General features: G+C 40.0%; 3 protein-coding genes and 1 long non-coding RNA gene across 13 annotated transcripts in view; 2 read left to right on the top strand and 2 right to left on the bottom strand.

Moving 5' to 3' along the window:
- NUP205 (nucleoporin 205) overlaps positions 1-33578 on the bottom strand; it is a 52762-nt gene extending 19184 nt beyond the window's left edge. Inside the window, exons 1-23 of the mRNA XM_055711122.1 lie at positions 33448-33578; positions 28369-28511; positions 27195-27366; positions 26054-26198; positions 24963-25122; positions 22781-23009; positions 22456-22620; positions 21482-21657; positions 18310-18426; positions 16578-16715; positions 15311-15461; positions 14308-14513; positions 12725-12907; positions 11508-11558; positions 10705-10914; positions 9815-9914; positions 8011-8148; positions 7569-7758; positions 6379-6499; positions 5794-5875; positions 5208-5372; positions 1632-1756; positions 570-684 (exon numbers count right to left, since the gene is read on the bottom strand). Of these exons, the coding sequence (XP_055567097.1) occupies positions 570-684; positions 1632-1756; positions 5208-5372; positions 5794-5875; positions 6379-6499; positions 7569-7758; positions 8011-8148; positions 9815-9914; positions 10705-10914; positions 11508-11558; positions 12725-12907; positions 14308-14513; positions 15311-15461; positions 16578-16715; positions 18310-18426; positions 21482-21657; positions 22456-22620; positions 22781-23009; positions 24963-25122; positions 26054-26198; positions 27195-27366; positions 28369-28511; positions 33448-33475 (3310 nt within the window). The 5' untranslated portion in view covers positions 33476-33578. The remainder of the gene's footprint in view (positions 1-569; positions 685-1631; positions 1757-5207; positions 5373-5793; positions 5876-6378; positions 6500-7568; positions 7759-8010; positions 8149-9814; positions 9915-10704; positions 10915-11507; positions 11559-12724; positions 12908-14307; positions 14514-15310; positions 15462-16577; positions 16716-18309; positions 18427-21481; positions 21658-22455; positions 22621-22780; positions 23010-24962; positions 25123-26053; positions 26199-27194; positions 27367-28368; positions 28512-33447) is intronic.
- Positions 33579-33727: 149 nt separating this feature from the next.
- On the top strand, positions 33728-41460 carry LOC106631317 (uncharacterized). 3 transcript variants are annotated; one of them, XR_003560860.2, is made up of 3 exons: positions 33802-34061; positions 37945-38011; positions 41263-41460. It is a non-coding gene; the product is annotated as an uncharacterized LOC106631317 (long non-coding RNA). The 3 variants fall into 3 exon arrangements; XR_003560859.2 differs by having other exon boundaries at positions 37945-38140; XR_008732363.1 differs by having other exon boundaries at positions 33728-34061; positions 37945-41460.
- Positions 41461-51863: 10403 nt separating this feature from the next.
- Positions 51864-134662, top strand: CNOT4 (CCR4-NOT transcription complex subunit 4). Of its 8 annotated transcripts, XM_055711393.1 has the most exons (14): positions 51864-52259; positions 52794-52934; positions 90249-90491; positions 98076-98273; positions 100947-101033; positions 101576-101677; positions 102490-102615; positions 106477-106610; positions 110299-110454; positions 113076-113133; positions 113422-113671; positions 115554-116051; positions 132287-132499; positions 133268-134662. In XM_055711393.1, the coding sequence occupies exons 3-14, from the start codon at positions 90318-90320 to the stop codon at positions 133567-133569; spliced, it is 2298 nt and encodes a 765-aa protein (XP_055567368.1). In that variant the 5' UTR covers positions 51864-52259; positions 52794-52934; positions 90249-90317; the 3' UTR covers positions 133570-134662. The 8 variants fall into 8 exon arrangements, with proteins under 8 accessions (XP_055567368.1, XP_055567369.1, XP_055567367.1 ...); XM_055711394.1 differs by lacking the exon at positions 52794-52934 and having other exon boundaries at positions 106477-106601; XM_055711392.1 differs by lacking the exon at positions 52794-52934.
- A 6465-nt stretch (positions 134663-141127) lies between these two features.
- Positions 141128-144179, bottom strand: part of LOC129736209 (sushi domain-containing protein 3-like) — an 8345-nt gene continuing 5293 nt past the window's right edge. Inside the window, exons 4-5 of the mRNA XM_055712153.1 lie at positions 143030-143209; positions 141128-142703 (exon numbers count right to left, since the gene is read on the bottom strand). Coding sequence (XP_055568128.1) covers positions 142463-142703; positions 143030-143209 — 421 coding nt within the window. The 3' untranslated portion in view covers positions 141128-142462. The remainder of the gene's footprint in view (positions 142704-143029; positions 143210-144179) is intronic.

The raw sequence follows: 144179 nt of genomic DNA, 5'->3' as shown, positions 1-144179 counted from the left end.
TTACCCATGCTGGATACATGTATTCAAATGCCAAGTTTACTTATCATTTAACAAAGGACTAGTGGTCAAGCATCTGATAAAGTGAATAAGTACATTTATTCAGTGTAAGACAGCTGAGAAATGTTGGGCTGAAACATTAAACATCTATTAACTTCCAATTAATGCCATCAGTACTTTATTCAGAGGAAGGGAAGATAGAAGTGGTTACAACTTCTATAACAGACTTCTATTCCCTCAGTTCTTCTTAGCATTCTCACTTTCCAAAAATATTTTTTTTTTTTCTTTAGCAGAGTCGAACAAAACTACAGTGATTATTGAAATAGATTAGGATTTGCTTCTGGAGACTTGATCCATTCCAAAACTAACACTCTTTTACAAAAGTTCAGCACTAAAAATTTGAACTTCCTAAATAGGAGAGTTCAACCTTTGCAGAATTAAAAGGTTAGCAGAAGCAGTAATTCAGTTTAAGAATGTTACCTATGCTTCTTCTGTGATTCCTAGGGAGTCAAAAGATGCATGAATTGCTTGAATTTTAAGCACGCACAATCTTATCTTAGCATAAAAATTACCTTTGATAGAAAACGGCAAATACTGCAGCTGAGTGAACAAGAAATCCTGACTGGTCCTCAGATACCTCATAGTTGGACCTGATGTGTCAGAGCATGCACACAACTGATAGATCACCTGATAATAAAAAACAGCAGATACCTACTTATGGAATTTATTTTAAAAACAAACCAATGGCCAAACCAAAAGACGCATAACACTGTTTCACCTCTATTTACAGTAAGTACATTTTGAATTACCTCTATTTACAGCAAGTTTTCCATCAGCTTATGCCAATGCTGAACATGTTATTTATAACAAATGTTGAATTATGACATTAAAGGACCATCAGCAGGTGGATGATTGCAACAGCTATTTGCCCACAATTTGATACTATATAAGCCTTTCTGTGTGTTCAGCTCACTTAAAAATTAGTGTCTATTTCAGACTCCAGGTTCACCAAGACCAGAAATGTGATGTATTTCCACACACACATACCCTCCTTCTACAGTATGGCTTCTTTCACTTTTAATAATGTTTAAAATATTTCCTAGATTCCACAGATTTTCAACATGATACAGATATGTAACCATATGATTATATGATTTAAGGCCAAACATCAGCTACCTTGCACATACATCTGATTCACCGGTCTTCCTCATCTCACCCCTTCAGACATACATACCTACATTTTCACTGCCACAGAATAAAGAAGATAATTTTATTGGCTTATTTGTGATTATTTTTTAACTTACATGCTGGCAAATGGCAGTTTTAATTTTTTTTCAAAAAAAGGCATATGATCACAACAGATTCAAAGGCTCACCGAAAATATTTAGAACATTAGTTTTATAAATATATCCCTATTCCAAGTTCTGACATGAGTACAGACTCTTTATATTCTGTGTTGCTACAAGATAATACTTTTTCACTCAGAAGAAGGTAGTTCCATGTATATAAAAACCTGACAAATGCACGTTAAAAATGAAATTATTATTGAAATCATCAATCATCGGTATTCACCAACCAAGAAGTACCTAATTTTACTTAGAGCATACTACGCCAACAGAAAATACATTGAATACCTGGTAACAGAGTTCTGCAAGATGAGGAGATTCCTGAACTGCTGTAGGTCCATTCCTTGTTTCGGTACCCTTCTCCAGTATGTTCAAAATAGCATGAAGGCAAGTCCGTGGGCAACCCAAGACACCTTAAAATACAAAAATACTTTCTTACATTCTTGATCTTACTTACCTCCATAGCAAATACAGGCTAGTACACAGAATTACAGAAAATAAATTGTTCAGATACATCGTGCTGCACTATACTGCTCCACAGAGCTGCAGCAAAAATATCTGGTGAAGTTTTTTCTCTGTTAATTAAAATAAAAGAAGGAACTGTGTTTCAGAAAAAAATTAACGAAAACATGTATATTTAGTCTGTAGGCTTTTGAGATGCTGTAGGATAAATTATGCAGTCAAAACTTAAGAAATTTCTCTTCAGTTCTATTAAAAAAATACTCAATTGATTCTTTAATATTCTGCATGAACCAAATGAAAATTTGATTCTTGCTCTTAAAACTTTACCTGGATACTCATCTGACAATTTCAAAGAGAAGTTTTAAATTCCTGTGTTTATTTTACAATTACAGCCATTTTATGACTAATGCTCCTAAAGGCACTTGACACTGCAACCAAGGGAGATTTTAATACTGAAGTTAAAATCTGTCTTTCTGCATACTTCCTTTAGCCAACTAATCCTTTAATCAAACCAGAAAGATGTACTGAAGCAGTAAAGGCATTGAAAACTGCATTTCTTACAGGGGAAATCACCTTCTCTGTTTGGACACATGGAATTTATGCTGTAGTAGGAAATTATTATCTCAAAGCAAACTGTTATAGTCATTATTTCTTCACATTATTAATGGGATAAATCACAAAGAGGTGTGCAAGGCTCTCTCATGGCTCTGAGACAAAGTCCCCTATCACTGACCTAACGCACAGAATTTCAAAATATTCAAGACACAGTCTGCTACTTTGCAGATGAAAAAAACAGGCTGGCATCTTTTTTTCATCATTCTGATCTATCAAATAACTTTAAGACTTCTTTTTTTTCCAAATAAAATTCAGGTCCTAACTACCTTCATTTAGAACTATGAAGGCACAGAAGGGCATCCAGGCGGGTTCTGAATGTCTCCAGAGAAGAAAACTCCACAACAGCCCTGGGCAGCCTCTTCCAGTGCTCAGTCACCCTCAAAGCGAGCAAGTTTTTCCTCGTATTCAGGTAGAACTGCCTGTGTTGCGGTTTGTGCCCGTTGCCCCTTGTCCTGTCGCTGGGCACCGCTGAACGGAGCCTGGCCCCATCCTCCTGACACTCGCCCTTAAGATACCTGCAGGCATTGGCAAGGTCCCCTCTCAGTCTTCTCTTCTCCAGGCTAAACAGCCCCAGCTCTCTGGGCCTTTCCTCATCAGGGAGATGCCCCAGTCCCTAATCCCCTGGGCAGCCCTCTGCTGCACCCTCTCCAGTAGTTCCCCGTCTCTCTTGAACTGGGGAGCCCGGCACTGGGCACAGCCCTCCAGATGCAGCCTCACCGGGGCACAGTGAAGGGACAGGACAACCTCCCCCCACTTGCTGGCCACGCTCCGCCTGACGCACCCCAGGATCCCGGCGGCCTTCGTGGCCACACGGGCAGCTCACCGGCCACCAGCACTCCCATGTCCTTCTCCACAGAGCTGCCTTCTAGCAGGTCAACCCCAGCCTCTGCTGGTGCCTGGGGTTACTCCTCCCCTGCCGCAGGACCTACACTTGCCCTTGTGCAACTTCATGAGGTTCCTCTCTGCCCAACTCTCCAGCCCGCCCGGGCCTCGCTCAATGACAGCGCAGCCTTCTGGGGTTATCAGCCACTCCTCCCCGTTCTGTATCGTCAGCAAACTTGCTCAGGGTACGCTCCGACCCTTCATGAAGGTCACTGATGAATCCAGCCAGACTCTGCGCTGCTGTTCACAACCCTCTGAGCTCTGCCATGCAGCCAGTTCTCAGCCCACCTCACCGTCCACTCACCTAACCCACGCTGCCTGAGCTTACCTGGGAGGGTGTTATGGCAGACGGTGCCAAAAGCCTTGCTGAGGTCAAGGTAGACAACATCCACTGCTCTCCCCTCGCCTACCCCAGCCAGTCATTACATCGCAGAAGGCTTCTAAGCTGGCCAGGTATGAGTTCCCCTTGGTGAATCCGTGCTGACTACTGCCGATAACCTTCTTTTTCTGCACATGCTTAAAGAGGACCTCCAGGATGAGCTGTTCTATCACCTTTCCACTCCATGCCCTATCTGATACACCATGCTCTGTTTGCCTGCCCTTTTGGTAACACTCCTGGTTGCTAGCATTCCCTAGGGCCATTTGAACCTCCCATGGTTTCTCCTGGCAATGTCCAAGCTGCGTCAGCCTCGTTCACAAGATCTGCTGACTCCTGGTGGGGTTCTCAGCTCTTGTTCGGGTTTCCCTGAGGCCAGGAACATCCCCGTCCACTTTGATCTAATGCTCAGCCACAGAACTTAGCGTTGCCACCAGTGCCTGCCTCGCCCACTCAGATCAGTTATGCTTATCAGAGCAGATTATTCATGGATTTATAAAGTTGGGTCTTGAAAAGATCCAAGCATGGAGACTGCGTGACCTGTCTGGCCAATCCACTCCACTGCTTCACTGTCTTCATGGTGAAAAAGTTTCTCCTATATGCAGTTGGAGCCTCTCCTGTTTCAGTTTATGCTCACTGCCACACACCTTTGAAGAGCCTGGCTTTATCCTCTCATTAACCCCTGCTTTGTAGGTATTCAAAGACTGCTGCTAGGTCACCCCAGAGCCTTCTCTTCTCCAGGCTGAAGAAGTCTCACTCCCTCAGCTTCTCTCCATAGGCTGAGTACTCCAGCCCCCTGACCATCTCTGCCAAACTTGCTCAAGTTTATCAATATCTGTCTTGTACTGAATACAAGTTAGAAGCTGAGGTGGCAAACAAGACATACTAACACACTATTTTTCTCACCAACTCCAGAAACTTTAGAAATGTCACTTCTGTTGCTTCAAAGTTCATCTTGTCATCTATTTATTCATACATATATTAATATGTCTAGCAACAGAATGAAAACCCACGTATTCTAAAAGGTTTTATCCTACAGTGTTAAACAACAAAACTGGTTTTCTTCCCTGTAACTGATTTTAATCAGGAGTTTGAGGAGGGACAGGATAGTAGTCAATTACTATAACCAGTTCAAAGTGACAACCTGCTTTGTAGATTCCCCTGTTGTCATACACAGGTACTTCTTGGATCATCAAATCAAATTCTTTGTACTGTGAACACAATCCACACTGCATAATTAATTTACTATTTTAATGCTTCACTTCTAAACTATCATTTTCCACCGCAACCCTAATTTCAAGCCTGTTCCAAAATCTAACTTAAACAAAGGATCAGATCCCAAAGCTATTTAAATGCTGCATTTCAGCATCAACATATCTTTTAATTTAGTTTTTGAGTCTTTGAACAAGGCCTGTTGTCTTATTCTTAACATTAAAGGAAACTGCTTCTCCCCATGAATTTTGCAATAAATATTCTCAGGGCTGGTAACAGAATTGATTAAATGCCAGATCAACTTTTCCTCTTCATACCTGGATCTTGTAGATTTGTGGTGCTGACAGGTTTCTTTAGTTCATATCCCAAGAGATACAGAGCAAGGCTGGGAGGACTACGCTCAAGAGAAGTGATAAGAAGATTCAGAATATGGATTCTTGTTTCATGATGGATTCGTGCCCGCTTCTTTTCAGGCTCCAGCTCTTGATTTGGGGGGGAGGGAGAGGGGAAAAAAAAAGTGAATAATGAAGTGAGGAAACCCATTTAACAGAGTAATCCTCGGAGCCTTCAAGTTAAATACAAGAAAGCTAAGGCATCAACTTATATTAGTATGAAGGGATACAAGACAAAAACTTCAAATTACTATTAATACAGCTCTAAACAATACATCCAGAGCAACGTTTAAATACTCGTCTTCTGAAAACAGACTCAGTTTGTAGTTGGCTTATCACACTGTGGACATATCTTAACAAGGCATTGGTGCTTTTCATTTGTTAAAGGTCCAGTTCTACAGAAAACAATGTAAGAAAAGGGTTTTCTGACTGGAAAGCACTTTCTTCACCTCTTTCATCAATTTCTTTCTACGCAAAAGACAATGGCATTTTTAAGAAGCCTTTTACATACCCTCATCTGGATTAATTAATTCTTCTGCATCTTCATTGTCCAAACATTCCACAAACCCAGCCATCAGCTTCTGGCTAATACTCTGTATTCAACAACAGAAGGATGAAAATGAAAAGGATTTCAAGAATATTAAAAACAGTATCTTTCATAATTCCCTCCATATAAGTTGACAGAAGTTCTAGACAAAAATTATATAACCTAGTTAATAAGCAGGAGTTTAAGAGTTGTAGCTGTTCTAAGCAGAGGTTAGCAATTAGCCTCTGAACAGAAAAAAAATCTACTGTTGTTACATATGCTAAATTATCCTCACAGGCTGAAGGCTACAAAGTCACAGGAAGGTCTCAGTATCTCAAAGAATATTGTCCTTTACTTTCTCGAAAACATTCATGATACTGGTTGTTTTTCAATTAATGAAGTAGTGGCTTTTCACAATGCCACAGTAAAAGACTTTTTAGATGTAGGTAGATATAAGACAAAATATAGTTTTAATGTACTTGATCTAGAAATCTATCCTTTAAAGTAACATTATGGAGAACCAGTATTTCACCACTTTCTCTTTCCAGATCCAAAGAAACTGGCACTTACTTGATCATGTGTGAAATCACCCACTAGCTTTATCTGGATGTTGGAATTACAGGAAATACAGCATAAAATCTTGGCACTTTCAAAAGCCAGTTCAGGGTTGCTGTTTCCATGATAAAGATACCTTCAGAAATACAAGATTATTGTAATGAAATTGTTGAGAATTTTGCTTTTATTTCAAGATGGTAATGAACAGATTAGAAATTAAACAACATTTAGAACAGAAGCGTTTACAAATCAAACTACATGAGATAACATTAAAGCTACAAACAAAATTTCACTATACACAAAGCACTTCACACTCCTCCATCAAAAGGAAGGTAGCAGGCTGAGTAGGGATAATCAATCTCTCCTGGAATTTTCACCATTCTTTTTTATCAAAACTCTGCCTCAGACATTGAAAACAACTGGTCACAGGCTTACCCAAGAAACACAGAGAAAATACCTTCACATCATGCAGAAATGAGTGTAACTGAGGACCAAAATTAGCTAAAATCAACTACTGCATGTACACAACATAGAAAAGACTAAAAACAATTTCAAGAAGTCTTAAAAGGCATGCTTTTTTCAAAACTATGTCAACTATTGTTACGTGAAAAAAGTAATATAAATGGAAGACAAAAACATATATAAAGAGTTAATATTTTAGTGCAGTCAGAATATCACTGCTTTTTTTATGCACTAAATTCTACTATTCATCAGTGTTTGTCTGTAAAGTTATTATAAAATTGATCAGTAACATAAGGTGTCAGTGGAAGTGGAAATCCTATAGTTTTGCATTTGAAATGGAGTTTCAGGTTACTAGCCTGATGCTTTTAATATAGTAACTAAGGGACAAACTGTAAAACATGTAAGTGACCAATAGCAACCAAATGAAGTTTTACTTTTCCATCCTATAACAAAGTCTGGGGCAAACTGAAAATTGTATGCAAGGAAATCAATGCACATAAGGCAACCAGGAAGAAGTCATGAGGGGAAAAAAAATTCAGAAAGAAACACTTCAAATACAGATCCCAATCTTGACTAGACAATACATAGATCATACCACCTGTGAAGACACCTCCCACCACCACAAAATTTTCAGAGATGCTCTGTGCAAAGTGAAGCATTTGTCAGTAAAACTAATGAAGGGATCAGGATCCGAACACTTCTGTGCCTCCAAAACTCCCCCCTTCCTAGTACTTTGCACACACCTAGCAATATTCACCACGTGATCGGCCTTTTTAGTGCGAGGGTTGATTCCTTGAAGCAGCTGCTCCAGTGGCGTGACAATAAGAGAAAGGTGGCTCTCCCGCAACAAATCCATAAAAAGATTCTCCTTCTGTAGGGTTAAGTCCAGAAGTGCAAGGCAATACTGTACAGCTTTCTCTAAATGCTTCTTCCCTGCAGTGCACAAACCACAAGAAACAAAGGAGCAGTTAAATAGACTACATTCATAAACCTCGTTTATCAAGCCCTGCACCAAGAAAGAACTTGTCAGTTGTCTACTGCTAGGAAAATTCCCCCCTGCCCAACATCATTTTTATATGTTTTATATGCAAGAGAAACATCTAATTGAAGATATGCAATGTCAGCTTTAAATCCTACTTAGTATGCATTTTAATTTCACATGAAAAATAAATTCTAGGCACATACCAGGAAATGGAGCATAAGTATCAAGCTGCTTAACCCCTTCTTCAAGCAAACTAAGGGACAGTTCCAGCATTGGGGACTCATTCAATAGATGATACATCAAATTGAATCCAGGTGGTTTATATGCTATTATTTCTTCTCCTAAAGCGAGAAGGGGGGAAAAAAATTAACATTAATAGAAAAGATTTCCATTACTCAATGTGGCTAGCCTGAGCTACAAAATGTAACAGTTCCTGTTGTTGTTGTAATCAACACCTAAACAGATGAAACATACTGCATACAAAGTCTTCAGAGGTTTTCTTTACAAATAAGCCATTTAGGTAATCTTTAAATTTTGGAAAAAGTAGTAATGGCAATTATCATTACTTTTCAGTATCTAATAGCCCAACTTCAACTTTAACCAGTCAGACTTCCCCTAAGTAGACATGACCTTGGATTCAAATTAATGCAGACTTTATACCAAACTGAAGCTACATTAAATAGTTTTGCAAGACTGAGAAGTAACCAGAAAAAATGTACATCCCCCCAAAGCTGCTTGAAGACCCGGGATGAGGGGAAAAAGCATTTCCAGAAATCAAAGCTGAGACTTTGGTCCCCTGAACCCCGAATGCTCATAGTGTACAGATATTTGCACGTCTGTTGCAACAATGTATGCAAAAATGAAACTATTAGCCTAAAACTCAAAGACCCTCATGAAACAAGAAAAAGGGAATGTCAAGACTAATGTTTCTCATTTATCTAGTCTCCTAGTAAACTATGGTGGATAAAAGCAGGTGAACATTAAGAATCTTTTTTAGCATGCAAGTGGGAATGAAGATGCAGTTTCTTTTTGCATCAGCTTAAACAGTGTCCTCCTCCCTTCCATTCGTTCCATGTCTGTGCTGCTCCCCAACACACTAATAGATGTGCTGTGCCACTGTGGAGCCACACAGTGCATCAGTTCAAGAAATGGATCTAGTAAAAAAGATCAGTTTTAACCCATTTCTCCAATATATCATGTAATCATACAAACTGAAGGACTAGCTGAGGCCAGGAATAAACCAACAGAAATTGCTCAAGCCAGTTAAGCTGTCAAGAACTGTTTGTCAAAGCACAGAGCACACAGGTCTCCCAGATTGAAGCAAGCTCACTGGAGAGGTAATTCTTAAAAGTTGTTCACTTAAGGAGTAGTTCTCACAGCTCTCTACTGCTACAAATTCACAGCCGTAAGGATGGCATTCAATCTTGAGAAGAAACTTTGCATTAAAAAAAAAATCTGCAGCCCAAATAAGCCTTAAATTTCCTAGAATGAGGCAACTGCCATCTACTTTGGTCTTTTAGAGAATAGTTATCCAGAACTAAATTACTTGGATCATAATTCTACTGCTACCGTCTACTCTGAATATTTAATGTATAAATAATATTTATATTAGAGGCTATATCAAATACACAGACACCTTTAAATTAATGCTATGAATAGTGGTGATTTAGATGCAAACCAAAGAAATCCACAGAAACAAGCCCAAAACAAAAGGTGTTTCTTTAAGTGTCAAATGCTGCTCTTCAATCATATCGGCTACACAAGACAGACAGAAGTCGTCCTCCTAGTAGAGCTAGGGAGGTAGGAGACAGTGTACGTGAAGCCCTAATGAATCGGCAACATAGGTCCCAATAGTATGTGGACATTTTTTAATGTCTTCCTATCTTAAAGCCTTGGTCTAGCTTTCTACCAACTCTACTTGCACTACTAAACAAGACCACAAGATAGAGGCAAGAGAGCAAATCAAGTTACGATTCTGTTTGTTAGTGAACAAATGAACAAGTTAACCTTGTAACTCCACATATTGGTCCACAAAGTCTTCAAGTTGAGGTTCATAGTCCCGCAGCAATTTGTAAAACACTTCCAGAACTACCTCAGCTACTTCCCACTGTAGATAATCACAAAATAAAGAAAAAGTCATACACAGGGTAAGATTGACACTGCAGCAACAAGACCAAGATGACAAAGAATACAACAGGCAGCGCAGTGATGTACTGGATCAGAAGTACGGCATGACCATCTAATTCTGAGATACTATCCAACAACACTTATAATTCAACACATAAAATTATTTGAAAGGCCAAACTTTCTTCTGAAGTAAAATGGAACACTAAAACAGATTTATTGCCTGTTCCAGGCTCTATTATACAATATACATATTAGTATACTGAAACTACAAGCAATAAAGAGTCTTTATTAGGTATACAGCTAATAACAGATCATCAATAGTTTCCAGGATAGAGTTTAGCATGCACTTTCATCCAGAAGTATCATAAAGGAAACTCAAATTCCTTGATTCAGCAAGTCAAAAATATTCTCTTAAAGTAACAATGAGGAAAGGACAAATCTAACTTGTAGATCTGGGCACATGCTGTTCAGAAGTCGTTAGCTATGTAGTAGAGTTGCAGAATCCTGTATAATAAATTAAAATTTAGAAATATAAACTTTTTATTTTTTGAAAGGATACTTTATACAGGCTCCTTTAGATAGTTCGTAGATCCTGACCACCCATGAGTTGAAAAATCACCTGCTTACAGAATCAAAATACTGAACTGCTCGAGGTTACCTCTGCTGCATCTAACTTGCACAGCTTCTCAAACAAATCTAAGCCACATCAGCAGTGCCAAATCATTTGAACTACATCCTAAAAAACCCCATATTTTTAAAACAAAAATTACTTTTTCAGCAGCTCTCCGGTAAGCTCTGGTGCGGAATCGAAGAAACACAGAATCCCTGAGGAACTGGAGATAGGGATCAAAGCCTGGTGGACGGAGACCTGCTCCCAAGTTAGAGGGGAATGAACTCTCCACTAGTGTGCTGATGAGTCGACAGAAGGCACGGGTTAAAGGATATTCCTCACAGCGGGACTCAATTTCATTCAATTCAACCTTCCCAAGATGACGGAAAAAACAGAAGGAGAAATATCAAAGATTTTGAGGGAGAAAGAAACAGGTGAGAGCAAATAATATAAGGGCATCATCTGTGAATTACTTTACCGTTAATTGACCTTGCTGCATTTTTGTCTACAGTACACCACAAAGCAAAGACAGTGAAGCAACAGTACTGTCGTTTCAGTTCAGCAACATCATCTTCATTCATTTCTGAGCTACCAGAAGACATGCCTCAACATTTACATACTTTGTTTTTATTTACCACTGTTATTAGAAGTGAGCTGTACTAAGATGTAACAAAAGTGAGGACAGTTTAGGAATATAGGAAATCTTACTAAGAAGCGCTCATAAGGAATTTGAGGGTTTAGATGTTGCTCTGTTACTAGTATGAAGCTGCACTAGCCTCATAAATGGATAAAATTTCTAGAAATTACAAGCAGGCCTGAGAGTAAATTAAGAAGCAGTGCAATAACAGTGCCTATTCCAAGGCTTTCCCATGGACATGGCAGCAGATGCAGCCTCTGCAAGTGTTTCCCAAACTCGTATGCAGATGGTCAGAGAGGCTGCCTGGGTACAAGAGAAACCCTTACCTCAATACCAATTGCTTGTCGCTGGCCTGGACTTCTCACAGTTTGTAATACCTTCAAAACAGAAAGAGAAATTAAAACAGACAAATATTAAACATACTCAAAGTGTATCTCCATCATTTCTATCAGGACTAAAAGATACTCACCACTTTTTAGCTGTAAGAAGTATTCTCTTAAATCCATTTAAAAGGTAAAAAGCTAATTTTTTTCTGTCTGAAAGGTTGGGTTATATGTTGTACACTTGTATGCTTCTAGCTTTATTTATATCCTCAAGTATCTGTATCATGTTTATTGTTAAACAAAACAAAGAGCATACATACTTTCACATTAATGATTTTTGTCTTATAGCGGTTACGGAAAAGACATTTCCCTTGTTATCCCTTACAACAGTGTATTTTAAGGAGTATCATAAATTAGGAAGCCAAGGCGGTGAGCATTCAAAATACTACTATTATAAGTTGTCATTACTGTCAGGGTCTTTTTATTTGTAATTAACAATAAACCAGCAGTTGCAGTTGAAATGCCTGATGTTCTTCCAATAAAACAGCAACTAGCCTGAACCGTAATAGACGCTATAAAATAAGCCCATCCTATTATGATTTTTCAATTAACAATACAAAAAGCATTTTCACTTGATACTCATCTTCCTTAGGATTAATATTTAAAATTTTCTCTGAAATCAAGACAGCAGGGAAAAAATGCTTTTTTAAAAGTTAGAGCTTTTAATATATATCTATCATTTGCCATTTAAATGTAAAAGTTGACAACAATAATCTGTAAATTACAATTAACTTCCCTGAAAATTAAACGCCTGAAAGTGGAGCTTTTTAGCTAGTCCCTTCTCTCCAAGAGTACCACTTACACCAGAAGAATCTTACCAAAAAAAAAAAAAATTTCCCCCACAGAAAAATATGTAACCTGCAGAATATTGATTACTGGTGACACAGACTGAGGAAAACACATTGAACACACAGGACTGTCTTTTAGAAAACCTGTATTCATGTAAAATAAGCAGAGTCAATGAGATCTCTGAGGCATAAAATCATACTGTCATTTTCAAAATAATTTCGAAGTAAGAACTGCATTAACTAAGTGAAAAAGAAGACCATTCAACAATGTCAACAAGAAGATTTAAGAGAAAATGCAATACTATTTCAAATACACTGACAATTTCAATAGGTGGGATGCTATAGTTCCAAGCACTGAAAATTCTAAAATACCTGTGTATATTCCAGGGATTGCCAGAGTGAAGCAGCTATTTCAGGAGATCTTCCAAAAGCAGTAAGTGTTTCTAATAGCTCTGCTTTCAAAATAGGAGGAATGCTGCACTGCAGAAGTCCCAGAATGACCACTACTGGTGTCCACTGAGGGTGCTCACAAAGAGCTAAGCGAGCGTTCTCACTCTACAGAGTTTAACAGAAAACAAAACTGCAGGTTATTACTTTGAAGATTATTCATGTCTTACAATCTTTAATTCACGGTTAAGTATCAACAATTCTGCTTCATACTTGAAGGTACACCAGACATCAGAAGAATGGCAGACTATTCCAAAACAAACAATTTTAATGAAACAAAAAGCCCAATTTAATGACTCAGAAGTATTAGAATTGTGCCTATCCATACAGAAAAAATGTGCACAATATAAGCTTCTTATAACAACTCTTTTTTTTTTATTTTATTTTTTTTTTTTTAGTAGACACATTCATGGAATTAGTCTTGAATAAGTTTAAGTACTTAAACTCTATAGATAGCTTCTTCAAGCACTGGTAGAGTGACTTTATCAGTATTTCTATTATGAACTTAAATTGCATTTGGATATTTGCTTAGGAACTTTAGGAACCTAAAGGAATTTGCTTAAGTGTTAACAGTAGAGTCATCACCAGTGTAAGCTAATTTTAGGCTCTCAGATAAACACTGGACAGGAACAAGCCTCTAGATTCATCCCACAATAATTCCCTGCATCCTTAGAACAAATTTTCTTCTTCCCAAGTTATGGATTGATGACACCAGGAAATATTAGTTTTAAAGAGTTCCTTTTTCCCCATGCTTATCCGAAGTTCACAAGACAGCTCACATAGGAACACCCCTTCATCATCACTACCAAGGATTATTTTTAAAAAGCCTAATTAGTTTCACTGATCTGTCTTATGTTTGTGTCAGCAAAACCAAGGGTATCTCACTAAATCACAGATTTTTCAGGCTGCAGGTCTGGTGGGTACTGAGGAGCTGAAATCCACACTATCCAGAATTACCGAGACAATTCAAATCGAAAACCTGCATTGCAGTTTTATTCTCTTGGAATCCTCCCCCAGTCAACTCATGGCATGCTTTACTAGTTTGGGGATGTTTTAAATCTAACTCTGGAGGGAAGTTTCACAGTTGATCAGGTTGCTTGTGAAACTTCTATTTCCTTTTAAATTCATTTATTATTTTTGCCTTTTCAAACTCATAATCAAATGCAAAGAACTCTCCCACCCCATAGTCATTTCTTCTAAATATATCTCACTTCTTAAAGACATCTCCATGACACCAAAGTGGCAGGAAGTCATGAAAATCATCCCCCCAAAACACCAGCAACACAGGGAAAGGTGTCATCTCTTCCTGCTTCACCTGGACCATGTGTTTGGTCGTAACAGTTATTCCTGATGTCTCCCACACTTCTGAAGTTCACTAATCAAATGACAACTGCTAGTTAAATTTGCCCTACATACCTTTTTATTCAAATGAACTTCTCAGCTAAATTATGACGTTTTGCAAGAAATAAAATGCACTAACAAAGAAAACCAAATAAAAGGTTACTTACCCAATTTACTATAACAGTGGTCAGCTGTAAAAAAGCAATTAATCCGTCCTGTTCTTTCTGTGTAATTCCTCGGAGAGGCAGGTGACGATACTGGACACTGTCTGCACTTGGCAAGTCCTTCCTTAAGTGCTCATGATAAAGCATCAAAGAGTGGAAGAAATGCTCCCAGGAGACAGGGCTGCCACCTGCTCCTTGGATGTTTTCCGCTACAAAAATGACAAACAGGTGACAAGATTGTCTTTCTACTTTTTCACAGGGTGACAAGTAGGGTAGTTAAATTTAAAAGGAAAACTTTCTTTCTTATCTAGAGGAAAAAAATAAAGTTCAAAGTAAAGCTATTGTTTCCGAAACCAGTGTTTCTGGTTTGGGGTTTTTTGTTGGGATTTTTGTTTTGGTTTTGGTTTTTATTAGAGACAGAAAGGTGCTAATATGAAAAGCCAGGACAAAAAGTTTTCCATTTTTTTGAATCAGAATGTTTGCAGTATTATTTGTATCTTCAGAGGGTGGGGGTGGGGGTGGGGGTGTGCCAATTTGATCAATGCAAAATTAATGCAAAACACAGGACTGACCAGCATCTCTTACTTTGAGAAAGCGCTAATATATTACATGTATCAAAAAAATTCTAATGGAACAAAGTACTTCTGAAAAAAGTCAGCTCAGGAAATACATTTCCAAAATATACATCTTAACTTTAAGACATTACTCATTTTATAGTTTACAATAAGCAATACTGATACTCTTCATCTCTTATGGTGTTAAGACACAACTTTTTTAAAAAACACATTCCTACACTATGTGAATTACTTGCTAAGGTGCTCAGACATTTAATTACCTAATCAGTCTTTTTTTTTTCCCAGATTGCACTTTCAAGTGAAGCCTTCCCATTTCATCTTTGTACTAATAATGAAATGTTGAAAGTATGAAACCACAATTCACCTCAAATGAGTCTGTACTTTTCTAAAGAAAAATAGTTCAGAAAGAGCTGAAATGTCACTTTTCTTACCATGACTACTGCCATTGACTTTTAGCAAACTAAAGCAGTAATGAGCACACTGAGGCCCACTAGCCAGTCCCCGCAGCATTTTCAAGTATGGGATGTAAATTGTGGAAGGAAGTAGATCTCCCATTTGCCTAACAAACTTTGACAAGACAACCTAGAACAAATAAAGATCGGTGTTTAAAAAATGAATTAAATCTGAGTATTTTAGGAAAAGAATAGGCAGCCAAAGTCAGAAAACAGATTCTAATGTGATCAGGGAAGGGTAGAGGGGTGGAATCACAACTCAGGGAAAAAAAAAAAAATCCTTTGTAGATGGGCCAATTCAGTTTCCCAGAAGGTGAAAAACATGTTGCAAACAGGAAATAAACAAAAGAAAATAAATCATGCAATTGCAAAGTATACTAACTTTCCAATTCTGTATTTCTAGTGATAAAATTTACTTCAGCTCACAAATGCTGCACAGCAGTATTATTAACACATCTCCCACTGCAAGTTAAGTGGTATTGGGAAAGAATTCACTATGCTTGTCATGTCCCTGCATAGTAACTCACACACACAGTGGTTCCTCCGAGAGTCCTATTAGGGTGTTTGTAGACTGCACCAGGCCCTAACTTAAATCGCCTGGATTGTGAATGTGTCTTGAGATGCATCTGATACATCTCATACTAGGTTTTGCCTAACACTGCATGGTCCTTCAAGAAGCATCGAAGGCTGATAACATCTCAGGTATCTAAAGAGTTTTGGAATGTCTGCTTCATCTGTTTAGGTTGCTTCTTCATTCTAATTTTAACTGCTGTCTCTCATGGGCTATACCTTTTGGGCTTTAAACAACCACAATATTCTTCAGAATTTTTACCCCCCAAAATACCATCAACTACAGTTAATGAAGGTTTTTTACAGTTAAGGAATTTAACTTCTCAGTTACACCAAAAAGGTATGTAGAGCTCATGAGACAGAAAACACAAGAGCACTGTTACCAGAATTCATTTAGCAACTGCAACAAAATCAGACCTAAAAAAAAATTTTCGCAGAGGTTTGTTAGGACTCTTTCTTGCTAATTTTATTGACAACCATGAATGACTGACAGTAGCTCATGTTAGAGCAACCAACAATAACCATGTCATGCAGAACAGGACACATGCAGATAAGCCACTAAAAAAATGTCTCCTTAGAGGCTAGCTGTATTAAGTATACCAGAAACTTTGTTGCCTGTTTTTTATACTAGTTTAGTTTCAAGTCACTAGTAATTACTAAAGAAAATCTAGATAACCTGGCGCTGAGGGGGGCGCTGATGAGCTACTCCAAGGTAGGACCCCATGATGGTAGATGTCTGCAAAGGCTCTGATGGACACCAGTATTCAAGGGCAAGCTCCAGATTAAAGGGGTCTTTCCTATACAACTCAGCAATCTATCAAAGAAACGAAGGTGTTAGAAAAATATCAACCATATAAAGAAAAACCAATTACTTCAACAATATGCACAGCTACTAGATAAACTAAACGTGTCTGAGAGGCAAAGCATCCCACAGCTGGTGCTCCATTCCTTACAACTCACTGAAAATTACAGCCTCTAAATAGCAATACCAGAACAAATGACAGCCAGAGAAATTCAAAATACACACATAAGTGAAACTTTCATAACTTTCTACCTAATTAATATAGATTAAATCATTGCCAAGAAAAGTGTCATTTCTCCTTAAAAACCCACTTGTGTACCTTGATATATTAACTCAGAAACAAGTTAGCCAGTATCAGGATTAGAAATCTTAACCATTATCTGAACATAAACATTCTTCATAGTAAATGAAGAAGTAGAAATTAAAATCTAAGTTTACTATGTATCTCAGAGCTACTTAAGAAAGCATTTTACTATAAATTTTCCTGTTATGTCCTACAGCTCAAAGGACTACCTTTGGAAAAGACAAGCAGTCTTTAATATAGGGATTACTATACTGAAAACTGCATACGTGCACATTTTCATGCTAAATAAAGGGAAAGATACAAGTTTCTTAATTATTCATGAACAGAAAATATAAAATGAACCTGTTCAATATGCAAATCTGTTTTCTAATGTGGAGGGGGGGTGAAAGTGCAGTCAGGTAACCTTAATAACTAATATTTACATAAACCTATATATTTAAATTTAATTTCCAATTTATTTTATTTCAATTTTCTTTATTAAAAAATATGACAGAAATAGAAAGATCTTTCTTTTAGATGTGTACACCTGTGGTCAAAATTCTACTGAAGTTCAAGAACTTGTAATTCCAGCAGCCTTAATGGGGTCACCTTGCCCAGCCTACTCTATAGCAAATAGAAAACAGTCTTCCAAAATCCTCATTACAAATATAACACCACATGAAAATTATTTAAACATTTCAATTCTTTATTGGAATAACTGTCAATAGTAGAGGAAACCCCCTGAAACCTAATTATAGTTTACTCACAGTAAATAGGGAGAAATTTGAAGACTTGGAGAAACATAAAACACTGTGTAAACATTAAGATCTAGATACACAGTGGTGTTCCATTCCAAAGAACTTCCATGCATTTAGCCAGATCTCAACTCCAATGATAGCCTGTAGTCTTAAAATTCCTATTTCTAAGTTATGCTAAGATAATCTTATTATAATTTAAATTTTAGATATTAAAATATTTTGTGAAATAGCTTCAGCTCAAGAATCTTCAAACATAAGTATGCAGCATTTACGTACTAAACAAGAACTGAATGACACTTCATTAACATCAGAAGCCAAGACAGTAAATTAATGAAAAAGCTTTTTCATTAAAAGTTTACACGAAAAAAAAGTTACAGAAATCTACATAAAATTTACATGAAAAAATATAGAAAGTGTGTATATTTACAGGAAAAAAAATCCCTCTGATCCAAAAAGGGAAAGATACAGCACTGTATGTTATCACTCTGATATGGGTTTTCTGATGAAGGAAAGTCAATCACTTTTTGCCACACTAATTTATAAGGAAAATAAAAATAGGGCTTACTAAAAGCATTAAATGCTCCAGATCTCTCCGAAGGGAAATAGGTGGTTCGTTACCCATCTGAATACTCATGTGGATCATGCGAGCATCTTCATCAGCACGGTTTCTCAGCTGTTTCACCTACACAATTCATGAAGTGGAAAAAAAACCAGTGGTCTGTATTTAGCTAAGAATGAAACAGAACAGAAATAACAGAATTTTCTACACCATCTACTAAAATCTAAGAAAGGAAATGAACTTGAACATACATGACAAGAATATTCAATTATTATTTTTTTTTAATCCACCCCCAAAGAGTTACATTCAAAGATATATTCACTTTCTTACTGTCAAGGCCCTCAGTTTAGAACTTATATCATGGGAGTTTTTCCCATCTGACTTCACCAGATCCTCTGGTTTGGCCTCAAAAGGTGGATCCTTTTCCTCTTTTTACTTCAAAAGCAAGATGGGTTATCTTCAAAGTCAGTCAGACCATTATCAACAAGCAGTGAAAAGAAACAAACACTAAAATAATGTTTTCTGTATATAGACCTGTGAATACATCTTTCTTAGCCATTTAAGGCCACTTCTACTTACAGCTACTTTATGTTTTGAAAAGTTTTGGATTGATGCAATTACTTTGGACCCAGTCTGTTGCAACTAAAGCATTACCATGTCAATAAATACTGGGGGGGGAGAACAACTGCAACAATTACAAAAAAGGAAAAAAGGCCTTTAATCAGTATCCTAATATTCCTTGTGTTGAAAAAAACTAATTACTAAACAAAAAATAGCTGACATTCTGATATCAAAAAGCCTTTGACAAAACACTCCACCAGAGGCTTATATAAAGCAAACAGACATGAGATGAAAAGTTAAGTTTTGTCAAATATTAAGCAGATATTGAGGAACAAGAAACAGAAATAAGTATCAATTCAACACAACAATAATTAAAGCAAGGTGATGGCTAATAGAGACTGGCTCATGGTCTATAATATATATTAATTTTCAAAACTGAATGAGCAGCAAAACAATTGTGTCTTATTAAGAAAAAATAGTTAAAAACTAGAAATAATTGTGGGAAGGGTCAGAGCAAACTAGCCAAATTAGTATACTAACAAAATTAACATACAGACAAAATAAGAGTGTTGATAAATGAAATAATTAATTATCTGAACAACTAAAGCTAATTCTTGAGTTCTGAATGTAATGAAGTAACCAAAAGATTTACCCAAATCACCACTGGCAAGCAGCATAAATGTTAAAACTATACAGAAGAGTTAAATAAAACGCTGACTTACAGATTTAAGTAAAACTGAACAAAGAGGTTTTGTATATATAGATACACACACGTATATATATACACACACAAAAAAAAAAAATCCTGCAAAACAGACACTTCTCTTGCTCCAAAATTTGAGATTCGGTAGAAGTAACTGAGTACATAAGCCAACCACAAACTGATAGCAGTTAAGACAAAAAATTCCTACACAGGGCTATATTCCCATTGCTTACTAACAAAGTCTTTCCTGCAAAACAACAAGTACTGACCTCTGTCAAATTGGAATACAAGTCAACGGTCAGATTTCTGCTTCTATCCTGTATTACAACATCTACTTGTAATAAAAAAAAAATATACATCTGTCTGCATCCTTAGGCATCAGCTATGATCAACTGCAGATCTGAACTAAAGCAAAAAAACTGAAATGGAAAAGAAATACTCTTCCCAGAGATAAAGCCTCCAATTCCATAATGCAACAAAGGTGAGAGATATATCAACAAACCAACCAACAGCCTTGGGATTTTCAGGCAGTTCTGTGGAAAACAGGAAACAAGGTCATACCTGTTCTAAAATCTAATATGGCAGCACCTTTAGTCTGGGTCAGTCTCCAGCTCTTCCACCTTGATTCGAAAATCTACTTTATATCTTTTTCGTAAAAACTGGTATTATGGGAGACATTTCATCTTTCATAAAGCAACAGCATTCAATGACCAGCTGCCTCATAAAAAACTTCCCAGTTCCAGACCCCTTTGCACTTGATTCTTAACAGGCTTCGGACATCTTACGAAGGCTGCATGCAATGGTGTTTTTTTGTAATACAGACACAGTAGCCTTTAGCAATCTTTGGAATATATGAGGAATATGTGACTTATATTTTATGGAAGTTCCTTAAACAATGTGGTAAGTGTATGCAGCACTTGCGGTATTACAGGCTGCCACTGCAGAGAAACATAACTGCAAAGTTATCAATGTGAACTTGTATGAACTGACATTATACTTGTTCATTAGATAACCTGTGGATTAAAAATACATCTTAAGAAAGCAACACGCAACACCAGCAGATTATAAATAAATTAGGATTAAACTTAAAAGCTGTCTACACCATGTTCATATATGCTCTCTAAGATTCTTAAGGCTCAAGTATTGTTTTTCCTGCCAATATTGTTCTCATTCTGCAAGGTTACAATAAATAAAATATATCTTTTAATACTTCTTTTTGCACATTGAAAAACGTAATTATTTGGCAACTCCAACTACAGCTCAATGAAGGTCAAAAAATAAAGCCTCCATCAGTTAAAAGCATTTTCATAGAAGTTTAATTTTCCATGTCTAGATACAAGGTCTTGCACAAAAGAAACCGTTGTAATTGCTTCGAATCAAAGCAATTCAATTGCTTGCAAAAACCCTTCTGCAGCATTTCTGCTGTTCTAGTGAAAACAGCTGCCCATTTTTCCAACAATTGATACTACTGAAAAAGCAGAAACCCTCTCCTTAAATATGGAAAAGATCACTAGTAAACGGATAAATTAAAAATGTGAGACAAAACCCGTAAGTTAATTTAGGTTACACTATTGTATCAAAAAAATACAATCAATATCCACATACATTGCCATCAATTTCAGCATTCATTTAAATTTTAACCATGTAAAACAAAACAAAACCACTACCACCACAAAAGCTTGCTCTGCAGATCTTGCAAATCTCACCACACTGAAGTGTTTTAAAGATCACATTCTACTTCAATGTGGAAAACAAACACCAAATCCTATGGATTCCATAAAGTCAGAAGTTTTTGCAGCTGCAGCACCTGAAGCTGAGGGTCGTAGCTGAATCTCTATGCTACCTGTCCTAATGTTAGAAACATAGAAGAGATGCCCACATTTCTCAAGCACTGCTGTTCACACAACAACTTACTTTCATTGGCATGAGTGCAAGGAAGTCTGTGACAAGGTTATGAATTTTGCGAATGTAAAATTCCTCCTGGTAGAAATTTTCAGACCCCACAACAGATTCAGTCAGGAACAGGAAGACATTATCAGCAACTGCTAGCTCTGCCATTGCTTCATCTGCCTCAGTGAATTCTGCAAGAGCTGGGCAACAAAAATCAAAAGAGGGGGAAAAAATAAATTACAATTATTTGTTACCAAACAAAACACATTTCAGAATACCCGGCTGACGTGCAAATCAACATGCTTCTATCAACTATTATTTTTTGTACCCTACAGGAAAGCACCAGGCTGAAAAAGACTAGTTAATGTTGGGTGATGATCTCAACTTTCTTCTTTATTAAGTGTTAAAGTGCATAACCCATTTACCCAATCAAATCTAAGGCTGTGAGCCAAGAATCACAAACTAACCTTAATTAAACATAATTTATAATGTTTACATTTTCTTTACTATCTGTTCTGGAGTAGACTCAATTTTGACCTATTAGGGAGCCTGGAAAGCTTATGAAGTACAGAGACACACAAAATAAAATTAAAAATAGATTTGTCCTCTCAGGATACTGAGGTTTAACACTGACAGATGTAAAAAGTTATAAGCATAAATCTGTTCTTAATTTAAGTGTTCAAAAGATACTAAAGCTGCTAAAATGCAATCTTTCACACTTTTCAGTACATTAAAATCTCTTTCATTTCAAAGAGACACTATGAAATATTACTTTCTAATAACTAACTATTTCTAAACCTAAAAATGTGTACACTTCAAAGCAATTCATTCTCGACAACCAAACTCACATACTGAGAAAGCTTTACAAGAGCATCAATGGTAATTTTATCATAAAGGTAAATACTAACACTTCAAAAAGGTAACAGATACCTTGACTTACACCACTTGCAAACTCTGAATACTGATGTGTAGCAACTGCACTTCAGTTTTTCATTTACCTGTCACATCAGATAATTGGGATATTCCTCGTAATGCCAGTGCCCAGGCTAATCGAACAGTAGCTTGCAAGCCTGGTAATTTCCAAGGCTGTGACTCCTGAAGACGAGTGTGTATTGTTGCTATATACTGTCTTTCTGTTAGCAGAGGGAGCCGGTGCATCAAATCTTGAAGAACAACAAAAACAAACACAACACCAACACTCAGTAAATGAATGTGAAAAAAAACCATGCCAAATCCTACCAATTCGTTACTCAACAATAACAAAATTAATTAACCATTTATCCATCTGCACAGCATAACCTCTGGGAAAACTGCCAGCATTACCTTCACGATCCTCTGTGCCTTGTTCCAGAAAGCTGACATCAAAGCAGTAAAGGAGAGCCATGAGAAGAGACAAGTTCACGGCATCCAACGAGCCATCAGCTTCCACTGTTACTTTCTCCAGGTAACTTATGAGGATCAGAGTGTCATCCTTACTCAGTGGTGACTGGCAGGTCCAGACAAACAGACTTTCAGCCAAGGACTGTCGGCATTCTTTAATGAGGTCAGAAACCTTTAAAAGAAAAAAAACAAACAAAACCCACTGAATATAAATATTCTGGTAACGTTCAATTTGCTCTTCTCAGTCAATCAGGATGGCTAAGTTAAGTTTAAAATTACTCTAAAGACAGCAGCTACAGAAAAAGTTGGGTTTTTTTAATTGCTACACAACAAAAGGCACACTTCTGCTTTTTAAACGCATTCATATTTCCATGTATTTCATTTGAGGTGTGAGTAGATATCCTAGAATAAGTCTACATGCAAACCAGCATCTCTGTCAAAGCAGGAGACACGAATCTACACAGAACTTTTGTAGCTGTAAATGTATCTCACAAAAGTCACCATTTCCTATCCCTAAGACACAGCTGTAGTGGTTGCTATATTCAGATAAGGTCATATAGTCTCCCTCTTGCTCCAAAAGAGATGCCCTCAACTGACTATACAAACAGCTAACTTTTAAGACCTTGAGAAATATGAAAAGACATCTAAAATTGTAACTTTCTTCCTCCAGACAAAATATGGATATCAAGAATATAAACATAAATGAAACTATCATCCCCTATGATATGGAACAAATATCATGCCTGACATAAAGGCTACCAAGGATTTTCACACTAATTTTTTTTTTCTTTTTATTTAGCAAAATATTGCATGCTACGATACAATTAAGTACAATGGCTCTTGAAAACAAAGATTATCTCCTTTATAATGTTACACCAAAAATTACCAGTTTTCAAACAAGGACAAATACTTATTTAATTTGTTAACTCCACTCCTCCCCCCAAGCTGAGTTTTAACTGCTTTAAGTCTTACCAAAACAGTAAAAGTTAAAAAAAAAACCTTTAAAAATAAAAAGCCACTAATGGACTTTCATACTGGTCTTTGCAAAATTGTATTTTATTTAGCTAAATTATGAGCTTCTAATAATGTTCTTGCCTTGTATCCATTGAACCAGGTTAAATAAAAAATAAAGAGCTATAAGCATTCTAGCTCCAGTAAAATCACCCGCACAGTGACAAACAGAAAACCTTTTCAACATTTAATATAGCAAGAGATTTGCTCAAAGACTTCAGCAGAATAACAGTTCTAATGAATACAGAGGGAAATATGGCAGTCCACCTAAAAGGAAGAAAAAGAACTTCTAACATTAAGCATTAAATTAATTTTAAGGTAAAAATAAGGTACATTAAAGCAATTTTAGGTAAATCATAGGGATATTCTTTGAATAGTTTCTAGATTAATAGCAAAAGTATAAAATGACTTCTTTATTTGGTGGAAAACAAATTAACTGATTATAACATAGAATAATTTTCAGATATATCACCCATTAGAAAGAAGTTCAGAAATTAAAACAATGCTTTAAAATCTCCCTACTAGGAACATACTCTGCAGTTAGTCACAATCTCAATCAAGTTCAAGGATTACAAAAAAGAGAACTCATTTTCAAGCAGTTTTCACTTCACTATTAGAAACACTTCTGTTTGTATTAACACAATTGGATTATTAAAGAACATTATTTGTCTGACTAGACTTGGTTTCAATCTGGTTTAATAATTTGTGAATTTTTATTCCAATGGTGCTGATAATGGTAGCGTTGAGAGCAGAGGATCTAACATAGTGTTAAGAATAAAATTTAAAAAAAAAAAAGAAATTTTTACATAGTACAAATATTAGGTTTACTTTTTTACTGTCCTTGATTACACTTCTTCACTAAAAATAAGGTATGCCCTAGCATCAGGAAGCAAGATCAAAACAGAAATGCAGGAAGTAACCTGGATTCCACACTGGTATAGCATAAGCTGTGGAGTAATTAGTATGATTCCTCAGACAGTAACAGAGCTTGCAAAGGTAGAGTACAGAAACTAGTAATATAAAAAACCAAAAACCTCCATATCTTTTGGCAGGCTAACTGTATTCTAATCTGTGCAGTAATTCAAAAGAACATTCGTACCCCATGAATATTTACCTCTTTGCGATGTTTCTCACTACCCAGTCCTCGCTCTCTCTGGAGTTTATCAAATTCATTGTTCAAATCAATGTGAGACACAAGAGTGAGAATCTTCTGAGTCAAACCCTGCTCCATTAGATCATCTGTAAAGCGTGTTGTCATGGTCATTAACTCTTGACTATAACAGAAAGAACATAAATTTAACAATTAATCATACTATTTGCAGTCACAGAGGAAGTCTAAAATAATGAAACCCATCAAATGTATTTGCTGACAGAAAATGTACAACTACATTATATACATGACATAACTAAATGTGCATTGCTCATCAGTTTGCAGTGCCATCTCAAAACATTATGCTGAATGGATACAAAGTTCAGGTAACTGGGTTCAAGAACACGGAATATGAGAATACAACATGCATCAGATAGTTAAGAATTCTATCAAAAGGAAAAAGTATTATACATAAGATGTACATAAGTCACAAGCTCACATCCTCTTTCTTACTAGTAAATGTAACTGTCCAATTACATACACCCTACTGAAGTGGTAGAGCTAGTTCTAAAGTAATCATTTATTTTATGTTTCAGAATGTATATTTACACCAGAATATATATTTTAATCTTTCTTTAGTTGAGCAATCACTGTGCATTGGAAGTAAACACTGCATACTGTTTTATACTTTGAAGTCTGAAATACTACATTCATCAGTAGATAGGGCATCCTTTTTGAGTAAAGGTAGGAGCACGATTCTCTTGTTTTGCAGGCATGGGAAGTCAGAACACAGCAAGGGCAGAAACTCAGTCTCTGTAATACTTAGTGACCATCACTAGTTAAAGCAACTTTGACAGGGAGGGTGTCTGAAGTAAAACACTGCCAAAAGGTGAAGAAGCATGAAAGAACTGCAAGTAAAATGGATATCCTTATAATCCAATAAAAATATGCCTAAGGAAAAAGGAATGTTGTGCCTAAAAAACAAACATGAAAGTAGCTGCATCAGGTTATGAGAAACAAACGAACTTGAGAATATTCACATTCCCTTGAGTCTAACTAGTCCTAAAAGCACTCAAAGCAGAAAGCTTTGATGAGTTCATCACCACAATACAGACCTGAGTTCCAATGTCCATGTCTTGCCTTGGCGTGACTGGATGAGGGTTCTCAATGAATTGGCAATGCATCTTTTCCCATCCCAGTACAACAGAACAGCCACTAGACCTCTTGTAAGGCCAGGAAAATGAGGTTGCTGGTGTTCTCCTATTGAATGAAAATGCACAAAATAGTCACAGGAAGTTTAACGTACACACCTTGGTAACAGCTCTCTTATCTTTTTATTTCTATTGGAAATGCAAGTGTACTATTCAAAGCAACCACAGTTTCTGATAGAAAAATTTGATAGATAGAAAAACTATCACTAATGTGTTTCAGGCACTTAAAAGAAATCACAGATATTTTGGGTACTATTATTAAAATTGATACTCAACTATTAAAACATCCGAAAATTTAAAAAGAAACAGAAGTGCAAGTTCAGAAATATCCTAGTCCAAATGGTATTTGCCACTGATACCTAGCCGTCTTAATAATCAACTCAAGATGATTATCAGCAAAATAAGTTTTGTTTATTCAAGATGAAATTATCTGTCTGAATTTACACTGAAAATTCAAGTTCAAAATAGAAAGTGAGGTTGATTTGAAGACTGCTTTCCAAAGGTGACAAATTCACAAGCTACTTCTTTAATGAATTTTTTAAAAGTTAATGATCAACAGTAGCTAGTAATGATAACTAACAATTATATTTTAATAACTCTGAAATCAGTTTTTATATGCAAAGCATGTGTTACTTTCCAGATTACTTCCCTTACTAATCAGTTATTACATTACGAACCAAACAAAGTCATATATCAATGTAAAACTAATACATAATTTGAAGAACCAGTAACTATTATGCTGCTTTATGGAAAAATTCTCAATCGATTATTTTTAAACTATTTTTACATTCAGTGATGAAGTAAATCATAAAAAAAACTCAGATGATTCCCCCTTTTTGCAACAGCTGCATAAAATGTGAACATTAAGGTTCAGAACACTGTTATCATATCACATTACAGTAACAGCAGATTTCTTTTTAAAAACATTTCACGTTAGGAAGCTAAGGCCTTGATTGAATCAGGCATTTGTGTTAAGCATATGCTCAAATAAGAAGGCCCTATTTAAGTTGTATTTCTCCAGCTCTTAAATATTTTCCCTTCTCACCAGCTAGAAGGAGCTCAACAGCTGCCAACTCTCCAATATCAAAGAGGTCACTGAGGATAAAAGCTTCTCTGATGAGTTGCTCTGGCAAAAGCCTAGTTCCCTGCTGACCCTGGATAGCAACCCCTTCTGTACTTGCTTTCTGAATTTTCTCATGCTGCTGAACATTCTTTGGCTGCAAGAGAAACAAGCATTGGAAGTTACTCAAAATGGCAAGATCAAATAATGAATAAAGCTTTACACATTAATCGTTCCACACAAATACAGTTCTGGCAGGTTAGGTTGTCATCATAAAAACAAAGGCAGTGTTTTTAAACACAGAGATAGTAAAGGCATCCTAAAACTGCTTCACATTTGCACAGCAAAGGTCTTTTTGTGGGGACATACCAAAATAATCTTAAATATCTCATTTACTCAGAATAATGAAGAGTGAAAGTAAATTTCGATACAATTCTTAACAGGAATTTGTATCAGCTTAATGAAAGACATCTAGGTTGTTGATCAGAACTGCTGCATTACTCCAAGGCACTGCTTTCTACATCATGCTTTTTTCTATTAAACTTAGACACTAAAATATACTGATGAAACTCCATAGCTGACTCTCACATTTTCTGACTATCAGTTTAAAAAGCTATATACTATTGCATAAGTAAAACCACTGAAAGAGAACATTTTTCTAGTTGCTACTTTGTGATCCATCAGCCAAGAAACAGGGAGTTTCTCCACATCATCTCACATTCCTAACAAGACACATTCTATATTTCGTAAATTCATGTGTTCACCTGTTCTGTACATTCATTAACATGACTAAAGCATAAGCATGGACCAAAACCAGACAAAATAGCTTTATTTCAGACACACAGGAGTAGTGAAAAAGCTAATACTTGACTGATGGATCACCAGATACTTCTATTATTCCCCTCAAAATAGTATTCAAACAAAGCGAGGAAAAAAAAGTTATAACATTATCTTGTACAAGACACAAAATAATATGTACTATTCAAGCTATTTGTATTCTTACAGCAGAATAAGATTGCTGTAACACATTTGTGTTACGTACTGTAAAAACAGAATGAAAAGAATGGTCAGGGTCTAAATGGTATGTAATACAACAATACTAGACAAAGCACATCATCAACTCTCCAATTCATTCTACAAGACAGCATTAGTCCAGTACCGGATTTCTGAAGAGAGAAATGAAGTCGGATTTGTGTTTCTTTAAAACCTGGTCGAGGCGATGAATAGCTTCAGGCTGCCTTTTCCAAATGGCATTCATTACAGTCTGCCATATGTCCTTATATGGACCCCACAGGCTGGCAGCTAAAAGAAGAAATAAAACAGTGTATTTGAAATCGAGAAAGAAAGAAAATAAATTATTTATACACTATTTTCAATAAGCAGACTTAATTTTTAACTTACTGTTAGTCTCAGTTTGACAGTGTAGACTGTTACACCCATCAAGCAATGCATACTTTCCTTTCTTAAGGCACAAAAATATAACAACAATGGTCTGATATAAAACTTAATTGCATTTAGGGAGCTAGAAAAGCTCCCTAAGATGATATATGCAGCTAACTTCTGGGGAGATATTTGATACAAGCTCTGTAATCTTTCAAACGTATATGCCTAAGGATTTCCACCCACTTTGGCAAGATTAAATGGTAGCTAAGATCTGAAAAGCAGACCTTGCATCTGAATGCAACTCAGCAAGGCAGACTTCCTGCTTTCTGTTTTTGATAAAAAAATCTAAAACAAAGCAATACCTAATATATGAGGGACTGAAAATGAACAGCAGTGCTATCAGAATTTGTCCCATCAACAAATCAGTCTGTGTAGAATAAATCAGAAACCAAAAACGTAAGATTAAAGGCAATATTACATAAGAAACAAAGTATCCTTAGGCTTATGATTTTTATCTCACATTTATGCATCTTTCTCATTTTCATTTTAGAAATAAATACAAGTACTTTTGATCCCTAAAACATATTTGCTGCTAACATTCTGTCCAAGAGCTTCATAAAGTTATAAATTTCCTTTACTAGAAATAGATCAACATATAAAATTACCTATGTTTAGAAGACACCAGATTATCTGTGGAAGCTAACAAGCACAAATATATTATTTAAGAGAAATCTGACTCGACTCTAGAAATACACTCTCTCCCTCAACACTGAAAAAAGTTTCCTTTGCATATTTCAAATCTGAATTTAGTACTACAGCTGAACGATCTCTTCCTCACTAGAAGTTGTATCATGCAGAACCCAAAGTCTGTAGCATGAAGGTTGCACTAGAAGATTCCTTATCATCAGGTCTCATGAAAACAGTATACCAAACTAATGTTCAGACTTCAGCCAGAATCTCTATCTAAACTGAAAACCTTACAGATGGAAAATTATTCTTACCACCTGGTATTAACATCCTATTTAAAAAAAAACAAACTCATTTTAAGACCCACATTAAACAGAAGTACCAAAATATTTCCACTGCTAGGTATCATCTGTATTTGTGAAAGTTTCAGATTCTACCCACCACAAGTCACTTCTAAACATACCAGGTAAATTTATTACCAATTGTATTGTTTGCCTGCAAGCTACTACATAACTGACACTGCCTGACTGCAGGTAGTATTACATGTTCCTGAGCATCTACTGAGATGGTGGTCCCTGACCCAAAGATACGATAAGCTAGCAGTGGTTTCTGCATGCTATAATTTTCCTTGTGGAAAAGGTACTTCAAGAGATTGTTGCCCTCCTTCATTCAGAGTCACTTGTTCACACCATATACCTGCCTGCTCCATTAACTCTGATGGACTGCACTGTAAATCATTATAGTCAAATGTTCCAGATTAAATAAGAAAAAAAAAAAAAAAAGAAAAAGACTGCACTGTAAGTCATTATAGTCAAATATTCCAGATTAAATAAGAAAAAAAAAGAAAAAGGAAGCAACATTTTGCAGAGTTCTTCCAATCTTGTTTTTAAAAATGAGAGTATTTCATCAACACAGGTTACAAAGTTGTCCCGCTAATCATAAAAACAACTGAAAGAGAAATGCCTGAAGCACAGAGGGCAAGAACAAGTGGGTAGTGAATGGCAGAGACCTCTGAAACTGGCTTTGTTTCTGGAGAAATTACAAAATAGAACTGTGCCTTGCAGAGTAGCCTATATACAAAAAATACTAGCATTTCACCTAAAACTGGTTTAACTATCCCCCACCTTCTTTTTAATGTACAAGTTAACACTGTGGTATGAAATCAAGTACCGAGGTCACATTTTATCTTCATGTACCTTGTTCTGACCAGCTGTAACTAAACCTGACTAGGTGCATCAAAGTCAAATATAACTGCACTTGTCTTGACCAGGCTGCTTACTTTAAGACAGCAAGCAAGAGATAGCTACTCTGATGTGAAGATGCCCCTTTCTTCACACAATCAAGACGCCTCCTCAAAGTAATGCAAAATGGTATACGGACACCCTGAATAATAATGCAGCATAAGCCAAGTTGAAGTGTAGTGGGTGCGCATGGAGACAAGAGCAGGTCTCAGAGTGAGACCACGGGTTTCAGTCAGTTTTACCACTACATAAGGTGTCTTGGAAGCAGTAAACCAAGTAAAACTGCCAGTTTTATTCTGTTGCAAAGGAAGAAACCACACAAAACAATAAGAACAGAACAAACCCTCTCACCCCAAAAACTATCATCATTTATGATGCAATTAGCAGCCAGTAAAGCTGAGAGGACAGCCTGTAAAAAAGGACAAGGCCTCTCTCCTTTTTAAGCATCAGAGTGTTTTAACCATTCAATGTCACCCCTGTCTAAACAAATTCACTAAAAATAGCTACTATTGGATAAATAATTTCACACTCCAGACTGTAACTGGCTCTCCCATATAACTTCAGAGTTCAGAGATTTACTTCCACTCAACGCTTTTTTCACTCTTATTAAATTACAGAGTCCAACAAACACCAGCAGCAACCCACAGCGCCTGCCAAAAGCTGTTCAATTATTTCCCTGGCCAATTTTTTTGCTCTTGTCCCTACGATGTAATTGCTTTGCACCAGCCCAAATACATGTACTGTACGGCATTAAAACAAATTAAAGATCTAACTTTTCTAACTTAAAACTAATGTAAAAAAAGAGTTAAAGAGTTTATTTTCAGCAGGATCACATCTACAACCCAGTTTGCTCTGTGATGGCACAAACTATGCTAGTAGAAAGATAAGGTATTGCAGAGAAAGGAATAAGCAGCCGGGATGGAAAAAAGGCTGGACTTCAGCAACCATGCTGAATTTTTCTCACTTAAAGCTGTTTCCATTATTATTACAGTTTTAGAAATGCTGCCCATCCCATCAGGGACAGCCAGGAAGGACAGTTTGGATTGCTCCTTTTGGCAACAGTAGCAGCTGAAACTTATGCCTGAACTTTTTACCAAGTTATAGACTTAATCACACTATGTCTATCCCCACAAATAATATAACCTAAGGCAAAATCTCCATTAGCTCTAGTGCCACATTGGCTTTAATTTTTATCTCATCTTTCATGTATAAAGCTCCTTCTTCCCCCTTTTTTTTTATTATGTTATAGAATCTCTTGCCATATAATTTATACAATAAAATGTAGTCTCATTTGAACTAGTCCAATTTTCACTTTAACAAAGTCACATTTCACGTGAAAGGTCTTCGCTTCAACTAGTACTTTTCTGTGAGGGAGCAAGGATGTAATTGATTCGGTTAGATCAAAATATCTTCTCTGTGAAATTCGCTCCTTGCTTAACACAGAAATGGAGCTTTTAATTTTATTAACCCGTCACTAAGACCTACAACACCTTAGTTACAGACCTTTTGGCCATACCCATATTCCAGCCACAACTGCTTTTCAGAGGGTCTCCATTCTCCCTGTATTAACCTAAGGAAGTTCAACAACAGCAAATGCAACGTCTTACACCAAAGACAGAACACCACCACACAATGGTACAAGCAGGGGACCAAGCGGCCAGAAAGCAGCTTTACAGAAACACACCCAAGTGTCCTGGTAGACAAGTAAAGGAATGCTAGTCAGCAGCACATCCTCATATCAAAGACAACCTCTATGCACCAGGTTGTATTAAACAAAAGTTGCAGCCAGCAGGTGCAGGGAAGTGATTTTTTAGGCACCTCTGGGTCCTGTGCCTAGTTTTGGGCTTCCCAGAGCGTAACACTGAAACAGGGGTCAGGCTGAAATAATTGACCTTGTTCAATCTTAAGAAGGCTAAAGAGGGACGGCAGCTTTATTGTCTTCAACTACCAAATGCCACTATACACAGAAAACAAGAGAGAGAGAGGCACCCCAGGAGAAGCTCAGCAGCAATGACACAAGCTGCAATACCAAAACTTCCAATTAGCCATCGGGGAAAAAGTAAGTTACTGTGCGTGTGGTGACACATTGGAACAGAGGCCCAGAGAGGCCTCTGGGAAGAGCTTCATCCTTACAAGTATTCAAAAATAGTTTAGATAAGCCCCTGAGCCACCTGACCGAGGTGGCCTTGTTTTAAAGGGGAGGAAAAGAAGTGTTGGACTAGACAACCTCCTAAATTATTCGCCAATTACCTAGTCACTTCTTATATTACATTTATTCCTGTTATACTGGGTAAGTGCTACCTTAGTAACTCGAACGTGCTCCTTGTGACACACTCTAAAAAGACCACGGATGATCATGATGCTCCTCATCTTTAGCAACACTCAACACAAGAGAATGCAACCCAACATTTCCAGTCTCCTCGTGTAGCACAGAACAAAATCCAGGACACGTTTCCTTTTTGCTTTTTATTGCACATCGTATTAAGAGATTAGTGCAATACACAACTGATTCTTAATCACTTATTCACTGAGCTACCGCAGCCCTCCAGCACCAAGGCGGCCTTCGCTGACTCCTGCCGCCAGCCGCGTGCACCGCTCGCCCGGGCCAGCCGGGCAGGGCGGCAGCTCTGGCCGTCGAGCTCCATCACCGGGGCACCCCTGCGCGGCCCGAGCCCCGGGCACGGCCGCACGGCAGGAGACCCGCACTGCGGCCGCTCGCCCCGCCGCCTGCCAGCGCCACCGCGGCCCCGCCGCCCGCTCGGGCCGCGCCGCCTCCTTATGCCCGGACCTCCCCGGGCCGCCGCCCCCAGGGCTTCGAGGAGGCGCGCGGGGCCGGCGCCCCGCGGGCGGGCGGGCGGCGGGGAGGACGACGAGCGGCACCGCCGCGGCAAAGAGGAGCCGCAGCCCCACGTTCTGGTTCCTCTTACCCGAATTTACCGCCAACGGCGCCGCCATCTTGGGGAGAGGGAGGCGCGATCGCGGCGCCGCCGCCCGATGAAGGCCCCCCGGGCTGCCGCGGCGGCGCCTCCCGAGGAGCGGGGCAGCGACCCGCCGGCCCTCCCGCCGCAGAGGACGGGGAGGCGGTCCCGCGGCTCTCCCCTATTCCGGCTTCGGGGCAGCCCCGATGGCGAAAGTTAACGAACGGCCGCTTTCGCGCCGGCAGCTCCGGCAGCGGCAGGGGTGGTGGGGCAGGCCCGGGGGCCGGCCGGGGCGCGGGCTGACGGGAGCTGTAGTCGCAGCGGGGCCGGGGCCGGCTGTTGCTGGTCCCAGGGGCAGACGGGGAGCTCATCGCGTCAGTCGGCGTCGCGTTCGCCTTGAAACCTTTCCGAGTGGGCTACGGACAAGAGGGAGCTCCGGGATTCTGCGTCCCCGCGTTCGCGCCGCCGTTGTAAATAGCGCATCGCTCCCGTGCCGTTCCGTTCGGTTTTCCCCTGCCTTTTCCACACCGAGCTGAGGGCAGTCCTGCCTTTCCAGCCCTGCCCTGTAAGCCGTACGCATTGAATAAGGCAAAAAGGCCTGAAGTCAGAGGCTGCACCGAGAGGTAAATTTACTAAAACGTTTTCAAATTTTTTTCAGTGAAAAGAAAAAAAAAAAGTGCTACTGTTCTTTTTTTCAAAACCAGAATAGTTTCGGTTTCTATGGTTTCAGATTGAAGTCTTCGAAAAAAAATTTGAAACAAGTAATTTGTAAATGTTTGAATGATGGATGATGCTTATTTGAAATGCAAATAATTAAAACAGCACTATTCACTTAAAACCAGTAAAGTAGCTTTTTGTTCAACTGTGTTAGCAGATGTGTAGCATATGAAACTCATGTTTCTTGGGCTTCAATTTGTCAAGTAGGTTTTACAATCTTGTATTGGAAAAAAAAGCAGCCTTGACAGGGGTTATCCTGTGAAGAAAGCTGCATTTAAACTCAAAGTATGTGCAAGAAAAAAGTACCAGGGATGAAGAAAGGAAAGCAAAAAGGACGTTTGTACATGTATGTATTTGTTGTGATTTAACCCCAGCCAGCAACTGAGCCCCATGCAGCCGCTCACTCGCTCCCCCCACAGTGGGATGGGGGAGAGGATCAGAAGAGTAAAAGTGAGAAAACTTGTGAGTTGAGATAAAGGCAGTTTAATAAGTAAAGCCAAAACTGCGCATGCAAGCAAAGCAGCAGAACAAGGAATTCGTTCACCACTTCCGATGGGAAGGTGTTCAGGCATCCCCAGGAAAGCAGGGCACCAGCACACACAACAGTCACATGGGAAGAAGACAAATACCACAATGCCAAACATTCCCTCCTTCCTCCTCCCCCAGCTTATACATACTCAGCATGACATCATATCGTATGGACTATCCCCTTGGCTAGTTTGGGCCAGCTGCCCCAGCCGTGTCCCCTCCCAACTTCCCGCATCCCTCCAGCCCTCTCATTGGCAGGACCCAAGAAACCAAAAAGTCCTTGACTTGGTATAAACATCACCCAGCAACAGCCAAAAACATCAGTGTGCTATCAACATTGCTCTCACACCAAATCCAAAACACAGCACTGCACCAGCTACTAAGAAGAGCATTAACTCTATCCCAGCTGAAACCAAGACAGTATCTCAGAAGTATCCTATATTTGAAGTCAGTTTACCACCCTCTGTCCCAGCAGTAATCAAGTCTCCTCCAGAAATTCCCTCCTGTATTACCTTTAAGATAACAAGACTCCACCAAAAGTATGTATTCATTTTTAGTGCCAATATTTCCCCCTCTTGAACTTTATTGAAAAAATATTTCACCATTGCCAAACCATGTCCAATGAACTAGACCCATGGGAAACTGGCAAAACAGCTATCCCTGCTTCTCTAGATCTTCCCTGCAGTGGGATGGCAGAGGGGGCAATATAAAGAGACCAGTGGTCTTGAGGTGAGAGTGAATTGGCAAGGCAGCTGTAAGAAAAAAATACAGAAACCAGAGAAAGTTTCACAAGGATTTGTTAGAAGAGAGAAAAGGAAATTTAAAAAGGGGGGCAGAGTCTGTTCTGTTAAGAACAGCTCCTCTCAGAGTTCAATAGATGAACCCATTCTCATTAATTTGGCCTAACTTGCTCATTTAGTTGAAGGGTCTGTATTCCCCTAAGATTTCCCTTTTCCGGTCTTAGCCATGAACGAGAACAGACCTATTGCAATGAAAATGATAGACAGTGAATCACTTATTTTGTTCTAGGAAAGGAAAAGGTGACAGTAGAAAATGAGTGAAGTTATTCCACAAGCAGCAGAACTAAAGCAGCCTTGGTACCTGAGTACAGCATTCCTGTATCTTCTCCCATGTATCCATCACTATGAAGCCATAGCTCTGCTCCTACACACTACCCCAAGACCTGTGACTATGAAAGGCATAAATTTGGAGACACGGGCTCATTGCCTGGCCACAGCAAACGTAATGGATAGCTTGAGGTTTTGCTTCAGCCTTTCCAACCATACAGATGCTAATTTTGATCTTTTTCCTTTATACACTTCCTGAGTTTCACAAAGTTTGTGAGAATATAAGTGTTTGAGCCCTTTAGCCCTTGATCAGATTAAGTTGGAATTGGTTCAGGAATTGCAACAGGTTCAAAAGTTACTGGAAAAGTTTGGCAGACAGAGTGTGATTTCCTAAGCCTTGTTTCCTTAAGAAATAAGACTTTAAAAAAAAAAAAAAAAAAGACAGAGAAGTAAATAAATACATCTATTTTTTTAAAAAGCCTTGCCCAGGCATTAAGAGCTGTCATATTTCTTTTGGCATTCAGATGCAGCCAGATTGCACACACTTTTTTTAATCTCTGTTGGAGGAAAAAATCCTTTCTAACAACTGCAGATTTAATATTTAAAATTTCCAGATAATTCTTTCCTCTCCTTGCCAATTGGCCAACAGTCACATAGCAACATGAAGAGAAGAACACTGAAAAGAGTGGATGGCATGGGGTAGGTCATTGGGCAGCTGAACTTCAGCAGAAACCCACCCTATTTAGCTCCAGCTGCACAGCATTTATTATACTCTTTCTCTGTCAGCAATGTGATATTGTAATGCAAAATAGTTGTGACAGTACAGCTCCTAGTATGGATGAAGTAAGAGAGGTATCTAGATACGCCATACCATACATTCTGCACATACTTATATTGGCATAACTGCATCCATCCACGCTTCGATGAGTAGGCAAGTCCGTGAATAGTAATTCTTTGCTTATTCTCAATTTATTTGCTGTCCTTTAATTTAGGATCTTATTGTTTACCTAGGATCACTGTCTGTTTTGGTAGACTATTTTTGCCAAGTCACTGTAGGGAAAGAATACCTTGTTCGTCTCCCTAACAATAGCTTTCAGCAAGTTCTCCAATACATCTGGGTTCAGTGAGGGACACCAGCTTCTTTCATCCTTAATTACTAGACAGAAATCTGTGAAGTATCAAAGGTAGTCTGACACTAAGTACCTGGGATGGATAGTAATTCCTCTGGATTCCATGGAAAAGAGGTCCCAGATTGCCTTTGGGGTAGCGAATTCTGCTTGTGCAGTGAGAGACCTTCATGTAAGAGATGTTATTTTCTGTATGTGGAAATAACTACTAGTAATAATTAAAATGAGCTGCACAATGGGAACCTGCTCTTTGACTGGAACTTCTAGGTAGTTTGTGATGTACTAGAGGTGTAACATTCTTAATTGTAACAATACTAAATTTAGTCACTATGGTTCATAGCCAAATCACACATCAAGATACAAAGATAACGATGGTGATGATATAATTTATTTTCTTTATACTTTATTATGATCAGGAAGAATAATTATTGGGGGGGGGGGGGGGGAAGTATTATTCAAATGCCTAAGAGAGGCCATGCTTAATTTCCTACTTTTAATCTTGAGTGCCATTGTGATCACATCCTGCATAATGGATTAAAATGAAAATTCAAAGGCTTTTTTTAACAGTGCAGCTAAAAAAGATGCCTTGTAGAAGTGCATCCACAGAAATAGACTGGTCTTTACATTGTGAAATATGCCTCTTTGCTCAAAAAGTCAAAATAATTTCTGGCCACTGATTAGACCATAAAACTTCCTTGAACTCTTAATTCGACTGACACTAACTGTGTATCTCGGCTTACTGGTCTGTAAAAATGGGTATAACATTTCACAGCAGGCCTGGAATGCCGATTGACTGGATCTTTAACCTGGCCCCATCTGAACAGAGAAAAAGAATGTGGTTTTGCATTAGGTTAAGTTGGCAGAGTAAAGAACCCTGAATTCTCTTACTATGCTGGCTAATTTTCCTGAAAACTTCTTAGCTGGCTATAATCCTGGCTTTGTTACAAAGAGTGTGTTTTATACATTGAGATAGTCAGCTCGGCATCCAATCTTAGAAGAAAGTCGAAGACATTTTCCTGCAGTGATTCTCAACAAAATAACTGTAATTTCTCTGTCTTCCATCCTAGATAATTCTACTGTCACCATGGTATCTAAGCTCATCAGAGAAACTTCATGAGGTTGTTGCTAGCTTGGGTAAGTGGTTTATATAGTCCAAGGCAACAAGGAGCTAAATGTTCTCAAAGTTACGTGAATACCTTCCTCAGGGTCTGGGAGCAGAGGGAGAGGAGCTGAACAACACCAAGTGCTGCACTTTCAGTGTCGGTAAGGACAATTGTTGACTATAGGCATCTAACCAGAAATTAATGCCTTGATAAACAGTATCACTAACTTTCTTGCTTGACAACTGGGTCTTTATGATCCTTATTCAGGCTTCACTGTTAAGAGGAAAATACTGGTTTTGGCTGTGTGGTGTGTTGTGAGTGAATTTTTTCCTAAGTCCTGCTTTGGGGCCCTTAGAGGTATCTGTCTTGTTATTCTTTCTTCTCTATCCCAGAATGAAGAATAGCTTTTCTTTTTTGTAATAATTTCTCCATTCAGCCTCTGAAAGGAACAAGTTAATAGCCCTGAAGATAATCTGATTATTGTAATGATGTAGCTGCTAGCAATTGACAAGAGGTGGAGAAACATACAGCAGGGGAAATGATAGAAAGACAAAGTATGAGCAAAGTGGAGATACTCGATATGATAAGTAGAAGTGTTGGCACATCAGCTGCCTTATTTATATTAATTCTGTTCAGTGATTTCCATTACAGATGGTTGCTGTTTTTTCTAGTTGCCAGTCCCCAAAATTCAGAATTTGTCCTGAAATTCGCACTGAGTTCTTTCTGAACACTGTTGTATATATTCTGCAGGCTGAATTATATGCTTGTTGCATCTTTTTGGGTTTCCATTAGAGAACAGATGTGTTGGAATAGGTGTAAATCTACAGAAGTGTAATGAGGTTACTTGGGCAACGCTGAAGGTGTGTAAAGTTACACAAAAATGTCTGTGATAATAATGTAAGGCATAGAGTTTCTATAAGTGGATATAATACAGGAGATCGGAGCAGAAGTATCTTGACAGTCGATCTGAGCTAAACTGGAAGAAATCATTACTTTATACTTATAAACCAAATGAATTTGATATGGGAACCAGTGAGACTCAGGGAAAAGGGCATCTCACAGTGCCATCTCTACTGCAATGTAAAATTGCTTCACAGATTATACTACCATTATGTTAATTATCTTCCCAGTACTGTCCACTTCTTTGGAGTTCTCTGGGTACAAGATAAGAAGCTCCTGTATACCAAAGATGTGCGCAGAGTTTAGCTTGTGCACTTCTGACAGTCAGTTACTGAAATACTTTCCCTGGCCTCATGTTCTGATATCTTGTTTGAAGGAAAGCCCTGTCTGAATAGGTAGCATAAGAAAGGATTGGCTTTCTGCTCCAGTCCATTTTTGTTTTGTTGAAGTTTCCTGTGGATCAGGGAGAATTATCCTCAGGAGCAACAATCTGAAGGACCTGGACTGAACAAACCCCATTTCTGCAATAGGCACCTATATTAATTGGCTGTGGTGTCAAAATATTTCACTCCAAGTTACATGTCTTATTAAAGTCTCCTCCTGCCTTATTTGGTTATGACTGTGCTGCAGAAGGATAATGAGAAGCAGTATCAGCTGTTCACAATTAATGGGACAATTGTTGAGACCCCATGTTCAATAACTCCTACCAAGGTGACACCGTAGACATTGAAGCACTAAATTATATTATGTGCTTGAATGATTAAGGCTGAAGTTTATGGCTTATGCTCATTCAGTTGCTTGAGTGCTTAAGAGTAGAATAGTGAAAAACCTTTATCTTATACGCAGGTTTCTGAGCTGCTTGGCACATACAGCTCTCATACCTTTCTTCTAGATAGTGTCAGATGGTCAAAATTAATTTCCCTTGTCATTCAAGAATATTCCTATGCTAAATCAGATGAAACTAAATCTGTCTGTGAAATGTAGTGCTGAAAAACACCTGGTCAGCTAACTCTCAGATAAAATGAGACCCTAACCAATGGAGAAGACAAAATTCTCAGAGTTAATTGTGTGTGTCCAGCATGGTAGAACACTAATCCTTTAGGTCCTTCTGCAAGCCAAAACAACTACTGTTGTAGATTAACTTCTGTGGAATTGTAATGAAGCATCCTTAGGAGAATAGTCCACTCCAAAGTTAATAACCTGTTGAAAGTATGCATACAAGAAAAACTGATTTGAAGAACAGAAATTCAAAGGTCAAGGCCTACATTTATCATTATGGTTGGTCTCTACATAAAGGGTCATACCACTTCTCTCTAAGTAGACAGCAGTAAACTGTGATTATGATCTCAGGACAGCTTCATGTCTTGTGCTGTCTCTTTACAAACAACAGTCAATATTTGCTTGGAAATAACACTCAGAATGTGTCACTCAGGTGCATTTCTGGGCATCTACCTAGTAACAATTTGATTTTGTTTTTCTTATGCATCACTCTGTCTTAATACACAGTCATCTTCCGTCTGAAGAAACTAAGAGGTTGCAGTGAGGTCCAGCCCAGGAGGAGCTTGACTCTGACTCATCCTGAGACAAGGAGGGAAAGGTTTCCTTGCAGCTATATTGAGACTATAACTACGCAAGGACACTAACCTCTGAGAAAGCCCTAAAAATTAGGTGGCCTTATTTTTAATGAAGATTTGATTGTGCCTTTTGGGTGGCTTAGTTTGACGCTGTTTTATACTGGTAGATGGTAAATGTGTTTCAAAGTACAATTTCCCAGAACTTCTCAGAAGTTCTAGTGTCAATTTTCAGGTAAGATCCAAACTGCATTATAAGGAAGATTAATGCCTCCCTGTCACTGGAGGAGTTCAGAACACTTGTTCAGGTTGTAAGAGGCTTGCTAAGTTCCTCCCCACCAGCTTAACGTCTTTCTCCTACCTCTCATAAAGGTTTGGAGGGAGCATTGGCATTGTATGCTTTCCATCTCTCATTAGCACCGCTTCATTTTGCAAAAATAATTAAACTTTCACCAGAGATGGAACTAGAACCTGCTGGGGAATGAGGTAGAGATAATCCTACCATTCAAAAGACTAACTTGACCCCCCAGGTAAAGAGTATTTCTCCTGCAGTTTGTCTCAGTCTTTTGGACAAAAGCATCAACCAAAATAATGGAGGGAAGCACAACCCAAGGCCCTCAGCTGCCTAGAGCTCTTGATCAAATTATGTGAGACTCAAATACTAGTTCACTTTCTGCCTAAATCACGAAGAGATGAACTTAAGTGTCTAATACTTTCGAGAGTTCTTGAAAGCCTGAGCCGTATGTGAAAGGGGGCACTACTTCCATCATCTCTGTCAACCTGAGCAGATACAACCTTTTTTTCTTTACAGGTATTCCAAAGAAGGCAATCTGTATTCTAAGGAGGGAGTGGTGGTGGGTGGTGTTCTGGTCTTAACAAGAGCAAAAAGATGTTTTTGTTTTTATTGATCAGAGCCACTATTGATACTTTTTGGTTTGTTTGCTTGCTCAGATAATTCACTGAGTCATGTAACCCCAGTGCTCTCAATAAACTGATTTCTTGCCTGAAAGTTCTGTGTCTTTTCTCACTATTCACAGCTCCATAAAATAATGATCCAACTCCAAGTCTTAGCTCACACCAACTTTCATGCATAACACCGGAAAACGAAGTTTTTGAGGAACTGATTAGCTCTAGAGCTTGCAGCCTCCTCCTGATCAGGGAGTTCTACAGAAATTACTTATATCTCCTCTTTAAATACTGTGCAAATGCAGACTTAGGGAAACTTAAGAGCATAGCATTAATTGTTGGCATTTTAAATTAAGGGGAAGAAATAAGGGGACAGTAAGTACACACAGAGCAAGTATCACCCAGGGCAGTTTATGCTCATACTGATATGATACTTCTCTGCCCACATCCTTCACTCAGCCAAATCACAGCTCGAGTCAGCCATGACATTGTAAGTAGTTCTTCAATGGAAGCCTGGCTGCCATTGCTAGAGCAATTTGACACAAGGACTGCTGTGGTAGAACAGGAGAAATTACCTTTCTGGTAACCTTTTGTCACATGCTATGACACGAACAAACTGCACAAGCTGTGCCTTTTCACAGTGGAGCACACCTCACAGGTCCCTGTGCTGCTAGCCTGCTCCACAGTGGCTGTCAGCCCTCTGCAAACTGACCTCCCAGGGCTCACTTTTAGAGCTTTTCTTTAAAACAACTGCTTAAATGTCACAGGTGCAAGAGCTTAAGCACTGGATCACTTCCTAAAAAGAGGGCTTAGAGCCACCATCCTTTTTAACTTTTATATGCTGAATTTTTTTAGACATCTTTTATGAATTGGTTGCTTCAAGGCATGCAGAGCTCTTTTATCCAAATGTAAGGAGGACATAACTAAGCTTTAAAGGTCTGTACAAGATGCAAATGAGCCATGAAGACCTAAGGTGGCTCTATTTATCTTCCTAATTCCTTGGTTACCTGAGATGAAAAGTGCCAGTTAAAGGTGAATGCTGTATCATGGCTAAATTTTCTTTAGAAAGTACACTGCTCAGAATATTAGCGAGGTGCCTGTTACAGTTGTGATTCTTCAGTCACATTAACAGCTAGAAAGGAATACCTAATAAAACTCTGTTAGTCCTTTACTTTCTGCTTTTTATAGGAGTAGAACAGAACCACTGATATTCTTTGAACAATTTTACTTCAGATTTTGAGACCTACACTCTTTGTTTCTGCTCTTTTACTTTTCATTAAAGTAGTTGTCCCGGTATAGTTGTACCTGTAAAATAGGTGCTGTACCTATTCAACTATTTTAAAATAAAATCCACAGGGGTATTTTCACTTACATTACTAAACTGAGAGAATTTTAACTGGATCCTGAAGATGAAAAAATAACTCCCTTGTCTTTACTAAGATCTCAGCAGAGACAAGTTACTGTTTACCTGCACTGAGGTGAGAACATATGACTTCACTCTTGTGAGAAAAGGTCTGAGGGTGCTCCCTCTGATTCCTGTGCCTTTGAAGTAGACCTGCAATGAGTCAAGGTATATACTGCTCAGAAGAATGAGGAAAGGTATATATTACTCAGAAGGAAGAAAGTCCAGTGTCTAGATTCCTATCTGCCAGGAGTAGTGAAGAAGCAAGCAACCAGCAACTCACTTCCCTCTTGTCCCTGATTTTTACCCAAGTGGGAAGTAACTGGCTGCCCACCTAATCTTAATGCTTTTACTCTGCTGCTTCCGCACTGGACAGTGAAGAAAGTGATAGCCCACCATGTCAGCTGAATGAGTGGTTTGCCTCTGAAGGACAATGAAGCTGTCCACACACTTATGGCAGAACCTACTCTTAGGCATCACCCTGTGCATCTTATTCCAGTGTATATTCCCTGCTGTCTTCTCTCAAGAGTTTCTTCATTACCTACTATTCTGCTTACTCGTAGCTTTACCCTGAAGTCTCTTCAAAATTTATTCCAATGTAATACAGCCAAGAGATTAAACATGGAAGATTCTGGATACATTTGGTAGAATCTGGTGGGTGATCACTTTTTTTTTTTTTTGGTATCATAATGCTGCACCCAGTGTTTTCCACAGTGTAGGTCTAATATTCAGACTGGAAATCTGTGGGGGAAACTTGCAGAATGGAAGTGACTTTCAGAGAAGATGAGTTTTCGTTCACCTCAGGAGAAGTTGCAAATACTCACCTGTTTTGGAAATTGGGCTACTTTTATGAGGTCCTGTGCAAATATAAATACCTTTAGTTTTGGAAGTTGTGGCTTTTAGTCATTACACTGTTACATTTACTAGTTAGGAGAAATACTGCTAGGCATGGACTAAAACCACACAAAAAACTCAGTATATCCTTCCTTCTCCCTGCGTCACTCCAACAACTGTGCAGTACATTTTAAGGCCCAGCATGCAGTGAGTTTGCATAAAACGAATCATAAGCAGTTCAGGCAAGTATGACACAGTACACTGTCAATGGAAGCGCTGGTGGCACATCTGTTCTGAAGCCTTCCATGCAAAAATTAATTTTGGTTTCCCAGGGATGATACCAATACAAAGAGAGTACAGAGAAGAAAAAAAAAAATGAAAGTAAGTTAAACTAAAAATCAGCGCATGATTTACATGGTTTAGCAAAATATGGCTCCTGTCAGAGGCTGACTGGCTACAGTTTAAAATAACCTATTTAAGAATAAGAGGCAATTTATCATTCCTTAAAAAAATCAAGTGTTAGATTATTAGGAGTAAAACAAACTAGGTCTACCTAGGGCTTTAATTCTACATCTGGCCTGTTAACAGGAAATTCTCCTACCCATACAGCAATGTGCCAATGATTTTAAAATGTTGCAGGGGAAAACACAGTAAAATTTTAAAATGCATATGAAAGAATAAAAAATATATATTAAAATAGAAAAATATGTACCATCTTTTAGGTGTCTTGGTTAGCCCATACAATACACTGGAGATACCAGCCTGGTCTCTGCTCCCACTGGATACGATCCCTGCCCTTGATGGCTCTCTGCCTAGCCCTGTTATGCTGCAGGGTGCTGGAGGGAAGATGGAGCAGAAGGGGAAAGAGAGTGGAGCAGCACAAGGCACACAGCACAACCTTCACTCTGTCAGCATGTCAAGCACAGGCTGTTATGAAGAGGAAATGTTTCCTATCAGGATATAAGGGCCCAATTTCTCTGTACAACAAGTGCATCTATGTCATACAGAGTCTCAGTTACGGTGCAGCCTACATGCAAGACTGATCTTATTATTCTGGGATCTCTCATTTGTCATCATCACAGTCGGGTTCCTGCAGCTCCTTAAGGAACATACTCATATTTCTGATTAACGAATGCTTCGATTTTCCTATTTAATCTATTATTTTGCCTGTCTAACCTATCTAATTTCAGACTTGTCTCTCTATCAGCATTATTTATATAGCATAAAATTAGCTGTGGTAGCTCACATTCCTTTGCCAAAAGGAAGTAGATCTGCCTGGAATACTGCAAGGTTGCAGCTGGAGCTTGGCTGGTGCAATATATTTACAAACATCAAAGTTCACCCCAGCCTTTTAACGCAACGTCATACTTTCTTGACAGGAGAGCTCCCATCACACCTGGCCTATGCAGAACATGAGCTCCAACACCAACAGTCAGTGGAAATTCTTGTAACAGTTCCTGTTTATACGGTGGCCATGGAATCAATACACAGGATGAAGTATTGCATTTTCTCAAGTTGTGCACTTTTTATTTCATCTCAGCAAATCCCATATGGCTGAGGCATTTCTATAAGAATGCAAGCAATTTTGAGCTCTGTGGAAAATGCTGAGTGCTGTCAGATGCAGGCAGAGAAGGGCAGGAGAGAAAAAAATATATTCCTTTGAACACACTAATATAGGAGGCAATTAAGGAATACAAAAATAATGAACAATCATTCTCTCTCATAATGTATGTTGCACTTTAAAAAGCAGGTAAGGACTCCTTGAAAACAATAACAAGTAACAGGGATGTTATTTCAAGTGTTTTAGATGAGTTGGCTTGAGTGCATACACCAAGATTGTTTTAAAGCATCTTGGCTTTCTTTTTGCATTAGTGAAATCCAGGCTCAGTAGTCCGTGGCCTTCAGTTACGAGTTGCATCAAGCTCATGAAAGGATTTTGTCCCTTTTTCAATGATTTTCCCTCATTGTATAATGGAATACCGTTTATTTGCTGTCTGGCCCCTGAGTGCCCTCTTCTGTTACAGGATCATCTGCATTAGGTATGTTATCACCCTCGCTGAATGCTGATGGCTTCCTTTGCAATTCCAGTGTGCGTGTGTCCCTCTAGATTCACGCATTCTTTCAGAGCAGTGCCTCTTTTACTCCCCTGATATTGTCTTACGGGTTGTGTGTAGCATGTCCAGCCCCAACCCTATGACACTGCCTCAAATACTAGGGTTTGTGAGTTTTGGCCAAACTGAATGCAAGAGACAGACATTCCTGAGAAATGGACCAGTGCCACCATAAAGCAAAATAACACTGGCTGGTCTACAACAGTACAAAGGATATGAAGAGAACCTCCAGGACTTCTAACTGTCCAGAATAGGATGAGCTGTGAAAGACTTATCCATGGGAAGTCACTGCTGAACCCCAATATTGTCATGTACCCAGGTGATTTACCACAGCTGTCAAATGATGTCGCTTCAAATAGGGAGTTGTAGAGCTAATTTTTTTTTTCAAACCACTAAACTGAAATGCAAAGACTGAGGCTACAAAAATGCTGTTTGGAATCCAGATAGACAGTCAGCTTGAAAATGCTGCAGAGAGAAATATTCCTATCATGTTCTGTATTATATTGTAGCTCTGCATCTCTAAACCAGGTAGTATCTTGGTGCCATCACTGGTAGTGGAAATGCGCTGTATGAACCATAAGCCTCTTTCCATGTTTGGCACCGCCTTCCCTAGCGTGGTCATTGTGGTGCTCCACAAACAACAACTCACATCTTCTGTCCCCACCTCGCGCTGCTTGTCTGTGCATCTGGGCTTGCTGCTACTCTTCCTGCCACTCAAATAAAGTGGCAGCACTGCATGAGTTAAAGCAAATACAGATTGCAGGGCAGGCATATTTATTGCAACAGCGGACACAGAAAAAAAAGCAATAGCAAATATACTTTGGCTCGTAGTTTGTTCAGCACTCTTTAGCTCCTTTCACATTTTATGAGACGAATTACCAAAATTAAACATTTCAAACTGCTGAGATTATAAGACACTTACAATAAAATCTTTAGCAATATAAAATTCTTGTATTTGGGCCAATTGCTCTAAAGTCTGTTCCCTCCTAATGCACATGATGCTGACCTGTATGTATTATAGGAGATCTTAAGGCAAAGTCTGTGCTCCATTTTACTATGCATAGAGCAAAGCAATGCAGCCTTTTTGGTTCCTTATCTGCATGGTGTCTCTCTCTCACTTCTGCAGTTGAATATATTTTAGTACCCTTCTATGCAATGCTGCATATCTTTCTGATATATCCATTGCCTTTTTCAGTAAGACTTTTTCTCATCTCTTGGAAATATGCTTCAAGGTAATGTTGCTACAGAGGTACACATAGAACTGCAAACTTGAACCCTGTTACTATTCACTCTCATTATCCCAGCACCTTCTTCCCTCCTTCCCATTCCAACACCAGCACAGGATTTCTATGGAAAGGAGATGTAGAGTGGGAAGCATCTTATTTTACTACATGCTACTGGGTTCCCTGGGAATGTCCATTTCCTGGGAAAGCCCAGACTGGAAAAATAGGTGGGAATGACATTCCAAAATTGAGCAAAAAAAATGAAACCTATTATCATTGCTTCTGAGTTCAGTGTAGAAATGACAAATATTTGCAATTTGTCTCTGGCAACCGAGGCACCATTATTATGAGGAACACAAGCCTTGCAAGCTGCTTGATGCATAAAAAATGTTTCAAAAAAGAAAAGTATAGGAAGGAGAAGTCCAAGCATTCTGTGAATGGATTTCAGCACAGGAGCCAGAAGGCAAAAAACAGAGCTGGGAGGATGCTTGTGGCAACTTGTATTAACTTTCACACTAGTGTCTAGATTCAGGGGAGTCTGAGACAAGGAAAACAACATACAGGAAGATTTGCTATAAGTTGTGCTGAAGGAAACAGACCTCTGAAGAATATTAGGACATTATACTGATACCACTACCTCAAGTGCAACCTGAGGTTTACAAGACTAGTGGTTGCTTCCCGGAGGTCCCCACTACACCCTTTCCAGAAAGCAGGGGTGATTTCTGCTTTCATTTGTAAAGACAGGTGCACTTAGCAGATAAAATGCTCCCTGCCAGAGTTATGCTAAGTGAAGGTTATCGTGAAACAATTGGCTGAGGCATGCCACTAAAGTTCTCATTTTCCCCTAATAACACAAAAACATTAACAAAGGTGCATCTCTTTCATATCTTTGGCTATAATACATTCATTTTTCACCTCTGCACTCCCTCATTTCAGAGGGAGCAGGATGAATCCCTCATCCTGTTTCCCTGCACAGCATGAACACCTCCTCCTTCTCCCATGGGTTTAGAGTAAGACATGGTGAACATCTGCCACTTGCAGCCAATCAGTGTTGGTAAGGCTCCTCCACCTGCCCTTCCATTTCCCAAGAAAGTCCTTCAGTATTGTTCTACAGTTACTCAGAACAGTCATACAGTTCCTTTCTCCAATACACTTGCCCGGTAAAAGGCACCGCTAGTCAGAGAAGGAGAAAGATGTCTGGATCTCCAAGAGCGACAAAAGGAATGGACGTTATTAACATCCATTGCAGCTTGCAGAGAAATTCTTATTTTTATTGCAGTAAATAAGGCTGAATTTCTAAAAAAACCTGCCATCAACTTCTATATATCATTCTGCATTAATATCTGTGAACTTTCCATAGTAATCAATGAGGCTTTGCAGAAGCTTGAAAAAATACTTTGTTTCTCCTAGTTACGAAACCTGACTTTCAGTCTGAAATACAGGCACACACATCCAGTCAGTGCTTCCAGCACACCTCAGAATCGTGAATTTTCCAAATCTTGAAGTACTTTCTCGGCACCAGCACTCTGAAACACATGTGTAATACATATATCCAGCCAGTGTGTGCTGGCAGACCAGCATCAATCCAGTGAGCAGCAAGTGAACTGGATTGCTGGTTACACATGTCCACATGCAGAGATGCTTTTGTTGCTGAATATTCAGACTGCAGTCTGTACAGATGTTTTGCAAACTTCACCATCCTGAAGTCCCAGTGTAATTACTCTTCATCCCAACCAGGCATGGGAATTACTTGATCTCCACCTTCTCTTCTGCCAGTATCGGTACACCACCATTGTGTCTCTTTGTAATCCTTTATCAGGACACTTAACTATCAATCTCTGTTGCATTTCCTCCATACAGCTTGGTAGCCATTTAAAAAGGCAGTGACTTAACACCAGAGGAGTCCTGAAAATAGCTTGGTTTCACCCCAAATTGCAGAATCCCGATGGGTTCCTAGACATGTTCCATGAGATGGTGACTGTGAAGCGTTGCCTGGGAGAACACCTTCCTAGTGTGTGGTGTGAATCAATGCAGAACAGTGCATATGCAGTGGATCATGGGGAAATGGCGGCTGAACCCCAATAAATAAATCATATGGATGCACATTTTTACTCTAGCTAGCACACATTGGTTATTTCCAAGAAAATGTATTCTGAAGGCTTTTCCTTGTAGATATGGAAACGATTTCTTAGAAACAGTCATGCTCTGTTATAAGACCTTTTCAAACCAAATGAAAACCAAACATTTCCAAAAGGATATAAGGTGTCAAAATGTGGCTATGTAAGACTAATCTAATGAAAACAATTGCAATTACAAAAAAAAAAAAAGCAAGAAAATAATTTATTTAAGGACATCTTAAATCTTACAATGGCCACATGATGGCCTAGTGAATTATTCTTACCAAATTAAAGCAGAGGTGGAAGCAGGGCTATGGGTAACTTTCAGTAACATCAGACAAAGTAATCTTCAGCCATGTAATTTTTTTTCCACATTATTACTTGATGGTGCTGAAATTTGTGTTCATGCAGGGCTCAGCAAAGGGATATGAACAGACTCTTACTAAGGGAAAGACTCCTTAATACTGGATTAAAAGAAATCACAGAATTCACTTAATAAACAGCCTCAACTCTGATCAAGAATTGCAGCTTTTAGATATGTGATTTTCAATCTTTCTTTCCAAGTCAGAATACTTGCTTTTATTAAACAGGAAATTTTTCAGGTATTAGGTGTGTCAACCGTTACATTACTTATATAAGTCACTTACATAATGGGTACTTCTGGAACCTAATTTTTTTTATATATGGGTTGATATGAAAATGTGAAAATTAGAAATGTTTTGAGAAATATGTTTTATGTATATATATTCACCTGAACTTGTTTGACATGTAGCTATATATATGAAGTATATGTTACTATTGAATATATATGCAGAGAAACATGAAATTTCTCACATATATATGTGTTTATATTCCATTGTATATTTTGTTTTCAAAATATTATTGCATTTGCGTTCACATGTCAAGACAATGGCTGAAAACAGCATTTATTTTTATGCAGACCTGGGTCTTGCCTACAGCCGGAAGAGGTAAAGTTAATTCATAGCACTTTTCTGTTATGGATGTACATCTATCAATGTAAAATTTAATATGCATAATGTAATATTACCTTGTTTGGGGAAGGAGAATAAGCTATGCCAACACAAGGCACTGCACTGTTCGTGGAATGGGCATATTGTATGAGGCTGTACTAGGATAACACTTCAATCTAAAACACAAATGTAAAGAGGAAACCCATCATGCCACTAAAAGAAATAGTTATGCCAGTGCATTTTGTAATGAGCAATTCTCTTTCGTATCAATTGCTGAAACAAGTAAAATTCTCAGGTGGGTATTGCCATGGCAAAAGCTGTAATAGCTCGTGCACTGGAGGTGACTGATAACTAAACACCCAGGATGAGGCTGCCTTTTTGGAGAGCTAAGGATGCCTGTGCAGGGAAGCCACTGGAAAGCTGTAAAGGCAGTGACTAAAAGTGCTCTTTTTGTCTGTTAGCCAAGGGGATGAGGTCCTTTATGTGGCATGGGGGTTCCCAGAAAAAGGAAGGGAAAGTTACCGGTTCAGTTTTAACAGGCCCATGGCCCAGGGTGCCTGTGGTAGAAAGAGGAGACAGAAGCAATGTGATTTGCGTGTGTTTGTGACAATACAAAGACAAAAAATCCCCAGGCCTTTTTGGCAGTGGAGAGATCATCTCTTTGAGAATTTGCAGGAAGTTGCTTCTGTCAAAATTACTTACAACCCCTATGCACAGAAACAGAATTTGCTTCGAATTTGTAACTGAAGAGAGAAAACCAAAACACCTTTTTCTGTGTCTTTGGCTTCTGTTGCAAATAGGGAATGGACCTGGAAAATAGTAACAAAACCAACAGCAATGACGACGACGACCGTAACAAAAAACCGCAGCAAAGGAGCAGTACCATGTGAGTGCCTGCGGCCATGGGACAGCCACGCCTGGGCACAGAGGGGCGCGCAGCCGGGGGAGCCCCCGGCCACCCAGAGCAGGGTCTGGCAGGGCAGCAGCACCGCGCTCCGGGAACCGGGGCGGCGTGGAAGGGCTCTCCAAATGTCACAACGTCAGAAAGAGAGGCCCTCGTTAGCGAAGCAATCCTGTCACACCGGGTCGTCGCGGTTGGGGCCCGGGAGGATGGGGGAAAAATGGACAAAAAAGGGGAGGGAAAAGTAGGGGGGGAGGTAGCGCAGGGGTGCCCTCCCGGAGGAAGGGGCTGTTGAGCGGGGCCGATGGTAGAGAACGCCGCCCGCGGAGGGGACACCGGGGCCGCGCAGGGGCGCGGAGCCCTCTCCCGGCGTGCGCGGGGCGGGGCGCGGGGCGGGGCGCGGTGGGGACCCGGCGCTGGCGTCGGGCTGGTGAGAGCCGCGTCCCGGCCGGCGGCGGCGCCGTGACAGCTGCTCCGGCCGACAGCCGGTTTAGGGGAGGATGTTCCCTCCCTAGGCGCTACAGCCAACGACCGGCAAAGTCTGAGGGGGAAGCAGGCGGGGTCGCTTCGCAACCTGGCGGGGGGAAAATCCCAAAGCAACACCAGGAGAGGAGGAAAAAAAAGTAATAATCGACCGAGTACTTAAAATGTGCGCTGATGTAACGGCCAGCAACAGGTGGCTGGTATTGCAGCAGGTTTACGGCCGGGGAGTCCCGGTGCGCCGGGCCATGCGGTCTGAGGAGAGGGGTTGGGGTCCCCGGCCTCACCCGGGCGGCAGCGGTGGCGGAGGAGGAGCGGCCCCCCCGGCGCGGGGCTGCCCTGCGGCTGCCCCCCTCCGCGCCGCCCGGGCCGCCGCCGCCGCCTACAAGTCCCGTCAATCCCAGCGCCGTCGCGGCCGCTGGCGTCGCGCCTCGCCCCCCCCTCCCGCCATTGCTCCCCGCCCACTGCCGGCGGCGCAAGCGCAGGGGAGGCGGCGTCCAGGGCAAGTCTCGCTAATGTAAGATGGTGGCCGGGCTGGCAGCGGAGCGCCCCGAGCTCGGAGATTACTCTTCTCTCGCGTAAAGGTCGTCGGAGCAGCCGCCCAAGCGCCCGGCCGGCCGCCACCGCAGGTCCCGCCCCAGGAGCGTCGCTGCGGTTTTCTCCCCCCCGCTTCTCCTCTCTTTCCTCGCCGCCTCTCTCCTTCCCTCCCCACCCTTCTCCTTCTCCCCTCGCCTCCTTCCCCGCACGCTCACCCACCCACCCACCTGACCGCCCCCGCCGGCCCGGCCGCCGCCGCCGCGCCGGGCAGCGTGAGGGAGAGCCGCGCACACGCACCGCGGGCCGGGCAGGGAGGAGGAAGGCGGGTGAGTGCGAGCTGAAGGCCGGGCCGGGGAAGGAAGGAGGGAGGGAGGGAGGGGGGGAGGGAGAGGCGAGGAGGAGGAGGAGGAGGAGTGGGGGGGGAGCTGGGCCGCTCTGACTACGAGAGCGCCGAGGCTTCGCTGGGACGGCGCAGGCCTCAGCCCACCCCCGGTGTCAGTCCCGGCGGTGGGGGGGACGCGCCGGGCCGCTGCCGTGCGCTGAGGGCACCGGGCCGTGTGGGGCGGGAGAGGGGGCGAGCGGGCGGCTTCTCCGCGGGGGGCGCCGGGGAAGGGGGCTCCCTCCGTGCCGCTGCCTGGGGCAGGCTGCGTTTATTTCCTCCATGCCGGCGCGGCGCGGGGGAGCCGCTGGGCTGGGCCGGGCCGGGCCGCCGGCCGGGGGTGCAGGGGGGACGGTGGCCCCGGAGCCGCTCGCGTCTGCCAGGGGAGGCCGGCGCGGCCGGGCGCGGGGATCGCGGCGTGATTCGCTTCAGATTTGCGTGGAAATTTCCTCTCTCCCCTTCTTTCTCCTGCCGGAGCCAGGCTCCATTTGTTCTTGTGATCTGCACTTTTTTTTCCTGAGAGAGAGAGGCAAACAGATGGTGAATGGCAGCCTCTTATTTTTGGTGTTGTTTTGGACGGTCCGTGTAACCTCCCGAGATTTGTCTGTCAGTAAAATAACTGGTACGTAACTTTCCGTCTCTTACTTGCAAAATACAAGAAGCCCTTTCCATTTTGTGCGTTAGCAGAAGCAAATGACACGGCTGCGTACGGGCTCTCAGTCTACTTCCAGCAACGGTCGTACAGCTCTACCTGCCAGTCTGAAAGCGAGCTGCCAGTGCCTTGGTCTGTAGGGTAAAAGAGGAGGGAAAATATACTAGATGATTATTTTAAAATGCTTTGTTACCGCACCTGAAAGGAGTTAATTGTCCCTGGTTGATATACTTGTGTCAGTATGGGAATATCAGGTACGTAGTTCATAGGAGGAGGAGTTCTCTCCTCTACAGCATATGTTAATGTAAGCAAACCCCATCAGCTAGTTAAAGCTGTGGAAACTCCAGGCCTGCAGATGTTAGCTTGCTCCTGCCCAGAAGTTTTAGAAGTTAATGATGTCTAATCACATGTTTACTGAGCCTGTACAGATTTTGAACTTTCTGTGTTTTAACTGTCTGTATTTTGTTTTAATTTTAAAAGTCTTGACTTCAGCGTGCTTGCACAACTTCATATTCCTGTAAATGGCACTAAGAGAAGAGAAACTCATAGCAAAAAATTAATATATATGGAAGAATCAAATTCCTTCTAACTCCTTTCCCTGCTTTAAAAAAAAGGAAAGAGGAAAAGAATAAAATGAAATACAGGCTTGTGAAGAGCAGATGATAAAATCACTGTTTGGCTTGAGAGTGTGAATTAGTTTCAGATGGCATACAAATACTCAAATATACTTCTAGTTTCTTAGCATCTCTCTAATAATGTAGTGAGCTAGTGCATGGTGTAGGATTCAGATGTGTTGTACTTTAAGCTTTTGGGATTCTGTGGTAGAGTTACCATTTCATAAACAAGACAAACACATGTAAGCATTCAGAAATGCTTGGCAGTGGAACTTGGCTGAGTTGCAAATGAAGTTCATTCTGGGGGAAAGGATTGTTTTGGGAAGGGGGAATACAATGATAAAATTATCTCTGCTTTTAACTTACCTGTTTTCTCGGGTGCCTCTTTATTAGCTTTTAAAATGATGAGTCTTGGAGGATCCTAACAGCTTTTCTCTTTACAGAGAAAAAGCGGTGAATACTTGTCAGGAATAGTGCTGTATTAATTTCTTAGTGTCTTTTCTTCAGAACATTTAAGAACAGCTATATGGTGCCCACTAAATTAAAAGGCTTGGGTTAAAGAAGCTGGTGAGAGAATATGTACAAGTATGTGGCTTTTTTGTTTAATGAAAAATATTCATTATAAACAGATGCATCTTGTGCTTCATGGCTGCTCTTCAGGAAAGTTAGGATATTCTTTGAGTGAAATGTTTTGAAATTACTCTGGCCAGAACCTTAAGTACAGGCCCCGAAGGCTTAACTCTGGGAACTGTTTTTCAAAGAGGTAGGCAAAATTTTGAGATTATTTCAAATAGATAGTGTTTTGTAAGCACAGGTAACTGCTGTGTGGCTGATCATAGATTGCATCTTAGGCCTTTGACAACTAAATTCGTTGTTCTGGTAAGGTGAGGCTGATCTATAGGCCTTACTACTTGTTGGAAGGAAATTACTTGCTCAGCAAGACTGCTAGGATCAAGAGTTCTTAAACTTCTAATTGCTGAATGGTGTCTTAGGTTGTACGAACCACCTTTTGTCCAACTTGCAGTTGTGTGGTATTGCTGAGATGACTTGAGTAAGCACATATGTGAAAGACTGTATATCTTACCTTGCTTTAATGTCCTGAATATTTCAGCCCTTTAAATACATTGATGCTTTTTTTGCTTTCCAGTGTGTGTCTTTCTACCTGGGTTGTCCCACTTTCATTGGATGGAAAGTGTTGAGAGGAGTCAGAGCTCTATGAATAAATAGAGCCTCCATCTCTCTGGGCCCCCCTCTTCTGGTTCTTGGAGAATAGTCCAGGAATTCATTCCTTTCAGGAGATTGGTTAACATTTTAACAACTGTAAACATTTATCAGGCTTGGAAAATGAGGTATAGCAGCAAATGGTTTGGCATGGCTTGAGATCTGCTCAGACCTTCTGGTTCTTCCTGTAAGCAAATTGGGAGGGCAGTGTGAACATCTAGCAGTAAATACGAATATAACCTCTGTAAGTAAAGGCATGTATACATTTTTGCATTAAACTGCTTGGATCGGTTTGCATGTTTTAATCAGACTGGATTTTGTTATCACATACCAGAAACTTTGATATGCTTGGTTTTGTCAGATGGCATTTTTCTTGTGCGAGCTTAGAAAGGGGATCCTCGTAATTTTCTTACCTCAAAATTGGCTCAAAGATTCTGCTAATTTAGTGGAAGTCCAGCTAGCTGTTATTAGACTGGCTACGTGAGCTTAAAGGGAAGAATTGGTGTTTAATGATTTTTGCATAGTACTAAGATCAAGTAGGGTTTGTGGCGTGGGGTTTTTGTTTTCCTTTCCCTTTCCCTTGGCTGTTCTGGGAACATGACAACTCCAAGGTATTTCTTGTAGTAGTCTATCATTTAAATGGAGCTTACAAGTGACTTCTAAACACATATGTACAAAATAATGCATTTCATAAGTTATCTTAAGCACATACTATGCACATGCTTTGACAGTTTGAGGAAGCCTGCATCCAAAACCATCAGGAGAATACAGGCTGAGAGAATGACACTCCTTGTCCCTTTCTTTCTGTGTACCCTGAAAGCTAGGTGCTGTGTTTTTCTGGAGCAGAATATGTTAATTTCATAACGATTAATCAATCATCTGTCTATTTTTATTAGGCACTTCATCTGTTGCTGGCTTTCAAACTGGGGAATGGTGGGTTTGGGTCAGCATAAGGGGGATATTTTTTATCCTTCAGTCACAGAGTTAAAAGTAGATGTAGAGATCAAGCAAATGTGCTACTGAACTTGCTGGAAAGGGAGCTTAGCACTTGGCTGAGGCTTGTGCCCTGAGCAGTGCTGTCTGCTTTTGATCAGGTTTTGTTTTCTTGCAAGGGAAGAAGGGAAAACTTCTGGCTTTCTAACATACTGTGATTCCAGCACGGGTGTCTATCTTGCTGATGTCTTGAGAAGAATAGATGTCTAATAGGAAGGGGGTTCTAATTGACTGCAATATCTGATACAAAGTAACTGTACTTCTACATATCTTGGTTGTGAGATAGAGGGTCCCCTGTTATTGTGCAGATCCTTGGACTGTTCCCTCTGGGCTTTGGGTGTTTAACTCATCACAGCTTAGCTGTCCTTGATTGTTGGAAGTTAACATTGCAGTATCTTATATTTGATTGCAAATATTAATTGTTAGCCCGAGGAATTTGGGCTGATGTTTGTTTTTAAGGAATTTTTATTTTAGAGAAATGAAGTGGATAGAGAAAGAAACTGTAAAATGGCAACGCACTTACCTTTCTTGACTTCGAATTTCTTCTAATGAATTCTTCAAGTTGTGAACAGAATCACAAGAACTTCCTAGGAATGACCAAAAAATATGACAGGAGTAAGTGGGAGTACATGTTCTATCGCTTTCAAGCAGTGCTTCATTCCTGGTTTTACTTTGGCACATTTTTAGGCCTTGTTTGTGGTGGACTGCAACCTAATCTTATGTTTTGGACTACTGAGCTCTAATTTCTTCCTTGCTGAACAGAAGGGGCATTTGCTTTTCACAGTGTGGGTGTTCTTAAATGGTTCTTCCACGTAATATTTGATATAGAAAAGTAGTAACTAAAAGTGTAGCAATCACACTTGCAGGACAAAATACACTGCATAGGAAGACTTGCTATCAGGTGCCTAGCTTAATGCAGTGGAAAAGTGAGAAGCTGGGCAATTTGTTTCAGGAACACTGAATTCAACAGATTAAATTTATTTGAAAGCTGGCTTCATGTTATATTTTGGTTTAAAGTTTCTATCACCAGTGTAGATTTAATATGAATCCTGTTTGAATGGTGTACAGTAATTTTCAATTGCAAGAGGCATGGGCTGAGACACCTATAGTGTGAAATACTGTACTTGCAGGTGGAGTAACTTTATTACTTCTAAACCCATCTCCTATTACATGTTATAATAACTTATCTTAAAAAAAACCAAAAACAACAGAATTTGAGTGCAAGAATGGGAGGAAGTAATTCAATTATATTTATATGTGCTTTGGAGCAATTATATTTATATGTGCTTTGGAGCTACCTACCTGAGGGAGTTCAGGTGATAGAAGTTTTGACGAAGGTAATGTCCCAGATAGGTAAGCACATGGTGGCTGTTGTTCAGAGTTTCAATTTTGCAATACAGCCTAGAAATCTAGGAAAATGAGATGGGGAGGGAAAAGTACATAGCAGTAATCACTAGATGTGTGGAGAAAGTGTTCAGCTACCTTTTTTTTTTTTTCTTTCTCTACCTGCTCTCCAGATATAATGAGTGAAGGTAGGTATATGTAGCTATAGCTGTGCCTTGTCAGTTAAAGACCTAAAGCTTCTCTGTGATCTGTAGAATTTACCTTGGGCTGTTGGACGTTGCAAAAATAGAAACTATTCCTTCTCTTTGAATAGCTACTGCTTTATTACATATGACTTCTTCCTTTTCTATTGAATGAAATCTAGAATTATCTCATTCATAAAAAGCATCCTCTGAGAGCTCCTAAACTAGCATAAAATGAAAGACCAAAACTTGCTAGGTAAAATTTAGCGTTTATAGGTCAACTTGCCCAATAGTTAATTTGAATCCATTGCCCCCAATCAGTGTGAACTGTAGGGGCCCCTAAACTGCTGGAATTATGTTAAAAGCATTGGTCTAAATGAGAGAGGACCAGTAGCATTAATCCAATTTGTGTAGTGACTTAATCTTACCACCTTTTATCGTATAACTGCTGCTTGGCAGACTCCTTCTGAATGCCCGTGCTTCTGTTGGTTCTTTAGCAAGTTGAATCCTCTTTCCTAAGAAGGTAAGGTTTCCTTTTATGAAACTTCATCCTAGGTTAAGGGTCAAAGAAGTTATAGCTGAGGAACCACATCTGAGAAATTATAGCATTTTCCCATATTTGAAAGATTCTTTGCTTATCCTTTAATTTAGTAAAGCATGTATTTAGCGTTAGTGTTGTGGTTTCACAGTTAGTGGCAAACTGGTTCTAGAACATCAGGTGGTAAGTCTGAAACTAGAGGGTGATCACTGGTTTTCTTTTACTGTTCATGTATGTTGGAAATTCGGAAGAACAGCTGGGGAGTTTAAGGAAGTATCAGCTCTTAAACTCCTCAAGCTGTTTTCTGCTCATGGGTATGTCATCTCCTGGCTTAGATTAGTTTTGTTTTTGTCTTGAATAGTAGTTATAATTGTAAGCATGCTTCAAGGTAGGTCCATTCTCATGTTTTCACCAGTGTAGTGATTTCCTGTTCTAATTGAACCGTTTTAGAGCCATTAATTTCTTAATTCTTATGCTCATGTTCTCATTCAGATTTAACCTTGAGGCTTGTGATTCCCTGGGGGTGGGGCAGCGTCATACCTTGTATGAGAACTATTGCTCTGGTTACTACTATATAAATACATAGCACAGTGAAACTTGGTAAGAACCAGCTGCGTTGTGTGACCACATGACTCCTGACAGTGTTAAGAAAACAGCATACCTCAGGCAGAAACTGCTTAGAATGGGTTCTGTGGATGATAGAATCTTTTTCTGGAAACTGGCTAACTGCTTTCAAGTTTGGTGACCAAAAACAGAACACCATACAGCCATCTTTAAAAGTCACACTACCATAGGCTTCCTTATATTTCTTTGAGCTTAGTTACATAGAGTATAATTAAAGTGAAGAATCAGAATAGGTACTTAAAAGTAAAATGCTTGTTCTGTCCCTACTTATAATTAATACCAGTTACCATGAGTCTTTTTCAATTCTTTACACATGTACACATATATTAAACTATTGAGTAGAGGTGAGGAAAAATTTGTTTTCAAACAAATGTAATTTGGTAAGACAAGGTGAGAGGCAGGCTCCTTTTGGCACTTGAAGTGCTGTAGTCATCCATGCTTAATAAATGAGCCACTTCCTGGTTGAGAGGTGCAACTAGCTGCTGTTTCTGCTGTATTCATTGTGTGCCAACTCTGAAAGCATGATGAAGGTAACTTCTATAGAGGAACAGTGCAGCATCTTTTGACGGTACTGTTTTTTTTCTGAGATTTACAATGGATTCAGGAAAGGCCCTAGTATATGGAAGGACACAAAAGGAGATGGACTTGGTGTTACTTTCTGGTTATTTGCCCAAATCTAAAGCTGGATGTTAGAGTATCCCCTCAAACAGAGCTGACAGCAGCGTAAATGTTTCTGAGGCCTCCTTAATATTGTCTTAATTTTGTTGTTCTTTTGTTTTAGTTCCTAAAGAAACTTAAATCTAATAGCCAGTTCTTCATTCCCTTAAGGCAGTTACTTGAATGTCATATGGGGTTCTTGTTTGCCTTGTAGGCTTAGGCTTCGCCAAAGGAACTGCATTCAGCCGCTCTTGATCAGTGTAAACTCAGAACTCTCTCTGTTAGTATTAAGAAGTCACAGCATTTAAAGGATATGCTGGGCAAGTGCATTTGCAGTCAACTTGAACTTCTGTGGTTTTTGTAACGTATATTTGTCATAGTCTGAGAGATTATTTGTTTGGGATTTAATTTAGTGCTTTGCACATACTAAGTGACTCCTTAACTTCACCTAGAGTTAATGCAGCTCATATAGTTGAAGTAGCAGTAGAAGGAATTAATTGAAACTTCTAATACACATCCTACTTAAGTTTGTGGAAGCGGGCACTCTGATTTTGTGTATTTTACTAGACTGTTTCTTCTTAGAATGCTAAATTAGTTTTCCCTTTCTACCCATACTTTTTAGAAAATGACCTGGAAAACTGTTTCCCCAGGATACTTCTTAATACTCTCCCTTTCTTTTTTTCTTTAAGGCAGTTGCTTTGTGTGTGACTGTCTCTAAAATGTGTTTACTGCAGCATATAGGTTATCTTCAAGCAGTTGTATATTCTGCTTACCACTGAGATAAAGGTACTTCCCTGAACACAGTTCCTGATCTTTCTCAGCTTTGTTGTTTAGTAACAAATCTGTGTTTCCCTGTAAAGTGGAAGCAGAGGATTGTAGCTTGCCTACCATATATTTGGGAATGGGGATTTATGATGTGAATGAATATTGCACAAAACTACCACCTTTCTGGATTTCTAGCAGGTATGTGGAGTGAATGACATAAAGATTATTCTGTCCTCTGAAGTTTTCCTGTGCTTCTAGGGTATACGCTTGAACTCTTGGTTTGCTTTTTGAAATAAACCCCAGTCTTTTGCAAATACAAAATGCATGTCTACAGTAATGCTGCAACTTACTTTGACCAGTTTTAGACTTGAATACTTCTAAGTGGTTATACCTTGTTATTAATTTGTGAATCCTTGAAACTTTGTAGTTTTTATCTCACTGGGGGATGCAACCTTCATTTCAAGGCAGTGACGCAAGACTCTGGAGTATTTAAACTCCTGTGTTTAGGCATAAGAAATATAAAATTTTGAATAATTCAAGGTCATCCCTATTTTCTGGATAAGAGAAATGGAGTTTCGTTCCTTGTAATGTAACTTTTACCCTTGGGACAGTCTTGTGATTGTTTCCACCTTTATCTTTGTTTGCATTGACTTTTATCAGGCAGAAATAGGGATAAAAGTGAACCATAATCAGTAATTTCTGAGATTTGTTGCCTGAAATATTTGGCCTTGTAGAACCGAGCTCTGCCTTGTGCTGTTTTTTGTTGTGATGGCGATCTTATTGGCTGAAGAATGGTCAAATAAGTGTAATCTTCCAACTTCCTGAAAGGTATATTTTATATATTTATACTACAATTTATGCTTAAGCAGTAGAAAGGCTGGGCATAGAGTGGCTACTTCAGAACTTAATTTCACCCTGCAGTTCCTAGAATTTTATCTTGTCCCAACAGTGTCTTCAAGGTGTGTAAGATTCAGTACAACCCAGAAAAAAAGTGAGCATGAGGTAGAGATTTAGGTGTGTTTGTTGTTCTGTTTTCCAGTTCCACATTTGTGGGATAGTGGGTTTTGGCTGGTGTTTTTTTTGTTCTTTTCCCCATGAAGTAAAATTCTAAGTATTCTCTTTAGAAGCCAACAATAATCCTAAAGTGTGATTGAGTATGACTGTGACATGGTAGACATTTGTACTATTTTCTGTTGCCTCACATATTAGCCAATCTTTGTGAAGTAGCATCCTGCCCTGTCCCAAGCAGATGTCCTAAGCACAGTATTTTATTTTTCTTACTTAAACTGAATTCTGAGTCCATGTTTTTCTTCAGTGAATAGAACTGATAGATCATTGTGTTTAAAATCCAGTATTAAATACCCAGATGTACTTTGTGTTTTATCCAGCTGTGTTCTAAGTTGTTAGAAGAGGTACTTCATTGTCTTGAATTGTGTAAAAGAATTCCAGATTTTAGAGGAGCTTCACCCTTTGCCATTTTCAGCATAAAATAAGAAATAAGCCAGGGGCCTAATTTCCACCTATTTTCTGATAATGCCACAAATTTGGACACAGGATATGTGCTTATTTGCAGCCAGTTTTACTTTCCAGGTACTTACATGTTTGACTCACTTTTTTTTTTTTTTTTTCCTGTCAGACTTTGCAGATACTACCCACAGGGGCTAATGTTTTAGGTGTTTGTGCACTCCTGAAAAATTTTAAGTGTTAAGTACCTCAGTGTAGATATTAATGTACCTTTAAAGTAGAAATGGGCTTTTAGTATTAAACTTCTATCGTAACTTTACAGTTCCACTGTACCACATGGATTTATGCACTAAGACTGTGACCTTGTGCAACAGCAGTGTTTGTGCTAGGGAGTTGTTTTAATAAAAGCAAATGTAGGCTTGGTTCTCTGGTTCAAGCACGTTCTGTAATTTCAGTATAGTTGATAGGTCTCTTCCATTGAGTAAGGTTTACTACTTAAGTGTTTGTAGGATCAAAGCTTTAATTTCTAGTATTTTGTTTTTCTGCCTTGAGTGCTGCCTAAACATGTTGCTGTGTTGCCTTAGGTTTAAAATGGAAAGTATAGACAGGTTTATGGGATCGTAGAATGATTTGGGTTGGAAGGGACCTTAAAGATCATCTAGTTCCAACCAGACTGCCATGGGCAGGGACACCTTCCACTGGACCAGGTTGCTCAAAGCCCCATCCAGTCTGGCCTTGAACACTGCCAGGGATCGGGCATCTGCAGCTCCTCTGGGCAGCCTGTTCCAGTGTCTCGCCCTCACAGTAAAGAATTTCTTCCTAATATCTAAGCTAAATCTATGTTCTTTTAGTTTAAAGCTATTGCTCCTTGTCCTATCACTATGTACCTTTGTAAAAAGTCCCCCTCCAGATTTCTTGGAGGCTGTCTTTAGGTATTAAAAGGCAGCTGTAAGGTCTCCCTGGAGTGGTCTCTTTTCCAGGCTGAGCAAGTCCGACTCTTTCAGCCTCTTTCATAGGTTGGGTGCTCCAGCCCTCTGATCGTGGCCCTCCTCTGGACCCGCTCAAGCAGTTTCATGTCTGTCTTATGTTGGGGGCCCCAGTTAGTTGTTCAACGAATAATCTGTTTCCAAATTGTTGAAGTGTTGATTAGCCTGTGGCTTAAACTGACCTGGCTACTCTTCTGTGGTGAAAGGCAAGCATTGTTGCTTTTTGCAAAAGTAAAGTTTGCTGTTTTGGTGGTTTGTTGTGTTTTTTTTTTTCCTTCCCCCCCCCCCCCCCCCCCCGGTCTTGTGGCTGTAAAGGTATTAAGAGTGTGAATGGCTGAGAGTGAATCTCAGGGCAGTGCCTGTGCTGTTTCCCAAGTTTTAGGACAAAGTGAAGAGACTGACCAAATCCTTTTCCAGCTGTGCGATTCTTGGTAGCTTCTCAAGGATTCTGAAGAATTTCTTTAAGCAGGCACAAGGATTGCATTTATTTGTAGGGTTTTTTTTAAAAAAAGAAAAAGGGGCTGGATGAGGAGTACAGACCTTTCTCTGACACATCTGCTTCCTTTCAGCTAGGAATGAAAGGACGGACTTGAGTTTTCCAGAGAGATACGGAGGTCTTAGAGAAGATTCCCTGTTTACTGTTATGGAGGTATAACTGCTTCTTGTATCTGTAGGTTCTTCCACCTGCCATTTTGAGGAAAGAAAGGACTGGTACATGGCTCAATAACTGCTAGGAGGTCTAAAGTAAATCTTTGGGTACGCCTCTTCTCCTTTAGTCCTTCCCTTCCTGTCTCTGGGCTTCCTTGACTGATGAGTCATGACATGGCTTTTCCAGCAGTTAATGATTCCTGATGTTACTTGCTTCACCAAAGAGTGAGTGTCTTTGAAGAGCTGATACTGTCCTGAAATATCTTGCCATTAGCCTGATCAGTAACTTTGTAGGACTGGATGGAGGACTGGGAAAAGTGATATAGGAATTCTTGCTTGTAATTGTCAGTAGGGCACTAACCTTAACAGAAATTTACTTCAGATGCTGGAGTGCTTGCAGCTTCTTTGTTAACGTCTTTCACTTTTTTTATAACTTAAATGGTTTAGGCAGTAGCCCTAGTAATGTACTGTTACTCTCCTTGCTGACATGTTTCTGATCCATGGACTTTGAGGGTTTTTTTTTATTCTCCCCACTCCCTTCCAGTTCTGGGCTTCTTTACTTTTTCCTGTGCAACCAAGTGTGCGTGTGTGTGTGTGTGTGTGTATGTGTATATATATATATAAGCCTGTAAAACTTCTGCTCTACTCGGCAGAACTGTCATTCAACTGTATGGCTATTTTAGAAGTTCTTCCATAGCTCTAATTTGAGTTTAGAAGCAGAGCTACAGGCTGAACATGAGTTCCATTCACTTAACTCTCTTTAGAGTTATGTCCTGGAGAGGGTTTGTAGTGAGCCTAGAAAGGCAGCGTACAACTCCAGCTTGTAGTAGAACAGGCTTCAGTATGAGGTTTTAGTTTCTGCAGTTGTATCTGGGTAAGTGCAGGGATGAAGATCAAAAGCAACTCTTAATCCAAACTTTATAATGTAATGGAAGACTTTAAGTCTAGCAGATGCATATGAGAAGTAAGAGTTTGCTAAAATTGTCTTGATTGTGAGGAAAGTGAATATTCAGCCTGCAGAAGAGAAAGCGGTGGGAAGCAGGGGGAACTAACAGTAACCTTCTGGTACCTATGGGCTGGCTATTGAGAATACAGAGCCATACTTTTTATAGCAGTGTGTGGAATGCAGGCAAGAGACAGTAGGCATGCATTAAAATAACTGCATTTAGGAAGAATGTGTTTCACCATGGAGTGGGACAGTCATTGGAACAGTAAAAGAGGATCTGCAGCTTGCATGAATGTTTTGATGCCCAACTGGGTAAAGCGCTGAGTTATCAAGACTGATGTTGCTGTCCTTGCTTTGAGCAGGAGGTTAACTGGAGAACCCTAGAGATCCTTTCCAGCTGGAATTTTTCTATGATTCTGTACCAAAAAAGTGTAAAAATTCTCAACTTCATTAATATGAAGTTGTCCATGTTAGAGCTTGAAATTAAGAATCAGTAATGGGCCTATATTAAAAGCCTTCACGTGTAGTGTGGCTTCGGTAGAAATGCAAGGTTTTTAAACTTAAAGGTACTCCTTGATGTAAACACGGAAGCTTATGGGTGTGATACAGAAGATTGCTGAATCTCTTGCACGGTCAAAGGTCGTTTCTTTTCTTAAAGTTTGAGCTGGTTGCTTAAAAATGGTGATGGAATTCTCAGAAGTTAAATAACTTTTCCATACACTGTCCATGGTACTGCAGAGGCAGGCATTGCCCTTCCACAGTGGTAGTCAGTTTGAGGGTATGTTGGAATAAAAGTGGCTTAGTATTGAAGCTGGCGTAAGTTGTGTATGTGATGGTGTTTTTGTGGCTGTTGCCCGCCCCTGTAAGGTTTTTCTTCTTGTTCATCCTTTGGGCTAGATACTTTTGCTCAAAGCCTCAGGAATAGTAACAACACTGTGGGTGGCTAAATGCACATTCACGCAGTTGTCTTTGCAAAAAAGCAGGAGAAACAGACTTTGCTTATGTTGGCTAAAAAGCACAATTTTATAGTAGATAATCCAGAATAATTTCTGCAACTTGTAACTGCAAGTAAGCTATAATTTGTCTTACGGCAGAATTTAGTCTCAGTTTTCTGCTTAAACGAAGAACTTTAGGTAGCTTCCTAATGATCAGCAGGATTATGGATAGAGTCCTAAATGAAAGACAAAACTAGGTGTTGAACATCGTTATGGTGGTTTACAGCTTTGGCAGTGTCCCCTGGGAAAATGCAGGCAATGAAGAAAATCTGGTCCTAGCACCCAAAACTTCATTTTTTTTCCCCGTGTATCTAAGAATGAATACTGTCCTTTACCCAAAATTCACAAGCTTGAGAAAGAATACCTGCAAAGTCTAGGACAACTAACATAATCAGAAAAGTGTTTTTAAATTAACCCTTTGTTACACTGATATTGCTGTTAGATGAAGGCTGAAGGACACAGTACTTGTATTTCCTTTAAAACCAAACCACTGGACAGTAACACTAACTCTTTTGACTTGTATTGTCATGGTTTAATGGCTCTTGCAAACTAGAACTAATAGGACTGATGAGCTAGTACAGGTATCTGTAAACTATTCAATATCTTTATAAAATGCTGTAAAGGAGCTTTTTTTGCGTCTACTAATGTTCTTCAACTCTTTGTCAGTCAAACAAGTTTAGCAGGAGTAATATAAAAAATTGTAAAAGTGTACCTTGGTTCTGGCCTGGAGGAATATGAAGGAAGCTCATTCTTCAGGTTGCCTTTATTTTTTGGCTTCTCCCCACAACTTGTAGCTTGGTGTGGTATAGGCAAACTGGGGTACTCTGGGTAGCAGAGACCTGGACTTTAGCTGACATGGGTCTATAGTTAGTAGTTTACATGTCATGGTCACTACTAACCCTGACCTAGATCTAGGTGCCAGCTAAAAGGTCAGCATTCTAAAATATTAAGGGACTACTGGAGAAGTAGTCCTTTGCAAAAAAACCAAAAACAAACCCAAAAAACCATTCAGCTCTAAGAAGAGCAGAGATGATGGACAGGCTCTTCACCTAAATGTATGGGTTCTTAGTCTTGTTTTGTCTGGGGATGTTGAACATGAAAGTGCCTTTTCTGTTGTTGTGGGTTGTTGCAGTTTGCCTTCTACGTAATTTATCAGTGAATTATATTTGGTACTTTGACTGTTGCTAGTTATATTGAAAAGAAATTTTAAATACTACCTTTCTCCATCTAAAAATGCAAGTGTAACATTTATCTTGAGTAAGATTTCTTTTTTTTGGAAGGTAAAGGGGAAAAGCTTCTTAGACCATATAAGCAATTCTGCATAATGGTCTTTTAATAAATAATTAGTATGAGACAACCATTCTGAAAGACAGAATGCCTTTTTAAAGGTTGAAAAAAGTTGAGAAGCAGACCCTGTATGTTTTGTGGAGAGCAGTAAACTCCTGTGTTTCTTCAGTTTAAGCTTGTGTCAGTTAATATATTTTCCTGTGTGCAAAGTGTGTTGTGGTAAATTGTAGCAGTACATGACTGCAGTTTCACGTGAAATACTTGGCATTATTTACATACCCATATGTAATGAATTCTGCCACCTATACTCCAAATTTGTGTTGAACTGTGAGAAGAGACTAAATGCAATATGTGTCTTGAAACATGTTGAACATGTTTAAATAGGAAGCAGATATAGTTGGGATGTTCAGCAACCATAATGCTGCCTGTTACGGACACTGTGTGATGATCACTGTATAGTAATACTTTGGGATTTTTTTGATCCATTTTAAACTGATGCAGTGTTTAACTGCTATGCCATAGTTGATCTTAATCAATTGACTTTCAAAATGTCATGCTTTTCATGCTTTTCCTGTTGCTGCTCACTGAGAATAACAGGGTAAATGACAATTCTTACACAAACCCTATGAACAACTTCTTAAATTAATCTAACTTCTCCTTAATTCTGATGAAAATTTGGGATGTCAGAGTGCTGAATACATTAAAGAGAGCCTATTTATAACTTAAATCAGTCAATTACTGAATTCTGGAAGTGTCAGATTTTGTCATTCTGTCTCCCTGTGCAAGGTAGATGTAGAGGTAGTATCTTGTTGGATGCAGAGATAGTATGTCATGTTAGACCACTATACCTGTTTATTATTGGTGCTGGACATAATCTTGGCCTACAAAGTTTGTGGCTGCTTTGGCGTAGGATGAATGCAGGAGTGTATGTGAGGCACAAGACATGGCTTCTCCATCTTTGGTAGCCTCAGAACTCCAGAGGCGCACAGTGCTAGAGAAGGAAAGACATTTTCTTTCCCTCCATACTCGCTCTCATCTTCTCTTGGGGCCATCTTTGATCTGTGTCCTGCTGTTTAAGAAAAGCTGCTGTGGGCACATACTTTGTCTTTGGTATTGATTCCTCTGCGCTCAGGTGTAACACAGTGACTTGTGACTTCATGATGAAAACCTTAATTCTGCATAGTGATATCTTATGCTATTTGATACACTATGATCTTAATCTAGAGAGAATATTCTGTGCACCCTAGCCATGTGTCTCAAGGAATTAAACCCCCCTGTGGCTAAAAACGTCTCTTTACAAGTGTTGAGAACAGTTTTCAGGCTCTCATTGAAACTATTTTCACATGAAGGTTGAAAGTCTAAACTGGAATTTTCATTGGAAGTTGATTGCTGGGAAGTAGTACTTTTCTCCCCTGCAAGAAGTCCTAAGGTAATGATGTGAATTCTGTGGTCAGTTTTGAGCTCTTACCTTGCGGACAAGGCAGCTAACCTGACAGCCGCTGTAATCTGTAACCCAAAGTAATGGGGCAGCGGGAAGCACATCCCTGCTGCTGGTGTTGCCAGGCTTTCTTCCTTCTGGGAGAGGATGTTACTCTCTTTAACTCTCTGACTTGGGATTTCTTCTCCGCATTACCTACTCCACCCAATGAGCATTTCCTTCCAGAGGGAAGGGAACTGAGTTGTTGACATTCCATCAGCAACAGAAATACTTCATCCCTTTCCAAAGGTTTGATGTTTGTATGAGAGCTGGGAATTTATCTGACTGATGTTCTGGCGTAAACTTGGGTACAGTGATGTAGTTGGGATGTGCATGCATGACCAAGTTTTAATAAACAGAATGGAAAAAAACAAGTGGGCAGGGGGGAATCCACAAAACCAAAGGTGCTGTTTATTCACCCTGACTATGCAGTATTAGCTAACTACTGCCACATTAATGCTTTATGGGCAGTCTGAACTACCTGTGTCTTTCTATGTGCATTATATTATTAGCTAAAACTCTTGATAACATCTGATTTACCTATCTGTATGCACAATTTTGATCACAGGCCTTTTATATTACAGTAGCTAAGGAGAAGACACTTAACTTGCTTTTTAAAGACAAATGTTCCTTTGTGAAAAGCAGGTAAAATCTGTCTGTTATTGAGTCAGAGGGGCAAAGATACTTCATGTGGTATTGTAGTCTGTACAGATCATTTTACATCCTCTTCATTACTGTATGTATCTGGCCCTTATGCCGTTGGGTATTAAAAGAACTTGGAATGTGTAGCCTGTTCCCTGTGAGACAGCTACAGCACTTGTAAGGAAGCAAATAACCTGGGTGCCATGTCCCTGAATAATATGATACCCTACTCTCTCTCCAAGTCTCCAGGAAATAATTTTCTATAATTATGGTGTTTACTAGATAAATGTTGGAAAATATCTTTTTAAAACCCAAAGAGTAAGTCTTCAGTGTGGTGACTTAGTATTATTCTGAAAGTGGACATTTCTATTAGAGACAGTGAAACCACTCCACTGTGATACAGGAGCGCTAATAAGGGTTTTCTGCTTGCTCTTTAAAACACTTAATTACTATTCAGCACCTTGCAGATAAAGGCTAAAACATGCTGTAAATTTTCTATTACAGGTTTGTAATCACATGCTAGCCCACACAAAAGGGCAGTGCAATATGACCCATTGTCTTATTTTCTTGTTTTTGCACACACGTTTCAATGGAACTTCTGTGGTTTTAAGACTAATTTTGGAGGACTTTTTTTTTTTCATCAAATTAAGCTTTGTGCTTAACAGTTCTCCTAAAGCAAATACAGTGTGTCAGATACCAGCTAGTGCTATCTGTCCTGTAGTTAATACACAGAAGAAGCATAAATGTAAAAAGCACACTTGTATTTCATTCGGATTCATTGTTACTTGGCTTCCTGATACCAAGACCCTAGAAAGTCTGAAAACTAAAACAATAGACTGGAATATTTTTCTTGTTGAATGCAATTGCTGAGCTGATTTAGGTTTATTTGTCTATACTTTAATTAGTGGTGGTATGTGGCTGTTTGTAATAATAACAGTTTTCCCTTTTAAAATTGGGTTTACAATGATTTTTCTCTAAACTTGAAGTGTCAGTTGTTTTTTTGAGAATCAGTTGTAGGATGTGTGAGTAATACTGTAGTTATGTCCAAGACTCAAATATCATAAAGCTTACTAAGTGGAATGTTGTAATGAAAAGAGAATTACATTGTCAGAAGAGTAGTCATAAATGATTGAGCTCTGAAAACTGAAGGGCAAGAGTCAATAACAATACATCAAATATGTGATTGTAGCAAAGGAAAGGGACGTCGTTTGGATGCTCGCTGGATTCAGTTCTCAGGGCCTCTTCTGGGAGTCTGCTGAATAGCCCTGTCCTGAGGAGCTGCAGTACTTGGCCTGGGATGCTAAAAGAATAAGTAAAAGTAAGGGTGCAGCTGCTTCTTGCTTCTGTCTCACCTGAATTCAGGAATTACTGTTCAGATGTGTGATAGATTATATAGTTGCTTTTAGTTTGACGTTTGTTTAGAATGTATTGCTTGTTCAGATTGCTGTTTGGTGCTGATGAATTTCAGAATAAAGCACCTGATAGGTTGTGGGGTTTTTTTTTTGTGGTTTGGGTTTGTGGTTTTGTTTTGGTTTTTTGGTTTGTTTTGTGGTTGTTTTTTTTTCCCAGAAATCCCTGCAGCTTGTAAATTTTTCTTGCTACTTGCCTGCTTTGATACATTTTTGTATGGGTTCAGATTCTCTGAAAGGAATGCTGGGAGAGCCTTCCTGAGCCTGTAGAGGCACCTGTCCTGTGTCCAGTGTCTTGAATGGAAAGGAGCATTCTTCCTAAAGGTTTACAATGGATTGCCATACTGATCAAGAAGCTAAGATGTTCTTCCCACACTTAATCTTCTAGACATACTACTTGGAGACTTCTCTTGAATCTCTGTTCCTGACTTTTTATCTAGAGAGGACCATGGTGGTCCTGGCACTGTTTTGCACTGAGGACTTTGGTGATTATTACTGTGCTGGTCATGCAGAGTGGCAGTGGAACAGATCTCAATAAACAAAGCTTTTTGGTTGTCTCTGAGAGTGGAGAAACTTGGAGCCAATATAAGGGTACAGTCCAAAAAATTCCTTTCCTAATTGGAGACGATAACATCTCTGGCCCCAAACAAACCTTTGCACCATTACTAGCAGAAGATAGCTGTGTTTCTTCTTGTGCTTCATGTTGGGTGAAAAAGGGCAGTGATAATCAAGGCAAGGATTTTCAGAGAGCGCTACAGGTTTTCAGAGAAGTCATGATGGCATACTAGATTTTTGGTTTGTGGGTGGGTGTGGATTTTTTGTTTTGTTTTTTTCTGCGGCCCACACCCCCCCCCCCCCCCGCTTTCTTGATGCTTCCACAATCTTAAATCATACTAGCTTGGATGGTGTCAAACCCTAATGCAGTAAAATACCTTTTTCAAGGGCAAGGATCTGCACTCTTAGAAGGAAGGCTACAAGGCAAACTCATTCAGCTTAATTTGTAGAAAGGTAAGAAAAATCTTAAAAGTGCATTCAGATTTTACTGAGATCTAAACATTCAGCATCATGAATGTATTTGCATCAGTCTCTAATACAATTAAAGAAGGAGTTATAGATCCAGGAATGGAACGTATGTGCTAATACGTTCTGAAAGTTGAGTCTGGATGTAAGGGCTGTGGCAGCTAACATTAGTATGAGATTTCTCTTGTACTTTTGAACATTAATTGCTTCAATAACAGTCTAGTCATCCAGTAACCTTAGAGAACATGTTCTTCTTGCAAGCAAATCTTTTTTCCTCCTTTGTCTTAAAATCTTGTATAGCCCTATCTTAGGGAAAACCCATGGTTTTCTTGTGAGGTGGAGTCTTATTACAGTCATCTCAGCTTTGTTAGCACCAGCTCTCTGAATTCCCCTTCTGCAAGATGGGGTCTGTAGACATAATGTGTGCTGTCGTCTTTATGTCTAAAGCAGTAGTTGAGCACAGTGGGCCTTTTTCAGAAGTGACTGGTTCTTCTGTAAAACAAATTGTTGAAGCAGCCTACAACTCAGAATCACAAAATGGTCAGGGCTGGAAGGGACCTCTGGAGATCAACTGGTCCAACCCCCTGTTAAAGCAGGTTCACCTACAGCAGGCAGCACAGAACGGCATCCAGGTGGGTTCTGAATGTCTCCAGAGAAGAAAACTTCACAACAGCCCTGGGCAGCCTCTTCCAGTGCTCAGTCACCCTCAAAGCGCGCAAGTTTTTCCTCGTATTCAGAAGAAACGCCCAGTGTTGCGGTTCGTGCCCGTTGGCCCTTGTCCTGTCGCTGGGCACCACTGAACGGAGCCTGGCCCCATCCTCCTGACACTCGCCCTTAAGATACCTGCAGGCATTGGCAAGGTCCCCTCTCAGTCTTCTCTTCTCCAGGCTAAACAGCCCCAGCTCTCTGGGCCTTTCCTCATCAGGGAGATGCCCCAGTCCAGTTACTCAGGGTAATATGCCTGACTTGCAGGGTTTAATGTTGCTGTTTCACAGTGTAGGTGCATTGTGGAAATGCAAGGGAAAGACCTCACTTTGATGTATGATGCTATTTAGCCGCTGGGACTAACTTCAGCCTCTTAAAACAGGATTCTTGTACAGACTTCCTGTGTTGGAGAAATTCTGTGGTACTTCTCTACAGGATATTCTTGTAAATTAAAATTTTTGCAATGTATTGACTTAGTTCTTAGTCATGAGTCTGGGCTGTGACTGGTGGCTTTTCTTCCCAAGGAACTGATCTAGGCTTTCCTCAAATTCCTGTGATAGACCACATTTGTAAAGTTGATCAGATGCTTGTGTGCTGGCTATGTAGTATCTTTCTAGAGTTTTGTCTCTGATTCATGGTTATTACTGTTGTATGTTTGATAATCACCAGAAAAAGTGAAGAATTTCTTTGTACTTTTTCATTGTGATACTGGCCTGTCTGGGGTGCTTGCTCTTGCTGAGGAGATGCAGTTCTCTGAACCTGCTCAGACTGTTTATGACTACTGATGCTGGTTGGAGGGTGTACTCTGTTCTTCTGCCATCCTTCCTATTACAGCAGAACTCCTATAATCTCTTTTCCATGGCGCTTTGGTCCATTGTGATGTCTTCACCATGCCTTGGATCGTGAAGGTTTGGATAGTCCATTTTAATCCATGGCAGCCTGCTTCCTCTATTTTATACTTACGAGAGCAGAATACGGTGAGGACAAGCTTAAACTGGCAGTTAACCAGAGGGGATCACTGGGATACAGGTTCTTGTAACTTGGTTGCGATTTACTTTAATGTTATAGTTACAATAAAGTCCAAACCAAAATTATTGGCAGAAGTGGGCTTGAACTCTTAATCTAAACAAATACATGATTAACTAATTTTCTTCCCAGAAACAAAAGCAAAGTGTGTGGATTCTAACTTTGATTAGATTGTCCAGCTGAGATGATAAAAGCAAAAAATGTGTGAGGATGATCTTTCCCCACCTAATGGGAGTCTTGATGTGGTAAGGTTTGCTGCCAGGTGATAATTGGGGATCCTCCTGGAGGCTGCTCAGACTGGGTTTATGTGGCCTCTCTTGGTTTTCCCTTCATGTTTCCCTTGCAGCAGTACCTGTAATTCTTTGCAGCTCTGAGCTCTGTGTATTTTGATGCTGCTTTTTCCAGAACTTACCTCTTTAGGTTAAAACTGTACTCTCTCTGCTATTGAAAGCCATTTGCTAATGAGGAGGGGCAGCGCCAGTGTGAAAAATTAGAAGCAGGCAATATGAGGCCATGAGATATACTGACTGTAGATGCCTTTTTTATTCAGATAAGCTGTGGTGGCGGCCACAACCAAAATCTTATGTATGAAGTTCTAGTACATTAGGAGGTCTGAGGTGCTTCAAATGTGGTTATTGGAATTATTGCTGTGTCAAAAAACAAAGGTCTGTTTATAATAACAAGTAAACAAACAAAATAATATGGTTGCAAACAGCTTGTTCCAAGTGATCTTAGCAGTAGGTAAGTTAGTCGCTTCTGTGGATGATGAAGCTTTGGAGCTGGGTTATAGCTTTTTATCTTGTATAGTATTGTTCCAGTAATACTACAGAAACAGCTCTGTACTCCCACTTCATAAGAAGATTAAACCAATCTTGATCTAACTAATGTCTTCAAGTTTTTATTGGTTGTGAGAGTGTAGAAAAGCCTACTTATGGACAATATCTCAGTGCTATGACTAAGTGCTCCCTCATAATACCTGGTATCACTGGACCACAGAAATGCTTTTCACTGTAGACTTGCTCACGATGCTTTTTAAAGGCTCGTAACTGTGAAAGCACCACTAAACAGCAGTGAAATCAGGGAACTTCAGGTAGTACCTGCAGTGTAAAAGTAAGTGGTACAGCTGTGATTCTGTTCATGTGATATATGTGTGGTTACCTGGCAGATGCAGAGATTTGTAACCCTAAATTAGCTTCTCAGATTTTGTTGGTCAAAATCAGGGAATGTTTCTCAGCAGTTCAACATAACTTAACAATGTACTTGTGCAAAGAGCTGTGAAATTTCATGGGAGGGTGTGCGTGTGTGTGTGTATCTGTTACCTGGCTAACTGCTGGTAACCAGCTTCAGGGCTTCAAATGAAGTTATGGAGGGACAATTTTCTTGATCTTTAATTTAAACACAGAAGTCTTTATACCTTCACTGTCTTTTCTGTATGGTGCATTTCTTTTACTTTTTTGTGTTTAGCAGATGCTAGGTAAGTAACTGCTTATGCTTGTAACTGTTGTGTTAAGTTGTATTTGTAAAAGTGTGTTTATAAAACTGCTTATGTCAGCTACAGGGATAGGAAATAAAATTAAAAAGATGTGGAAGGGATCCAGTGTCCGAAACTACTGAAACTCACTGGCATATATTAATGGTTTTCCCCCCCCTGCCTTTTATGTTTCTAGAAGCGTGGAACTTTAATACATTAGGCCAATACCATATGCAAGAGCTGCTGTACTGGATCAGAATGAAATTATCTAGCCCGGTATCTTGCTGTGGTTAGTGGCTATAGCAGCACGTGCTCAGAAGATCAGGGTGAGCGTAGTGATACTTCCTCGGATGCTTCCAGATACCCAAAGTCGATGGACTTCTCCATCCCAGGAAGCATCTAGCTCAGCCACTTCCTTGGCGTGCTACATTTTCTGCTTAGTAGTGTTTGAGCTACTTAATTCACACTGGATCTTCCTCCCTGGTCAGCTATGCTTTAACTGTTCAAAGTCTGTCATCTGCAACCTCTTCCATGGAAGGTGCCACACCAGGCACAGTGTTACATTGTTATATATTTATATATATGTAATGTAGCATATATAAAAGTGAATATATGCGTTTTCTCTGTTTGTCTCTTCCTTTCTGCTTCTGTGCCCACATTGCCCTTTTTCCAGTGGGTCAGTCTTGTTCCTTATGATACGTTTGGTAATTACTGTTATTCCTCCTGTACTTGCTAGTTCTTCATGTGGGGAGAAAAAAGCAGAGTTGTTCTGAGTACAGGACGTTGACGCTGGTGCTTTTTCCCCCAAAATTCCTTGTATTTAGTTTGGCTTTAGACTGTGGCTGATTACTGAGCTGATGTTACAGGAGATACTTAGGGTGGCTCAGAGTTTGTTCCTTAAAATTACTGGGTAGATTGGCACATGATTGTGCTCATTTAGGAGTTGTTTTTCCTTGGTTGCATCATTTAGCAACAATATGTTTCGTACTATTTTATCACACTTAAATCTCATGAGATCCTTCAGATTTCTGTGATTGTCTTAAATGTTAAGTCCTTTGGTTTAGGAACTTGTCTGCTGCTTCCTTGTTTTGTTTTCAGATTGCTAATAAATAGAATGATTTCTCTGTGACATCAGAATTGTGTGGAGCTCCTAAGTTCCTCCTTTTGTTTACAAGTGTTTTGAACCAACTCTTAATACATGAGGGGGGCAGACATTTCTAATGGCAACTTAGTTTCTGTAGAAAGCATAGCAGAACCCTATTGAAAGCCTTTTTGAAATGTAAGGAGAAAACAAAATTGTTCTGGTCTTTTTTTGATCTGTAGCTTTCCTCAAAAAATTAGTTAGGGGGTGACTTGTCTCTCCATGAACAGTTGGATATTTTTTCTTATTTTGATTGCCTGCTGACTGTAGCTTTAGCTAGCGTGGTCATTGGATTTGATTGCAGACTAAATCTTAAAAGCTGCAGGCTTTGCAGTATTTATTCACACCTGGAGAATGTGATGTGTTTCTGTTTGAGTGGATGCTTCTTTGGATGGTTAATAGCTGGCTGGAAGCTGAAATAATGTGCAATACTGAAAGTACCAGTGTACCTCTGATTCTGTTAACTGAACGGGAGGATAGGCAAATAAATTCAATCTACTAATTTTCTCTGAGATATCTTAACACTTTTCTGTGCATACTTGTCTTTTACTGAAAGGACATTTTGCTAAGTCCCTTCTAAAATGTTTTTACTATTATTCCTGTTCTTAATCTGCTACTACAGCTACCTATTAAAAAGCATCTGTAAACTCATTAGCAAAAGTCTGAAGTACAGGCTTAGCAGGTAAGAATGCTCCTCCCCAGCTGCCTGATCAGCATGTATGACAGACCAGACTCTGAAGTTAACCTGCAAATAACTTCTAACCTAAACTTGTAGAGACAAGTCTAGTCATTCTTAAGCAAAATGGCTTTAAAAATAAACATGGACTAGGATTTATAGCTCTTTTTCATAAAGTGTTTGTGAAGAGATACATCCTTTACCCCACTGAAGTTTGAATCAGAACTGTCTGATCAAGCATTAATTGCTTTTTGTTTTTTAAATTTGCAGTTCTCATTTGTGGCAAGTAGAGCTTGTATTGAAAAAAGTTACTGGGTAATGAATGTGCAGGTACTGAGGGGAGAAAGGCTTTCGTCAATTTTTCAGGCGATGTATATTAATTAACACATTGGGGCTTTTACAATTGCATTCTAATAAATGGAGGCAAGAAATCCCAGTTCTAGACTACTGCTTAATATATTCAAGACTTTTGTAATAGTTAATGACTGGGAATGGCAATTAACATGTCAGTGTTCTGTGACTGGTTGCTGGTTGTCACTATCTTTCCCAAACTGTGTGCCTTCCTGAAATTCAAAATGCCACTTCATTAACTTTGGCTTGATGCTCCTAAAGAGAAAATTCTGGCTTTGTTCTTCCTGTGCCAAGTCAGGAACACTTTGAACCAGGGGACGTTTGGGGTTTTTTCTTTCCCCTCCCACCCCCCAAGCCCCATTTTAAGAAATGACTGGACAAAATGTAATGGCTTATTTTCACACCAGACCTGAATTTGGAAGTTCACATTGTCATGTATTGCAGTCATCTGCAATATGTCTGCTCTGTACAAGTGAGCTCTAGACCACACCATGTTAAAGTGACATACATGGAAGAGAAAGTACTGCCAAGTTACTTGATTTAAAAGAAAGCTATTCATCTTGGTTTGACTGTGTATAACCAGAGTCATTAAAAGGCAGAGTACTTGATTCAAACAGGTATAGTGCAAAAAACCCGATAGAATAAACAATAAACTGTCAGAAGCTGTTACTGCTCCAGCAGTTTTCCTGGCATTCTCTCCTGTAAAGAGGAGTGGCAGCAGCTGCGCTATTGCTCCTACCCCATACCTCTGGGTCTAGCAATATAAAGTGATTTAATAGTTTTAAATTTTTGTGTCTGTTCCATTCCTGACACTTTCAAGAATGGCTTGTGTGGTGAATAGCAGATGGGTTTTGATCATCATCACTTTTTGCTTACTCTCTTGCTGTCGTCTTCAGTTCTAGCCAAGAGGTCTAGTTAGTAGCCACTTGCTGAGGTTCCTTCCTGTAGGACTGACCTTGGTGTGGAAACCTCTGTCTTGAAAAGAGAGGTGAAGTGTGGTTCCTGCTAGCATTCCAGGGGAACAGGTTCAGCTCTGGAGGAGAGGTATCGCTGGAATTCTTCACATCAGTTTGACTTTTTAAAGAATATAGATTTTCTTATATACACGTTTTCCCTTACTATTTTTTTTTCGCTTGAGGTCTGTAGAAACTTTAAGGAGTGAGGCACGCTTCCTGCTGATACTGAATCTGTACTATTCACATTATTCTGGTTATCATAGTTTTTAAGTCCTGTGAAGGCTTCATTGCTTCAGCGCAGCCAGTAGGACACTTTGAATTGTCAGGAATAGAGCTACAGCCTGGAGAATCAGAAGATGTTTTGGGATCTTTGTGAAGTGTCAACATAATTCTAGTTGAAGTGAAAATCAAGAATCGCTGTGGTTTATTTTTTTTCATAAGTTAAGGTTAGACTTAAAGTATGAGCTACTGCTAGAACGAAGGGAAGACATTGATGTAGAACCTTCGTAGTTTCTGACCAGGGAAGTGACAAAGTAGTAGTTTGTGTGTTACTTCTATAATAATAAGTGGGCACGTTCAATCTAGTGCCATATGTGGCTATTGATTTCTTAATCAGTGTGTCATACAGCATACTTCGTGGCAGTCCTATAATCTCTGGCATCAGCTGCCAGTGAATTTCAAGATAGTTGTGCATGCTGGGGAGTGCATGGACTTTGACAAAGAGTTTTTATTCTTCTGAGCTCAATGCTTTGCATTATTACTTAATTAGCAGAAGCACTCAAGCTGGAATCGCTGCTCATCCAGAACCTATGGGTGAACTGTGTAAGGCTTTCTCTGTGTAGGTTTCTTGGTCTTAGACTGGTTTTGGTACTTCTCTCCCCCCTGACCCAACTAAAAAAGTCTTTATTCTTTCATGGATTATGGAAAAAAAAATGGGAGACCTATTCCTGTTGTTGCTAAGAAGACAATACATAGGCCGATTTTATGTTCGTGCTTGCTGTTTAAAATGACTTGAAAAGCGCAAATAGGTCCATTGCTCTGTAAGGCTTAAAGGTCAGGTTACCCTTTTGTTCTCTTTTGAAGATGTTGAACAACTGCAGGAGTTGAAGCCTAGAATAAATAAATGTACCTTAATTGAGAAGGTGGGGAGAAGATAAATTAACATTAAGTAGTTTTGTTTAAAACCACCTTTGGAAAATGGATGAAAATTTTAGACATCTACATAAAGAGCTTTGAGAGTTATTTAAAACTTATTCTCTCTCAGAATTTTCTGGTGTCTTTGGCTTACTCTTCAAGGACTCTACTGAAGGGAACTGAGGGGTTGTTGCTAACACTGGCTGGATCTCCCATTCTCTGGATCTGAAATGTATTCAGCTGTATTATTAAGCTTAAGAGTGAGTAATTCTCAGTTTTATTCATGTCGTTGGTAACACGGAAAAAGGGTTACCTCTACATACACTTAACTCTTGCTGTTCAAGAAAAAAAAAAGCATCTCAAGCAGTCTGTGGAAGTAAGAACAATGTTCAAGGGGGCTCTCAGCCAGAGGCAAGGCAGGTGGGGTGCTCAACCCCCACCACAAGCATAAACAGAGAATTTACTGTTTGCCATATGTATTGTGTGAGAGGGGTTTTAATAATAGTAATGTGGTGCTGATAAATTTTTCTGGTTTGTTATCACTTAATATTGCTGTGACAACTCAGCAATTCATAAGGGAGAGTTAAGGAATTTGGAAGGTCCCTGAGGTACTTAACAGGTAGAGACAAGAAGCCATAACCTGTCATCATCGAGTCTTCCACTTTATATGTGGTTTTCTCCAAGTTATTTAAGAAATACTTAGGGGCTAAGGAATATGTGTCTGTGTAATGCATGGTGTTACAAATGAGAATGTGTATCTTTTTAGTGTGATCAGCTTTTATTCCCCTTTTCTGTTCTTTTTCCTCTCTGGCCCCAGCAGCTCTAACTTAGTATTATTCCCAAAGTAATTGCAGAGTTTTGTGTTATCTGCTGGTTATTGTTCCCCTAAGAGCACAAGATAGTGAGTGCTGCATTTCTAGCAATTAAAGATCCTTGACTTTTCATAAAAAATCCAACAAGAAAAGTTTCGAGTGGTGTGCCTTAGCTCCAATAGCATTTTCCTTAGTTATGTTTTCTGTGGAAGATACGGTTTCTTTTATAAGTACGTCTGAGTATGACTTTTTGTACATTATGCAAGTTTAAAAAGTCTATGTAGATTTTTAAAAAGTTAAATACACCAGTGATTGGATTAAGAAACATGCTCAAATCAAAGGAACGTATTACATACTATACTGAACCAGTAACAGCTTAAGTATGGATAATACAGACTTTCTGCTCTTTGTTTAGTTGTAGATTAACATATAGTAGTTATCAGTAGAAAAAATATGCTTCATAGTTGAAAATTTAAAATCTGTTTAAATTGAGGGGAGGATTAATGTGCAGTTTGTCTTAAAATTGATGACTTCAAGTCATAGTAAGTAAAAAGCAGCAGAAGGATGAGAAATTCAAAGATAAGTGGGGTGCTTCAGTTGCACAAAGTCATATAGTTCAGGAGATTACAACATGGGGTAAGTTGAAGCTTAAAGCTGTTCCAGCCAGTGTCCCCAAATTTACTCAGGGTAGCACCAATGAAACATCTGTGTCTAGGGTTTTTAATCTGCAGAGGTGAAAGCACTGGAAGAACTGGGTGTTGGAAACTTCTGTGAAACAGATGGAATTGCAGGTCAGTAAGGTCAAGCTATCGCTCACCTGGCCTCTGTGCCTTGCCCTAGGGAGGCTGAGTGGCTGAACAGTGTTAGCCTGTTATTAAAAAAACTCAGTCTGCTGGGGTACTCTGTGGTGCTGAATGTGCTTTATTATGCTAGTGACTACCTTTACAATTAAATGTCATATCACACATTACTGCATGTATATGCATTAACAATACTTTTAATCTTTAAATCACCTGGCTTTTACAAAACACTTTGTTTTTCCAAAGGACTGTTCCAACTGGTAGTGCTTCTGTGCTGGAATGTGAGTGTTCTACAATGAAATCAATATGCTAGTCTTCAAACAGAAAAAATGATATACTAGGGACATAGAAAGAATAGGAGTTTTCCAGTGCCAGTAGTGCTTTACAGATTTACAAGGAGGACAAGTGTGCCTTTGAGTATGCATCACCTTATGAAGGACTGAATAGAACACAGCATTTTTGAAAAACTGAACTATGGTACACTGATGTGTAGGTATCCTGACTGCAGAATGAGTGTTTTGTGCTAGGGTGCTGTGTGAACAGAATAAAGACTCTCCATTCCCCGAATAGCCTGTTTAATAGCTACCTGTGGTTGCTGCATGATTGGCAAGCTGATCTGTCTAGATCCTCTCTTTTACAGTGGCTGGTAGCGGATGCTCTGAAGAAAAAACGTACAAGAAATGGAGTAGTACCCATTTCCTCAGTAATGAGAGATTCAGGGAATTCAAGATGGTTCAGATGGAACATGCTTCATGTTTAACAGGAGCTGATGGTTCTATTTTTTGAGATTTTTTTGCATGATGTTATGGTCTTTGCAACATACTTTGACAACAATTTGTGTTATATAATTTGCTGTATACAAATTATAAAGGTATGGCTATTTTGTTTCACATGTAATTTCGGCATCTCCTGCTTGAGTCTTGAGGAGTTAGAAGTAATCACACTGGAATATGTATAACAAAAGTGATCACTGTGTGTGACACGGGCTTTTAAAATAATTGAACTAATAATTGTGTAGCTCACTTCTAATTCATTATCCAAATGCTTTTGGCATATCATGTCTATAGATAGTGGTATATGGGTACAAAAATGAGATGGGGGTATGCAGAAAGAGAAAATAAGGAATACTAGCATTCATGTTAGAACATGAATGAATGTGGGAAATGTGGACAATTACAGAGCAGTATTATGCTTTTAATCTCATTGAATGGACCTAGATGTTAGGGTAGTGGTGTCTTGGATAATTGTGTCCAAAATTTTATGTGCTTCTGGATGAATTTGTCAGAATCTTATTTGGCCTGTTTTCTTTCTAAGTAAAATTTAACAGTTTGATTATGTTCATGATTTGTAAGGAAGTGATTTGAGTAAATACTCTCTTGCTTAGCATTCATGTGTCCCTGACAGTATGTAGCCCCTATGCAGTGACCAATTCTTGGTTCAGTTTAAATGAGAGAAAAGAATTATCTTGTGCTGCTACTCTTTCTTCTTCTTTTTTTTTTTTTTTTTTGCCACCTAACTCTTGAAAAAGCTTGTGTTCACACTGAATTTATAACGAATGATTAGTTCCCCTTTTATTTAGCAGGCAGCATCTGACTCATCTGTTTTTGTTATTAGGGTGCCTTGAGGACATTAGGTTAAAATTTTCCTGGTGAATTGTTTGGTTTTGGCACTGTTGGTGAATACGCTGCTTGAGCAGTTCGTACCTCTAGGTAGCTCATTTCTATGTCTTCACCATAGCAGTGCAAGCTTCTGCATGGCTGTGTGATGAACTGGATGAAGGACTGATTTAAGTAAAATACGACCCAGCAAAAATAGTTAGGTTTTTGTCTTGTCAGTTGAAGGGGTAGTACACAACTGCTTATGCTGAAAAGTCTGAAACCGTGAGGGTGAGCTCCCTAAGCACAGGCAGGGAGGCTTAGAGAAGAGGGGAGTCTCTAGAGATTTCAGTTTTGACCTCTTTGAGCTAAATAACTTGGGGATAATCCTAGTCAGTATAATGCTGGTTTTAGAAATACTGAGATAGCTACCTGATTCCTGGTCATACTTTCTAAACGTTTGGGAATTGTCTGCCTCTTACTACTTTCTTGTGTGGTTTGTGCTGTGATCAAAATGTAGCTGGAACCCTAGATGGAATAACAAACACTAATCCAGAGAGAAGACATGATGATGGAAAATGGACCATGCAGTTACTGGGTGTGATTTTGCAATTAGTAGTACAGTTTGTTTTTAAATGTTGAGCATGGTCAGGAAAAAGTAGGAAGTGAACTTTCCCTCTCCCGCAAATTAAAATTAACTTGTATGAATTCAAGAGCCTGCTTGCTTGCCACTGAGGTGTCATTGTTCTAGGTCAGTAACAGTACCATAGAACTTAGAAAAGCATAGCTGGTTTTCAGGACTCTTGCTGTCTCCTATATCAGTGTTGCTAACCAGGTGATTGTAAAATAACACTGCATTTTGGTGTGGGTGAAAGGGATCACCCTCCTTGTGTAGTGCTCCAAAAAATGGCAGGCAAGAAGTGGGCAGCATGTCAAAGAGTTGGCCTGGGGAGGTTCCCCAGATTTCTTCTGAATTGTGTGGATGACATAATTTAGACACAAGACCAGATGTTTCAGTGACTAGACCATCCATCCATGATTCAGGACATGCATATGTGAACTTTATCCCATTTGTGTTCTCTGTGGAGTCCTAAACAAATAACTTGCTGGATCTTCCTTGGGTTTGCATGCTTAAAGTGAAAATGGGCTTTTCTCTGCAGCCTGCCTATGGGAAGTTTTGATGTAAACAGTCCAGTGGTCACTAACGCAGCGAAGTGATAACCTTTCTTATGTGCAGAGAGTGGAGGAGATGAAGGGTGCTTTCCTTTCAGCAGAGTCAGTAGTGAGCAGTACAGATGTGGGCCTCAAGCTGCAGTGCCCCTGTGCTGGCCTGGAGGAGAGCGCTGTGCTGATGGAACTGCCGCTTCTCCCCTGATCGAAGGAAGGAATAATCCATTACAGTTGCTGCTTGTAGCCTGCTTGCCTTATTGCCTCCAGCTTGTGTGTGGGATCACCACAGAGGTGAAGGGCAGAAAGGGAACTGATCCTTCGGCAGGGTGGGCACAGGGGTCTCAGGGGCTGCCTTCCCTGCGGTGTTACGCAGGCAGCATCCGCAGTGTGTTTTTGAGACTTCTCAGGGCTGATAAGTTTCAAAATATAAAAGGCCATGAAAAAAAGCATGAGTGTCTGTTTGTGTAAGTTTAATAAGCCCTTACTAAAGGTTTGGTGCATAGACTCTGACCTGTTTCACTTCAAGTGTCAGGTATGTTTGAACTTTAGGTGAAACATTAGCTAACACATGTCTGGATTTTTTCCTGCAGGAGGCCTTAGGTCTACAAATATTTTCTGGGATGTGAGTCCTTTACTCAGGTTTTTAATGACTAGATTTTGACAATTTTTGGCTGTGACACTCTTAGTATCTTAAAGCAAGTAGCAAGGCTGGATTCAGTCCGTCATGTGAGGGAGAGAATGTCTATCCCCTGGAGCTGGCTGCCCTCCCGGGGGAGGACTTACACTGTAAGGGACACGTTTACTAAAATGAACTGCTATGAAGTAGAGATGTTCCGGTGTCTACTGTGGGGAGATGAAGAGGAGTGGGTGTTAGGTCTCAAACTGGTGCATTTGAGGAAAAAGAATGGATAATAAGCTAGTTGTTTTTCCACTGCCTCCTTTAGGACCGCTTTTAAAATTAAATAGGGAAGATAAAACTGCTGGAAGCTCAACTTGCTCACCTCAAGTGAAAAAGGGAAAGGCAACATCTACATTCAAAATGGACTGAAATCGCTAGTTATATTATAAGTGAAACTCTGTTTAGGTTGAGTACCCTCAACTAGTAGGATAGCTTTCCCAACTGCAAAGTTTGGAGAGTTTCATCAAGAGAAACAATTGTACAGTGAAGCTGATTACACACAGCTGTCAGATCCATTAAGTATACTAGCACATTTAAAAGTTAATGAAAAACTATCTTTTTTCATTTGGCATATATGTTTGGAAAGAAAGGAACTACTTAGTTGGTATAATGGAAGGGATAAGACAACCTGTATTTCTGTATTTTGGTTATTACTTGTTACAAATTCACTGAATCTAAAAGGTGCTGCTGGACATTGTCCACCTCCATTCCATCGCTCTGTGTGTGAATGTTTTGGCAGGGTCTCCTGTAAACAGGATGTCTGAGCCCTGTTCGACTGCAGTTGTTGGCATTTTGGAAAGTGTATGGACAAATTCTAGCTGCTTGTATTGTGAGTGTACACATGTGCAACCTTCCTCCTTTTCTCCCGAGATGCTATTAATTGTATCTCTTTGAACTTGATCCCAAAGACCAGATACTCTGGATTAAACATAACGTGTAATACTGCCTTTTGTTTTTTGCCATTGCTGTGTTACTTTTCTTGTGATGCTAATCTGTAATTATTTGGAATAGTTTTTGAGAGCTGACTGTGTTTTTCTTGGTAGTGCTATATGAACAATGCATTGATGATGCTTTACTATGCATGTAATTCTGGTTTTGGAAAAGCAAGCATTGTTCTGATGCAGCCTAGACACAGACCCTGGTATATAAACCCCCCTGAAATGGAGGCACGCTTCAGTGGAGAATCTCTAAATGGGATGCTTGAATGGTCCTTTCTGAAGTAAATATTGCCTCTTACTTGGTTTCAAGAAACATGGCACACAGCTGCTCTTTACTCCTTGTTGTAAAATAAGGGGCCATTTGCTGAGTGAAGCAAGCTATTGGCATTATTACTAGCAGCTGCTGAACTCTTACTCTTAAGCTCATAAATGTTAACCATGTTGCAGTTCAGTTAAAGCTTGTCTGCATATCCCAGAGGCAATAGCTGGTATTTCACACTTTCACATGAACTGATGATGTTCCTTGGTGGAGATTCCAAATAGTAGCTTCTTAATTCGGTAGTTACACTGTGGTGGTGGGAAGTTTCTTCAAAACTGCACTTTTAACTACAGCTTCACTAGTACTAGTATAGCTTTATTTAGATGTGTTTCGGTAGGCTCAAAGCTGCTGAGCATGCGGTAGAATGAGTGCCCAGTCAAAGGAAATATGCTGTCTGCTTACTGACCTGTTTGGGTATCTGTGGCAAAGTCAAATCCAAATTTAAACAGGAAAAAATCTGTTCAGTTTATCCAGTGATTCAGTTTAAAGTCAATTTCAAATTGCAGTGGTTTTGCTGCTATATAAGTGTGAAAAGTTTGCAGGAAATGTGTGTTATCTGCATAATAAGCAATTAAATCATGTGTTATGGCCTCTTAACAGGCCCGCCTCTTCAGCCAGTGGTAATGTGTTCTTAAAAACAAGACAAAGCTCCCAAACAAACTAGTCCTTTCCTTCCTTGAAGTCAGATTCTGCTAACACTGCTAAGGTCCCAGAACCTGATTTTGAGCCTGTCAGAATAACTGTAAATATAGCATTAATAAAAGCGTAGATAATGAAGTAAAAGCTGCTGTATTGTTGTAGAAGTTTAATCTTTTGACTTTATTGTGAAGGTCAAAGGGGAGGGACAGTGTTGTTGCTAGTGCATACCATAGAGAGAAGTTATGCATCCAAAATCTGTTTTCTCATACATAAGTTTATGGGAGCATCCAGTGGAACTTTCTCTCTGTAGGGCAGTAGTATATGTTTTACCAGAACTGCAATTTGTGCCTAGAGGCTATACTCCCTACTGAACTAGTCAAAATTGCAGTTACTCTAGGCTTCTGGTATCAGCCTGTGAACACAGTTTAACCTAAGTACAGTGTGACTGTTCCTGTAGAAAGCTGTATACTCTCTGCTGTGTATTTGGATGGTGTTTTAGTTGTGTGTGTACATGCTGTTCCTCTTCAGGCTTCTCTCCTGGCTGCAGAGGAATTTTTGTGTATGAAGAGACGTGCAGCACAGGGACACAGGTATTGCAGACTGATGCTAAACATATCCTGTCCTGTGAGGTGGGAGGTCCCAGCCTGAGCTGGAACCTTTTGGGCTTTACAAGATAGCCTTCATGCAAGGAAGTATGGCTTAGACAGTGGAAGATCATAAGCAGGATTCTGGTTTGATACTTTGAGCAGCCACAAAAAAAAATATGTAAGGCTAACACTACTACAACATACAAAAATCTGCAAGTGTTTGATCTCAAAACATTCAGTCATCTTATTTCCAAGAACAGGAGTAAATATCACTCTTCAAGTAGGTAGATTTGAGAATTTGTTTCTGGACTTGCTCCTAAAAAGCCCAAAGAAAGATCAGATAGTACGTGATCTAGTAGGTTTTGGTTAGAAATGAAATAAAAAATTGTGGGGCAAAGTAGAGGGGACTCCACATTGTGAGTGTGATGAAATTATAGTTGCATGACTGATTTTTTGAGGGAAAGGCATAATTGTAAAGAATTTTGGGTTTTCTTAAACTGAAGGACTCTGGGGGAGGGGTCCAAAGTAGTAATGCTCATGCCATCATGTTCAGCTGGGGAATAAGGCAGGCCATCCAGGCCAGTGATACATGTTCCTTAGCTGCCTCCCAAGATGAGTATTAGAAGGCTAGCCACCTTAAGGGTGCGTGTGGCTATGGTGAGTCTTCTTGCATCCCTCCTGGGAAACTTGCATGCTTGATGATCTCTTTGAAATGCCTGTACACCAATGCATGCAGCGTGGGGAATGAACAGGAAGGATTAGCAATGTGTGTGGTTGCAGGGCCATGGATGTCATTGCAGTTACAGAGACATAGTGGCATAGCTCGCATGACTGGGATGCTGTGATGGATGGCTGTGTACTTTTTAGGAAAGGCAGGCCAGTGAGGAGAGGTGGTGGAGTTGCTCTTTATGTGAGGGAGCAACTGGAATGAACCTTCTGCCTAGGGGTAGATGCAGAACGAGTCAAGAGCTTATGGGTAAAGGTTAAGGGGCAGGCCAGTGTGGGTGACAGTGTTGTGGGTGTTTGCTACATGCCACCTGATCAGGAAGAGGAAGCCAATGAGGCGTTCTACAGACAGCTGGAGGCAGCTCATAACTGCAGGCCCCGGTTCTCATGGGGGACTTCAGCCACCCTGATACTTGCTGGCAAGACAGCACAGCTAGGCACACACAGTCCAGGAGGTTCCCGCAGAGCATTGGTGATAGCTTCTGGATGGAGGTGGTGGAGGAGCCAGCGAGATGAGGTGTGCTGCTGGACCTTGTACTCACAAGCAAAGAAGGACTGTTTGGGAGTGTGAAGGCTGGGGAAAGCCTTGACTGCAGTGGCCATAAGATGGTGGAGTCCAGGATCCTGCATGGAGGAGGCAGGGCGACAAGTAGGTGTGAAACCCTGGGCTTCAAGAGAGCTGACTTTGGCCTCTTCAAGGGCCTACTTGGAGGAGTGCCATGCTTAGGGCCCTAGAAGGTAGGTGGTCCGAGGTGGCTTCTTTTCCTCCAAGATCAAGATAGGTGCATCCCTATGAGTAAGAAATCAAGCAAAGGGGGCAAGAGACCTGTGTGGATGAGCAAGGAGCTTCTGGCAAAACTCAAACAAGAAGGAAGCTTATGGGATATGGAGAAAAGGGACAGGTCACTTGGGCGGACCACAGTACTGCAGAGAGAGCTGGCAGATGTTACTGCTAACCCACTGTCTGTCCTCTTTGAAAGATCATGGAGGACAGGAGATGGGCCTGAGAACTGGAGGAAAGCCAATGTCACTGTAGTCTTCAAAGAGGGCAAGAAGGAGAACCCAGGAAAAAACTGTAGGCCAATCTGTGTCACCTCCATCCCTGGAAAGGTGATAGAACAGCTCATCCTGGAGGTCCTCTTTAAGCATGTGCAGAAAAAGAAGGTTATCGGCAGTAGTCAGCATGGATTCACCAAGGGGAACTCATACCTGGCCAACTTAGAAGCCTTCTGCGATGTAATGACTGGCTGGGGTAGGCGAGGGGAGAGCAGTGGATGTTGTCTACCTTGACCTCAGCAAGGCTTTTGGCACCGTCTGCCATAACACCCTCCCAGGTAAGCTCAGGCAGCGTGGGTTAGGTGAGTGGACGGTGAGGTGGGCTGAGAACTGGCTGCATGGCAGAGCTCAGAGGGTTGTGAACAGCAGCGCAGAGTCTGGCTGGATTCATCAGTGACCTTCATGAAGGGTCGGAGCGTACCCTGAGCAAGTTTGCTGACGATACAGAACGGGGAGGAGTGGCTGATAACCCCAGAAGGCTGCGCTGTCATTGAGCGAGGCCCGGGCGGGCTGGAGAGTTGGGCAGAGAGGAACCTCATGAAGTTGCACAAGGGCAAGTGTAGGTCCTGCGGCAGGGGAGGAGTAACCCCAGGCACCAGCAGAGGCTGGGGTTGACCTGCTAGAAGGCAGCTCTGTGGAGAAGGACATGGGAGTGCTGGTGGCCGGTGAGCTGCCCGTGTGGCCACGAAGGCCGCCGGGATCCTGGGGTGCGTCAGGCGGAGCGTGGCCAGCAAGTGGGGGGAGGTTGTCCTGTCCCTTCACTGTGCCCCGGTGAGGCTGCATCTGGAGGGCTGTGCCCAGTGCCGGGCTCCCCAGTTCAAGAGAGACGGGGAACTACTGGAGAGGGTGCAGCAGAGGGCTGCCCAGGGGATTAGGGACTGGGGCATCTCCCTGATGAGGAAAGGCCCAGAGAGCTGGGGCTGTTTAGCCTGGAGAAGAGAAGACTGAGAGGGGACCTTGCCAATGCCTGCAGGTATCTTAAGGGCGAGTGTCAGGAGGATGGGGCCAGGCTCCGTTCAGTGGTGCCCAGCGACAGGACAAGGGGCAACGGGCACAAACGGCAACACAGGCAGTTCTACCTGAATACGAGGAAAAACTTGCTCGCTTTGAGGGTGACTGAGCACTGGAAGTGGCTGCCCAGGGCTGTTGTGAAGTGTTCTTCTCTGGAGACATTCAGAACCCACCTGGATGCCGTTCTGTGCTGCCTGCTATGGGTGAACCTGCTTTAACAGGGGGTTGGACCAGTTGATCTCCAGAGGTCCCTTCCAGCCCTGACCATTTTGTGATTCTGTGAACTGAGCAGTAGTTGGGAGCTGAGGCATCCTGGAGTCCCTTCCATTCTGAAGTACAGGATTCTCAACAGTTTTAAAGGATGTTTTATATGAACACGTTTGAACATACACTTGGCTTTAGTTACTTGGGAAAGAATGTTTCTCAGTAGGTTTGTATGGATGCTGTGGCCCAGCAGTTTTTAGTCCTTCGTAGTTCTAAGTGAAGGTAGTTAGGACCTGAATTTTATTTGGGGGAAAAAAAAAAGTCTTAAAGTTATCTGATAGATCAGAATGATGAAAAAAGATGCCAGCCTGTTTTTTTATCTGCAAAGTAGCAGACTGTGTCTTGAATATTTTTAAATTCTATGCATTAGGTCAGTGATAGGGGACTTTGTCTCAGAGCCATGAGAGAGCCTTGCACACCTCTTTGTGATTTATCCCATTAATAATGTGAAGAAATAATGGCTATAAGCCATTTGCTTTGAGATAATAGTTTCCTACTAAAGCATAAATTCCATGTGTCCGAACAGAGAAGGTGATTTCCCCTGTAAGAAATGTGGTTATTGATGCCTTTACTGCTTCAGGGCTGGATGATCTCCAGAGGTCCCTTTGAACCCTGACCATTCTGTGACCTGAATTTTATTTCTCTTGGGAATTCTGATCCAGAAATACCATACTGTGGCTGCACTCAGAGTTAAAACTTAAGTTTTTTTCCGACTGTGTGCATATTTTTGGGTTTTGTTGTCAACTGGATGCTGATGAAAAGTATAAATGACTTGATGAAAGTTGTCTGATACGTACTGAGAAATGTTGGGTAATGCTTTAGTCTTAAGGCTGATCTCAGAGATTGATCTCAGGAGTAGAAAATGAGATGGACAAAGAAACAAATCCTTCTGAGTAAGAAGCTTTCTTTTTCTTTTTTCTTTTTTCTTTTTTTTTTGTTGATAGTTCTGTAACCCTACTGAAAAGTCTGAAGGTATGACTTAAATGTCGTTCCAAGTCTCTGAGCAAAGACATAAATTGATCTTAAACATGAAGTCCTGTATTCAAGGATTTGACTTTGGATTTGTAGATGATTACAAGAAAGCAATAGCAAAAATAGCTAGCAGAACTTAAACGTAATATGTGGTGTATGCTGTTAAGCCCTTCTTTGTAACTGTAAAGTTTGAAACCCAAATAGGCTAACAAGCTGCCAAAGTGCCTGCCTATCCAGGTGGTGAAGTACATCACCAGTACAGTCTTTCATATTGTCTGATTTACAAGTAGGAAGAGACGCTCAGGTTTATTAGGGAGTAACTTGTGTGTTAGTAGGTAAGTTTATGCAGGAAGAAGGAAAATGGTGATGAACGGAAATACTAAAATGTGCAAAAGAAGGATTGTCAGAAGTATTAATCACTTTTTTCCTTTTTATTTCTTGTAGACTTTCAAGTGCTGACCTTCTCAGTCTATTAAGTTATTATAAACTTTTGCTGCTCTGCGAACATAAAAGATGTCTCGCAGCCCTGATGCTAAGGAAGACCCTGTGGAATGCCCCCTTTGCATGGAGCCTCTGGAAATTGATGACATCAACTTCTTTCCTTGCACCTGTGGCTACCAAATCTGTCGTTTCTGTTGGCATCGTATCCGCACTGATGAGAATGGACTTTGTCCTGCTTGCAGAAAGGTAAATATCCCGGAACAGCAGCTTGTCTTGCGCATATCATAAGGCTCTTGCATTTTGTTGGTACCAAAGACATCCTTTTCCTTCAGGGAAAGATTCCTCTAGTCATGGCCTAGATCAAGGGTGAGGTGTTGGATCTTTCAGATTTTATCTGCATATGTATCAAAGCTGTTGTGCAACGGCTAGTCTTGGCTTGTTAAATTCAGAACTGGATTAATAGGGGAAGCCGTGGGTCAGAACCAAGGCATACTGATGCTGGGAGAACTGCTAAAAAAAAAAATAATAATCCTTTGAGTGTGGGTGCTTGTGCATTGACAAAACCTTTTCAGGAAGGACAGCGAGAATTCCAGCATCAGGTGTTTGCTGAGGGCCATGGTTCAGCTAAACTAGCAGAGCTGTCTGAGGCAAGCTTATAGAGTACTTGCTTGTTTTGGTTGTGGCACTGGAACTTTTAATCCTTGTTTTTCTGGACACTAAACATTTGGAAAATATATCCAGTGGTGTTAAATTTTTAATCATTTAAAAATCTGGACTAAGTCTATTTGTCTAGTATTCTGATCTTGTTGCCAAATGCTTAAGATAGTACTCTGAGAGTCACACTTAATTTCCCCTCTCTTAATTGATGTCTACCTGATACTTTGGTTGGCCACAACTATAAACTTCAGCTTCACTAAGTTGCCTGCTTTTTCCTTTGAATTATTTTCCTCCTACTTTCACTGTTTTGCTTAACGTCATTATTTCTTTATCTTCAGTGTTCAATAAAATTCTTTCTCAGAATCTTCTTCTCTTAAATGACTTCCCTTGATTGTAACTTTCTTGCCTGGCCTTCCTCTTTTTGTAATCACAGCTACTTACGTCCCCTCTTTCTCCTGCTATTTAAATTATGATCCTATCTTCAGTTTATGCCTTTGTTGGCTTCCTGTTTTGTATTACAGCTCCCTTTTCAGACCCCAGGTAATCTTGGTCTCACTATCTTTATTCACTGCCACAGTATTCTATAAGCACTTCCAGTCATTTTCTTGCTGCTCTTTCGGGCTTTGGCTACACTGGAGCTATTACTGCTAACCTGTGTTTGGATGCCTCTGCAAGCCTGAAGGCTATCCCACAGCAACATGTGTTTGTTAACAAATTGTGCAAATTTGCTGCAATATTTGAGCTGTATGTTCTACAAGGAAGATCCACCTGTCATCAGCCAAATCTGTCTTCACATGCGATACCTGCTGTAGATGACACGCTGTACAGTAATTTCTATAGCGCAAGCAAATTTCTACTCATCTGGTACAACATGAGATTTCTGGAATTTCCTTGTCGAAGTTGCTTCATTTACTTGGATTTATTACACTGCTTTTTGCCAACAACAATTTGATTTATCTCTGCCTGTTCGTTATTGGAAGTTTGTGGAATATATCTGAGAAATCACAGAAGCAGCATGCTGTTCACTGCCTCTGGGCATCAGAATTCTCTGAAATACGGATACTGCTACAGCTGAACTTCTTGATGTGGAATAATCTGGCATATGATTGGATGTGCAAATATTTTGCTGAATTGGATACAATTTGCTCAGAAAAACAGCTTCAGGAGGAAAGCTGTAATGGGTGCTGTAATCAGAATGAAGCACACTGACTGTTCCAGGAGAGGAAGGAGACCTCTTCTTTCGTAAAGGACAAGGATTATGTTCTTGATACTTTTTTCATTCATGGACTGCAAGATGTTCTTGAGTAGCTGCAGCTATAACACTAGACTGTAGAAGATTTTCGTGACGTAGGCTGAGGAGTACATGCCTTTCATGGCATAGACGAAGATATTGTGGCACAGGGACCCCATTACATCTTGGGAATAAATAATTTTGAGCTGCACAGTTGATGGCAATGTCAAATAAGTCTGAATAAGTCACCTTTGGAAGTGTGCTGGACCTTCTGAACCAGGTATATGTGTGTGTGTGTGTGTGCAGTGTATCTAAATAGTTCCTATCTGTGTGATCTGGGGCAAAGTTCCAAGTAGTTTTTGAAATCCTATCTACTATGGTGCATATTGATTGTGACCAATTAAAATGCTGAGGCACAGAAAATGGTAAAGCAACAAAATTTTTGCAAGAAAATTGATAGTGGGTACTATGCTTTGAACAGGTATATCATGTTTATGATGTGTATACTAGTACAGGATACTTACTGTGAAATGGACTGTGAATAAACATGTATTAAAGCAAGGCTGAGTATGTTACTCACAATTGCATAATAGAAAACTACTATTTGTGCTGATGATACTGAATGCAATGCGAGTGCTCCAGTAGTTTGATCGCTAGTTTGTGGAGAGGAGCAATGAAGTTCCCTATCCAGGGATTTCAGTTGAAAGGTTTGGGGGAGACTTTAAAGTCTCTGATAAAACAGTTTGGCTATACACCATAGTGGTGCCTGTGCCATTAGTTTGCTAGATCTTAACTGTGCATTGCATATATATCATTATTTTCCTAAGCTTCTGTAATTCACTTCTAACTGAAAAGATGGTAGCTGACAGTTTTTTTTCTACCAAGGAGAAAATACTGCTACATGCTTGAGCTCCTATGTAGCTTAACATTGGCATGTGCAGAATATATTCATGTGGTTGCAGTCAATTGAATTAGTGTCTTAAGCTTCCTCCTGTTAGTAATAGTAGTAGACAAATGTTTCCTTTGTCTTGATTTGTGAAAGTAAGGTACTAATATGAACTTGACTTGAATGCTGGTTGGAAACTAGTACTTGTTAGTCTTAACACATTAAAAGCTTTCTTAACTTTGTCTGAGTCTTCTGAAATAGACTCAGAAATTTTTTCTGTTTAATTTAACTACAAAAAGTACTTAAATAGAACTGACCTGCTCTGAGTTCCTGATGCCCTTCAGAATTGTAGGTGTAGTCGATTGTAAGATGCTAAGCAAGCCTTCCTGTTATCTCCAGTCAATTGATTTCTTAACTGTGAGTGAAATAGCTGCTAACTAGTCAAATTAGATTGAAAATATGCTGTCCTCAAAAGAGACTTCTGTAGCCAAAAGCTGGTTTACAGCTCAGGAGACTTGCTGGTTCTCACTGTAAAGCCAGTGATTTTTATTTTTGCAGTGATTCTTCTTTTTTCTATTTTTTTTAAAAATTCAGCAGCCTCAGTGCTGTTTGTCATATGAATAAGTACAGTTTCAGTTATGTCTGTTGCTTTAAAGAGCACAGTACTCTCGGACCTTAGTGTTAGTTGTTGCAGCTTCTACATCCAGCCATAAAAAAGCCTAGCTCCTTCACATTTCCTGAGTGCTTTGCCCTTCCACCAAATAACATAACTTGATGCACAGCTGTTCCTGTGGTGTGGCTTTGCTTTGTTCTCTGGTTCCTTGATTTGGTGAGCTTTATTTCTCCTAGTGCCTTGTGTTAGAGGTGGAGAGAAATAGTAAACTGCTACATATATGACCAAGAAACTAACATGTTTTAAGCATGTTCTTGTCCATGTTTTTCCAACTCCTGCTTCTGTGTAAGAGGAATACCTGGTCTTATTGCACAGTCTGTACATGCCAGCTGTTTCCTCGTGCTTTTACTTCCACAACTGATGGAAACCACAGGTTTGATGCAACAATTGATATTTAGAAATATATAGGAATTTACTATTTTTTAATCTTCATATAAATAGTATGGTGTATATTATGCATAAACCTTACTAACTTTCTCTGTATTTCTCATTTCAGAACCTATTCGGTAGCAAGGCAACAACTGGAAAATGTTGGTACATCTGTTGTGTGGAAGGAATGTGACCCATCTGGGAATGACAAAAGCAAAGTGGTTGATAAATCCCAGCTCAGCTTTCAACAATTGGGAAAATGTGGGGGAAAAAATCTGAAAGAAAACAAAACTTAAATGGCAAGACAAACTTAGTCAGGAAGACTGAGCGTTCATCAAGGGCCATCTCTGGTTAAAGAAACGAGACTACAGAAGAGACATTTGAACTTTTGATGAAGTTCTAGTAGGACTACCAGCAACTTACAGTTAGTGTAAATGAAATCTGGTCATTTTCCATTGTGGGCACATCTTGTTCAGGTGGCTTCCATGGTTTTTGCTGAAGAGGATTTGTATAACTTGAGGGTGTCAGCTAAATTTAGTTAGTCCATCAGTGATGTTGACATCTCTTAATGTTTTGTATCTGAAAAATGCATAAATGCTGATAACAATTGATGTAGCTACTTTGATTGGATCTCAAATACTCTTCTGAAGGAATCAGTGATAGGAGGTTAAACAAGTATCTTATGCTTCTTGCGGTTATAAAAACCCACATGTTTTGTATTACAGCTCCCTTTTCAGACCCCAAGTAATCTTGGTCTCACTATCTTTATTCACTGCCACAGTATTCTTCTGACTTCTGACCATGTTTACGTGGTCATGTAAGTAGCATTGACACGTCGGCTTTTGCAAGACCTGAGAGCCTGTGGTACCTGTGGTTGCCCTCCTTCCCCTGTTTTGTAGGGTTGGGCAGAGTAGACAACAGATAAAATTGTGCTGTGAGACCAGCAGTCAATCCACCTTGCCTGGCTTTGAGCCATGTCTCACAAGCCTTTCCTGCATGTGTCCTGTTTGTAGTTGAACTATCATCTGAGTTCAGGTGCTTCAACACTATGGGAAGCAATCACCCGGAAGACAAAATCACTTACTGCTATTTGTAGGCTGACTTTATGCCCTTACCTAAAAGCAACAGGATTTCTACTGCTGGTTTTTAAAAATTAGCTTCTGAAATGTTGGTGCTGTGCTTACTTGCCTTCTTCCCTCCTTAAATGCACAAATGTCTTTTCTCTGTCATTGTGCAACATGTTATATATAGATAGGAAAATCTTCTATCGCTTCTTAGGATTGGGTTTCTGATTTGTTCTTGAGATTCAAGAGGTGCACGCAGATTCACTTACCGGTCCTGCAAGTCAGGATGTCAAACTATTCCAATTCCTTAGAAGTATTAAACATGTCATGTGTGATAAACATATATATGAAACACTTCATAGATAAATACAACTCTGCAGTATCTAGTGAGAAAACTTTTGATGATTCTGTTACTCAGATGTGCTGTTATCCATGGTGGCAAATCAACTGCTGCTGCTTTGTAATGATTGAAATCTTTATTCAGGCAGTCTCGTACTTTCTGTCGAGATGAAGACATTCCTCCCTCTTCCCTGATTCTGAAGTTGCTGTTTAGTTGTGTGCCTCCAAGCAGTTCTTGTGCTCTCCTGTACAAATACAAACTATTAGTTTTACTATGGGCAAATACATTTTCTGCTCAGGGTTACGCTTGAGCTACCCAGGATGTTTCCTGACTAATGTTCAGGATCTCCAGTAGCAAATAGCTGTATAGAGAAGGAACATACTGTCTGACTCTCTTCCCATTTGAGAATGTGCTCTGAATGTGGCTATACTTGGCAAGAAGCAAACTGATGAACTTTGGCTCTGTTTGCTGTAGTTCCTTCAGGAACCCTGCTGAAAACCATGAATTAATTTCGTCCACAGTACCAGAGAGCAGCATGCTTGCAAGGCTTACCTTGCATAGTATGGGATGTGGAGAAGGAATTAATCTGTGAAAGGGTAGCTTGTGGGTATGATACCACATCACTTGATGTAGGGTGAGCCATTTTATGTTTGGAACTCTATCTATCTGACACTGATGTACTTGTTTCCTTCCCATTGGGAATTGAACTCTGCTTGATTGTGATAAGTGAATTAACTGTCTTTGCAGGGCAGCCTTTCTCTTGCCTAAAACAAAACAATATCTGTTCTTTATTCTACTTGTTTGACTAACACAGACTTCAAGAAGCCCTTTAAAGAAGTGAAATGCCTTGCAGAATTATTCTGTGTCTCTGAAGTCCTCATGTGTACATGTGTTAACACTCAAGATAATAATTGGCTATGGCTAATCTCAAATGACCTTACTAACAAGTCATTGCTGTTCATCAAGTACACTCTGAAATCTGTACACGATATTCAGCGTTACTTGTGAATAACGTAGCTTTTGTAAGAAATGATATGGTTTTGATTGTTCCTCAAGGGTAACATAAGTCCTTACTGTGTCTTCATGTTAAGGTCTTAATTGTGTACCTTTGGCTGCTACTGAAGTATCTTAAAAGTTTAAATTCCTTTGTGATAGTGAAAATGTGTTCCAGAGGGCTTGGTGTTTGACCATGAGATGCCATCTGCTGAAGCAGACTGCAGCATATTTTCAGAAGATGTCTCAACATAGCGCAATGATGCTGAACTTTAAACTCTTTAAACTGTAAAAATTGATCTTGTTTTGTTTGGGGATGTGCTCGGAAGACTATCAAGTCTGCTTGGTGGCTTTTTCAGTAGCATCCTGCAAGTGTGAGGAATATATGCTTTTAATCTAAACCTTATTTTCATATGCTGCTGTAGATTTTTCTTAGGTCCTTTAGTATGACAACTAGCTTTGAACTTCACCATTAACAGAGGACAGTCAGGAAAAAGTTAAATTAATTTTTGTTGGGCTTGTACACTGAAACCTTTAGTTATGCTAGTAGAAGCAAAGAACTGAGTTCAACATATTGATGAGCTTAACTTACCTTAATTCTTTACCTTAATGCACGTCTCCTGTACTTTTCTCATTTTTTACTTCATCTCAGTGTTTAGAAACACTTCTTTTTTGAGTTACTTTTTTTTTTTATATACTTCTGTGCCTGGCATTGCTTTGTATATAAAGTGTGAAATCTTAACTTCTCAGTCTGAGAAATGGAACAGGTAAGGAATGTGGAACTGTTTTGAGGGCTGATCTGGGGCGGAGGATAGTGCACTATAGTCTACAACACCAGACTAAAGTAGTGCCTTTATAGCAATGCTCTGCATGAATAGAGCAATCTTTCTAGGTAACTGTGAGGACATTTGTACTTGTGCTAGATACTCTTGAGATTAAAACCTACAGTGTTATGTCTGTGTTTGAGGAGTTATCTGTAGATGATAATCTTGAGGTTTACAATGGACCTTTGTCCAGGGAGGGCTAAGCCAAAGTTGCAAACTGGTACACAGGCATGGCAAGATTATTACTAAACCAGTATGTAGTAACTATTAGGATCTGTCTCTTGACTAGGAGAAGTTAACCATGTAAAGACTGAGCCATGTAATGGTATTACTGTCTTGAACTTGGTGAGTCGCTGATACAGATTTGGGTACTTAAGGGTATTAACAAAGTACAATAAAAACACAAATGTGGTATCAGACAACTAAATATAAAGTGAATATGCAGGGCATGCTTTCACCCTGCTTACTATGCTATGTTAGTGAAATCTTAACAGGATGTGCTGGTTGTCATGTTGCAGCTGCTTATAGTGTTACCAGACTGACTAGGCAGCTGGATTAGAATGTGGCTATTGCCCAGATGAGTCTTATGTCTATAAATAGGAGAATTCAATGAAAATAGGCAAGATGTTTACCTTTCCCAGAGGATGGAATATGCTACCCCTATAATGTGGCTGGCCATGACAATCAGAACAGTATAAAAGAAGAAATTTGTGTGTTAAAGCATCAGGATTAATGATCTTCAAATGTGTTGTTTCTTAGATGGGTTGTTTTTAATGGTGTTTGTTATATTCAGCCATATCCAGAAGATCCAGCAGTGTACAAACCACTCTCCCAGGAAGAGCTGCAAAGGATAAAAAATGAAAAGAAACAGAAACAAAATGAGAGGAAACAGAAGATATCAGAGAATCGCAAACACTTGGCCAGTGTACGGGTTGTACAGAAGAACCTTGTCTTCGTCGTAGGGCTATCTCAGCGCCTAGCAGATCCAGAGGTGAGTGGTTCACACTTGAACATCTTGTTTTTCACTTGCTGTCAAAGAACCTCTGGAATACCCTTGGGCCCACCCTCGTTTGTTTTCTTGGTGGGTACAAAATGAAGCAGCAATGAAAAGGTTCACTGCTGCTGAGGCCCACTCTTCTTAAGGGAACTTACTCAGCTTCTCCTTCAAAATAAGTGTTTGTCTTTGCTTTTGGCAGTACCAATGCTCTATTTTTTAAAATTATTATTTATTTTAAAATTGCTTGTTAAGGTAAAAGTAAGCCTAAGGTCTTCTCAGGTACTTGTTTACCTAGGCTGTATCTGCTGGCACTATACAGCTATGTCATGTACCACCAATTCTAAATTATGAGCTTGGCTGGATTGTAAAAAACAAATACTATGTGCAGCACAAACCTGGAGGTATGGAAGAAAAATACAAACACTTGAAGTGTAACTAGGAAGGAGCATAAGGTTGTTGTTAGTTGAAGGGGAAAAAAAAAATCAGTAAGAGAAAGACCCAGGAAAGAGTAGGCTTGCTACTCTGCATCTTCAAAAAGCTTTTCATTTGAGAAGGCTGTTTTAAGATGTTTTATTTACCTCCATCATCAGGCAGCTGCAGGTGGCTAATAGAATTTGTGCTAATGAGTAAAAATACCTTGAATTAGAATATGGAGGGAATGTACTACATGATAAGAGAGATGTCTTTGAAACTACTGTACCAAGTTAAATTTGCCTGATTGGACTAAATTGTCTGGAGAAATCTCAAACAGAAGTGGCTGTTTGAGGGTTCACAGAGGTTGTGCTGCATTTTGGTAGACTGGGAAAGAACAAAATGTAAAAAGCTGTTTGAAGTGGAGGGGAAAAAAGGAGGGATGTGAAAGGAAGAGAAAAATCAAAGTTAAACTGAACTGGTGTGTAACAGTTCACTTTCTAAAAGAACATCGCAGCAAGTATTTGCAAGCAATTGTCAACACTGGCTTGGTGCTGTTTATTACTGAAAAATACATTCAGTTTCTTTGACCAGATAGAGGATTTGTGAGTAAGATAAATAATAGTATATGTAGTTGATTATTTTTTCTTTAACTTGAGATAACTCAACAGTGAATACTTGAAGTAATTAAAGTGGGTTTATTGGTATAGTAAGGTGGGGGTGGGGGTGGCAGCAGTTGTACTAGGTTTGGTGGTAGCAGTATTCTCACAGACATAGTGGAAGATAATGTGTACTTATTAAATATCGTGTATAGCACCTAGTTTACTTGATTTCCAAGAAATCTAACCTGAAAGAGAGGGATGGGCTAAAAAAATATATCTATTCAATTTAAGTAGGCCAGAATTCCTGCACAAATAAACATTTGGAAGGGGAGACTGGCTGCTGTTTGCTGTTTCTAAAATAGATCTGTGGATCATAATGGTGTACAGGTGGATCAACTTCTCTTGACAAGCTCTTGTGAAAACTTGTGAAGACTGTGCTGCCATATCTTGATAGGAGCATAATCTGCAAGACACTTGAAAGAACTCTTCCTCAGGATTGTCATTCTCCCATGGAATGATGCCTGAGGGTGGATGTAGGATCTTTAAAGAGGGTATAGATCAAGTGAAGAGCAGTCAAAAGAGTGATTGGTTGTCTATACATGTGCCCTGTAGTTCTAAAAGACACGTTCCAAATGTGATCAGTGCTGTTAGATCTTGATGCTCCCTTGAGAAGGGAGAGGAGGTGGTTACATAAATTCTTTCAGTACAGTTTGCCTGTGCTATCCAGTGTTTAATATGGAGATGGGGAAACAAATCTTCCTTTTTAACCTCTTAGATTATTATCTGGAACTAGAAATAACCTTGGCTTATCTACCTTCAGTCTGAGTAGTCAGTACTTCTGGACCTCCTTCCATCATGGGGATAGAAAAAGAAAAGCTTTTGGTGCCAAATGTGTGGCATACATCACCAGTTACATTGGCACACAGGTTGCTTAATATACTAGAGATATACCTGCTTTGCACAGGATCCCTTAATGTTGTGTTATTACTAACTGATGCAGGAAAGGGCAAGACTGGACTATTTGAGTTTTTTTCTTCTGGGATGTGATACTCATTCATTTCAGCATGGTGTTGATTCTGAAATGACTTTATTTACCTCTGGGAAGTGTCATATATTGTCTTCCTGTACTTAGTCAGGTCTTCTGAAAACTTGAGGCATCTTGAGCTAATGCGTTTACTTTATCTTTTTTTGATGGGACTAGTGAGTCAGGATTCAGTGTTTTGTTCCTAGCCACTAAACTTGCATTCAGCTATATTAAGGTGGTTATTTATTTTAAAACTGGGGTGAATGTATTCTTTTCCCCCTCAAACGATGAAACAGATACATACAGAAATATTTCACATTGTATGGGATGTGTCTTGCCAGGGTAGGATTTGAGTAATCAGAGTACCAAAAGAAATTTAAAAAATACAACATAAAATGTGGACTATCCCTCATTTAAGTTCTTTACTGCAGTGGTAATGTACTCTGTATGGCAAATAACCATGTTTCACATTGGAAAACAAATCTCAATCTATATGCTCTCTTCCTCTTTGTAGAAGAGGCCTGGTTTTTATTAGCTAAAGCTTTTAGTTGCACAGTTAAACAGAAAAATAAATGCAGCTCTGTGTGAGTTACCTTTTCAGTATACCACTTTAACTTTCTTTGCTTGTAGGTTTTGAAACGACCAGAATATTTTGGGAAGTTTGGTAAAATACATAAAGTTGTCATTAATAACAGCACATCATATGCAGGCTCACAGGTAAGTCAGAGGCCCTTGTAATTCTTTTTTTTTTTTAATTCCTGTAGAGAAGATACATGTGTGCAGAGTGAACGTGGAGCTCCCTATTTTTGATTAAGCAATAGCGTAAAGAAGTAAAAAGAAAAAAACCCCACAATATCACAGCAGTCAAATTACTGTTAAGTTACTGAGGCATTGTCCAGCCACTCCCATAGCTGGATGAAAGATGCAATGTAGAAAGATGAAAAACTGGGAGACAGGATGAGAACCTTTAAAGCAGCAGCAATGTGGCATTTATTCACTAATCTGCATTTCAGGGATAAAATACCTTTAAGTATTTGTAGAATTTCCAAGCAACATTTTGATGCATTTAGTTTTCCTCATTCTTTATGCATCACATGTAAGTTCTTATGAATCGAACTATTTTTGTCAGTTTTCCTGTTAAAAATGTCTAGCTGTGAATATACCAGTTTAGGAAGTAAGATGCTGAAAAAGCAACTTAATGTTCAGATCTGTCTGGGGGGAGACAAAACTAAATAAAATATGGTATGTTTTCTTTCTAGGGTCCAAGTGCCAGTGCATATGTAACTTACATTCGGTCAGAAGATGCTCTCAGAGCCATACAGTGTGTCAATAATGTGGTAGTAGACGGCAGAACACTTAAGGTGGTAATATTTTTATACTCCTAAGTATATATGTGCTAGGACACTAACATCAGTGCATAGTATAAAATTTTATTTGTATTGATATGGATGTGGTGATGAACAAAAATGTCCAGTTGATTAGGTGTTGGGGTTTGACCTATTTTCCTAACATTAATCGCAACATAGAAGTTCTGTGAGCTTCTAGCAGGCAATTTTTTAGGAGGTTAGCAGGTAATGTCTTAAATTTTAGACACTAAAAGAGATGCACCACCTCCCCTTTCCCACAGTGGCTTTTTTGCTGTATAGCCTAATAGCACAGTGTGAAAAACTGATAATTTGCTTTATTTACAGAGCATTTCTGTAGTCCAAACACCACACCTCTCAAAAGCTTCCTGGGAAATGCAACTTTTTTTTCCCTTTAACTGTGTAAACAGGTATTCAGGCTTATTTGGCCAAATTGATGGCTGTAGAAAATAATCTGGTCAATATTAATTTCCTGACCCTGCTACAAAACATTAACCAGTTTCATGTAATACGAACCTATACCTATGTATTTGGCTGCTTATGATTATGAATGCAAATATTTACTGAGGCTGTTACTTTGGCTTTTATTTAGATAGAATGAAAATAGAAATACATCCTAATTATCTAATCCTCAAGTATATAGATTTCTTACCAATGGACTTCCTAGTCCATCTGCATCAAAAAATGCATTATGATGGAATTCCAAATCGTGGGAAGGAATCTTTTTGCAAATGTAGCTTTTTTTTTTCTTACACTGTAAAAGGCATTCTTAACCTCCAGTACTTAAGTAATGTTTTTTTTTTCTTTAGGCATCATTAGGTACAACAAAATATTGCAGTTATTTTCTAAAAAATATGCAGTGTCCAAAACCAGACTGCATGTATCTACATGAGCTGGGAGATGAAGCAGCCAGTTTCACAAAAGAGGAAATGCAGGTAAGTGTGATGAATGGGAAACACATGAAATTTGGCGTGCATGTATTTTCTTGTATGCAAGTTAATCTAATGTGTATATAATTTAGCTTTTTGCTGAATGTTATGGCAGAGATAAATTTTGAAATCAAAAAGATGATTAATCAGTTGGATACTGGAAGTGAACAGTTAGTTAAATTTTTTCATTTCATGCTGCTTTTAAAGACTGAAAGCCCACTGGGTGTTAGTAAGTCAAGACGAAGGAGAGAGACTCTTATCCAAGAATTCAAATAACCTTGAGTTAACTAACTTGCCTTTTGTTTGCGCCAATGCAAGGTAGCATGTTATTTTAAATCTCTGTGAAAGAAGTTAGTGCAGATCTAGGTTTTCCTGTAAGTTTTGTGTGTGTGGCCAGTTACCGTGGCTTAACTACTATACTGTGATTTGACTCTGCTATCTGAATTCTGATACCCCTTTTAGCCTGTGAAGGGTATGGAAACTGAAAATAAAACATCAAGGGTAGCTGTAATAGAGCATTAATACTGATGTGGGGATTTTTTTACAATCTCAATATCAGAATGCTTATTAGTTAGGGTAGGGAGGCCAGTAAGTGGATAATGTTACTTTTTTAAAGGTGGTGCATTCTGAGGTTTTTTGGGTCTGTCGGTCCTTCTGCATGAGGTATGGTAAAGCTCTGAGCTGTAACAGCCAGTTCACAGATCAATAGAGCCTTAGTATTGTTCAGGCTACTATTCCCTCTCTGGTGAAGCTTTTTTGCCACTCTTTTGCCTGTTTGCTAAGTTCTGTGGGGTTCTTTTGGAGTTCCTCATTATCAGCATGGCAGTTTACTACCCAAAGAGCTTGGTATTGTCAGCAAAGAACTTGCTCTTTGCTCCTTTTTCATGCATGCCAGTGGTGTTGCATAAAACTGATGCCAGTTAGCAGTCCTCATCGCTTGCTTCTTCACCCTAAAAGAGTGACCAGTAAGTCTTACTTTTGCCTTTCTATGCTTGAACCAGTTTCAGTCCACACTGGAACCTTTCCTCTATCCCAGGGCAGCTTTGTAAATAACTTCCAGTGGCTTTTTCTGAACACTTCTTGGATCCTCTTTATGGTAGTGCCAGTAAGCATAAATAAATGTTAGTAATAAACAAAAAAATAAACCATCATGTTAGTAAAAGAGAATTCTCTCCCCTTTATAGAATATGTTCAGATTCATTCCCAGCAGACTGTGTGTGTCCATGAACTTTTTTTTTAAGATAGACTTTATAATCTTAGGCGGGATGGAGGTTGAATTTATGAGTCTGTAGTTCACAGGATCTTTTCTACAGCTCTTTCTGTAGAAGACAATGTTAATCTGAGTCCTCTAGCCTAACTGCCAGTTAAAATTAATGAGCTACATACCTTGGCCAGGAATTCGATTTCACATGTGATTTCCTCCAGAAGTCTTGAGTGGATTATACATGATCTTGGTGATTTAAATGAATCTTTCCGTATTTTTCCTTGTTACATTCCTTAAACTTTCTTCTTTATTTGATACTGCTTTCTTTGAAATCATTGGAAACATGGCTATTGAAAAGTACATGGTGTGTTCAGTGCACCAGCTTTCTGGAGTTTGGATTAATGCCTGTGAATTTACAGGTCCATTCAATGAGATTGAATGTTCACTGTCACAGACTTAGATACTCTGCTTTTAAAAAAAAATTGTCCATGGATGAACTTGTATTGTAGGTTCAGTAATCAATAGAGTTAAGCATTGTGATAAACTGAAAAGAACTGGTAGAACTCCAGGAAGTCTCTGAAAGTGAAGGTGGGAATTTAAGGTAGGTAGGTTGCGGTTATTAAGTTTGGCCCCTGGGTTGCTTATTATAAATTAAGCATGATTACTTCATGCTCTTATATAGGATTTCAGTCTTGTTACTTACAATTAAGTGACAGGTAAGTGAGCTTAGGACTGGTCTGATATTTCCTGGCCATGATATTTGGTCTTTTGCCACTGAAGTCTTAAGCAAGATGAGATAACCAGGGATATTTCTTCCTACTTACCCGCTTAATGTTTGAAGTGCAGATCTCTGCATCTGAGCTATTTGCTTATAGTCTATTCATAGCGGATGGCGAAAGAAGCATTTCCAGGGTGCAGTATATCTGAAAGTCTGCATTTAGGCAAGCCATGCTCTAGAACCACATTTTTTTCTGCTGTACACAGTAGCTTGAGTGTAGACACTGACAGAGTTGGGTAAGATGATGCATACACCAGATGTTTGTGTCCTTGAGGGTTGTGTAGGTTGACTACATAGGCAAAGACATGTTCAGAATCAACCAGTAATGGAGAATTGGAATATTAAGTAGCAAAAAAATTAGTTTGTCTGACTGAGTATTCAGATGGGGTACTCAGTTGTCCTTCTAAAGGAGTCCATAGGGGAATTTAGGTTCTCAGCAGTTTTTTTTAAGTTTTGTCAAATATTCCTCCTCTTTTTTTTTAAAAAAAAAAAAAGGGGCAAGTAATAGTTTTCTTCTAGGTTGTAATGTTTTTCTAGGTGGATGTCCACATTGCCTGTGCATCAATTGAATTTCTGTTACAAAAAAACATTTCTAAAGGGAATGAATTGATGTACAAATGCTAATTTTTAGGTGTACAAGTAGTGTGAGAGGTTTTAAATCAGTACGGTAGATGCAATAGATGGTAACATATGTGTTCCAGACTTCAGATTCAGAAGGCCTGACCATAAGTCTTGGCATTTAATTTCTTTTGCTAGAGGGCCTCTCTTAGTATCTGGAAACTGTAGATAAAAGCTGTTAATGACTTCAAATTCACTGTTCTAGTTTGCAACTTGATTCAACTCATTAGAATACTTAATTTGCAAATAGTAACTCTTAAGATGGAGTGCTATAGCAACCTACAATAGATGTGAAAGGTTTATCTTGAATTTTTCAGATGTTACTTTAAATGTTGGGGAGTGTGGATCTTGTTGGTTTTAAATATTTAGCCACAGAATGTTAAGCTAGACTTTAAAATACTTTCTTCGCTCACCAGATTCACCAGTGTTTTGGAGTTGTATTGGACCGCCTCGATTTCTGAAAGCAAGAAATTGTTCTCAATTCAGTTTAAAATAATATTTCAATTTTTCAGTTATCAAAAACAATAATTTATCAGTTATTGCTCAGGATATACTCCTTGTCATGTCACATGATAGTTAACACTTGGACCACCTCAGCTGTTCTTATTAAGCAAATATAAAATTACTTCCCCTTTGGAACTTTTGGTTTAAAACAGATTATTTGCTCCTTGCCATCTTCTGAAACGCTTAGTATGGTTGATATATCAAATGCAGACTGCCTTGGAGATTTAGCTGTTCATGATTTAGAAGGTAGATTGTGAAGCTCTTTGAGACCTGAAGAGCGAGTTCTAAAAAGGTTGTAACTATTTTTCTGTTTTAGAAATCTCAGAAAAAATTGAAATTGGTAAACACATCTCAGTGATTTCCAGGCAAGCTTTAATTTGTTGCGATTGCATCTGTGCTGAGATTGAATCATAGAACCATTTGGGTTGAAAAAAACCTTTGAGACCATCAAGTCTAACTTGTAACCCAGGACTGCCAAGTCCATCACTAAACCATGTCACTAAGCACCACATCTACCTGTTTAAGTATCTCTAGAGATGGCGATTCCACCACCTCCCTGGGCAGCCTGTTCCAATGTTTGACCACCCTTTCAGTGAAGAAGCAGTGTTCAGAGAAGCACTGTTTCCAGTTTTAGGCAGGAGTGATCTGTTGTTAAAGCTCAATTACTAAGCTTTGGGACATACGTACTTACATTATATGTAAAAAATAGTTAAATCTATAAAAATATGTTAAACTAGTATTCATTGTGAGTTTCTTTCCTTAGGCGGGTAAGCACCAGGAGTATGAACAGAAACTACTGCAAGAATTATACAAACTAAACCCCAACTTTCTCCAGTTATCTACGGGTACAGTTGACAAGAACAAGAACAAAGTGACAGCACTGCAGAGGTATGATGTGTAAGTGCCTGGCTATGCTTGCTTTCTGGTTATTCCCAAAGAAAAACTTTCTTGTTCCTTTGCATCCCCTAAGTTGCCTGCTCTTTTTGGTGGATATTAAATGGTAAAGTCTCTCTCTTCTCTGTGCAGAGACATACGCACCACTTTGTTCTAGTTCAAAGTGAGTGTGAGTCTTAGTAAAGATACTTTTTTCTGCTGTGTGGATTGCTAGTTCAGAAAGAAGACACATATTTGCATAAAACCGTAATATTTATTAAAGAACAGATGTCAGCTTTCTTGGTAGGAGTCATGATTAATGCAGTATGTACTCTTACAACTGACATACCTTAGTCTTGATATGTGTTGGGTTTTTACAATTTTTTACATGGTTTATGGTGGAGTCCTTACATCAGGTGTAAGGACCTTGGAAATTGAAAGCCAAATCAGGTTCATTGTTTTCTGTGTGAATAAGAACTCATAAGATTGAATAAAAGATTTCTTGCTTTCATCTAGTAAAATTAAATAATATATATTTTTCACTATGTTGTAACTGCAAATACCACTTATTACTGCTTCTTAAAATAATATTATGTTGAAATAGTTCAGGAAGTTACGAAAAAATTGGTATCCATTTGAGTACACAGCTGTGCAAAGATAAATGAAAGCCTATGGCTATCAGTCCTTATGTGAATTATCCACTCAAATGTCTTATTTAAGATAAAGAAATAAAAAATGTTAACTTTCTCCACTCCTTTTTGTAGGATTTTCATAAAAGATGGGCAGAGTGGAATGTAGACGTTAAATTGCAATTTTGTATGCACCTTTGCCTTGTAAGCGGGGTTTGTGTTGTGTGCCGTTTTATCCACTACTGAATTTTTCAGACATTAATTTGCCACTGGCAGTATCACTGCACAACAGTCTAAGTAAGAAAGTAGGTGCTGTATCTAAAATATTGCCAATGGAGCTTGAATAAGTAGTATGTAATTTTGAGAACTGGTATCCCAGCTGGTGTACTGAAAGTATTTTCTTTAACTTCTGGAGGAAGTGTCATGCTTTTTGACTGCAAGTGGTCAGCACATCCAGTTGGATTTTTTTCTTGAGGACTGTGCCACTTCTTGGGCACTGGTTTGGTATTTGGAAGGTAGAGTGCAGTGAGTAAAGCGAATATACTACTTCCTGCAGTTGGGTATTGATTATTTTATGTTCAAAGTTTGAACTACTCTTAATTTGAAACCTAATTAGATCCCAGCAAAAGAAATTATATGAGTGAGGAGAGCATGCTCTATCTGAAACTGTAGCAAACTTTTAAGCCTTCAGAAAGCAGTTACGAACTGGAGCTTGGCCAGTCTCTGGTTCTAACATTTTGGCACTTGTGGAAAAAATGGCATGTTACTTTGAAGGCAACAAGTAGTCTGGACTTAGATTCTCTTGTCAGCTGAACAGTATCATCACACAGGCTCTGTTGTTTGCTGATGCCTAGGCACCACCTTTTGGGTATCAAAGTGAATTTCTTCTTGCAGCTGCGATTTTGAAATGTTTCTTCAAGTCCTGTCTCATCAGTATACAATGTAGCTTGTGAGCTGATGAATGTATGTTGTTCTCCTTCACTGCTTTCCATCCAATTGGGTTCTTGGTTTCGTCTGATCATTGATATATTAATATTTCTGGCAGTTTGTCAGAGCCTCTGACAATATTGTTCTTGTTCCTGGGGTGCAGGATTTCTGTTTCACTCTAGAATAAAACAGAAGTTGAGTTCTAAATAGTAGACATCCAATTATAAATATCCAGTAGTACAAAAAAGTTTCTTAAACTGTGTATAAATGTTTTTTCACAAGTGTATTGTCATTTGAAACATCCTACTTGCAGACCTGCCCCCCCCCCCCCGCCCCCCCTTATGTTGAAGGCAAATGTTAAAATCTGCCAGTGCCACTTTGTGTATGTGGGTACTCATCTCTTGGTATGTTACTTGATAGTCATGGTGACTGCCTTCTTTCACAGTTAGAGGTATATTCCACATTTAAAATGTATCAAACTCATTGGGTTTTTTTCCTGATGACCTTTTCCTGAAGAACTGAAATAAATGCTTTCTTATGCTTATTAAGCATTTGTCCTTGTTAAGCAATTGCCCTGTCTTTTAGAGAACAGCCCTTTAGAAGCATGCAGCTTTGAACTTAACCAAAACAAAAAACCCACATGTACAAAAACTCACCCCAAAATGTAAACCAGTTTATCTTTACCTTTCTCCTTGGATGCAGAACTGACTTAATTCTGGCATTTTGAAGTTAGTTTTAGGATAGAGATGTCTTTGCATTGCAGTGGACATAAATTTTCATATTTATAAATGTGTTAATGGATTGAAAGTATTTTTATATAGATTACAGCTTATTTTTGTAACAGCGAGAATATTAAATGACACTGCGCTGCTGCTGCTGGTGTGTCTCCATTACTCAATGTTTAATGTCTGATCAACTTGCTCTCTAACTTACTTCAAGTGTGTACAAAGCAAAGATTAGGTGTGTAAGTCGGGCCAGGGTGCTCACCTGTGTGCATATTGTATAAGTATATAAGAAAAGGTGGAAGCAGAACAAAATCTTACAATGCTAACCAAGACTAGAGGGTAGCTATAGTAATAACAATTTATCTGAATAAGAGTGGTAAACACTTGTGTTGCTATAGGCAGCTATAGGAATTTCCAGATTATCACTGCGAACTCACTGAATTGACCTAGATATTTAGGGTAAATGTCGGACTATGTAATAAACATATTAATGAAGGGGGGGCATCAGAAGAAACATGTATTTAGAAAAAAATTTTTGAAGGTTTGTTCCATGTGAAGACAGCACTTGGACACTGAAAACAGCATCCTGATTGAAGCAAATGAAAAGCTAAAGTTAATATAAAACCTGGAGAACATCAGGCGAATTTATAGTAAGGTTGTAGGGTTAGCAGGTGACACTGTATTTGAATGCATTCAAATACATAGATGATATTCCAGCTCACTTCAATTTGGCTAAAATGTAACTATTTTCAGCAAAACTTGGGCTTTGAGTCCTCTTTTGAACTACTTTCAGATCTATGACATTTGATCTTACTTGAGAAAATGGAAGTAATTATGGTTTTAAACAAGAAATGAAGGGAGTAGTAACTTGAATGAACAGTGTGTTGGTCTGGTCCCACTGTCTGTAGTAAAACTGTGGACTCTTGTTTAGGTGTAACACACAAACTTCATCTGCTCAGGCCAAACATGATAGTCCTGGAACATAAAACATTATTTAATGAAAAAGTGGTTTAGTTCATGATTTACAGAACTTAAAAATGCTTATGGGATAAAGCAAATAATTCTAAATGAGGCATGTGTGGGTCTGGATACTTGAAGCTGTCGGTAGAGCTTTGGTGGTCTTTAGTTCTGTGGGGTTTATTTTTCCTCTTCCTCAAATGGGCAAGTTTGGACTTCAGTGTTGGCAAAGCAGCTATCTATTCAGTGAAGAAAACAGAATTCCTCCTAGTTTTCTTCCCTCCTTCCCCCACCAATTCTTTTTTTTTTTAAGTCATCACCATTTAAAATCTGAGAAATAATGTCCAGATAAACCTATTCTTACGGATTTTCTGGCACAAGGATTCATTTCCCCAGTGCTTACAATTTTTAAAAACACTTTCTTCATAACTTGAACTCTTTTTATTTTTTTTTTTCACTCTTGCCTTTTTCCAGACCCAACAGTAATAACAAAGATGCCTGGCCATCATTACAGAGTTCAAGTAAATCAGCCAACGGTTTAACAATGGAACACAGGAAAACGCCTCCTATATTAGAAAATGGCACAGACCCAGAACACATGACTCCAGATGGTGCAGACTCAGATTTCGGGTAATTGTGCTGCGTTTTATACTTCAGATAGCTTGCTTTCTCTCTCACTGATTGGTGTGGAGGGAATGATTCTCCAGTTTCTGTGGCTGGAGAGCTGGATTCAAATCCCAATCAGGTCACAAAAAGCTGGGCTTAGCCTAGCCCATGTCAAAAAGACTGATTGGCAGATTGTGCAGGAGAACCCTACTGTGAAGTTAGTAAGTGATGGTACAGGTAAGGGCTGAGGGGAACTGAATAACCGGGGGATCAACAGCTTATATAGCTGCATGGTCCCAGCCAGAGCTGAGCCCTTCATTTCTGTACGGAAGCTTCCACAAAAATAACACGCTAGTTGCTCTACATCGGGAGGCTTGTCACTTGGAAAAACTTCAACATGAGGAAACTAAATGTTAGGGCTGAGTATCTGTCATCTCTTTACAGTTGCACGTTCCAGAAACACAACTGCAGAGGTAAGGGTTCCCTGATTATCACTCAGTAACAGGAACAACACGGCAGCAGATTCAACTGAGGCTTCTTTGTGCAGAGGAAGTAATTCCTTTGCTTGCAATAACTTCATTATTGCTAACCAGCTTTTTTTCCTTTTCTGTTGCCCTCCTTGAGTAAAGCTGGTGCCCTCTTCCATCATAAGCATCACTTGCAGTTCCAGTGTGTAGTCTCATGCTGTTCTGTCTTTTATGGACCCCCTTAGGTAATATTGGGCTATTTCATTCAGAGGTTGGATGGGAAAATAAACCCTAATATTTTAAGTAGTGGAATAGCTGCTTAGGTAGCTGATCGTCGTTTAAAATCAATATTGAACTGATGCATTAACACTGAGTGCTATGGAAAGTGGTACCTTCTTATTAAGCTTAGCAGCAGTCCTGTTGAGGTATGATCAGAGATCCTATGGTTGCATCTCAGCAGTGACATGCAGCTTCCTTCTTGCCTTTTCGGAAAAAGTGTACTAAATGTAGGTAAAACTTTTGTACCCAATAGATAATAAATCTTGTTCATTCCTGAGGGCTGGAAGCCTGTCTTATGATTAAAGGCTCCTTCAGCAGGTTCAAGTATAATAAACATTTTCAGTGCTAAATTGTCATTAAAAGTTATCTTACATACAGCTTTTTGAACTGCAGCATTGTGACTTTCTGTCAGCAGCTTTGGGAAAAGAATTTGGCTGGAATATCAGTTCTACAATCAGAGTGATTGTGTAGTGAAGTACAGCAAACTTCTGTGCTATAGGTATTCAGAAGTTAGTAACCCAAGGCAGATTGTTCCAAATGGAAGAACTTGATTCATGCTGGTTTACCACTGGGTAGAAAATATTTGTAAATCTTCACTGGAGTAATACTTGTTTGCAAGTATATTTCCCTGATTTTTCTTTTATAGTCATAAATACTGCAGCTTCAATTAATCTTTCTGAGATACTAACTCAGTGTTCTTTTGCACAAAAATTTTTATTGATGGCTTACTCTTATACAGTTTCTTTAAAATGGAGAATTAATTCTGCTGGGGTTTGGCTCTAGCTATTCTGGGATGGAGAGAACAGATAAGGGGAGGCAATGTTATTGAATTCTTGGCCTTGGTATGTGGCTTTATGCAATATTTAAACTTTATGGCAGCAAGGAGTGTTTGAAAACAAGATGTAGCTAGAATCTGAAGTCTGCACCCAGTTAAAGTAATTACTATACATACGCGTGTGTGTGTCTTGTGCTAAGAGATCATGCCTGTAATTTGATTTGTATTATGTTTGGCCTCTTAATGGAACTCAAATTCATGTTATTCTGGTCCTTCCTTGTAGGACCATTATTTTGGGCTGCACAGCCTGATGCTTCTGCATCTTCTCTCATGGGTAGATAAAAATGAAAGTCCCCTGAAGTTACAAAGCGGAGATTTTAACCTGAACTTGAACTAATACTGTTTCATTAGTGTGGCATTTAGTATAGTAGGGCAACTCATAGATGCCTGTCAGAATCTTCAGTCCTGAGATGTTCCATTTCAATGAAGTCATGTTAATTCCCAGTGAATAGCTTTCTGAGGTGGTTTTCTGCACTCTTATCTTTTATTCTCTTTGTTAAAGTTTTTTATGCCATGTCTCTTCCTGCATTTTTCCCTTTCTGTCATCTCAAAATTCAATCTTCTTACCTTGGAACTACTTTGTGCTATGTAAAACGTGAAGGCTGGTGGGAAGCTTAACTTGCCACCAGGACTAAATATTTAATTTAACCTTTTATCTCTCCCCAGATTTAGGATTTATATGGGAACTGACAACCTAAGTATTTGGAAAACAAATCTGTTCCCAAGTTTCTTTCCAGTAGTAGCATAGATTGAACTGACTAGTAGGGAATGCTGCCATAGGACAGGAGACCTGTTTTTATTTAATGTTTAAAACTTTCCTTTTGTTCCTTAACAGGACAGTCAACAAGCAGAGTGGAGAGTGGTGGGAAGAATATGGCAAACGATTGGAATGCTTATGATTAAAAACCCAGTCTCATAAATAGATTTTTCTTTTTTAATTCCTCCTAATTAATTTTGCTTTGTCTTTATTTCAAGGCTTTTCTACCACTATGAAAGCAAACATTGATTTTCATGCTAAATACTTCAGTGTCTTATTGTCTCTTTTTCCCCTCCCACTTTTGCAGCCCTATCGACAAACCTTCAGATGCCCTCAGTATAGGAAATGGTGACAGCTCCCAGCAGGTAAGACACAAAGATAAACGTTGTGGAAGTAAGAACTGAGTCTGAGGACTTGGTGCAACCTGTAGTTGGAGAAGCAAGTACTTTCTGAAGTATATCATCATTTTACACAAAACTAAAAAAAAAAAATGTACTGCTGAGTTCTTTATGTTTGACCTTGCACTGGGTTATATATTAACCGACCTAATTGCAGCGAAAAGTTTTGAGGAAATTTTTCAGCTTTATTGGTGAAGAATATTTTATATATAAACACTCATGTCCCAATTGTTTCTTTTCCTGTCTTGCCTGTAGATAACAAACAGTGACACACCTTCACCACCGCCTGGTTTAACAAAACCCAATCCAGTCATACCCATCAGTTCATCTAATCACAGTGCACGGTCCCCTTTTGAAGGGGCTGTAACAGAATCACAGTCGCTCTTTTCTGACAACTTTCGGCACCCTAATCCCATCCCTAGTGGGCTTCCTCCATTCCCCAGCTCTCCACAGACTTCAAATGACTGGCCCACAGCACCAGAACCACAGAGCCTCTTCACATCAGGTATGTACACAGGTAACACGGCTGGGCATTGCTTGCTTTTGCAACTGATGCCTAAGACTGTGTAGAACTAAAAACTTTAGGACTTGTTCAATACTTTTTTTTTTTACCCCTTCACAGATCATTAAGATTTTTCACTTGACTACAAATAAATTGCAGGGATGTAAGGGTTTATTCTAAAAAAACAATAAAATTTACAGAGTTTTCCAGCTGCATGGCTAAATTATTACAAGTGCTTGTTTTAGTTTTTCTTAGCCATGTGCCTGTCTAAAAAATGGGGTGACTTTTATGCTTAATATTTAATGTTACAGGTTTTTGAGTGGGGGAAATAAATGGTGTCAGTATATGTTGGTGGTGTAATCTGTTAGAATCTATAATTCCAACATCAGCTGTGCAATAGAAATCAGAATTCTCTTTAGTATCCTGTATAGTTATCTGGAGGTGCCTAATCTTTCTTTTCTGGAGTGAAATTATATACATTCAGAAAAGATAAAAATATCGTCAATTGCATCAACTGAAGGATACCTGTATTTTCCAGGTACTTTCCTATGAAATACCACTTCATATGAATGGAACATCATTTAGGGTGTATATGTGTAGTCTTGGGAATGGTTAACAGTATTTAAGAGCCCACAAATAATAAATCTGTGGGAGTTAGAAAATTAAATGACACTATCAGTAATAAATGGAATGTAAATGATACGTTAGGATGTAGTTGGTTTACTTGGTGATTAGTCTTCTTTTGATGTTTGTCTGTCTTCTGGATGTTATAACCCTGTTTGAACAGTATTTATTACTAAGGAAATTACTTGCTGATGAGGTAGTATATGCACCAATTTTGTGAGGATTAAGTAGCAGAGAGATGATTTCCAGGTAGTAGGATCTTGTTTGTTTCATAATACAAAAATGTATGGTTGCTATTTAAATAAGAATACAAATTACAAGTTTCTGTCTGTCTAGAAACTCTTTTATCTATCGGCATGGATTTTAGAGTGAAAATAGAAGTGTAGATTTATTTTCTGAGGATACTGAGCTTAAATTTGAACTACTTAAAGCAGCAGACCCGGTTCCCTACCAGCAGGGGGAGTTAATGTGTGATACTGCCTTGTACTTACCAGCTTGTATTACCAGTTTTGAGGAAAAATACCGTGAAACTAGATCCAGCCTTCACTAACCTGAATAAGAAATTTAGACTGTATAATGAAACGAAGCAGTAACTGAAAATGCAAGGAAATTCTGGTAACCTCTTTTTGCAACATTGCCTTAAAATATTTTAACAATATCTTATAATTCAGTTCCTTACTTCCTTTTGTTTTATCAAGGTGTCTGCTCAGTGTGGCTTGTTTTTCTTTATAATGGTAGGCAGTGGGGTGTTTTTGTTGTTTTAACCACTGCTTGGAGGTTTCCCCTTTGAGAGGGAACATCTACTCCCCACCTTTCTTGCACAGCAGAGCTGAAGCACAGCATTAATACTGAAAGCAAAATACTGAAGTGAATAACACCCTTATTTTAAACTCTGGTCACACTTCCATCCAGTAATACGGGTGTAAAGAAGGTTTTAAGCAAGTGTTTATTTGTCTTTTTCTACTTGGTGCTCTTACTAAAAATACTTACTTGACAAGGCTTTTCTGTAATTCAGGAACAGAGCAATTTTGCACTAAAAATACTATTTGCTAGTTTTACCACTTCACCTTAAGTAGAAGTCTATGACAGTTTGATCTGAAAGTGGCATTCTAAGCTGATGAATAAGGTGTCTTTGGGCATTGTGTAAAGAAGTACTGTATGAAAGGTAGCGGGCAACGTAGTGTGATATGCCCAGGCTGACATTTTTATATGGAAAAATAGTAATTCTTGTTCTAAATCCTGTTCCTCTCCTCTCTGACAGAAACCATACCAGTATCCTCTTCCACAGACTGGCAAGCGGCTTTTGGGTTTGGTTCCTCCAAACAGCAAGAGGACGACTTAGGGTTTGACCCCTTTGACATCACCCGCAAAGCCTTAGCAGACCTGATTGAGAAGGAACTGTCAGTCCAAGACCAACCTTCCCTCTCGCCCACGTCTCTTCAGAACCCTACCCCACACACTACAGCTGCCAAAGGGCCAGGCTCTGGATTCCTGCATCCTGCTGCACCAACAAATGCCAACTCTCTCAGTAGCACCTTTCCAGTCATGCCACAGAGGTTCCCACAGTTTCAACAGCATCGAGCAGTTTACAACTCCTTCAGTTTTCCAGGCCAAGCAGCTCGCTATCCTTGGATGGCCTTCCCACGCAATAGCATCATGCACTTGAACCACACAGCAAATCCCACCTCAAATAGTAATTTCTTGGACTTGAGTCTCCCACCACAACACAGCACAGGTCTGGGAGGGATTCCTATATCAGGTAGGTGTATCAGGACAGCCATGAATATGACTTAATGCTTTCAGCTTCTCTGAGACAAGACAGGAAAAGAGAATAGCCAGTTACAAGTGGTAGAGTAGTATCTTTTGACTGCCATACTAGGTTTATGAACAGAGAGGGGAATGTTGTTTTAAATAGGCCCTTTCCATTTTAAAAAAAAAATTATCTGGATGCTTAGCCTTGTAATATTGAGCTTTATAAGGAAGGTGGAGTATTCTGTGCCCGCTTTACTTTGTGCCAAAGCAATTTGGTATTTTGGTTCTTCAGTCTTGCCAGGCTGGCTTTACTGAAGAGTAGGCCGTGGAAGCTCATTACAACTTCCATGTCAACATGCAGGTGCTGACCAGAGTTCTTAGAATTGTGCAAAAAATTGTAATACTGGTAATTTATGCCAGAAGTCTTGGTTGGGTTGTTCCCTCTTGTGCATAACCAAATGCCTGCACAATAAAACATTCAGCGCTGTTCATTTCTGTACTTCAGATGGTGTTAATATGCTAACTTTTCACTGAGTGGATGCTCGCAATGTGCGTCAGAGGATTCATCCTGATTGTGAGGGTTGCGATGTCAAAGGAAAATAAATGCGCAGTCAGGCCAGTTCAGGCTGCCCTGAATGGATTAGTAGGCTCTTACAGCAAATGTTAAAACTAAGAAGCTTGATTCTGTCTTGAATTGTCTTGATTAAAAGTTCGCTTGTGGAGTTTGGAGTCCTCCCATGCTTCTGATTTAGCTTGACCCAAACAGGTTCTCTTTTCCTAACAGGGGAAAAAAGTGTACTAAGTGTATAATGAAATGTAGGCAGAAAGTCTTTAAGCTTTTTGTGGCCTTGAGATGGAGAAAACTGCTTCTTGAGATATTGTCAGTGCTGTCGTCTTTTCATGGGTTTTGAGAAGTACTACCTGTGCTGTAAGAAAGTGATCTAGAAAAAGTAACTGTGTGGCTTTTGCTCTAGTACAGGAGCTAATTTGGCTGTTTATTTCCCTGTACTTTGTCCTCTTTGAAGGCTTGTTGCAGCTACAGTACTGCTGTAGGGTCCTTAGGCTGATTTGTAGTATAAACACGTGGTCCAGACTAGAAATGCAAGTAGTTCAAAGTTCTTTGTACTGGCAGTGGTGAAGTTTTTAGACTAAAATGACTGATATTGGTTACACTGGAGGGGAAAAAAAAAAAGGAAAATGTTATTTCTGATGTGGAGTAAAAATGTGGCATCCATAGCACTGCAATTATTGCTCACTTCCCCCTAAACTTCATAGAACTTCTGGGAACATTGCAAGATACCAAGTTTTGACTTTACCACTCAGTTCTAAAAATTGCTGGTTCAAGGGGCCAGTAACAAGACTACCTTCTGAACTGGGGAGGCCAAGAAAATCCTGTAGTGTTGAAAGCCATCTGCTTGTAGTACAGATTGATTCTAGGTTTGCAAGAGTATTCTTTAAATTGCATTACTTTAATTTCCTTTTGGCAGTTTGAAAGTAGACCTCTGTGTTTATAGAAGACCTAGATCCTTGTTCCAGTCCTGAAGAGCCAGCTGTGTGGTGTTGGTTTATGCACAGCCCATGTCATGTACTTCCCCCATATATTTTAAGGCGACAGAGTTGATACTGAAGTATATCCTTTCTTGTATACAACTGCTGGAACAAATTAATCTCAAAACATTTTTGGCAGATACAGTGCTAAAACTAGAAAATAAACATCTGCTGTAATCTCAATGGAAGTTCCTTTGAGTTGGTCTTAATCTCTTGCTATACAAAGCTGTTAGTTGCCTGGCTGACAGCTAGGTAGCAGCAGTTGCTGCAGTGCAAACACTTCTCAGCTGATCTACATGTCAGCTTTGATATATCTTGCAAAAAAGAATAATTTGCATGAACACAGATAATTCCTTTTTCTTTTCCTGTTGTCAAAAATCAGCCAGTCTCAGGTAGTTTAGTTTTCTTTGCTGGGTTATGGATTTGTATTATTTGTATGGTATTTAGTGCATAGAGTTTTCTTGAGTTATCTAACTGCTTCAGAAGTACATGTAATTTGAAGGTTGAAGATGGCCTCATACCTTTTTTTTTATGTGCAGAGGTAATAGTTGCCAATCTATTGATTGATTGTTTTGGGGTTTTTTTTTTTCAAATCTAGTATACAGGTCTCAATTTCTTTTATATTATTTTGAAAGAATAACTCCTGTTCTTTATGCTTGCTTTTAATTCATCACTAGCAGGTATATAATTATAAAATTTTCACAGTTTCCTTATTTTATTTAGATACAGCTGTCTGGTGGGATTGGGGGAGGAAACTGTTGTACGAGTACAGAGAAATCATGTCAGTGGGACTTTGTAATAGTGCTTTTTAACAGACTCTAGCTGACCTGCTAAGGAAGGTGGTGCATATCAATAGCTGTAAAGCAGTATGGAGAGACTAGTTGTAGTATACCTGAAGCTCCTTTTTATTAGCTCTTTTGTTAGTCTGTATTAAGGTGTTTAGAAACACAGCTGTTTCAGATGTAACAGCAAAAGAAACCTAGGGCAGGTGAAACTTCACATTCTGTCTTACAGCAAAGACCCTCAACTTCTGTAACTTCATGTGAATTCAGTAGGCTGTTTTCTAAATTCAAATTCAGTTGATTTCACAAAGTGTATTTGGTTAGGAAACTTGTATGAACAAAATGATACCTTTTAAACTCCTGCTGCTTCTGCTGTAGGCATTAGTATTCACATGAATTTGAAATGCTTATGTTTGACATGTTAAATGTAATGTTCTGAAGCTACCTTTTTGTGTAGTTAAGAATCAGAGCTGTGCTGTATTCATAACCATGCAGTTCCAGGTAGTGCTGTTTTTATGATATGCACCAAATTTAAATGGAGGGGCACAGGTACTGCTTACCCATATATAAATTTTTTAAGCTCTCCTTTAAAAATAGTTTCTGTATGGAATTTGGTAGCCTGTTTCTCAGAGAAGTAGTTTTTACCAAAATCATTCTGCAGTTTCCAGCAAAGTGACATAGTGACACATGATTGACTTCATAATTTTATTAGGCGTATACTTGAAATGTGTCATATTTCACGCGTACATTTGTTCCCAAGCCATATTTAAATGAACTTTTTGATTGACTGATTCCCAAACTAGCTTTTTCTTTCTCCATGTATGATTTTGCAAACCATAGCAGATGTTTAGGTGTTCTTGTCATAAGGATCAATTTAGGCTTGTTGCTGTTCTCTGGCATGGGATTCATTAGATGATTTACTGTGTAACTGTAACTGTGCTCCAGGACAAAAGTTCAGTGACTTATTATTCATGGCCATTGTGACTGTTGCTAAAAACAATCTTACTCTACATTGTGTTCATGCTATCCTAAGAATATAGGACAGTGACTATCCTTTATTCTGCAGATAACGCCAAAGGAAAGATCCGCTGACAGCAGCGTGGGGGGTGTGTGTGTATGCCTATATTTTTATGTTACTTTAAGATGACAGGAAACTCTGTAATTTGATAGCTAATATGCTATCATCTTTACTACCCGACTGCCCAGCAGTGTGTTCTAAAATAATAGGTATAGCATTGGATCATAGACTACGTCTCACATTAACAGTGTTTTGAGACAGATGCTTATGAAAGGAGATACATGCGTATTAGTAATGGGAAAATATCAATATATAGTTGAGTTTACTGAGTGGTTGGTAGTCATTGATTTTATTACATAGAAAAAGTACAAGAAAAAATTCACACACTTAGAAGTATGAGGAAGAAGTTGTAAATTACTAGTTCACCTTTCCCTTCAGTTCTATGGAAAATAAAGTACTTGACACTTTGAAACACTGGCTTGTCATTTCATTTATTAATTTCATAATTATCCTGAACATAATTACAAATGATAATTTAATTGTAAGAACTTTCAATTCAATAATAATGAGAGTGTTTGAAATTTGAACTCTTTCAAGACTAATGCCACACAATGTTGTGTGTTCTACGTAAATCATTGAAACCCCTTGAGCTGGAAGGGACTCACGAGGATCATAGAGTCCCACTCCTGACTCCACACAGGGATGTCTGAAAATTAAACCATACATCTCAGAGCATTGTCCAAATGCTTCTTGGCAAGCAATTTGTCTGTCATGCATATAATAGAAATCTAAGATAGAGGAAATAGTCAAGGGGATATAGAGACAGATAGGATGCACAAAGAATTAAACCCTGTTTAGGGCAGGGGAAGAAAAAAGTTTTACCCATTGTCCTTGAAGATAACCACTGTAAAACCCATCAAGGTATTTTAGCCATGAAGCCCGTTGATGTGGAGATTGCTGTAGACTTCTGTGATCTGTTCCTGAAACTTAAACAGGGGGCTTGAATGTCATATGTCTTTGTAGTTGAAAGTAATTAACAAATGAAAATTTTGTGCTCTCAAGACCTTTTGTTTTCATATGGCTTATCTCTTGAATGTGAACAACCTAATTGATGGAATTACACGTATTTAAAGATGAGATTGAGACAATAAATAGGTTGACGGTTTTATTAAGTTTGGGTGCCGTCCAGCAGTCTTTGTGGTAGTGGTGTTGCATTTCCTTATCGAGACACTGATTAGCATGTGCGTTTTTGAATCTTGCCCACATTTAGGTTTTAGTGAAGCAATAGGTGGTAGTGGGAAGGGCAAATCAGTGATGGTTGTATTAAGACGGTCCAACTTCTTCCTGCTCTTAAGTCTTGAGCTCTTCCGTATCTTAACTTGTGTTGCTGCATCATCTCCCACTTTAAATTTTCTGGCCTCTGTGCCCCCACCTATTGTATGTCTTGAATATCAAATCTTTTCTTGCCTAATGCTACCTTTTGGACAACATTCTAGTAAAACACAGAAGATCTCTATATGCTGGCTGTGATCATACTGTTTAAAATACTTTAGACAGTGGAGAAAGGTGAGATACCAGAATTAGTGCTGACATGCTCTGCCTTTAATACTAAGAGTCCTCGTCTGATTTCATATTTTCCCAAAATGTAACCTCATTTCCGTTTGGGGCACACATTTGACCTTTGTCCTTTTGACCTTGTGTCCTCTGGGTTGATTCTTAGTAGTTGATTCTGTCTCCTGAACAAAAAAACCCCACAACTTGTTTTATACAGTTGTGGAACCAAAAAAATCAAATTTGCAGCATAGCAGCTGACGCTTTTCTGTGGTCTCAGGATAGTAATTCAGTATGGAATTCTGCTTCTGCTACTGTGCATTTTTAAAAGAGGGTCTGGCCTGTGTGGTAGGGCTGAATTCAGCATTTTGTAAAACTTAAAATTCTCCAAACGCTGTGTACAAAATGCATTTAATCCTATACCCTAGCAACAGGCAGTGTGACTTAAGAGATGTGAGGCTGCACTGTTTTATTTGGGTGCAGCGGTTGAAAGAGCGTTTTGCTACACTCTTCCTCTTGACCTGACAATATATGAAAGGTTTAACACTGTTTTTTAAGTATTGATGGCCCTGTTTTTAATGGTAAGAAATGCAGTAGTCCATTAATTTTCTGTCCTAATCCTTTAAAGAAGACCGCTTGCTCTCTTGATGGTCTTCCTTGATGTTTGGCCTTCTGACAGCAGCTGGGCAGAAGGCATGGCAGCCAAATGTCATCTTTTCTGTGCCCCTGGTTAGATCTATGGCTGCCTTTAGCTGAAGTCTTTCTCTGATTAGGTATAAATATTGAAAATGGGACATCTGGTGAAAAACTTGGCTGATACAACTGTTGTTGGTGCTGTGTGTGTGGCACCTACAAAGGTTTGTACCTTTCCAGACTGTAAGGCAGCTCTTCTCAGAAGTGAATGTGTTACTGTGATGCCAAGGTCTCTTCTCATTTGAAAATAAAGGTCTGAACACTGCTTTGAAATTGTAAGATGAAAAGTGCCATTTGTAAATGACCCTCAGATATTTTCCCCAACAATGATGACTGCTCCTAGTTCAGCCTTTGCCACTGAGTATTTTGTTCTTCTCATCAGTCCTTATGCCCACTGCATCCCTCTTAGTTCCATAGAGGTTCTCAGCCCTCCTTCTTTAGGAGGTGCTTTGTGTGTATGTGTGTTTCCCACCTCCAAAATTCATTCTCCTTTTATTTCCAGTCATAACTAACTTTCTGTTTCACTGGTGAAAAGGTGAAGTGTTCAGCACAATATGGAATAAATTCAATTTGAAAATAAACGGAAGCTTGCTTGCTTTTGTTGCTCTGGAGGTGTTGTGGTTGTGTTTTTTAATGCACCCAGAGTGATGCTGCTAGGTTTAAAACAAAGTAAATGGAAGTGTAATTTCAGATTAACATCAAAAATATTAAATCAGTGCCAAGATTGAAGTCACACTGTTGAAATCTGCTGTGGGTATTCCTTGTCTTGCTTTTGGAGTCTTGTCCCTTCACTCCCATACACTTTCTACATTTACTGCTAAGGGCTGCCTGCCTTAGCATTAATCTTGTCACGATCTCTAAGAGAACTTCATCCACAGCACCTGCCCTCTAAGTCCTGCTACTTCTCCATCTGTTCCAAAATGTCTTGTCACACACACACACACCTCCCTCCCAGTGCCTTTCCAGTGCTAATATTGCAACTGTTTTTAAAACCCTGTGGAATTTTTTCTTATTGTTTCGGAGATACTGTTCCAAATAAAGCTCAATATATAAATATCTGTGCCCTCATCTCTGGAAGCTTGCTTTTAAGCTCTTATGAATTTCTTAAAATCTGTGATTGTGATTGTACAATTATTAGGGATGGCAGTAAAAGACTGAGTAGTAAGATAACTATTTTTAAATGTGTAATTTTATTTTGGAAGAAAATGTGTCAAAATGTAAAGGAAAAAAGTAGAAAAAATACAGTCTTCAAACTTCTCTTGGCTGCAATAGATCAGAGGAATGACTAATCACATTAACACTGCTAGACTTGAAATAAATGCAGTGTTGGCTGGAATAGGTGGCCTGAGTGGCTGACCCAGTTTGCATTCTGGACCATCAGTCCTGACAGCTTTTTGGGTAACTCTTCACCAGAAATGGGGGGAAATGAGCACATGGGAGCCATTTCACATCAGACTTCCTGACTGATAGTAGCAGTGACACCAGATGAGCTTTGGCTGCACCAAATACTGGGCCTTTGCCTATTTTTATTGCTTATGGAACAAGAACTTTGCTTTGTTCTTCAGGGCTGATTCAAGAAAGTTTAGACAGGCAGTTTCCTTTCACGGGTAACCTGTAAGGCCTTGGGATGGCTCTGCAGTCGTGTAAGAGGCAGCTCTGTTGGCTGCTGCAGCGTTTGCCTCCCTCCTCCAGCAGGCAGGTGCTTAGCTGTGAGGTGCAGTGCTCTCTTGGACGCTCTTTTAAAATACAAACTGGTATTTCAAAAAACACAGTAGACCACTAGCATGAGTTAAAAGATGTAATTATCTTAGTGATGTTAAAAACCTGGCATTTTCCCTTTAAAGACTGGAAATAAGTACACTTGGCACTGCCAAGTGTAAATAGTGGTGCCTAACAAGAGGCTGTGCCTTGTGTGGGGAGCGGAAACTTTGCCACCTTCCGAGTCAAGTCCATCTTGCAAAATGCCAATTATGACTGAATTTTAGCAAAAAGCACAGATAGTTTGTAGGCATCCTGTGTAAAAAAAAAAAAAAAAAAAAAAAAAAAAAAAATCTTGAAATGCACAGATTTGAGCATCCATTTAAGAAAGAGCAAACACACTTTTAAAAAAAATTGTATTTGGGAGGGGTGTAAATGACACATCCTGAAGGGGTAGCAGCAGTGGGATGAGCAGCTTTACAAAAAGTGTTTCTCCTCCTAGTGATACCAAATCACACTTGGGGCAAGGGGGAGGGAATCTGATCTTTTCCATACCTTGACATCTCTTGGTTTCTTCCACATCACAACCTCATTTGAACTTCAGCTTGTTCCCGAAGGAGTTCTTTAAAAAGTACAGCACATCTTTGAAATGTGGGTCACCTCTATTACAAGACAGCATTTAGAATCAGAATGAAATTCATGTCATAGAAGTTCTGGTTCTCTTCTCAGCTTTCTCGCATTTTACCTCAGTCATTCTGTGGGAATATTAGATAACTGCAAATATACATCAGTCTTAATTGTTGGCTACAGATGTAGGAAGAATTAAAAATGAGTTGATAATTTCTCAGAGTAGGTATTCACTGTGCTAATACTAGTCTCTCACCCTTGGTCAGAGAATTGCCTGGGTACTCCTGGAATCCAGAACCTTCACAAGTTGATAGACTCTTGCTAATTGTTGATACAGCTTTGAAAATCTGATTTTTCTTTGATAATTCTAGCTATTGCATTGGCCATAGGGCAAATTCCATATATTTTGTCTTTTTAATACATGTATCTATGCATGTACCCACAGCTACACTTGTATGCACAGGATCTTCATTTGAGGTCAAAGGGGTTTTTACTGACAAAGTAACCTGGTAAGATTGATCCTGACGCAGGATCTAAGTAAGCAGCAGGTATACTTGGGTTACAAGAAACTTCATTTTCTCAAACAAATGGAGTTGCATGTCTTTCTCAGCTTTTTATCTGAAGTGTTCTGTATGTAGGATTCAGGTATTTATTTTCTTTGTTTCAGTATCTTAAGTCTTTGTGTGCTCAGTATAGATTTATGTTGATATTTAAAAATCTTCCGTGGTGAGAACTGGCTATCTTCTTATGGGATCCTTCTTTGCATGAAAAGCATCTTGTTAGCCCACATGAAAAAGAGGCTATTATACTGACTGTTTATTGTGGATTTGTATGCAGGACAGTGGGCCCAAACTTGATTGACGTTCTACAGTTGACCACTATGTGTTTTTAGCAATAAACAATTAAAAGTCAGCAATAAAAAATGGCAGTATGCCGTGGAAACACTTGATATGAAGTCACACATGTTTTTCCAAGCAAGTTAGAATCTCGAGTTGAAATTTACTTACAGCTTAAAATTGGATGGATGGCTGCTGAAATTATGTATTAGATTTGGTCTCTTGAGCCATGGTAGGTAGAAGTCAATCACAAGAACTTTCCAGAATATTTAAAGTAAAGTTGCTTTTCTCAAACCGGATGAAACTCTGATGCTGTACATACAAGCAAATATGAATATTCTTGTTGAATATCTAAGGTGAGTTGTCCCATCAGTGATGTTGTAGAAGGGATTTCCCCAGCAAAAAAAATTTACTTTCTGACTCTTAACACTAGTTTAATCACAGCAAGCCTAAAAGTTGTACTTTCAGATCTTCATCAAAAAGGGAAATTATTTAGAAAAATTTACTTTCCCATTTGAAGTGTATACTTTCCAATATATTCCTCTTCTATTGGTAGTTTGACTTACTGGCATGTTAAGTTGCACTTTTGATACATCTTAAAATTAAAAATTAGTGCTTTTCTTGATGTAAATTGCTATCTTTTAAATTGGGTACATGTGGAGTTAATATAACTATGGAAATCAATGTGGAATCAAAATAAAAGCTGCTTTACTTGCATTATTTTAAAGCTGAGGGTAGACTAGTGTTTATTGACTGTCAAAGCCAATTTTGTAGGTATGAGTATGTATGTATGCTTCTTTTGCTTCCCCAGCTTATAGAGCTCATGATCATAAAACTTTTAATTTGAAATCTGCACTGTGGAATGACTCTTAGAAGGCTGTTTTCATGGATTTGCCAAGTTGCTTCCTCTGTGTCACTGAGAATGTCAGCAAGGCTTTGAAATGTTCCCTGCAAACAGCTTTATCTTGTAGTGCTCCTGTCATTTGGTATCTCCCTAAAGTGAAGTGGCTACTTTTGTATTCCTGATGGGCAGGACAGATTCAGTTCTTTAATCTCCTGGTGATGTTCTTAGGCCTCTGTGAATGGGTGAATCTTGATCGTTTGGGTTAAGCATTGTGAGATGCCTAGAAATCTGGATACACAGAATTAATGGTGTTTTAAGAGTGAAATCCCTCAGACTACAGCAGTGTAGCTGGGATTTTTCTCATGGTTTTAAAAAATGCATGAGCAAACAAGCTTATTATTCATATTAAAGTGGCACAGGTAATTTTTATTGTAACTGTTTTGTTGATGGCTAAGTATATAAGCTTTGGATGAAAGGCTTTTTTGTTTATTTAATGTCATTGAGCATAATTTCATTTTAGGCTGTGGCAAATCATCCTTTCCTCTTCCCCACTTGAAGTGGAATAGTGGACAACTTTTTGCACAATATAAATGCCAATAGCAGAAAGTCACTTTGAGATGAAAACTGAGAAGCCCCAGTCCCTTTTTGGAATAGGGTAACAGGATGTGTCACAGAAAGCACGGACTATCTGTAGTATCTGTGAAAACAGTAGCACAAAGTGCAGGCTGAGGCTAACAGGGATGTCACTGCAAAGGGTATGCTTTTCTGGTGGCCCCATTTGTTTCTGATTGAGTTGAAAGACTCCTGGTGAGCTCTTTCTGGTAGTCTTTCCTGTTCCTTTGTCATTCTGGTTGTCTTGGCAAAGCTTCAGAACTAACTTTACCGTGCAGTGTCCTTGAAGATCTCACAAGGGCCTTTTTAGGAGCAGGACATTGCAATAGCCATTCTGTCACCAAATACACCTCGATAGTCGCTTTTGTTGCCACTCTGTGCGGTCAAGTATGTGACGTTGCTAAAAAGTTTCTTCTCTCATAGGATGGTTTTCCTCTGAAATTCTTGTGCTTGTTTGAAGCTTTTCTGTACCACTATTGTGTGCCTTGGTCACACACATGGCACACTGATGAGCTCTTAAAAAAGAAATAATTGCAACCTAGATTTGCAGGACTGCTTGCTTTTCAGCAGGACTAGAATATTTAGGACTCGACATAAAGATATTTAATGGCTTTGTACAAATATTATGAAATCAGACACTTGTAATAGCTTGGAATATAATTTTGGCAAAGAAATATGCTTACTTAATATGATGATCTTGTGATCTTTGCTGTTGGTCATATTTATGTAAGTATATACTGTGTGAATTTTGATAGGGATTTGGCCATAGACTTGTATCAGAATTGGGGCAATAATTTGACATGGTCTGGTCTTGCTAGGACATTTGAGTGAGCTTGTCTCCTGCCCAGTAAACTAAGACATGCTACCCCATTACCCTCAGTATAAAAGATAAGTGCCCTCAGCATCACAAATGTGGTGCAGCCAAATCTGAAGCACTTCTGGGTTTATGTTGTGGTGTCATTTGTCAGAAGTTATGAAGTCATGGAACAGCCCATATCAATGCAGCTGATGCTTGTGCAAACTTGTTCTAAAGTGTTGATTATGTACAACAGAACAGTGTTCCTGGCTTGGCCATCATCCTCTTTGCCATCTCTCCCCCAAATACAGACTGCTTTGCCTCATTTGAAGGAATAATGTTAAGGCATCGCAGGCAGAAGATATTGAGGTAATGCTATGACACTGTCTGGTAAGATGTCATGATGGGGCAATGATTTTATTTAAAATTAATTAAATGACCAGGTTTTACATAGATGAACATGCAAGCTTCTCAATTATATTCTATTTTAAGCTGACTTTTAAGTTTGGGTTTTTTTATTTAAATCAGGTGAACAGGTTAAGTTTGTGGTAAAGCTTTTTTTCTTCCCTTTGCTCACTTTAGGACAGTGGTTGACTGAATTTTACATACAAGTGTTTGTATTTCATGTTGGTATAATACCTCAGACACATGAAAAAGATCAGCACTAGAACTGTGGCATCTGTTCACCTGTGTAAAGGCAAGTTTCCACTCGACTAGATTGGATTATGAAATGCACATCAAGGGAAGACTGGAGTTCAGGGTGTGTATTTAAGCCTATTTTTCATCTGAGTGGTGGTGCCTTCAGTGGTGCTTCACCAGGTTGTTCTCTCTTTGGAGACAAAGCTGGGGCATAGGGGGAGGAATCTCCAATTTATCTTGGTGTGTAAAATCTTGATTGCAGTCAACTGGGTTTTAACTTGTTTTATTCTGGTTTCCCACTCTCTGTGGACATACTGCTTTAAATTAGGATGAGGCTATGGAAGGATGGGTAAGTGTTTACACTCCTTGTCTCATGCCCCTAGGTTATGATGTTCAATTCAGAAGTCTGCTAGCTAGCTAGGTAAAACACTACTCCAACCAATTAAGTTTAGAAGCAGGGAAAGATAATGGGCAAATGCCCTTTTTAATGGATCTGTATTAACTGGGAGCTAGCCTTTTCTCATTTTTAGCTGTGGTACTAACTTCATGGTGAAGCATAACTTAATTAACAGAAGGGACAAACAAACTGACTAGCAAATAGAATTTCTTCTGAAGATACTTAACTTTCTTCAGGTAGTGGAAGTAACTCCTGCCTCTGAGGTGAACTTGCATTTTTTTTCTTAGGCTGTTGGTTTAAAACTTGTCAAGACTCAAAGACATGCTGATTTTAATTCTTCGGATTGGATATTGCAGCATAGAGCCTGGAGATTGCTCACGTACTTGGGTTGCATCAGGAATTTTTCCAACTAGGTGTTTTACCCGTCATAGCCAGTAACTGAGGCCTCAGAGGGCAGTGCAGGGAGTATTGTAGAGCATCGTATATTCTCTATTCATCCCATCTACTTAACACCTTCATGCACTTAAATCAGTTCCCAGATCTCATATTACAGGAATATTTTAATTTTTGCTTAGGGACAGGGAGTCTGACAAAGCTGTGAAGCTTTGGTCCTGTTTGGGTGGATGTTTTTTTACCCTGTGCATTTGTTAGCCAAGCTGGAAAAACCCTGTTACAGACACTTGAGTAATGTGTTGCTTGCTTTTTTCTTTGGTATCAGAGGGCAATGATTTCATCATAGCTTGCCTTTCAACCCTACAAACCCAGCTGTCTGGGAAAGACAATAAATCTTTTGGAATTCTCTGTGTTGTCACTTTTGTACCCAGGAGCACAAGATTTTAATAAATGAACTGCCTTATTGCTAGCAAATGCATCCTTTTAGGCCTTTGATCTCTTCTGTGATTCCAAGTGGATTTTGTACTTATAGTTGAGATAAAGGGCAGGTCTTCCTCAGTTTCTTCTTATTTTTGTTCCTGTGTTAGGGTACACAGCAATGGTGCACTATACATGCCTCACAGATGAATGTCTCCTCACCAAACAGTGCCAGCCTCTTCTGTTCTTTGAAAATCTTGTATCTCAGCTGCTTGCTATCTTTTTGGACTCTTACATATACTGCATTATGTCTCTCTTAAATGGAGGATAACATGAAAAAAATACACATATTTTCTTAGCCCAGGGTGGCCTAATGCTCTCTTACATTTATTTTCCTATCCTGTTCCTTGTAAGTATGACATCTTGCTGGCTTTGTCTTGACTAGACTTCCTCAATGATGTGTTGCAAGTGTGTCGTTTACTATGTGTTTATGTTCTTGCTCATGAGCTTTGAGGGCATATTGGGGATTATTAGTGTCCCTAAGATCGTGAGCTTGCATATCCTCAGCTCACAGGTACTGCGATGAGTGTGCTCACTCATGCATGGTCCTAGTAAGCATCTTGTGTGTGCTTTTTCCCTTGTAGTAGAAGGGATTAATTAAACTGAGCTTCATTTCTTTGCACAAGCTGTTGGAGTCGGTGGTGAGAAAATAAAGTGGAAACTAATGGTGTACCATGCAGAATCTGTTGGACAGTTATTTCTGTGATTGTGAGCTGGCTACTTTTGTTCTGAAAAATTAATTTAGATCTTGTCTCCAGTAGGCTTATGGATGTTCAAGAGGGTTGTGAGCAAATATCAAGGATATTTCTGACTAACACTTTTTTCAGTTTTATTTTTTTAACCCTAGAATCATAGGTTTGAATGAAAAATGTATTGCACCGAACTATTTAAAACTGTGTGCATTGGTATTGCAAAGAAAAAAGTGAGAGCTCTGGAGGGAACAGGAAGTAGATTCAATGTATAGTAGGAGAAATTAAAGTAGAAGTGAAAGCCAGTTGTGTGCATTATGGCTTGATGCTAAACAGACATAGAACAAGTTACCGATAAGCTTGCGTTTTTTTCACCCGAAGTGACTTGTACACCAGGCCCCACAGAACACAGTGCTGCACATAGTGTGTGGATAAAGTCACATTTGTCTGGACACTTCCTGCATCTGTTGCTAAAGTGTTACTAAAAAGCTGCTCTTAGGTTACTTGTGTGAGGCAGAGCTGCAGTTCGTTACTGCTATTTTTCTTCTCCTGTAGCATTTAAAAATTTTAATCTTTAGATGTAACATGATGCATGTAGTAAGGGGTAGGCTTTTGGGTTTACTTCCACTACCTGACTTCTGACCTGTCTCTTCGTTTATGGAAATGCCTAGGAGTTGTCTGTCTGTCCCATGGAGGTATCTCATGCTGTAACCTCTGAGCAAGAGTGGTTCCCCAGTCTCAGCCAGTGAGTGGGGATAACAGCGGTTGTCTGTAAACCTTCCATAGTCTGTTGTCAAATGTATTTTGGAAACTTGCCCAGGCACAGAGGATGATTTTCCTAGTACACTCTGCATCTGTGCTGTTATCCCTGTCCAGGCTCCATGCGTAGCATCAGTCTGTCTGGCCACAGATACTTAGTGACACTTAGTCAGCTGCTGTACTGTTGTGTGGGGACATTTATGCATGCCGATGGATGCTTGTGTGAAAACTGCTGCATTAGGCATGCATAGGGTTAGAAATTAATGCATTGCTCCAACAGTCATCATAGGCAAAGTAGATATAGCAGATTTGCATAATAACTTGTTTTGAAGTTCAGTTGGTGATACGGTCTGAAATATTTATTTCCTGTGATTTGTGATTAAAGTTGCTTGCTGCAATTCTATACAAAAGCAGAATCTTATATAATGTTTGTTCTAAAAAACCTCTGGTCTGGGGAAGGGAAGGTTCTGCATGAAAGCACAGGATATCAAGAATTTGCATTCCCCCGTGCCCCCCATTACAAAAAGGTAATTGCTCAAGACATCAATTCTTTCTAAAATTCTAAAAATTGCCAAGGCAGGTTTTGATAGCAAGTGAGATTGCTTTCTTCACTCTCCAGCATACAGCGTTGCAAGTTAGTGATACCCTCTAATTTTCTATGAAGACTTAAGTCTTCTGTTGTTGATGAAGTAGTAGTGTTTTCTAAGTATCTCACTGTAACACTTCTGATTGACATCGGGGTCCTTTCTTCAATTGTGTTTTCTAAGTATCTCACTGTAACACTTCTGATTGACATCGGGGTCCTTTCTTCAATTAGGATAGTCAGAGATGGTTTAGGAAAAAAAAAAAGTTGTATTAGAGGCCTTTGTCAAAAAGGGCATGCTACCAATGTACTACCCAACACGCGTGGTCATATATATATTTGACCACAAGTATGATTTCTGTATTGGCTGATAAATGCTAGGATGCTTGTCTGGTTTGTTTTGCTTTGAGACATCTAAAGCAGGAGATGATTGTAGAACCTGATAGTCTGTTCTAGATAGTAAGGTTTAACGTGTTTTTGTTCAGGGATCACTTGCTGTAGTGCTAATAGGCACATTATCCTGCTGTCCTTTTTCAGTATGTGCCCTGAAACATTCAGGCAAATAGTTGACTTGACTGTTTTGGTGTCCAGCTGGTTTGCTTCTAACCAAAGTTTTGAGGATATTGCTGTGTCGGGAATTATTCTGAATAGTCTCTAAAGAATTTTCACTACTGTTCTTCAACTGCAAGAGGAAATTGCACTCCCTCCAACTTCGAGAACCTAATTACCACTTCCTTTGGAAGAACATCTGTAGGGCTATGAATGAGTGAGCTGTAACAAACAAAAAACTTCTGTGATGTTCCTCCACCTCATTGGTTCCTCGTGTTCAGTTTCTATCACAAAGCCCTACCTAGCCTTTCTTCATTTTAACATACTTCACAGAAAACAACCCTTTTGAGCCTGCTGCCCATTCATAAAGCAGTCAGATTGGGTTATCTAGCTTGCAACAGAGGTATTTTCATAAAGGATCTGGTAGGTTTTCCCCTATTAGTAATAGAGGGAGAGCCACTAAGCCCTTGATTATTTGAGCCTCCGAACTGAAAAAAATGGGGAAATATGAGTTGGAGGAGGAGTTAAATCTTTCTCCCACTCCCTTATACTTGGTTTAAAACCTGCCAGCCCCTCAGAGTAACTCATCAATCACATAAACATTGACCTAGTTTTTGGACAGGAAAAGTATTAAATGCTTAGCTTAAAAAGTAAAAACAAAATCCCATACCCCACCAAAGAAGGACATCTGTTTCTAACTTCAGCTTTTTATTTTTTTATCTTTCATTTTTTTTGTTGGTAAATCTCCCAGACAACAGCAGTTCTGTAGAGAGTTTAAATATGAAGGAATGGCAGGACGGGCTAAGGGCACTTCTACCGAACATTAACATCAACTTTGGTGGACTGCCCAATGCTTCTTCCCCCTCCAACGCCAACCACAGTGTACCAACGTCCAACACTGCCACCACCGACAGCCTGAATTGGGACAGCCCTGGCAGCTGGATGGACCCCGCAATCATCACAGGTAACCGTTTCTCACTCCTTCAGCTCTGCTGGCAAACCATCAAATGGGTATTTGGCACAAACTGATATACATCTGGAAAAAGAAAAAGTCAGTATGCGGTGGTCTCTTCCAGCTTCCATCCACAAAACCTCAAGGGTCCAGGAATTTTTGTGGAACCACTAGGCATAACAAAGCATCACTTAGGCCTTTGCAATGTATGCCCGGGACCTTTGCAGGCAGTCAGGCGGATCAGCGCTTATCTGTAGGGTCAACGTAGGTGTCCCTTCTGCCGGACAGCATGTCCGGTATGTGCGCCGCTGGTCCTGAGGCACTGAAGGCATTCACTGGACTTTGTTATTTAAAAAGGGACATACTCCACTTGTTTATAAAGCTCTCTTTTATAAGGCTGTCTGGTTGTGTTTCCCCATTAGGGAGGCTGAAGCATGATTCAGGTAGGCAGAGTAGGTGGTGAAGCATGCAGCGTGCTGGTAGTTTGGTGTGGCAAGGTCATGTCAGCAGGGATGCTGTCCTTGTGCAGGATGTTTGATAGAAAAATGTGTGGTTTACAAAGTGCTCTGAGGGGGAGCTTTCTTCTATCTGGTTTTAATGTTAAATGTTTTGCGGGCAGGGTAATTATACATTAATAACGTAAAATGCATTCTCTGTACAAACTAATCATGTTTTCTCACTGTTGCTTTTTGTTAGGTTAAATTGACGTCCTTCATGCTCGACTTGGTGCTTCTGCTCTGACTTGCCTGTATCCCTGTTTTGTTTCTCTTTTCTTCATAGGTATCCCAGCCTCCACAGGAAACAGTTTAGACACCCTTCAAGATGACAATCCTCCACATTGGCTAAAATCTCTTCAGGCCCTCACAGAGGTGGACGGCCCCAGTGCAGCACCATCACAGACGCACCACAGTAACCCCTTCGGCACACAGATCCCTCTGCACAGAGCCAGTTGGAATCCCTACTCTCCTCCTTCAAACCCCACCAGCTTCCATTCCCCACCTCCAGGCTTCCAGACAGCCTTCAGACCCCCCAGTAAAACCCCCACAGATCTACTACAGAGCTCAGCGCTGGATCGTCATTAGGAAAGGAGGAAAAAGAAAAAAAGAAAAAGAAAACCCAAAACGTTAGAAATGCAGGAAGTGTCCCACCCTGACTCCTCCCCATGCCCACCTACTGTTCCCTGTCATATCTTTCTTTCTGAAGAATCCAGTTCCTGATCAAATCTCCCCCCCCAAATGCAATGCCATCACAGGGTCATGACCGTATCTTTTTGTTAAGTTTCTGCTGAGCCAGTGTTTGAAATACACTGTTTGAAATATTTTCTAACCATTCTAAAGAGGGGAAAAAAAAAAAGAGAGAGAGAGAGAAATCAAAATGCAGTCTCAATGCTTAAGGAGAATATTACTGTCTTACGTCTTTTGCACATGAGTATTTCTGCCTAGTGGAGATGTGTCAATCTGCAGTAGGGGAAAAAAATGCAATGCAGAATCAAATGCAGAAACGTGAAAAAGGTATTTAATTTAAATGAAGTTACTGAACCTGTGGGACAAGCAGTGGCCTAGCATTTATTTTGCATTCAGTGTGGCACTACACAGGGAAATTGCTATGTTGAGTTTTTTTTTTGAGAAGGGGATTTTATTGTGTCAGTCAGTTTGACACGAAGTGTGTTGAAAGACAAAACACTTATAGCTATGAGTAACTGGCATGTTGCTAAAGAGTGGTTTAAAGAGGGGAGAATAAGATTTTTCTTTAATTTTGGCTTTAGATTTAAAGTAAACATTAATGTTTTAAAAGTATTCTCAGATTTAATACCTAGTGTATACATAATATTATAAGCAGCTGAAACACGAGTGGTATTTACTTCAGTCTTTCTGTCTCCTCTGTCAGTCTCTCTTTCTTTTTTTAAAAAAAACAGATTCACCTATTTAGGGCACTCTGGGATAGCACTGCATTGGGGCCACATGATCACCATCAGGAGCAACCTCTGACCTCTGCCTGCAGCTTTTACTTAACCCTGTAGTTTCTGGACGTTTGTGCAGTATTGAAAAGACAGAAAAAAGAAACAGATAAATAAACATGGTTATAACCTGACGCTAAAACTAAAACCAAGGAAATGTACCTCTTTCTTCAGAATTAAAACTAAAATCTTAAATAAAACAGAAAACTTGATGATGATTTTGTTTGCTTTTTGTTTTTTTTTTTTTAACTTGGATTTTTGATTACTGCATCTGGTAAAACTGTATGTCATTGCATTTTTTTCCTGTTCATCTAAACTGGAGCTACTTTTCCATGGAAATACTGCTTTGCATGATGACTTCTGTATTGAAAGGTGGAAAAAGCATACACGCTTTAAACTTTTAAAGGGATTGTGGTTTTACTCATGGCAATAGCTAGAGGCTGGCTGTCTCTAGGCTTTATTGGTGTCATCTATTTAAATCTGAAGCATGAAAAACTTGTTTATACATTCTGAATTAAATGCCATGGCATTTGGGACAGGTAACTTGCAATAATGTGTCTGAAGGAGTGGCAGACAATTCTAGTCGCCTGTCCCTGTTTCTGTCAGCATCCTCACTTAAAAATGTAAAAATAATGTCACTGCGCAACAGGGGTTGAAGAGCTCTTTACACAGAGAAGGGCTCCAACAAGCTCTTGTACTTCCAGCCAAAGATACTTAAAACCAGGACTTGTAATTGGCATGCTGGATTGATGTAGCTCGTGAGGATGGCAGGAAGCCTGAAATCATAGAGATAACTGTAGAGAAGAATTTCTCATCTGGTACGAGCTGTGTAGCTCGGGCTGTCTGCCCTCCTAAAATGTTTGCTGCTGGCAGGGGCAAGGAAGGGAATCCTCACTGCTGAGCTGTGGGCATCTATCAGGAGCAGGAGGGACTGGGAGGGGGAGCAAATCCTGAGTCAATCACTGGATAGGGGAGCCAGGCACTGAATCTGTATAAAGTGACTCTAAAAGTCCTGCTTCGCAGAACATCACTTTTTGGTGACTGCTGGCTTTTGCTCGTTCTTTTACCTGTGTTGCTGTTCAGTGCTATATTTACCATTGCGTTGAGGAGCTGCATGTGCTGTTGGGACAGGCAGCATTGCTGTGGGTCAGTGGCATGTCCTGGTTGCCTGGGTAACCAGGCACTTTGATGCCAGCACTCCACTGCAAAGCAGTGTGTTTTTGTCACCCAGCCAGCCCCTGCACGATCCCCTGCTGTAGCTGGTGGAGGGGGAAGGAGAAGTGTCGCCTGCTGGGACTGCAGGCTGGGAATGTCCTCTCCTGTGCCTGCTGCCACCCCGGCACTGGGGATGCAACCCAGCAGGAACAGCCTGCTGGAGGTGCTGGTGGAGATGTAATGGTGTGTGGGTTTTTTCTCTTCTCCAGTTGTTAGACATTTTTTGACCTTTTAACGTTTCTGTTGTAGAAGGGTGCCCTTCCTGACACTGAAAATAAGCAAGCCTCCCAAAGCAGCTGTACCTGCTTCCTGTGAACCACAGCAATTCCTGAAGCTGCTGCCTTCAGTTCTTGATTTGTCTGTTTGTTGTGCTTAAAGATGTACGGAGGCAAACCTGTGCCTTGGTCTGCTGCCTCTAGAAAATAGGCTTCAGCTGCTCAGGAGAGTGCTCGTTTCATGCTGCCATGCAACAGCTTGTGTGGTTGGCCTACAGACAAACTTGGTGTTCAGGAAAAAGTTTGCAACTACAATGATTTTTCTCTTTGTGATGCAGCCCCTGAAGAAAGACTTCTTGGTTGGTAACATTGGTGTTATAATATTAAAATATATCAGTTTTCAGATTGATGGGGGGGAGGGGGGCAGCTTCTGCCTCTTTTAACCTAGTTTTATCTCCTGTTGGGCAGATTCCTGCATCCCCCCTAGTCAGGAAGCAAACTGGCATTGCGCTCTGTTCAACCATGTGGAGCTCAGTTAGCTTCTACTGAGGTTTTGTTGTTGATGGACTCTTCCTGCAATAAAAATTCTGAAGAGGAATCTTTACTGAAAGGAGAGCATCCGTGTGTCTGCTTTGTCCATGTGATCATCTCGGTGCATGGCCTGTTATATATTGCGTGGACACTTGTGGCAATTCCTTGCATTAAGTGAAGACCAGCACTTGACTACAATGCTGGTGACCGAGGACTAGCGACACATTTGGTAGGTAGCGTCTGGTGGAGATTAAATTAGAGAGAGGACAGAGCAGACTCCTCCTCCAAAATGGGATATGAATGTGATGAGGGGAGGGAGGGAGTTGTTAGCCATGAATGCGTTGGTACAAGTACTTGTGCTGCATTTTCAAAAAATTCTCAGTTCAAGCATAGTAATTTGAGGGTCAGCAGTGTTGGACTGATACTAAGGGCTCCTGGGTGCTTTTTCCCCCCCTTTTTTAACTATCCAATAAGGGGATGCTATTTCTCTGGATTACATCGAGTGTAATGTCACCTTCTAGGTAAGGTGAAGAGCCATTGCAAAAAGTCCTTTTTCTTCCATAACTTCCAATTCCTACTTGCAAGTCAAGTGTGAGCAGGTATATGCCCTTATAAATGCAGTGTATTGACAGGGCTGATCTAACCATACTTAAAACACCATTGCCAACTTCTTGACAGTTTTTAATCATGAACGTAATTTTATATTTGTTGGAGTTCCTGAACTGCAAACTGTTTTCTCTGTGGTCTCAAAAGGTGTGTGGTTTTCGTGGTTTTTTTCCTGAGATGCTCATTTAATTACAGGCATTCAAGATGTTGGATTTTGGGGAAAATGCAGTGTATTTGGGTTTTCTTGGGGGGAGTGGTGGTTTGGGTTTGGTTTGGGGTTTTTTTGGTGGTGGCTTTGGGTTTTTTGGCAGTGTGGTTTGTTGGTTTTTTGGGGGTTCTGTTTTAGTATAACAGTTCAGTAGAGCTGGCCATGCTGCTGTGGAGAGATCTTTGCTTGAACAGCTTTTTTTTTTCTTCTGGGAGGAAAAGGGGACATACACCAATTTCATTTCTCACCCTTGCAGTTACTTGGGTGCTTCTTGTTTGTCCCCCTCCTCAGGGTGCATGGAAGTTGCCTTAAGTTGCAAAGGAGCTTATGTTTGCTGTTGGTCTCTGGCATACGTAAACCCATTGCGCGGCAGGTGCTGTGTTGGCTGGAACTACCTCCCTCTGGGGAAAGCTGCAGGCGCTGGAATAAAAACTTACTGGTCAGAACCGAGGTGTGTCAAGAAATGCCAAAAGGTAGCCCAGTGCTTGAAGGGTTAGGGGACTGGAGTTGTCACCAGCCTTACTCTAAGGGGGTTGTAGGTACTCATAACTTCTTGAGGGGAATGAACTCCTCTCCAGTCCAGCTGCCAGTGATGCGGATTTTCAGTGTGCACAGGGCAAATCACGTGAAGTGGTGTTTGACGTGAATCCATGCATTAAAGAGCAGTCATTGCTTTACATCTTCCAGCAGCGTGCAGCTATATGGCTCGCTATAAAAGTGCTTTCCACTTCACTGATTTATTATCATCTGTTGAAGCTGAATATGGATGTAGAAACTGTACTTGTGCTCCTTCCGCTTCACCCAAATCCCAGTATCTGTGTTTCCCTATTTGGGGATGTTCCACTGGTGGGAAACGGCTCTCAGGTTCTCTTCTGCTTATGGCTGTGACTGTAAACAAACTTTCTCGAGACTTCACCTTTTTCCCTCTTATCATAGCTTTGGGTTACAGTGTAAGAAATGGTATGGTATTTGTATGCTCTGATCTACATGAGAGCAGTGTATACAGGCAAGATCTCAATCTTCCCTTCTTTCTGGGGTTTGCCTTTGCCCTGGCTTTACTGTTGTTAGGTTTATGTGGCAAAGTGAAGGCTTCCAAGATGGAAACAGCCAAATTAAGTTCTTGCCGTACAAGCACAGGGAGCTAGAGCAACTTGCAGGGGTGCAGGAGTCCGAACTGCTGCATCGTGGAGGTTTGGGGTGAGCTGGGTGGTCCTGGCAGCAGTGCCTTTGTTACCGGCTTTGCTGATGAAAAGCCTGATGCGGTAACACCAGGTGTGGGAGTCATTTGGATGGAGATGGTGTCACTGTGGAGGAAAACAGTACAGAAAAGTCCTCGTTAGTCTAAAGCTGAGGGGAGAGTGAGCTGCCTGACCTGTGGTGGTGCCGAGCAGCCCATCTGCTGAAACAGAGACAAGGTGGAGTTTTTCCGTGGGATTCCGTCATTGCACAGTTACTGTTGCTTTCTCCTGTGAAGTCTTACTAGATTGCTATTTCTTTCCCCTAGTCCTCAGGAACTTGACCAATACTTCTCAATTTCAGAGATGCTTGGAGAGCAGGTGGGACTTGCTCAGCCCTCTCCTCTTTCCTACCAGCACAGTAACACTGCAAATGGTGGTCTAAAAAGCTTTGCTAGTGGAGGGTGGCCGTTCTTTTCAAGATCACAGTGAATCTCTTTGGAGTTTCATGCTTTAGCATTTGAATGTTACGGGTCCCAACATTAGCTTTGCCCAGATCCTCAGAGAGGGTCTGAAACCCCTTCTGTCAGTGCCAGCAATCCTAGGGGGCTGGTACACTGAGCTTCGCTGAAGAATTTAAAGTAGTGACCAAAACTTGGTTAGCTCTTTCTAGATAAACATGTGGGTTAAGGTTTCCAGTGTGGAGCGTGAAGCTTAAAATCCTGTTTGGAAAAAAAAATGAGGGTGCTTGCTTTCTCTGTTCAGACATTTAAGTGGAAAATGACTGCTCATGAGGTTTGCTGGAGACAGCATCAGCAATGAGCTGGCCTGGCAGCTACCTCCGTTCCTCTTCAGATGGTTTCCTCCAGTTCCAGGGCCCACCTTTCTGTTGGATATTGCATGTCTATAATTTAAATAAAGAAGAAATAGCAATATGATACATAAGATACTGCGTTGGCTGTTGCATAAAACATTACAACTAAACCTCTTGAAGCTTCGGCTTTCCTGTAGGGAGGCTGAGATCTTAGACAGCTGGAAGCTCCCTTCCCTAGTGTGGAGAAAGCTGGAGCTTCTCCGATGGTCTGCAGGGGGGAAACAGTGAAGAGGGCAGCATCTCATGTGCTGCTCTGGTGAGGAAAGTTTGGGTAGATGGTGGCTCCAACAGGAGCCGTTGAGTAATGTGGTGACAATGTGTGGGATTATAGGCTTGTGAGGTTTGTTTCTTCCCATTTACAAATTCCTTAAAGCTTCTACATAGTTACCTTCCTTCTTCGGCCAATAAATGCAAATGGTGCTTCTCATTGCCTTACCGATGGTGCTGATCTGGGGCAAAGCTGAGTGTGGCTCTTCACAACCTTAACTCTGTGACCTGCCATGCTGGTCCAGGGTGAGAAGGAACTGAGGCAAGGACTAAGGGGTTGGTAGGGGAACTCATGCTTCCTGCCCTTAACCCATCTTTCTTCTGTTGGTTTCTGTCTCCTGCAAGCTTGAGGTGGCTTCTGAGGAAAACCTGGCTGTGCATCTTCCCACTGGAGGAACCTGGTTAAGTCTGCCAAGGCTTTGGGATCAGATTTGTGTGGTAGAAAACTTAACTTTGCACATAAAAAAAGTCACAAAAACATTACCTCAAGGAAACTTTTCAGTTTTGTCAAGTAAATAATTTTTAAAATAGCAGGTGCCTAAAATGCTTGTTTGAAGTTGACAGTTTTCTCGGTATGAAAAACTACTTTGTCAGGGTTTTTTATTGAAAATGCTAACTTTTTGTTATGACAGTTCAAAATCAGCACCTTCCTGGACATGTTTGGCAAAAGATTTTTTACATCTAAAATGTGCGTCATTTCAGTTTGCAGTGAAAGCAGGTGTCAATCTCTAATCTTCTGTAGCAAAAAATCCCACTTTTTGTTTTAAAGCCTTGCTCAGATCCAAGGAACAGCAGACTCTGTCCCAAATGTTTGTAGGCTTCTGTGAACAACAACAACAACAAAATCTCCTTAGAGGGGAAATCGTAGTGAGGTTTTAGTTATTCCTTGAACACAACAAGGGAGAGGAACAGAGAAGGAATGGGATAGGACAAGTCTCATTCCCTTCCTCTTCAGGTTCTTTCCTTCTGGTGGTTTTTTTTCCTGATTTTTGTCTGTTAACAAGACAGCTCCTTCCTGCATGAACAAGAAAATGGGGCAGTGCTGTTCCGAGGGCAGATCCTGGGCTGAATTCCTGGCCAAAAAACCTATTTTGGTGACACAGAAGTGGAAGTGCAGTCCACAGGTGTGGCACTGGTGGGCTGGTGAGAGCCCACAGCGCTTGTCGCGCTGTGTCCCAGTGCATGGCTGGCATGTCTGCAGGCAGTGCTGTGTCCACAGGTAGTCTGGGCAGTCTGGCAAGCATCTAGGAGGGGACTGAAGAACAGCTTACCTTGAGGTGGGGTTGTTCCCCTCCCTGTGTTTTAGACTTGGCTGGAAAAAGAGGGAGGAGAAAAAGGTAACGTTAGGATGTGAGCCTAAGGGAAGTGCAGGGCAGGTCCTGTTTTTCCTGTCACTTCTACAGCTTCGCTTGTCTTAGGCGAATGAAAGGTTTTTTCCTTCTCTGGTAAATGGCCACTGTGGGTGTTGTCATCTTTTGCAAGGGATCTGTAAAAGCTTTACCACCTGCTCGCTGCCCCATCAAACCCAGCTCCCAAACCAGAATTTCTGTAGCTTGATAGTGTGAAAAGAAGACATAAGAAGGGAATGGGGAGAGATTCCTTTATTATCATCGTTATAAATAGAAAAAATGGTGTCCCTAGCCCACTTTCCAGGGAGAAGCAGCAGTGGTTCCCAGACATCCACTAGTAGGTCTTGCCTTATCACAAAAATGTGCTACCTTGCATCTTTTAAGGCTTCTTTCCTTGAAATGTGATGCAAATGTTGATAGAAATGAGATCAGCAGACTAGCACTCCTAGCAGGATTGAGCATTGCAGTTTGCGTCCTTGAGCACTGGATGGCAGGTGATGCTGGGGATTCAGGTCCTGAGTGCTCGTTCTCACCGCCTGCCCCGTGCACAGCAGCTCTTGGGGCTGCCAGCACCTCTCCTGACTAAGGCCATAACGCCTCCCGAGATACAAACAGCATCTCCCTGCACACGTGATGCGATGTTACTCCACAAGCCCCGTGTGCCCAGGCTGTGTTGGCCATGCTACACAGACATAGGTCTGTCCTGTGGTGCAGGCAGGGGCTGAGGTGTCCTGAAGCTGCTGGGCCAGGCTCTGCATGCACTGCCTGGAACATGCCCCTGTATTTCCACCCAGGAAATCCTGAACAGAAATATGGGTGCCATTGCTTTCTGAATGCAAATGGTGGCACTTGAGCTAGCTCTTCTAGTGCTGCTGTAGGTCCCGATACACCTGACGTGGATTTCTAGTACAGAAGGGATGAAAAACCCCAAGGTTTTTGTGTTTTTGTTTGTTTTCATATGTACTAGGTCCTTTGTATTAAAGATAAATTTATGTTTTCCTCTTGATTGGCTATCTTTGCATGCTTGTCACTGCATCTTACAAGTCTAAGATTGTTTAGAAATGGGAGTATATGCTGAGTTCTGAACAGCAACAAAAAAAACCTTTAAATCTCAGCCTGCATTCAAGTGCAATGAATTGTAAGTGCTTCCAATTATCCAATGACATAGATTCCTTGTTCCTGGTAACTAGCTGTCTTCACTTCCCACCTTTAAAAGAGCCCTAAACAGAAAATCAGACTCTTGTGTTCAAAACCTGAAAGTCTGCACATGCTCAGCCCTGTAGGTTAAGCTGGAGCTGCTCAGAACTTGCTTTATGCATCTTACCAAAATGATCAATTAAGAAGCTTGTAGCCTAGGAACTCTTCTTTGAAATATGCACTTCTGGACAGGGCGGGGAAATAAAAGGCTTTTTTGATATAATCCTTTTAACATGAAGTGTCAAATTTTCTCCATTTGAAAACCCAGGTGCAGTGATTGGCTCTTGTGAAATTCTTTCCTGAGCTCTGCGGAGTTTTGAGGAATTGATGGTATTAAAAGAAAAAAGGAAAAAAAAAAAATCTGAATGGCAGTTTAGATTTTCAGACCAGTCTCCCGAACTTGTTGAAGAGCTTGTGTTCCTCATAGCTTCTGCAGTAGAGGGGGAGCCGGTCCCTGGGGAGGTCAGCACCGCAGGGCATGGCAGGCAGCAGTACGTTGTGTGGTGGCAGGCCGGGCAGGGCGGTGATGGGTGGCGTGCCGGGTGGTAACACCAGCTGGGGCAAGACCTGTGCATCAGGGTGCCAGTTCTGCTGGGACAGCTTTGGCAGGTTTTCAGGGCTACTGGTAAAGGCAAGAAGGAGAGTGGGTAGTAAGAGGGGCTGCAGTGCTGATGGGAGCCTGCAGCCCACCCAGGCAATGCTGAGGCAGGGCACAGGTGAGCCCTGGTCCTCTGGCTCACCTCCCCCTTGGAAAAGAGCAGGTGCAAGGGTTTCATTGCTGTTAGGCACTATGTGCAGAGCAGATAAGAGGGTGAGGCAGGGGATTGACTGCACAGGTGATGTGGTCTTTTACATCTGGCTGCTCCTGTTTCCAGGTGGTCTGGGAGCAGCTGCTGCCCCTTCGTGAGGAGCTGGGGCGGCAGAGCCAGTGCTGGGGCTGAACGGTACCTTTGGAAAGCCAGGTTGTTGCATCCTGCAAATGCCCCTGGGAACACGGAGCTGGAGAGGGCCGAGAGGTGGTAATCCCGCCGGTGGTAGTGCTTCAGTCTCCCAAAAGCATTTCTCCTCCTCTCGGGGGTGGAGGGGTCACATTTCCATCCTCCTCTGACCTTCCTCCTGTGCTGCTGCCTGCAAGGTGGAAAGAGAAGTGTCCATGTGGATGTTTTCTTTACACTTTGTGGGCTGCCTGGTTTTATTTCGCTCCCCAGAAAGATTTGGCGTGTTTGTATCTTAAACCAGTGTTGTCACCCAGCGGTTTTGACCCCCTTCCCTCCACTCCCAGAGGAAAGCATTGAAGCTGTTTCAGCCCTGCAGAAAAGGGGCACGAGCATGGCACCATCCAGCCTGGGGAAGAGGGGGAAGAGCAGGCCGGCGGGGAGAAGTGGGGCTGGTGCCTACTAAGAGGTTGAAATGTTATCCCCTGCAGGGTTTTTTTTTTTACTCCTTGCCGTTGTGCATTTCTGATAATAAGGAATTAGGTTCTTGGTTAAAGCTGCATCCCTAGTGTCCTGGTTTCAGCTTGGACAGTTATTTTTTCTTCTTGGCAGTTGGTGCAGTGCTGTGTTTTGGATTTGGTGTGAGAGCAATGTTGATAGCACACTGATGGTTTTAGTAGTTGCTGGGTAATGTTCATACTAAGTCAAGGACTTTTTGGTTTCTTGGGTCCTGCCAGTGAAAGGGCTGGAGAGGCACAGGACATTGGGAGGGGACACAGCCAGGACAGCTGATCTGAATGAGCCAAAGAGGTGTTCCATACTATCATGAACATCAGGACATCATGCTCAGTATACAGACTGGGGGGGAGGGGGTTTGGCTGGAGCTGGCCAGTCACTGCTGGGGGACTGGTTGGGCATCGGTCAGCGGGCGGTGAGCAGTTGTATTGTGCATCACTTGGGGTTTTTCCCTTCCCTTTTGGATTTTATTCCTCTCTCTTTCTCTCTCCTTGTCATTATTGTTATTTTGTTTAATTTTATCTAAATTATTAGTTTGTTCTATCTCAGCCCTTGAATTTTACCTTTTTCCCAGATTCTCCTCCCCATCCCACTGGTAGGGGGATAGTGACCTAGCGGCTGTGTGGTACTTAGTTGCTGCCTGGGCT

The sequence above is a fragment of the Falco cherrug genome, chromosome 5 (assembly GCF_023634085.1).
Source record: "Falco cherrug isolate bFalChe1 chromosome 5, bFalChe1.pri, whole genome shotgun sequence".
Classification (NCBI taxonomy): Eukaryota; Metazoa; Chordata; class Aves; order Falconiformes; family Falconidae; genus Falco; species Falco cherrug.
This window is presented reverse-complemented; position numbering and strand designations above follow the sequence as displayed.

Bases quoted from the DNA above. Each gene is read 5' to 3' on its own strand.
- CNOT4 (XM_055711392.1), top strand. From the start codon at position 90,318: ATGTCTCGCAGCCCTGATGCTAAGGAAGACCCTGTGGAATGCCCCCTT. The intron at 101,678-102,489 runs GTGGTAATATTT...TTTTTTCTTTAG, and splicing joins TAGACGGCAGAACACTTAAG to GCATCATTAGGTACAACAAA. The intron at 106,611-110,298 runs GTAAGTGCCTGG...GCCTTTTTCCAG, and splicing joins GCACTGCAGAGGTATGATGT to ACCCAACAGTAATAACAAAG.